Below are 119,245 nucleotides of genomic sequence, written 5' to 3'. Positions count from 1 at the left end.
GAGAGAGAAAAAGAGGGGGAGAGAGAGAAAGAGGATAAAGAGGGAGAGAAAAGAGGGGGAGAGAGAGAAAGAGGGAGAGAGAGAAAGAGGGAGAGAAAGAAAGAGGATAAAGAGGGAGAGAAAAGAGGGAGAGAGAAGAGAGGGAGAGAGAGAAAGAGGGAGAGAAAGAAAGAGGGAGAGAGAGAGGAGAGGAGAGGATAAACAGTGATACAAGCTGGTCAGAGGTCCGTGGTGAAACGATACATTGCTCTAATTCTACGAGAGTCCACACATTGTCCAGGGAGCGCTGACATGTATCTTCTAGCTTAACAGCGTTGCAACAACTCAGCTCCCCGTCGCGTGTAAACCCTTCAGTGCACACTTCATTATCCTAGACCCACCCTTTGCAACAACCCGGCCCAATAGCCCTCAACCTTCGGCGTCGTCACCGCTTTCCGTGTCCGTCGTTCATTCTCCGCCTCGTAGAGTCATTGAGTGAGAGACAGTGTGGAAACAGGCCCTTCAGCCCAACCAAACTGTTGCCCACACCAGCCCAAACTTGTCCCACCTGCCCGCGTTTGGGCCACACAACCTGTCCTGTCCAAGTAACATTTTTTTTTTAAACAAAGTGCATTTATTTTTGCTCAAAACAAAATAAAATATATATTTAGATAGTCTGAAGAACTCAGTCTGAGGAAGGGTCTCAACCCAACCCGAAGGGTCTCAACCCAACCCGAAGGGTCTCAACCCAACCCTCTCCTCTCTCCTCTCTCCTTTCTCCTCTCTCCTCTCTTCTCCTCTCCTCTCCTCTCCTTTCTCCTCTCTCCTCTCTCCTCTCTCCTCTCTCCTTTCTCCTCTCTCCTCTCTTCTCCTCTCTTCTCCTCTCCTCTCCTTTCTCCTCTCCTCTCTCCTCTCTCCTCTCTCCTTTCTCCTCTCTCCTCTCCTCTCCTCTCCTCTCCTCTCCTCTCCTCTCCTTTCTCCTCTCTCCTCTCTCCTTTCTCCTCTCCTCTCCTCTCCTCTCCTCTCCTCTCCTCTCTCCTCTCTCCTCTCTCCTCTCCCCTTCCTTCTATCCAGAGATGCTGCCTGTCCCATAGAGTTACTCCAGCTTTTTGTGTCTACATATATACACACACAGTACTCCATTTATTCCCTTCCCAGTCCAATTAGTTCGGCTCAACTTGCGCGCACCGACCAACCTTGTCCCACCTGCACTTGTCCCACCTGCCTGCATTTGGCCCATATCCCTCTAAACCAACCCGATCCATGCGTAGGAAAGAACTGTAGATGCTGGTTTAAACCAAAGATGGAACACAACTTGCTGGAGTAACTCAGCGGGACAGGCAGCATCTCTGGAAAGAAGGAATGGGTGACGTTTCGGGTCAAGGCCCTCCTTCGACCCGAAACGCCACCCTTTCCTTCTCTCCAGAGATGCTGCCTGTCCTGTTGAGTTGCTCCGGCATTTTGTGCCTATATCGACACCATCCATGCATCCACCCTCACAATCTAGGGTCTTTCCGCTGCTGGACATTGAGGGGGCAGGGATCACCAAACAAGGGGAGGGATATTACCTCAGGGGGCCACATGAGAAGCAAGAGGGCCGGGTATAATGATACTTCAGTGAACAGTTCAGTTCAGTTTAGGTTATCGTCATGTGTACCGAGGTACAGTGAAAAGCTTCCCTTGCGTGCTAACCGGTCAGCGGAAAGACAGAACACGATTGCAATCGAGCCGTTTGCAGCGTAGAGATATTTAAGAGTGAGGAGCGTTTGTGAAATGTGTTTTGCGGGTCTGCTTCTGTGGCTAGCATGCAAAATAGTCGCCTGGGCTGGGCGCCACCTACTACCAAATACGACGCTAATGAATGTACGCACAGCCCCTGAGAACGTTGGAAGTATTTTTTTGCACAGTTCTAGTTTCGTACAGAAGATAGACACAAAATGGTGGAGTAACTTAACGGGTCAGGCAGCATCTCTGGAGAGAAGGAATGGGTGACGTTTCGGGTCGAGACCTTGCTTCAGACCTTTTTTGTATATATTTTCATATATATATATATATATATTTGTATATATTGTATATGTTTTGTAGATATTTTTTATTCTGAATAAGGTTTATTTTGATTGTTTGAAAAATATTTCTTCAACGTTGTGATAGTACCTGCCTCAACTACCTCCTCCGGCAGCTCGTTCCATACACCCACCACCCTTTTTGTGAACAAGTTGTTCGTTTCTTAGTACCTGAACTGATGTACAGCACTTTGGTCAACGTGGGTTGTTTTTAAATGTGCTACACAAATAAAATTGACTTGACTTGACTTGACCTATGTGTAGTCCAGGGACTTTTTAAAAAAACCACTTGCTAATCAGGCCACTAGGGGCATGATTGTCATGTATAGTTTGCCAGCATGGCTAATGCAACTGGGTGTGTGTGGATCGCATTAGGGACACACACCACCCTCCCTCCCTCCCACCCACCCATCTCTTCCCACCCTCCAGCACCCCTCCCTCAAACATTCTGCAGCCCAGACGCAGAACGACAGAGGATGCAGCGACACTAGAGTAGGGGAATGGAAAACCGGAGGACATAGACACAAAATGCTGGAGTAACTCAGAGGGTCAGGCAACGTCTCTGGAGGAAAGGTACAGGTGACTTTTCGGGTCGAGACCCTTCTTCGGACTGCTGAGGATCGAGCCCCTTCTTCAGTCTCAGCAGTCTGAAGAAGGGTCGCAATCCAAAATGTCACCTATTCCTTTTCTTCAGAGAACCTGCCTGACCCTCTGAGTTACTCCAGCATTTTGTGCCTATCTTCGGTGTAAACCAGCATCTGCAGATCTTTCCTACACCAGAGGACATAGGTTTAAGGTGAGGGGGGGAAAGATTTAATGGGAACCTGAAGGGTACATTTTTCACACGAAGGGTGGTAGGTGTATGGAACGAGCTGCCATGAGAGGTAGTTGAGGCAGGGACAATTTAGACAGGTACAGGGATAGGGCAGGTTTAGAGGGATATGGGCCAAACGCAGACAGGTGGGACTAGCGTAGATGGGACATGTTGGTCGGTATGGGCAAGTTGGGCCGAAGGGCCTGTTTCCACATTGTGTGACTGTATCACTATTGGCTCACTGGGAGATAGAAGGAATAAAATGCCTTGGGAATGTAAATCCCAATCAGTGACACCCATCCCGTCACGGTGGGAGGGGTTTGTGGGGAGAGGGCAGGAGAATGGAGTGGTGAGTGAGAGATAGATCAGTCATGATTGAAACATGGAGTAGGCTTGACGGGCCGAACGGCCTAATTCTGCTCCTATAACTTATGAAAATGAATTTGTGAATAAGTGCGCAAATGCAGTGAGAATTCTGGAAATCTAAAGTAAGAATAGATGTTAGACTGAGGGAAAAAAACTCCGCAGGTCAGGCGAGGGGTAAGGTGAGGGGGCAAATTTGAAAAAGGCGGCACGGTGGCACAGAGGGTTGCAGCACCAGAGACCCGTGTTCGATCCTGAGTATGGGTGCTGTCGGTACGGGGATCGCTGATCGGCGCGGACTCAGTGGGCCGAAGGGCCTGTTTCCGTACTGCATCTCTAAACTAAACTAAACTGAACTAAACTAATGCGCGGGCCAAGTTTTGTTTTTGCACAGAGACTGGTGGGTGTCTGGAACTCACTACCAGTGGTTAAGGTGGGGGCAGCTATGAAAGCCCATGTTTCAGGGGCTCGTAGATATGCAGGGAATGGTAGGTTAAGGATCATTGATCAAGCTGATGAGATTAGTTTTGTTTGGCACAGGCATTGAGGGCTGAAGGGCCTGTCCTTGGGCTGCACTGTTCTGGGTTCTACAAGCACGGTTAGTGTTTCATGTTCGCTGCCTCCACATCAGAAGTCACATCAAGATAACCATCCACAAAGCTTCCAGCTTACGTCTGCCTGCCAGCGGCTTGCCAGGATATAGAGTCATAGAGTGATACATTGTGGAAACAGGCCCTTCGGCCCAACTTGCCCACACCGGCCAACATGTCCCAGCTACACCAGTCCCACTTGCCTGCATTTGGTCCATATCCCTCCAAACCTGTCCTATCCATGTACCTGTCTAACTGCTTCTTAAATGTTGGGATAGTCCCTGCCTCAACTACCTCCTCTGGCAGCTCGTTCCATACACCCACCACCCTTTGTGTGAAAAGGTTCCCCCCTCAGACTCCTATTAAATCTTTTCCCCTTCACCTTAAACCTATGTCCTCTTATCTTGCCGGTGATGTTGCACAGAATTTTTAAAAAAAAACTGATGTAACAAATAGCGTCATTAGAATGTGTTTACGAAACCAAAATTCCCCGGAGGGAAAAGGATGTGTTGAAAATTCTTAAGATCAACAATTCCCGGAACCAACTATCTAGCATCCAGATGAGAAGGAAGAGACAGTTTGTGAGACCAGCAACTCCTGTTGTTGAAGAATACCTACCTCAGCGGAGAAGCCTCACACAGTCGAAGAGCCCGTCGATATTTGGGACGTTGATTTTCCACCACACTGCTGAGCCAAATATATTCAGCATCTGCCTCAGCCCATTCCACCAGTCATAATGGCACTACAACTGTCCTGTTATCTGCTGCTCTTGCCCGATCAGATCATCCCTGAAATCTGATATCTTTATCAGTGAGAAACCCTTTGATTTAACCCATTAAATGACTCCCACTGCTCCTCCTCGCTGGAAGATTTAGGTCTGAGGATGCCCCTGCAGTACAAAACATGTCATTTTTAAAGTAATATCTCGTCAAGAGTCAAGAGTGATTTTCATTGTCATATGTCCTGAAACGGAACAATGAAATTCTTTCTTACTGCAGCGAAAATGATAAGTAAACATAGTACTGTATAAAACCTACAATAAACACCAAGAAAAGTTCAGGTGTGTGTGTGCGCACATATATCTATCTATATATAGTTACTCCAGCATTTGTGTTCATCTTTATATATATATATATATATATATATATATATATATATATATATATATATATATATATATAATATAAGAAAATAACTGCAGATGCTGGTACAAATAGAAGGTATTTATTCACAAAATGCTGGCGTAACTCAGCAGGTCAGGCAGCATCTCAGGAGAGAAGGAATGGGCGACGTTTCGGGTCGAGACCCTTCTTCAGACACATATAAAGATGGACAGAAAATGCTGGATTAACTCAACTGGACAAGGTCTCGACCTGAAAAGTCAGAGATGCTGCTTGTCCCGCTGAGTTACTCCAGCATTTTGTGTCTATCTTCAGTGTGAGCCAACATCCGCAGTTCCTTCCTATATATAAATTATATATATAATGCCCCCAGGTCTATATGGGTAGTAGCTTATTCCACTCTAAATGGCATTATGGGCAAGTTTCTTCCCACAGACGGAGTTTCTTCCCACAGGCCATCAGGACTGTTAACTATTATAACTCCAGGGACTAAATTTTATTTTCTGTATTAATTTTAATTTATGTGCTGTAATTGTAATTTTTTGTTGCACAATCCGCAGGCATTGCCACTTTCGTTTCACTGCACATCGTGTATGTGTATGTGACAAATAAACTTGACTTGAATTGATGCAACCTGTTCTGACTACAGAGGCTGGTTTCATTCCCCACCCCACCTGTCTGTCCAAGGCAAAATAATGGCGTGCAGCCAGTGCTACTTTACTCCACCACTAGGAGGAGCAGTATCCCACGACTATTCCCAGTGGTATGTGACAAAGCTGAATTATGAACACTTCAAATCACTCCAGCTCTTAAAAGTAACTTTAGTTGAGTTTGGTTTATTGCCGTGTGTGTTGAGGCACAAAGAAAGCTTTATTTGTTGTGTGCTGCCCAGTCAGCGGAAGGACTGTACATAATTACAATCAAAGCAGCCCACAATGCACAGGAATAAAGTTTAGTGTAAGATAAAATCCAATAAAACAAGATTAAATATAGTCCGAAGGTCTCCAATGAGGTAGATGAGAGGTCAGGACCACTCTCTAGTTGGTGATAGGATGGTTCAGTTGCCTGATACCATATAAACAATAGACAATAGACAATAGGTGCAGGAGGAGGCCATTCGGCCGTTCGAGCCAGCACCGCCATTCAATGTGATCATGGCTGATCATTCTCAATCAGTACCCCGTTCCTGCCTTCTCCCCATACCCCCTGACTCCGCTATCCTTAAGAGCTCTATCTAGCTCTCACTTGAATGCATTCAGAGAATTGGCCTCCACTGCCTTCTGAGGCAGAGAATTCCACAGATTCACAACTCTCTGACTGAAAAAGGTTTTCCTCGTCTCAGTTCTAAATGGCCTATCCCTTATTCTTAAACTGTGGCACCTTTTTCTGGACTCCCCCAACATTGGGAACATGTTTCCTGCCTCTAACGTGTCCAACCCCTTAATAATCTTATACGTTTCGATAAGATCTCCTCTCATCCTTCTAAATGGGATGAAAATGTCACTGAATCTGAAGGTGAGTGTATTCACACTTCTCTAACCCATTTCACTGTAGTGAAATTCACTGCAGTATATATCTATCTACTAAAATTCTCGTTTGTTTGTTTGTTTGTTTGCTCCTGAACTACAGCCGAAACGGTACACGATAGCGCGACAATTTTAGGCCCACCTTACTCACCGTCGTCCCTTTGGTGCCAATGGAAGAAGTTTCATTGAAATCGGTGTTATATTTTTAAAGTTATTCACAGTTTAAAGTTTAAATCTATCTCCTAGGGAGGGAGGGGGGAGGGAAGGAGGGAGGGGGACAGGAGGGAGGGAGGGAGGGAGTGGGGGTGGAGGGAGGGGGGAGGAGAGGGTGCTGCACCAATGCAGGAGAGGTTTGGGCCCAACGGGTCCACTTGGTCTAGTAGTGTATAAATAGTGCATTCCAGGCACTGATTCCTTCAGTAAATATTCATCATGAATAACAAACCAATGGATTTCGAATGGAGAGATGTCGATCACTTGCAGGCAGATCAGATACTTTTAATTTGACATCATGTTCAGCAAAGACTTTGTGGGCTGAAGGGCCGGTAAAACATAGTGGGGGGCACGGAGGCGCAATGGTAGAGCTACTGTCTCACAGCACCAGGGACCTGGGTTCGATCCTGACCTCGGCAGCTGTCTGTATGGAGTTTGTGCTTTCTCCCTGTGACCAGGTGGGTTTTCTCCGGGTGCTCCGGTTTCCACTCACACACCAAAGACGTACAGGTTTGTAGGTTAACTGGCTTCACTAAAGATTGTAAGTTGCCCCTAGTGTGTAGGATAGTGCTAGTTTAGTTTAGTGCAGTTTAGTTTAGAGACACAGCCTGGAAACAGGCCCTTTGGCCCACTGGGTTTGCGCTGACCAGCGATCCCCGCACATTAACACTATTGTACACACGCTAGAGACATTTTTTACATTTACCGAGCCAATTAACCAACAAACCTGTACGTCTTTGGAGTGTGGGAGGAAACCGAAGATCTCTGGGAAAATCCATGCAGGTCATGGGGAGAACGTACAAACTCCGTACAGTCGGGATCGAACCCGGGTCTCCGGCGCTGCAAGCGCTGTAAGGCAGCAACACTACCGCTGCGCCACTGTGCTGGGGTGTACGGTGACCGCTGGTCGGCGCGGACTCGGTGGGCCGAAGGGCCTGTTTCCACACTGTATCTCCAAACTAAACTAACGTCAGCTGGAACGCACAGGGCTGCTAATAACAACATCTCCTGACGACCCTCTCCTAAACTGGCGAGGAACGGAGTTATCTAAATTGAGTTCAGTCCAAATATGGGCAGCGTGGCTATGTGGTCCGACCATGGGAAGGGGTCTGTGTGACTTCCAATGGTGCAGGGACACCAGGAACCCAGCATTGTTTCACTTCCTTGAGTCTGTTCCACTGGCATGGCCTGATGAGTCACCAGTGACATGACCATTGAAAATCACAATGAGCTGCTAATCAAAACCCCGTAAAGTCCCCACTTTGAAATTCTTTGCACAGGAAGGTATGCAGTACAGTACACTACAATAAAAGCATTATGTCACACTAATTTAGGGCATTTCACACTGCACCTTCCAGTATTCACTGGAGTTTAGAAGGATGGGAGGGGATCTTTTAGAGACGTATAAAATCATAAAAGGACTAAGCAAGCTAGATGCAGGAAAAATGTTCCCAATGTTGAGGGGGAGTCCAGAACCAGGGGACCACACAGTCTAAGAATAAAGGGGAGGAGGCCATTTAAAACTGAGATGGGAAGAAACATTTTCACCCAGAGAATTTGTTGTGAATTTGTGACATTTTCTGTCCACAGAAGGCAGTGGAGGCCAATTCACTGGATGAATTTAAAAGAGAGTTAGATAGAGCTCTAGGTGGTAGTGGAATCAAGGGATATGGGGAGAAGGCAGGCACGGGTTACTGATTGTGGATGATCAGCCATGATCACAATGAATGGCTGTGCTGACTCAAAGGGCCAAATGGCCTCCTCCTGCACCTATTTTTTTTATGTTTCTCTGTTTCTATGATGTCCCTGCACACAGTAGTATCAGCATGGTCTAGTCGATAGTTCGGTGGCGCAGCGGTAGAGCTGCTGTCTTACAGCGCTGAGTTCGATCCTGGGTTCGATCCTGACTACATGTGCTGTCTGTACGTAGTTTATACATTCCCCCTATGACCACGTGGGTTTTCTCCAGTTTCCTCCCACACATGTAGGTTTGTAGATGAATTGGCTTGGTAAAATTGTAAACTGTCCCTAGTGTGTAGCATAGTGCTAGTGTGCGGGGATCGCTGAGCAGTGAGGGGTCTGTGGGGTGAAGAGCCTTTCTCCACGCCGGATCTCTAAACTGAAATAAAATAAACCATTCTAAATGGTAGTTTTAGAAGGAGCTCATTGCCAGATTGAGATTCAGCACATAATAGACAATAGACAGTAGGTGCAGGAGTAGGCCATTTGGCCCTTCGAGCCAACACCACCATTCAATGTGATCATGGCTGATCATACTCAATCAGTATTCCTGCCTATGGGGAGAAGGCAGGAACGGGGTACTGATTGAGAATGATCAGCCATGATCACATTGAATGGCGGTGCTGGCTCGAAGGGCCGAATGGCCTCCTCCTGCACCTATTGTCTATTGTCTATTGTCTATTATCTATTGTCTATTGTCACGGCCTGGGAGGGGCCGAGAGACCGGCCGGCTAAGTCTGCTATGGGAACGGATCTGCCGACTCTGGCTGGACTGGAGTTTCAGAGCCCTGGCCGCAGGCAGCATATCCGACCCGCTGATCAGCCCCTGGAAGTCAGCAATGGGAAGGAAGGGACGGCTGGTGTTGGAGAGACAGACACAGAATGCTGGAGTAACTCAGCGGGTCAGGCAGCATCTCTGGAGAAAAGGAATAGGTGGCGTTTCGAGTTGAGACTCTTCTTCAGACTGAGGCAGGAGGGAGGGGAAACTAGAGATATGCAAAAGGTGCAAAGAAGAAATGAACGAAAGGTGTGAAAAGAACAAATCAAAGCCAGCGAAGACGATCAAAGAAAGGTGGAGTCCACAATGGTCCATTGTTCAATTTGTACCAGCATCTGCAGTTATTTTCTTACACTACCGAGTCTATTGTTCCTGCCTTCTCCCCATACCCCCTGACTCCGCTATCCTTAAGAGCTCTATCTAGCTCTCTCTTGAATGCATCCAGAGAATTGCCCTCCACTGCCTTCTGAGGCAGAGAATTCCACAGATTTACAACTCTCTGACTGAAATTATTTTTCCTCACCTCCGTTCTAAATGGCCTAATCTAAAATGGGGTTTCCAACAGTCCAACAGCCCAACAGTGTCGGCAATCTGATATAACTTGCATGTGAACAAGTCAAACCAATGACTTATCTGGCATCTCAGGTGAACATTAAAGCACCCATGATGACTTTTTAAAGAACAAAGAACAGGTCAGCACAGGAAGAGGCCCTTCAGCCCATCATGATTGTGCTGAACATGATGCCAAGTTAGACTGATCTCATCTGCCTGGACATGATCCATATCCCTCCATTCCTTGCACTTCTAGCCTTGCAGCGCTAGAGACCCGGGTTCGATTCTGACCTCGGATGCTGTCTGTGTGGAGTTCGCACGTTCTCCCTGTAACCACATGGGTTTTGTCTCCGGGTGCTCCGGTTTCTTCTCACACTCCAAAAACGGCCAGGTCTGCGGGTTAATTCTCTTCCGTAAATTGTCCCGAGTGTGCAGATTAGAACTAGTGTTTGGGTGATCGTTGGTCGGCATGGACTCTGTGGGCCGAATGGCCTGCTTTCATGTTGAAGCCTCAGCGGCCCTGACCCACCATCTACCTCAATGGAGACCCACGGCCTATCTTTAATCGGACTTTTCTGGACTTTATCTTGCTCTAAACACTATTCCCTTTATCCCGCATCTGTACACTGTGGTCGGTTTGATTATAATCAAGTTTGGTCTTTCTGCCGACTGGATAATAATAATAAGAAGAAGCATTTATTTTATATAGCGCTTTTCCAGGTGCTCAAGGCGCTTTACAAAAACAGTCATGACATAAAAACAAACAGACGAACTATCCTGACGGAGAATTGGCCAACAAACAGCGCCAGCGTCCTCTCACGTCAGGGTCCGGCAGTAGACAACAAAGAGCACAAGACACACAGATACAATTTTAACACAGACAGCCATCACAGTGATTGCTCCAGGCACACCCTCACTGTGATGGAAGGCAAAGAAAAGTCTTATCTCCTCCTCATTCTTCTCCCGTGGCGCCACGAGGCGATCGAGGCTCCCAACTTTTGAAGCCCCCACCGGGCGATGGAAAGTCCCAGGGCCGAGCCGAGCCGAGCAGGCCGATGACGGTCCTGAGGCCCCCACCGGGCGATGGAAAATGCCGCGGCCGAGCCACGCAGGGCAATAGCGCGCAACAAAAAAGCTGTACCTCAGTTTATGTGACAATGAACAAAATTAATTGAACTAATGCACCTTTCTAAAACCTTCTTCAACACCACTAGCGTATCTGCCTTCAGCACCAGTGCCTTCTACCACTCTCTGTGTAAAAAACGTGCCCTGTACATCGCCATTAATCTTTCTCCCTCCCACCTTATAGCTATGCGCCCTCTAGTGTTCGACATTTCCAGCCTGGGGAAAAGGTTCTGACTGTCTACCCTGTCTATGCCTCTCATAATTTTACATACAATCAGGGAAAATGTGGGGATGCTGTTTAGGACTGAACCCTCGACCAACAACGTTGAGACAGTCAAACACAAAGTGGTGGATGAACTCAGCAAGTCGGGCAGCATCTGTGGAGGGAATGGGTAGATGACATTTTGGGCGAACGAATGAATAAATGAATGAATGAACGAATTAGTGAATGAATGAACGAATGAACGAATGAACGAATGAATGAACAAATGAACGAATGAACTTTATTCTCACTTTATTGTCACAGGATCCGTCTTCAAGACTGACTGTAATAGTGGGGGTGAAATCTGAAGAAGAGCCTGCTTTTCCCCCACGATTCAACATTGAAACATATAAGATTATTAAGGGATTGGACACACTAGAGGCAGGAAACATGTTCCCGATGTTGGATGAGTCCCGAACCAGGGGCCACAGTTTAAGAATAAGGGGTTGGCCATTTAGAACGGAGATGAGGAAAAACTTTTTCACTCAGAGAGTTGTGAAGCTGTGGAATTCTCTGCCTCAGAAGGCAGTGGAAGCCAATTCCCTGGATGCTTTCAAGAGAGAGTTAGATAGAGTTCTTAATGATAGCGGAGTCAAGGGATATGGGGAGAGGGCAGGAACAGGGTACTGTTTGTGAATGATCAGCCATGTCACGGTGAATGGTGGTGCTGGCTCGAAGGGCCGAATGGCCTACTCCTGCACCTATTGCCTATTGAATATTGACATTATGACTCAAAACATCACCTGTTTATTCCCCCCACAGATGCTGCCTGACCTGCTGAGTTACTCCAGCACTTTCTTTTGCTCGTGACTCCAGCATCTGTAAGCCTCGTGTCTCAATATGTATACATTCACAAAATGCTGGAGTAACTCAGCAGGTCAGGCAGCATCTCAGGAGAGAAGGTACCCATTCCTTCTCACCTGAGATGCTGCCTGACCTGCTGTTACTCCAGCATTTTGTGAATAAATACCTTCGATTTGTACCAGCATCTGCAGTTATTTTCTTATACTCAATATGTATACAGATTGTTTCAGTCTGAACCAGAAATGTTTGTAAGTGGCATCATATTTGACCCAGTAATCAGTTGTGACCTACATACAATGGCATGACTAAGACGGCCTGCTTTCACCTGACGTCCCAGTCTCAGTCTTTATTTTTCCATCCAAATTCCATCCTGGCGCATTTTCCGTATTCTATTCTCTGTAAAGGCAGCCCCCGTGGTCAGGATTGTAACCTGGGCCGCTGGCGCTGTGAGGCAGCAACTCTACCGCTGCGCCACCGTGCCGCCCGCAAAGAGGGAGTGTGCCCGCAGCTCCAGAACTACCCTTCCATCGGCATCTCACGCCCCTCTCATGCCACAGGGTGTGGGTCCCACAACAATCTTGTCAGCACATCCAATCTCTGACAACTGAATCGACCGAGACCCCTCGGGACTGCTTAAGAAGAAGTGCCTTAGGATGTTTTCCTGCATTAAAACTGCTAATTTGTTTCTTCCCTCCATTAGCACCAGGGTCTGGGGCCTGGATAGCTCAGTCGGTAGCGCATGAGGCTTTTAATCTGAGGGCCCACGGTTCAAGTCCTGCTTCAGGCCTTGACTTTACTCGGACAGGTACATGGATGGGAAAGGTTTAGAGGGGTATGGGCCAAACGCGGGCAAATGGGACTAGCTTAGATGGGGCATCTAAGCATGGTGGCGCAGCGGTAGAGTTGCTGCCTTACAGCGAATGCAGCGCCGGAGACTCAGGTTCGATCCTGACTACGGGGGCCGTCTGTACGGAGTTTGTACGTTCTCCCCGTGACCTGCGTGGGTTTTCTCCGAGATCTTCGGTTTCCTCCCACACTCCAAAGACGTACAGGTATGTAGGTTAATTGACTGGGCAAATGTAAAAATTGTCCCTAGTGTGTAGTGTTAGTGTGCGGGGATCGCTGGGCGGCACGGACCCGGTGGGCCGAAGGGCCTGTTTCCGCGCTGTATCTCTAAATCTAAAAAAAATCTAAAAATCTTGGTCGGCATGAACCTTCAGGCTTCCTTGCTGTATGACTCTGTAACTCACATGGATGGGAAAGGTTTAGGGGGATGTTGGCCAAACGTGGGTTTTCCCCCCCATTTTCCCTTTTTTTAATAAAGTGGCACGGTGGCGCAGCGGTAGAGTTGCTACCTTGCAGCACCAAAGACCCGGGTTCGATCCTGACTAAGGGCGCTCACTCTATGGAGTTCGCACGTTCTCCCCGCGACCTGCGTGGGTTTTCTCTGGGATCGCCAGTTTCTTCCCACACTCCAAAGACGTACAGGTTTGTAGGTTAATTGGCTTGGTATAATTGTAAAAAATGTCCCTTGTGTGTGTGTGTGGGATAGCGTTAGTGTGCGGGGATCGCAGGTCGGTGCAGACTCGGTGGGCCGAAGGGCCTGTTCCTGCGCAATATCTCTAAACTGAACTAATCCCAACTAAATGGGACTTACGTAGATGGGGCATCTTGGTCGGCATGGGCGGGTTGGGCTGAAGGGCCTGTTGCTGTGCTGTGTTCCTCTATGACTCCGGCAATTTATTTGCCAGAAAGTCCACCACTTTGATGGGATTAGTAAAATTCTCAAATAACCCTTTGCAAGTCGGAAGACTTTTCCAGATGTCTTGCACACATTCCCTCCTTTATTATTTTTCTCTAAGATGGTCCCATGTACTGTGGTGCTGTGAACATTATATAAGTCACTGAACATCACTTATAAACTACCCTTTCATGCGTTTACACGATAGGAAAATGGTTTGACACAAATGCATGTTTCATTCCTTGTGAAAGGGTGGCGCAGCGGTACAGTTGCTGCCTTACAGCGCCAGAGACCCGGGTTCGATCCTGACTATGGGTGCTTGTCTGTACGGAGTTTGTACGTTCTCCCCGTGACCTGCGTGGGTTTTCTCCAAGATCCGCAAGCATTGCCACTTTCATTTCACTGCACATCGTGTATGTGTATGTGATAAATAAACTTGACTTGACTTGGTTAATTGGCTTGGTAATAATGTAAAAACTGTCCTTAGTGTGTGTAGGATTGTGTTAATGTGTGGGGATCGCTGGTCTGTGCGGACACGATGGGCCGAAGGGCCTGTTTCTGCACTGTACCTATAAACTAATCTAAGCTACACAAGCCACAAATTTCTTCTGCCAGCAGATAGAAAGTCGTGTTCATCTGTAGCAGAGCTTTTTTTAATTGCTCCCATTATATACTGTCCTGCGGTGATTTCTCCTTGTGGTAATTTTCTCTCAGGAACTGATGATAGATCCTTTAAATGCAAACAGTGATGTCAATGTTCCACGCCGTCTCTCCCAGGCTTGGCTCACTGCACACTCCCAATGATGTAATCCTTCGGTGGTCAGAGGTTATCCAGCATCTGACACCAATTGTCCTTCAGAGTCAAAGGTCAGTGCTACCCTGGCCCTCTTTCTCCAGACCCCTCTTGACTTCAAGTACACTGCCTGCAACCTCATCTCCTCTCAATAACTTTGGCTGTGTTGAAACTAAGACTCCCTATTCCATCTCCCACTTGTTCTGCACTAGCCAAGTGCCGTGAAACTCTTTTATCTCTCTTTTACGTCCTGCTGTCTTTTCAGAGAGTTTCCCTTTAACTTTTCATCCGCAGTTGAGTTTACTTTAGAGATACAGCACAGAAACAGGCCCTTCGGCCCGTCGAGTCCTCGCTGACCAGTGATCCCCGCACACCAACACTCCCCGACACACACGAGGGACCATTTACACTTCTACCAAGCCAATTAAGCTACAAACCTGTCCGTCTTTGGAGTGCAGGAGGAAACCGACGATCTCGGAGAAAAGCCAGGAAGGTCATGGGGAGCACGTACAAAATTCTGTACAGACAGCACCCGTAGTTGGGATCGAACCCGAATCTCTGGCGCTGTGAGGCAGCAACTCTACCGCTGCGCCACCGTGCCGGACCTCAAAGGAAATACTTCCCTGTCTGTAGCATCATTTGGTATTCAGCCTCGTGGGATACAGTCGTCTGAGGGCCACGCAAATCCTTGACTTTCCACACATTCACCGCAAGTCATATTTATTTCCTCTTTTCAAATATCAAGGGACAATTGAAAGAGGCTCCACATCGAACCATCTGCTCGGTGCCTCCAGGCATTGTTATATTGCATTACATACAAAAACTGCAACATGAAAGCACACCGTTCGGCCCAATTTGCTGTTGACGTGAGCTAATTATATGTTCACTCTCAGCCCTGTTCATTTGCTCCCTTCATCTCCTGCCGCCCGTCTGAATGATTCCTGAACGCTCCCCTGTCCTCGGCCTCGGCCTCAATCACCAGCAGTTCACTCCATGGCCCTCCCTCCCACCCTCGATCTTCACAGTGGCTGACACCTATCCACAGCATCCCCTGCCCTGGCAAGGCAAGAGGGAAAGTCATTTTCAAAAACATGCAAGCATTCCTTCCATTCCCCACCAGTTTAGTAGAGGGCTGACAGGATGTGTTGTTATTAGCAACTCTGGGCCTTTCAGCTGATACTAGTTTCATTATGTTTAGAGATACTGCGTGGTAGCAGGCCTTTCGCAACCAATCTCCCCCACCCCGAGTCCGAGCCGACCAACGATCAGCCCGTACTCTAGTTCTATCCCAGCGACAATGTACAAGAAGCCAATTAACCTACAAACCAACACGTGTTTTGAACGTGGATAGAAACTGGAGCACCTGGAGAAAACCCACACAGTCATAGGGAGAACGTACAATGCAGCTTAAGATAGACACAAAAGCTGGAGTAACTCAGCGGGACAGGCAGCTTCTCTGGAGAGAAGGAATGGGTGACATGTAAATATATAAATATATATCTCTATCTATGTGTGTATATACACACACACATTTATATATAAACACATTTATTTATATATATATATATATATACACACACACGTTTATATATAAACACATTTATTTATATATATATACACACACACATTTATATATAAACACATTTATTTATATATATATAAACACACACACACAAATATATATATATATATATATATATATATACACACACAAATGCATATATACACACAAATATATATATATATATACATACATACATACACACACACGTATATATACACATACACATACTGTATATACGCATACAAGACCAAACATAGACTGGGTGATCATTTCGCTGAACACCTTTGCTCAGTCCGCCTTGGACCTGCCTGATCTCCCGGTTGCCAAACACTTTAATTCCCCTTCCCGTTCCCACACTGAGATCTCAGTCCTGGGCCATTGTCAGAATGAGGCCCAACGCAACTTGGAGGAACAACACCTCATATTTGACTTGGGCAGCTTACAGCCCAGCGGTATGAGTATTGATTTCTCAAGCTTCAAGTAACACCTGCATTCCCTCTCTCTCCATCCCTCCCCCACCCAAGTCACACCAGCTTTTCGTTCTCACCTAGCATACAGCTCTCAATGACTAGTTTCCTTTATCATTGTAACTTTTTTTGCTCAACTTTAATTAGACTTTATTTCCGTCCAATAAATGTGCCAATTCCCAGTGGGGTGTGTCAGCTCAGCAATCTAGGTAAGGAAGTTGGGAGTCTATTTGACAGCTGAAGCTGAACATCGCCATCCTACCTGACTTGACAACTACATGTTAGAAACGGCAACTGGAATGGCAGGGCGGCACGGTGGCGCAGCGGTAGAGTTGCTGCCTTACAGCGCCAGCGACCCGGCTTCAATCCTGACCACGGGTGCTGTCTGTACGGAGTTTGCACGTGCTCCCCGTGACCCGCGTGGGTTTTCTCCGGGTGCTCCGGTTTCCACCCACATTCCAAAGACGTGCAGGTTCGTAGGTTTCTGTAAATCATCCCTAATGTGAAGAATAGGACCAGCGTACTAGGATCGCTGGTCAGCACGGACTCGGTGGGCCGAAGGGCCTGTTTCCCACACAGTATCTCTAAAGTTAAAACTGGTCTTTTAAAAATTGCACAACAACAATCATTTTATCGCCCATTCCCATTCCCATTCCCATTCCCATTCCCATTCCCATTCCCATTCCCATTCCCATTCCCATTCCCATTCCCATTCCCATTCCCATTCCCATGCCGACCTTTCTGTCCTGAGCCTCCTCCATTGCCAGAGTGAGGGCCCCACAAACTGGAGGAACAGCACCTCATATTCCGCTTCGGTAGCTCACAACCCAGCGGTTTGAACATTGACTTCTCCAAACACCCTTCCCCCTCCTTTCTTTCAGAGATACAGAATGGAAACAGGCCCTTCGGCCCTCTTAGACCACGACGACCATCGATCTAGCCCTGTGCACTAGTTCTGTTATTCCATTATCGCATCCACTCACTATACACTAGGGGCAATAGAAGCCTATTGACGGACAAACCCGCACGTCTTTGGGATGTGGGTGGAAACCGCCACCTGTAGAAAACCCACGTGGTCACACAGGGAGAACGTACAAACTCCGTACAGACAGCACCCGTAGTCTGGATGGACCCCGGGTCTCTGGCGCTGTGAGGCAGTAACTCTACCGCTGCGCCACCATGCCGCCCAGATGTTGATCTGATAATATATAATATATATACAGTGTGGGCGGCACGGTGGCGCAGCGGTAGAGTTGCTGCCTTACAGCGAATGCAGCGCCGGAAACTCGGGTTCGATCCTGACTACGGGCGCCGTCTGTACGGAGTTTGTACGTTCTCCTCGTGACCTGCGTGGGTTTTCTCCGAGATCTTCGGTTTCCTCCCACACTCCAAAGACGTACGGGTATGTAGGTTAATTGACTGGGTAAATGTAAAAATTGTCCCTAGTGTGTGTAGGACAGTGTTAATGTGCGGGGGTCGCTGGGCGGCACGGACTCGGTGGGCCGAAGGGCCTGTTTCCGCGCTGTATCTCTAATTCTAAAATAAAATCTAAATAATGTCTCTGAATGCAATGTTTTGTGCAGACACGCACAAGCTGACCGTAAATCTGTATGATAGACACAGAATGCTGGAGTACCTCAGCGGGACAGGCCTCATCTCTGGAGAGAGGGAATGGGGTCTGAAGAAGGGTCTCGACCCGAAACGTCGCCCATTCCTTTTCTCCAGAGATGCTGCCTGTCCCGCTGAGGTACTCCAGCACTTTGTGTCTAGCGTCTCTATACATGTTGGCACGGACGTAAGGGCATTAGTGTATTGCGCTACAGAAAAGACTCAGCGATTTCAGGATGGGAGTGACGGAGGGGTGGAGATGAGGAAACCAAAGTGAGGGTTCAAATCTATCAATGCTCAAGGACTGTACTTCCTTCCTTTCCAATTTCCTCCCAAACCCCAAATCCCCATTAAAGACTGATTCATTTCTGTTTAAAAAAAAAGGCTCATTAAGATTAAACAGGAAGAATATGCAGGAAGCTGATATGGATGGAAGAGGAGAGAGAGAACAGTGTTCCACTTTGCAAACTGCAGTCCCATCTGTCTGTACATATTACAGCATTGTCCGAGCACAGAAACGTATTGTAATACATACCAGTGGTAAATCTAATTACTAGGGAGAGGAGAGTTGGAGGGAGGGGGGGAGGTTTGCCATATGTTAGTTTTAGCAATTAATGAGGCTCAAAGTTGGGGTATCTATCATGACTCATGCTGGTGTAGGAAGGAGCTGCAGATGCCGGTTTACACCGAAGATAGACACAAAATGCTGGAGTAACTCAGTGGGACAAGGCAGCATCTCCGGAGAAAAAGAATGCGTGACGTTTTGGGTCGAGACCCTTCGTCAGACTCATGCAAGGTTGGTTCTGTAGAGAGAGAGGGCAGAATAATATAGTAACTTTACAGGGATGGTCTCTCTCTCTCTCTTTCTCTCTCTTTTTCCCTCCCTCCCTCTCTCTCTCTATCTCATAGAAACATAGAAACATAAAAAATAGGTGCAGGAGTAGGCCATTCGGCCCTTCGAGCCTGCACCGCCATTCAATATGATCATGGCTGATCATCCAGCTCAGTAGCCTGTACCTGCCTTCTCTCCATACCCCCTGATCCCTTTAGCCAAAAGGGCCACATCTAACTCCCTCTTAAATATAGCCAATGAACTGGCCTCAACTACCTTCTGTGGTAGAGAATTCCACAGACTCACCACTCTGTGTGAAGAAATGTTTTCTCATCTCGGTCCTAAAAGACTTCCCCCTTATCCTTAAGCTGTGACCCCTGGTTCTGGACTTCCCCAACATCGGGAACAATCTTCCCGCATCTAGCCTCTCCAACCCCTTAAGAATTTTATATGTTTCAATAAGATCCCCCCTCAGTCTTCTAAATTCCAGCGAGTATAAGCCTAGTCTATCCAGTCTTTCTTCATATGAAAGTCCTGCCATCCCAGGGATCAATCTGGTGAACCTTCTCTGTACTCCCTCTAAGGCTAGAATGTCTTTCCTCAGATTAGGAGACCTCACTCTCTTCTACTGCCACCTAGTGATAGAAGCCAAAGTGAAATATTCACAAAAGTTTGAATCTTGCATTCTTATTTAAAGTCCACATTCAAGCCTCTTAGTTTAGTTTAGAGATATAGCGCGGAAACAGGCCCTTTGGCCCACCGAGTCCGCACCGACCAGCGATCCCCGCACACTAACACTATCCTACACACACTGGGGACAATTTACAAGTATACCAAGCAAATTAACCTACAAAACTGTACGCCTTTGGAGTGTGGGAGGAAACCGAAGAACTCGAAGAAAACATACCCAGGTCACGGGGAGAACGTAGAAACTCCATACAGACAGCACCCACATCTCTGGAGAATAAGTCAAGTCAAGTCAAGTCAAGTCAAATTTATTTGTCACATACACATACTCGATGTGCAGTGAAATGAAAGTGGCAATGCCTGCGGGTTGTGCACAAAAATAATTACAGTTACAGCATATAAATAAAGTTAATAAGTTACTAAACATAGCACAAAAAGTGTCGACAAAAATTTAGTCTCTGGGGTTATCAAAGTTGACAGTCCTGATGGCCTGTGGGAAGAAGCTCCGTCTCATCCTCTCCGTTTTCACAGCGTGACAGCGGAGGCGTTTGCCTGACCGTAGCATCTGGAACAGTCCGTTACTGGGGTGGCAGGGGTCCCTCATGATCTTGCTTGCTCTGGATCTGCACCTCCTGATGTATAGGTCCTGCAGGGGGACGAGTGTAGTTCCCATGGTGCGTTCTGCCGAACGCACTACTCTCTGCAGGGCCATCCTGTCCTGGGCAGAGCTGTTCCCAAACCAGACTGTAATGTTGCCGGACAGGATGCTCTCTACAGCCCCAGAGTAGAAGCAATGAAGGATCCTCAGCGACACTCTGAATTTCCTCCGTTGTCTAAGGTGGTAAAGGCGCTGCTTAGCCTTACCCACCAGTGCGGCAATGTGCGTTGCCCACGTCAGATCCTCTGCGATGCGGACTCCCAAGTATTTGAAACTGCTCACCCTATCCACAATAGACCCATTTATCTCCAGTGGCGTGTACGTCCTTGGATGTTTAGCCCTTCTGAAGTCCACAATCAGCTCCTTTGTTTTAGTGACATTCAAGAGGAGGCTATTGTCCTGACACCAGAGTGCCAGATCAGCCACCTCCTCCCGGTAGGCCTTCTCATCGTTGTTGGAGATCCGGCCCACCACCACAGTGTCATCAGCAAACTTGATGATGGAGTTTGAGCTGAACCTGGCCCTACAGTCATGTGTGTACAGGGAGTACAGTAGGGGGCTAAGGACGCAGCCCTGGGGGGATCCTATGTTCAGGGTGAGGGAGCTAGATGTGTGTTCCCCCATCCTGACCACTTGGGGCCTGGCAGTGAGAAAGTCCAGGACCCAGGCACACAGAGGGGTGCTAAGCCCCAGTTCCAGCAGCTTCTCAACCAGTCTGCTGGGGACTATTGTGTTGAATGCTGAACTAAAGTCAATGAACAGCATCCTCACATAGCCCCCCTGGCTGTCCAGATGAGAGAGAGCGGTGTGTAGAACCTGGGAGACCGCATCATCCGTGGACCTGTTCGGACGGTATGCGAACTGTAGTGGGTCCATGTTGCGAGGAAGGAGGGCGCAGATGTGCTTCTTGACTAGCCTCTCCAAGCATTTCATGACAACCGAGGTGAGGGCCACCGGTCGGTAGTCATTTAAACACGCTGGAGAGGCATTCTTTGGCACCGGTACAATGATGGATCTTTTGAAGCATGCAGGGACCACGGACTTTGCCAAGGAGAGGTTGAATATTGTGGTGAGCACTGGAGCAAGCTGAGTAGCACAAGACTTTAGTACTCGCCCAGATATACCATCTGGGCCTCCAGCTTTCCTCGTGTTCACACGCGTCAGAGCCCACCTCACCTCATGCTCGGACACCGAGAATGTGTGCACATCCCCGGCGGTGGATCCCCCTCCAGCCTCGCTAGCCAGCGCCCCTTCGGTGCTGTTTTTAGACGGCGAGCTGGTGGTGTTACCCGTCTCAAACCGTGCGTAAAAAGAGTTCAGGTCATCAGCTAAGGAGGAGCCGGCACTTCCGGTTGAGGGGGTGCTGGACCTGTAGCTAGTTATAGTCCGTAGCCCCTGCCAAAGGCGCCTGGTGTCCTGCTGCTCCATCTGTGACTCCATCTTGTCCCGGTACCTCTTTTTTGCATCCTTCACTGCCCTTCGCAGTCGGTAGGACTCTCCCTTGTAGTCGTCCATGTTGCCAGATGCCAGGCCGGAGTTGTAAGCAGCGGTGCGAGCATTCAAGGCCACGCGAATAGACCTGTCCACCCAGGGTTTTTGGTTAGGGAAGATACTGACCCTTACCGTGGGGATGATGGTATCGGCTATTGTGGCAATGAAGTCCGTAACCGCTTCCGCAAACTCATTTACGTCTCTGGAACTTGCTTGGAACATGTTCCAGTCGACTTCGCTCAGTGCATCTTGCAGCATGGCCTCTGAATGGTCAGCCCACCGCTTTACGTCCCTCGTCACTGTCGCTTCCCGTACTATCCGTTGTTTGTACTCCGGCAGCAGGAAAATGGCAGCGTGGTCAGATTTCCCAAAAGGAGGGAGAGAAACGGCCTTGTAGCCTTTCCTGAACGGCGTGTAGCAGTGGTCCAAAGTTCTTTCCCCCCTGGTGACACACGTGATGTGTTGGTAGAAGTTGGGCATGACCTTTTTGAGATTTCCCCTATTGAAGTCTCCAGCCACCAGCACAGCCGCATCAGGGTTCTTGTTTTGGTGTTGACACAACACATCGTGTAGGGTGGACAGTGCCACGTCGGTGTCCGCATGCGGTGGGATATAGACGGCTGTGATGATCACCGAGCTGAACTCCCAGGGTAGGTAGAATGGTCTACTAACTAACTAAAGGACAGAGGTTTAAGTGAAGGGGAAAGGATTTAATAGGAATCTGAGGGGTAACGTTTTCACACAAAGGGTGGTGGGCGTATGGAACAAGCTGCCAGAGGAGGTAGTTGAGGCAGGGACTATCCCAATGTTTAAGAAACAGGTAGACAGGTACATGGATAGGACAGCTTTGGAGGGATGTGGACCAAGCGCAGGCAAGTGGGGCTAGTGTAGCTGGGACATGTTGGCCGGTGTGGGCAAGTTGGGCCAAAGGGCCAGTTTCCACGCTGCATCATTCTATGACAATAAACTAAACTAATCTAATGCTGTTATAGGCCAAGGGTTCAGAAGACCTGAGCATATAATATCCTTGGGAGTACAGTAGGTACATTAAGCAAAAAACAAAGTGCCAGAGGAACTCAGTGGGCCAGGCAGCATCTGTGGAGGGAATGGACCCTTCCTCAGACCTTCCACCGATGCTGCCTGATCCACTGAGTTCTTCCAGCACTTTGTATTTTGCTCAAGATTTCAGCATTTACAGTTTCTTGAGTCTTCATAAATAAAACACTATCCTCTAAAGAATATCACAGCTCCACATGCGTATTGGTTGGCAAGTCTTTGAAATAACAGTCTAATGACTCCCAACATTCCCATTGTCCACCATTTTCCCAATTGGCTTACAAATTTTCGAATACCAGTTTGAAAGACACCTTGTACATTTGCTTTCGGGAAGTTTAGTTTAAACTAGACAAAGTTGGGCCCATTCCCACACCTCCCCCGTTCTCTCCTCCCCCAGCGCCACTCTTACTCTCCCCCACCCCCCCCTTTCCCCACCACCCCCGCTGTCCCCCTCCCCAGTCCCACTCTCCCTCCCACCCCCACTCTCTCCTCCTCCCACCCTCCCCGTCCCCCCACTCTTACTCTCCCAGAGCGGTGGACTGCTGGAGACGGGCAGCACAGTGGCGGCTGCGGCCTAGCAGAGCTGGGATTACTCGCGGCGGTTGTGGGGGAGAGGGGAGAGGGGAGAGGGGAGAGGGGAGAGGGGAGAGGGGAGAGGGGAGAGGGGAGCAAGGGGAGAGAGAAGCGAGAGGAGAGGGGAGAACCCTGATCGCGGACGGGCGGCTCCGCTAACGGCGTCCATCTTGTGTGTGCGAGTGAAGAGAGAGGCCGGGCGTGGGTGGTGACGTCATACGCACAGCAGGCCTTGGGAAAAGGTCTTTAGAAATGAGATTCTTGAAGTTTAAAAGGTCTGTAATTTAAAAAATACAAGAGCGATTTAAATGAAATTGTTATAGACACTGGCGGAGAGAGTGGTGATTAAGGTGGTGCAAAAATTGTGGGGCTACGGTTTACCATTTTGGCGCAATCACAGATACATAGATACGGATATATATATATATATATACACACAAGATCTGAGTTTTAGTAGCATTTAGATTAGATGGAAGCATTCACAATGGCATAGCGCGTGGAAATAGGCCATTCGGCCCAGCTGGCACATTCTGTCCAGATTGACATTCTAGCCTAATAAAGTCAAACAGAGTCATCCATAAAGTCATGGCCCTTCAGCCCAACTTGACCATGCCGACCACGATGTCCACATCTACGCTAGTCCCACCTGCCCACGTTTGGCCCAGATCTCTCTAAACCTTTCCTTTAGCGACGAGTGACGTTTTGGATTGGGACCCTTCTACAGATCTTTTCAATTCCTGCACCACCATTCTGATGCGACGATCTCGCACTTTCTGAATCTCTGTGCAAACTTGCTTGCTTCTCGAGTTGGGATTGTGAGTTTGAATCCCATACTGGAGCACCCTCGTCCCGACCCGAAACGTCACCCATCCCTTTTCTCCAGAGATGCTGCCTGGCCCGCTGGGTTACTCCAGCACTTTGTGTCTGTCTCTGGGTAGGACATCCCCGGTAACATGAATTTGGGAGATGAGGCTTGTTTCTTACATGGAGAATAAAATGGATGTGATGAGTTGCATTATAGTTTCTAAAAGATTTCATTGCGTTTCTCACTCTACTGATTTTAGTTGACCTGCTGCAAGATGTTCTGGTTTTTGATGAAAATATGTTGCGGTGTTATGTGTAGGAAGGAACTGCAGATGCTGGTTTACACTGAAGATAGACACAAAATGCTGGAGTAACTCAGCGGGACAGGCAGCATCTCTGGAGAGAATGAATGGTGAAGAAGGGCGGCACGGTGGCGCAGCGGTAGAGTCGCTGCCTGACAGCGCCAGAGACCCGGTTCGATCCTGACCACGGGTGCTGTCGAGACGGAGTTTGTACGTTCTCCCCGTGGCCTGTGTGGGCTTTCTACAAGACCTTCGGTTTCCTCCCACACTCCAAAGACGTACAGGTTTGTAAGTTAATTGGCTTGGTGTAAATGTAAGAAATTTGCCCTAGTGTGTGTAGGGAGGGAGTTAATGTGCGGGGATCGCTGTTCGGTGCGGACTCGGTGGGCTGAAGGGCCTGTTTCCCCACTGTGTCTCTAAACTAAACCAAAAGAAACGGCCAAAAGGAGGTCCAAGAAGTCTCAGCAGCTGGAGGAAGGAACTTGGCCCAAACCTCTAGTCTTCCTCTCCCGACTCTCAGTCTGAAGAAGGGTCTCGACCCAAAACGTCACCCATTCCTTCTCTCCAGAGACGCTGCCTGCCCCGCTGAGTTAATCCTGCATTTGGTGTCTGTCTTGTGGTGTTATCTTGAGATAATAGCACAATTAGTGCCTACGTTGGAGGTGATAATGCAAAGATCTTGCCTCGATGGGGGAGCGTTTTAGCGATTGCCCAGCCAAAGATACAATGATAGATTATTTATCTGTCTAAACAGATTGGCGAGGAGCAATGCATTCTGCACGAGTCTTTCAGTGAGATTGAGAAATAAACACACACTAGACAGGCGAAAAAAATATCACAGTCAGTGAAGAAAAGCAAATAGAGCTAATTGTAAACCATTCTTCAATTGTCCATGTATTTACGTTTTGGCCATAAAACAAAATGATCTTAATGGTTAGCTATAGTCATCTGAATTTCAACACAATCCCTAAAGTTTACATATAGAGATAGGCACACAATTCATGAAGTCATTCATTTATTCATAGTTCCAGGTCTTTTTGACTCCAAAATGGTTGTAGGTGGCCACTTGTATACACTGGAATTTAGAAGGAATGAGAGGAGATCTTATCGAAACATATAAGATTATTAAGGGGTTGGACACGTTAGAGGCAGGAAACATGTTCCCAATGTTGGGGGAGTCCAGAACAAGGGGCCACAGTTTAAGAATAAGGGGTAGGCCATTTAGAAATGAGATTAGGAATAACTTTTTCAGTCAGAGAGTTGTGAATCTGTGGAATTCTCTGCCAATTCTCTGAATGCATTCAAGAGAGAGCTAGATAGAGCTCTTAAGGATAGCGGAGTCAGGGGGTATGGGGAGAAGGCAGGATCAGGGTTCTGATTGAGAATGATCAGCCATGATCACATTGAATGGCGGTGCTGGCTCGAAGGGCCGAATGGCCTCCTCCTGCACCTATTGTCTATTGATGTAGAATGGAACCTTGGGTAATGTTCATAGGTTCTCAGAGTAGAATTAGGCCATTTGGCTCATCACGTCTACTTCGCCACTCAATCATGGTTGATCTATCTTTCCTTCTCAACCCCACAGAAAGGATGTGATAGCATTGGAGAGGGTGCAGGATGCTGCCAGGGATGAAGGGCCTCGGCTATGAGGAGAGACTGAGCAAACTGGGGTTGTTTTCCCTGGGGCAGAGAAGGCTGAGAGGGGACATGATCGAGGTGTACAAGATCATGAGGGGCATAGATAAGGTAGATGGCGGGGAACTTCTTCCACTGGTGGAAGGTTCAACAACGAGGGGACATAGATACAGGGTAAGGGGAGAGAGGTTTCGGGGGGATGTGAGAAAAAACTTTTTCACCCAGAGGGTGGTTGGAGTCTGGAACTCACTACCTGGGGTGGTGGTGGAGGCGGGAACACTCACAACGTTTAAGAGGCATTTGGATGGGCACTTGAAATGCTACAACATTCAGGGCTACGGTCCAAATGCGGGAAAATGGGATTAAAATTAGACTGTGTTTGGTAACGGGCGGCACGGACAAGATGGGCCGAAGGGCCTCTTTCTGTGCTGTAGGACTCTATGACTCTATGACTCTATGACTCTCCTGCCTTCGCCCCATCACCCCTGACACCCTCACTACTCAAGAATCTGTCAGTCTCCGCCTTAAAAAATATCCATTGACGGCCTCCACAGACATCTGTGGCAATGAATTCCACAGATTCACCACCCTCTGACTAAAGAAACCCCCCCTCGTCTCCTTCCTAAAGGCACGTCCTTTCACTCTGAGGCTGTGGCCTCAGGTCCTAGACTCTCCCACCAGTGGAAACATCCTCTCCACATTCGTTCTCTCCAGGCCTTTCACTATTCCAAAAGTAAGTTTCAATGAGGTTCTCCCCCCCCCCCCCCCCCCCCTCATCCTTCTAAACTCCAGCGAGTACAGGCCCAGTGCCTTCAAATGCTCATCATATGTTAACCCACTCATTCCTGGGATCATTCTGGTAAACCTCCTCTGGACCCTCTCCAGTGCCAGCACGTCCCTCCTCAGTTATGGGGCCTAATACTGTTCACGATACTCCAAACAGAGGAAAGTTGCATTCATGTTGGTTGTTTCAGGACCCCCATGAAACACCATTGTTCCTGGAAAAATGTTCTGGCCTTCTTCATGCCAATTACCAACCCCAATCTAATGCCAAACTAGCACAACCACAACCACCCCTTTGCATCAATGATGCATTATTGTCACATGTACCTAGTACAGTGAAAGTCTTTGTTTTTGCTTACAATACACTAAGTACGCAAAGAGTCGCCAAGGTATCTGGCGCCCACAAAGTTGCAAAGTACTCATTATAGTCCCAATGGTCCCTCATTGTTCTCAGCAGCCCTTCGGCCCACCGAGTCCGTGCCAACCGTCAATCAGCCCATACACTAGCACTATCCTGCACACGAGGGACAATTTACAATTTACCGAAGCCAATTAACCTACAAATCTGTAAGTAGAGCGTCAGGGGTTATGGGGAGAAGGCAGGAGAATGGGGTTAGGAGGGAGAGATAGATCAGCCATGATTGAATGGCGGAGTAGACTTGATGGGCCAAATGGCCTAATTCTGCTCCTATCACTTCTGAACATGTTCACTCATTCATATTAGTTCTATGTGTTGGAAGGAACTGCAGATGCTGGTTTAAACCGAAGATAGACACAAAAAGCTGGAGAGTCTCAGCGGGACAGGCAGCATCTCTGGAGAGAAGGAATGGATGATGTCTTAGGGTCGAGACACTTCTTCAAATCTGCATGTCTTTGGTGTAAACCGGGGCACCTGTTAAAAACACACGCGGGTCATGTGGAGAACGTACAAACTCCGTACAGACAAGCACCCGCAGTCAGGATCAAAGCCAAGTCTCTGGCGTGGTAGGACAGTAACTCTACTGCTGCGCCACTGTGCCGCCCCTAACACTGTGTCCTTTTGTGTATTAACCAGCCTTTGTTTCTACATCTACAGGGCAACATGGTGGCACAGCGGTAGAGTTGCTGCCTTACATCGAATGCAGCGCTGGACACCCGGGTTCGATCCTGACTACATTTTTTTAAAATATAAAAGTTTTATTCCAAAGAAAAACATACAAACATACTAAGCAAAATGTGATCAAACAAAAGCCGCCTGTATCGGCAGTTTACAAAATAAACAATTATCACATTAAAATCCCGCCATCTCTGTCAACAATACATTCGACCCCCCGCGGCGACCAGCGTTCACGGAAGCCCTCCAGAGTCCCCGTGGACACCGCGTGATCCCTCTCCAGGGACACGCGGGCACGGACGTAAGCCCGGAACAGGGGTAGGCAGCCGACCTCTGTGAGGCCGTCGACTGCCCGCTGCCTGGACCCGCGGATGGCCATCTTGGCCAGGCCCAGGAGCAGACCGACAGGGAGACCCCCTCCTCCCTCCTGACCCTCCCCCCTCTGTACCGGGTGCCCAAAAATTAAAAGCGTAGGGCTAAAATGGAGCCAGAGATCCTTATTACGGGCGCTGTCTGTACGGAGTTTGTACGTTCTCCCCGTGACCTGCGTGGGTTTTGTCCGGGTTCTTCGGTTTCCTCCCACACTCCGAAGATGTACAGGTTTGTAGGTTAATTGGCTGGGTAAATGTTAAAAACAAATGTCCCTAGTGGGTGTAGGATAGTGTTAGTGTGCGAGGATCGCTGGGCGGCGCGGACCCGGTGGGACAAAAGGGCCTGTTTCTGTAGAAGAGGTGTGGGACTCCAGAGGACATTGTATTTCTCCCCCAAATGCAGACAAAAATAGGGAAACTGAGAAACTGGGGTGGGAGCGCAAAGCAAGAGAATAGCTGTTCAAATTTACCTTACAGCGTAGGAAGGAACTGCAGTGCTGCTGGAAGGTCATCAACTGGGTGAAAGACGCTCGTTGGTCTGCCCGAGCTTTGTTGACCTCCCAGCGGAGCGAGCTGTCCGTCGGGGAATGTTGCTGACTGGGCCCGCTTCAGACTGCAGGAGTACGTGCTGAGGGACGCACTGAAACTCGGTGCAGCCAACGCCAAGGCTCTGTGGGGGAGGACCGCAGTCTAGGGTCCTTCCGCTGCTGGACATGGGGAGGCATGGTGTGGCGGAGAGAGACGCCCCTCCAAATAAGGGACTCTGTGCAAATTTCGGTGTAAATTTGGAAATGAATACCTGCATTGAACGTGTAACCTCTGGAATTGTCGGATGGGGTTGTTGAAAAGAAGATGTTTTGTAAATATTTATTACTTGAATAAAGGTATTTTTTGATATATATATTAAAAAAAAGGCTGGCTTACACCGAAGACAGGCACAAAAATGCTGGAGTAACTCAGTGGGACATGCAGGGTCTCAACCTGAAAGGTCACCCATTCGAATCTTCTCTCCAGAGATGCTGCCTGTCCCGCTGAGTTACTCCAGCATTTTGTGCCTATCTTCAAACTTACCGTAAGATGCTCTTGAAATGGCCACCGTTCTATCTCACAATACACTGCCATGCCTCACTCCACACTCTTATCTCCAAATCCAATTAAAGGCAAATGAGCACAGTTTAAATAAATGTATCCAGAAATAGCACAAGTCATGAATTTTAAATCATGCCATTAGCAGAGCCCCTGAATGAAATCTATTTGCGAACCTCCTGTTCCAATACACAATGGCAGACTGACCATTTCAGGACACTTGGTGCATGTGGGACAGTGGAAATATGTTAATTGGGAAACAGAGACTCTCTCCTGCATGTGTCTGAAGGAACTGTAGATGCTGGTTTTAGCCAAAGATGGACACAAAATGCTGGAGGAACTCAGCGGGACAGGCAGCATCTTCTGGAGAGAAGGAATGGGTGACGTTTACTCAGTCTGAAGAAGGGTCTCGACCAGAAACGTCACCCACTCCTTCTATCCAGAGATGTTGTCTGTCCTGCTGAGTTACTCCATCTTTTTGTGTCTATCTTTCTCCTGAATATTGGATTGGATAGTCTGGTTTACCAAGTATTCCTGATTGTCATGGAACTGCAGATGCTGGTTTAAACCTACTTTAGATTAATTATACTCCTATCATTTATGATCTTATGATCCCAAAGATGTGCAGGTTTGTAGATTAATTGGCCTCTGTAAATTGCCCCATGTAGGGAGGAGATGCGAAAGGGGGATAATAACATAGAACTAGTATGACACAAAATGCTGGAGTAACTCAACGGGTCAGGCAGCATCTCGGGAGAGAAGGAATGGGTGACGTTTCGGGTCAAGACCCTTCGAAGACCCGAAACGTCACCCATTCCTTCTCTCCAGAGATGCTCCCTGACCCACTGAGTTACTCCAGCATTTTGTGTCTTCCTTCGATTCAAACCAGCATCTGTAGTTCCTCCCTACACATAGAACTAGTATGAATGAGTGATCATGTTCAGAAGTGATAGGGGCAGAATTAGGCCATTTGGCCCATCAAATCTACTCCGCCATTCAATCATGGCTGATCTATCTCTCCCTCCTAACCCCATTCTCCTGCCTTCTCTCCATAACCCCGACACTGTACTAATCAAGAATCTATCTCTGCCTTAAATATATCATTTGACTTTGCCTCCACAACCTTTCTGTGGCAATGAATTCCACATGGACACATTGGGCCGAAGGGTCTGTTTCAATGCTGCGTCTTTCAAGTTGAGCTTATAGGACTTGGTATTACAATCCCTACTGTAATTGGCACCTTCTTAATCTCTTGATTGGGGGTCGGGGTAAAGACTTCATTGGGGTCATCAGGTGGGCACCCTCCTTCCTTGGTGTTTCGTTGATAGGCCCACGACACCTCCAGAGGGGTCAACAGCAATATCTGGTGTCCCAGGTGCGCTCCCCTCCATTTTTACCCCTCTTGCTGGTCATTTTGCAGTCCAGTTGGAGTCTTTTAATCAGTCCCATCCTTCCAAACAGCACCAAAATCCCCCACACCTCCTTTGCTCCAAAATCTACTCTCAGGTCAGTTTTCTTACGTCTACTCAAGTTGCTGCCCACTTTTCCTTGTCTAATCCACAGGAAAAGGGCTATTAATATTACAAAGCACGGTCGTTTGGTTTAATAGCATCAGTTGTTTAATGGTTTAGAGGTTGAGTTAAAATCCTGCCATTATGCGCTGTGATGTTTTGGGATAGGTTTTCACGAGCGACTTCAGATACGCTTTGATGAGTGTAGAGTACTTGGGAGGAACAAGGTGACTTTACACGTTGGTTCTGGGTTGTTGTAAACCACCTGTTTGGGCTCAATTGCGGAGAATTTGCGAAATCATCGTAATCGTACAACTGCAAGAAGCGTACAAAACAGAATTCCACATCCTGAAGACAGACGCAAAATCGCTTGATTAGTACGGGTGTCAGGGGTTATGGGGAGAAGGCAGGAGAATGGGGTCAGGAGGGAGAGATAGATCAGCCATGATTGAATGGCGGAGTAGACTTGATGGACCGAATGGCCTAATTCTGCTCCTATCAGGTTAATTCCAGGAATGGCGGGACTGTCATATGTTGAAAGATTGGAGCGACTAGGCTTGTATACACTGGAATTTAGAAGGATGAGAGGAGATCTTATCGAAACGTATAAGATTATTAAGGGGTTGGACACGTTAGAGGCAGGAAACATGTTCCCAATGTTGGGGGAGTCCAGAACAAGGGGCCACAGTTTAAGAATAAGGGGCAGGCCATTTAGAACTGAGATGAGGAAAAACTTTTTCAGTCAGAGAGTTGTGAATCTGTGGAATTCTCTACCTCAGAAGGCATTCAAGAGAGAGTTAGATAGAGCTCTTAAATGATAGCGGAGTCAGGGAGTATGGGGAGAAGGCAGGAACGGGGTACTGATTGATAATGATCAGCCATGATCACATTGAATGGCGGTGCTGGCTCGAAGAGCCGAATGGCCTCCTCCTGCACCTATTGTCTATTGTCTATTGTCTATCACTTATGACCTTATCACCTAAAATGCTGGAGTAACTCAGCGGGTCAGGCAACATCTCTGGAGAAAAGGAATAGGTGACGTTTCTGGGTAAGACCCTTCTTTTTAGTTTTAGAGATACAGTGTAGAAACAGGCCCTTGGGCCCACCAAGTCCGCGCCAACCAACGACTACCACACATTAACACCACTGCTACTGCTGCGCCACCGTGCCGTCATTAGGTAAATGATCCCAGGAATGATTGGGTTAACATACGGAGAGCATTTGAAGACTCTGGGCCTGTCCTCACTGGAGTTTAAAGGATGAGGGGGGGGATCTCATTGAAACCTACTGGATATTAAAAAGCCTTGATAAAGTGGACGTGGAGAAGAAGTCTCGAGTAATGGCAGAGTCGAGAACCAGAGGGATCAGGCTCAGATTAAAAGGACGCACCATCAAAATGGAGATGAGGAGGGACTTCTTTAGCGAGAGGGCGGTGAATCTGTGGAATACATTGCCACAGATGGCGGATGAGGCCAAGACATTGGGTATTTCTAAGGCAGGGATTAGTTGATTCTTGATTAGGAAGGGCTTCAAAGGGTTTAGGGAGAAGGCAGGAGAATGGGGTTGAGAGGGAAAGATAGATCAGACATGATTGAATGGCAGAGTAGATTCATTAGGCCGAATCCTAATCCTGTGTCTTATGGCCTAACAGTACAGCACAAAAACAGGCCCTTCGGTCCACAATATCTGTGCTGAACTTGATGTCGAGAATCGAATGAAATAATTTGCTGATCTAATTCAAACAAAATTAGGATCGATTGTTTTTACCACAGGCAGTTCTAAATGCATTATAATGTGTTTTTAGCATCCGCAAACCAGATTCCATTAAGGAAGGGTGGCAGGGTGGCACAGCGGTAGAGTTGCTGCTTTACAGCGCCAGAGACCCTTGTATGTTTGTTTTTGTTTTGCAATAATGTATTTGTATATATATATATTTTTTAAAGATACCCGGGTTGGATCCTGACTAGGAGCACTTGTCCGTACAGAGTTTGTACGTTCTCCTCGTGACCTGCGTGGGTTTTCTCCGGGTGCTCCGGTTTCCACCCACACTCCGAAGTAAGTTAATTGCCTTTGAATAATTGTAAACTGTCCCTAGTGTGTGTAGGGCAGCGTTAGTGTGCGGGGATCGCTGGTCGTCGCGGACTCGATGGGCCGAAGGGCCTGTTTCCGTGCTGTGTCTCGAAACTGAACGAAACTAAACTTCAGTTTCACTAGCAAGGGATGCATTTTCAGGCACCTGTTCTCACGGGATTCAATAGCACATTCAACACCAAGGCAGAAATGGCCTTGAAAGCAGGTAGATGTTCACAAATTCTTAACTGAAATCGCTCATATAATCAAGGGGTGCCAGACTCTTTATGCCCTTTGAGAAGATCTAACAAACCAACTGAGTGGTCAAGGCGAATGGAAATGTAAACTTCACAAGGCTTTGCCTTCTGTGCAGTAAAGGTGGGCGAGATAAGACAAGGAACATTGCAACGATTAGGCATCGACAAACAAATTGTGAAATTTTCACCCGCAATTTTGCAGATTGATGATTCTGATGTGACAAATAATTAACTGTGTCACAAATGTTTTCTTTGAAACCAAAACCAATTTAAATAGGTCATTATCTTAAATGCAATACTTTTGAAACAATCCTTCGGTTTCAGAAAAAGCAGGGCTGGCTTAACAGACACAATACTGGTTAACTTCAAGCAGATAGGAAATAAGGAATTATTAACAGTTGTTATTCAATGCTTGCAGGCCCAGGGCCTGTTCACAGTTTAGTTTAATTTAGTTTAGTTTAGCGATTCAGCGCGGAAACAGGCTCTTCGGCCCACCTAGACCATGCCGACCAGCAACCGACCCGTACACTGGCACTATCCTACACACACTAGGGACAATTTACAATTTTTCCAGAAGCCGATTAACCCGACAAAACGGGTCGTCTTTGGAGTGTGGGAGGAAACCACAGCACCTGGAGAAAACCCCGAAGGAGTGATGGAGAGAGTGTGCAAGCTCCACACAGACAGCACCCGATCGAACCCGGGTCTCCGGCGCTGTAAGGCAGCGACCCTGCAGGGCTGGGAGAGGTTGCAGAGGGAAAGGGGAAACCGTTAAGGGATTTAAGCCAAGAAGGGAATTAAAGATGAAACTGTAGGTTCTGCCCACTGCTAGTTTCGGGTTTGTGTTTTCTTTCAACTTCTTTGCTACAAAGTTGTTTATTTGTCACATCATCAGACACCGATACTGGAATTAATCTCATTCACGCTCCGACACTCACACCTTTCCAGTCCTCACTTTAATTTCATGTCTCATGTATTTTGTATTTCATGACTGTTGGCAGATCAATTGCCCTCCTGGGATAAATGCAGTTCTACCGTAGCGTATCGCATGGTGACAGTAAAGATCCAGTGAACCATTGGACCGGCAGGGACCTACTCACTGCCTGAGACTTAGTTGGTAAAAGCTGCAAAGAAGCATTTGCAACTGGTGGATTATTCACGACCATAGAAACATAGAAACATAGAAAATAGGTGCAGGAGTAGGCCATTCGGCCCTTCGAGCCTGCACCGCCATTCAATATGATCATGGCTGATCATCCAGCTCAGTAACCTGTACCTGCCTTCTCTCCATACCCCGTGATCCCTTTATCCACAAGGGCCACATCTAACTCCCTCTTAAATATAGCCAATGAACTGGCCTCAACTACCTTCTGTGGCAGAGAATTCCACAGACTCACCACTCTCTGTGTGAAGAAATGTTTTCTCATCTCGGTCCTAAAAGACTTCCCCCTTATCCTTAAGCTGTGACCCCTGGTTCTGGACTTCCCCAACATCGGGAACAATCTTCCCGCATCTAAAGTGGAACAAAATCAAAACTACCACTGTCGTTCTGAAGATAGGCACAAAAAGCTGGAGTAACTCAGGACTCGGGACAGGCAGCATCTGTGGAGCGAAGGAATGGGTGACGTTTCGGGTCGAGGCCCTTCTTCAGTCCAGTCATTCTGCGCATCCGTCAATCCCGGTATCTTGGAGAGGGAGAGAGTCTCCAGTTAAAGTACCGCTGTGTGGGGAGGTGGTGAACCTGTGGAGAGCGGGGCACAGGATGGTGGTGTAAAATGGCTTTGACACCTCCGATTTGCAGAGCGACAGTCTGTCGACTTAACTCTCCAATCTTGTGGTCCTTCAAAGATCCTGTAAAGTCTGGATTATCACAGGTCACAACAGGGCTCCTTGACAAGACACAGAGTAAACGTTAACGCCAAAACCGCGGGCACTGTCAACGCAAAGGAACAGCGCAAATAAACGGAGTTTCCTTGTTAATGGAAAAATGCTGGACTTCATTAACTTGTTACGATCGACAATCAAATCCCAGCAGTGTAGTCAAGTGTCAACGTCAGTGGGGCTGCCCTGGTTTAAAGGCCTTGTTGTGGCTTTGCCATTGGAACCAAAAGATTAAACCATTCAGAAAGTATTGCACAGATTGACATTTTACCCCAGGCAAGGAAACATTGAGAGGCAACCGACTGGGTCTTTTAAGTTTATATAGAGGAGTTTGCATGTTCTCCCCGTGACCACGTGGGTTTCCTCCGGGTGCTCCGGTTTCCTCCCACATCCCAAAGACGTGCGGGTTTGTAATTTAGTCTAGTTTTGTAGGTTTTGCATTATCGAGGCTTTGCATTATGACCTTCCCATCCATGCCGACTTGAACAATCTGCCCAACACGCGCCTGAAGTCCCGCAAACCCTTCTGGTCTTCAGTCAAATCCCTGGAAGACTTTGACCCCCAAGACTGAGTGGCGCAGAGCACGGAAAGATGGCCAACACCAACAACGGAGAGGTGATCACAGACCCCACAGTGAAAGCACCAGGATTTGACCTCCATCGCGAACAATGGCTAGCCCTGAACAGGAACCGCACCCTCCACGCAAGAACAGCCCGTCACCTGCACAAGTGGGGAATGACAGAGAGACAGCCCTACTTGCGACTGCGGATATCCAGACCAGACCATCCCACACGTCGTGAATGACGGCTCACTGAGGCTTTTCCCTGATGGCATTCAAGGCCACCCACCCAGCAACTGATGCTGCCCTGGCCTGGATGTCTACCCTTGGCCTACAACTTTAGGCTGTGCACGCCACGTTGTTTTGTGGGTTAATTGGCCTCTGTGAAGTTGCGCGTGTAGGGAGTGGATGCAAAAGTGTGATGACATCGAACTGGTGTGAACGGGTGATCGACCTTTCTCATCCCAAGAGGGACAATCTATAGAAGGTCCAAATAACCTACAAACACGCACGTCTTCGGGATGCGCGGGGAAACCGGAGCGCCCTATGGAAACCCACGCAGCCACAAGGAGAATGCGCAAACTCCGCACAGGCAGCACCCGAGGGTGAGGATTGAACCTGGGTCTCTGGCGCCATACGACAGCAGCTCTTCACCAGTTGCACCACCGTGCAGTCCATGAAGTTGGAAGCAATTGGAAGTCAGTGCCTTGACTCAGTGTTTGAGCAGCCAGCAGTCTCACTTGGATAGAAATGGAGACCTAACAATGCGAGGAAATGATCGCATGCCCAGTCTTATATCCTTCCAGACTTTAGACGCTCAGTGGGCGATTTCGTGGCAAAGCTTCACCTCCCATTATTTTTGTGAGGTTTCAATGCCCTGGCAAAATAAAAAATGTATAGACAAGTGTATTCAGGATTCGGATGAGGCAGGAAGTTTAAAATAACATTGGGTGGTAATTATTGTACCAGGGCATGCCAAGAAAAAGCCAAGAGAGATGCAGGAAGAGAAAGTATTTGAAGCATAAAAGCAAATGACTGATCAGATGGCAATCATTTCCCTGCATTGTTGGTCGAAGTCTGTGCTTTAACTGCGTGTCTGGCACATTTAATTTTAGGTGGAAAACAGGCCCTTTGAGTCTGTGCCCAACCGTGATCCCCGCACACTAGTTGTATCCTGCACACCTGGGACAAGTTTGCAGAAGCCAGTTAACCTACAAACCCGCGCGACTTTGGGATGTGGGAGGAAACCGGAGCACCCGGAGAAAACCCACGCGGTCACAGGGAGAACGTGCAAACTCCGTGCAGACAGCACGAGTAGTCAGGATCGAGCCCGGGACTCTGCCGCTGTAAGGCAGCAACTCTACCGCTGCGCCACTGTGCTGCACTGATATAACTAGCGTCTTTGCCACTCTATTCTCCAGTTAAAGAAGTGTTTCCCAAAATCCTTTTTCTTATATTTAGTTTAGTTTAGTTTGGAGATACAGCGTGGAAACTGGCTCTTTGGCCCCCCGAGTCCACGCCGACCAGCGATCCCCGCACACTAACACTATCCCACACACGCTTGGGACAATTTATATTTATACCAAGCCAATGAACCTACAAACCTATAGTATAAGAAGATAACTGCAGATGCTGGTACAAATCGAAGGTATTTATTCACAAAATGCTGGAGTAACTCAGCAGGTCAGGCAGCATCTCGGGAGAGAAGGAATGGGTGACGTTTCGGGTCGAGACCCTTCTTCAGACTGATGTCAGGGGGGGCGGGACAAAGGAAGGATAAAGCGTGGAGACAGGAAGATAGAGGGAGATCTGGGAAGGAGGAGGGGACGGGAGGGACAGAGGAACTATCTAAAGTTGGAGAAGTCAATGTTCATACCACTGGGCTGCAAGCTGCCCAGGCGAAATATGAGGTGCTGTTCCTCCAATTTCCGGTGGGCCTCACTATGGCACTGGAGGAGGCCCATGACAGAAAGGTCAGACTGGGAATGGGAGGGGGAGTTGAAGTGCTCGGCCACCGGGAGATCAGTTTGGTCAATGCGGACTGAGCACAGGTGTTCAGCGAAGCGATCGCCGAGCCTGCGCTTGGTTTCGCCGATGTAAATAAGTTGACACCTAGAGCAGCGGATGCAATAGATGAGGTTGGAGGAGGTGCAGGTGAACCTTTGTCTCACCTGGAAAGACTGTTTGGGTCCTTGGATGGAGTTGAGGGGGGAGGTAAAGGGACAGGTGTTGCATCTACAACCTACAAACCTGTAGTCTTTGGAACGCGGGACGAAACCAGACATCTTGGAAAAACCCACGCGGGTCACGGGGAGAACGTACAAACTCCGTGCGGACAGCACCCGTAATCAGGATGGAACCCGGGTCTCTGGCGCCGCGAGGCAGCAACTCTACCCCAGCGCCACCGTGCCGCCCTATTATATCCCCTGCTGGATTGATTACTGGTTGTCTTACACCTACCGTCCTGCATTTTGGCCTTCCTTTCCAAAGGGGAGCATTTTAAAGTCCATGGAATCTTTTCAATCAAAATAAAGCACATGTCCAGACACACCTGAAGGGTTTAGTCCACCTACGTAAACCCTTTATTAAATTTCCCCATGTTTTCGAATCAATGCCAATAACTGTGAATTTACACTGAGGTCCAAATGCGCGATCGGAATACATCACTTGCGTAAGTAGTCTTGACTTCGACAGGTGTGCAGCAGAGAGCACATTGACTGGTTGCATCACGGCCTGGTTCGGCAACTCGGAAGCCCAGGAACGAAGAAGACTGCTAGAAGTGGTGAACACTGCCCGGCCGGCCCATCACGGGCACTGACCTCCCCACCATCGGAGGGATCTACAGGAGTCGCTGCCTCACAAAGGCAGCCATCATCATCAGAGACCCACACCACCCTGACCACACTCTCATCATCAGAGACCCACACCACCCTGGCCACACACTCATCTCACCCCTGCCATCGGGAAGAAGGTAGAGGAGCCGGAAAACTGCAACGTCCAGGTTCAGGAGCAGCTTCTACCCTACAGCCATCAGACTATTAAACACTTCAACCTCCAAATAAACTCTGAACTACATAGGCGTTGTCTTGGGGGATTGGTTTTGGCTTTTCACACTTTTATTGTTTGTTGTTTGTTTCTATGTGTATGTGTGTGTGTATGTCTGTGTGTGTGTGTGTGTGTGTGTGTGTGTGTGTGTATGTGTGTGTGTGTGTAGGTATGTGTGTGTGTGTGTGTGTATGTATGTATGTATGTATGTATGTGTGTGTGTGTGTGTGTGTGTGTGTGTGTGTGTGTGTGTGTGTGTGTGTGTGTGTGTGTGTGTGTGTGTGTGTGTATGTGTGTGTGTGTGTGTGTGTGTGTGTGTGTGTGTGTGTGTGTGTGTATGTGTGTGTGTGTATATATATATATATATACACACACACACTGAACTTTACTTTTTCATTTATTACATTGTTTATAGAGTACTATCTTTACGTATTGTGTTGTGCAGCTGCAAGTAAGAGTTTCATTGTTCTATCTGGGACATGTGACAACAAAGCAGAATCAAGGGGTACGGGGAGAAGGCAGGAATGGGGTACTGATTGTGAATGATCAGCCATGATCACATTGAATGGCGGTGCTGGCTCGAGGGCCCGAATGGCCTACTCCTGCACCTACTGTCTATGTATCCATGTCCATGTAAAGCACTCTTGACTATACGGGGCAGTGCACCAATCCCAATACATCTCACATCACGAGGGTTGAAGCCTTTTTACGTCTCTGACGCTGTAAGGCAGCAAATCTACTGCTGAGCCACACATGATTCACACAAAGTCGGATGTACACAGGCATTGAAGGGCTCCCCTAGAGATTCATTCATCACGTAAGATAGACGCATAAAGCTGGGGCTACTCAGCGGGACAGTCAGCATCTCTGGACAAAAGGAAGAGGAGACGCTTCAGGTCGAGAGCCTTCTTCAGACATCTTCATTCACTACATGTTGGGGACGTGACAGGTGGGGTCGGGAAACGAATCTGCTCATCCTCCTGAGTTCTGTCACGTCACGAGGGCTGAAGCCTTTTTACGTCCAGAAGCATCAGGAGACAAAATATAAGACACAAGATGCTGGAGTAACTCAGCGGGACGGGCAGCATCTCTGGAGAGAAGGAATGGGTGACGTCTCGGGTCGAGACCCTTCTTCAGACTAATATCAGGTGGGCGGGACAAAGGAAGGATATAGGTGGAGAAACAAGAAGTCTTAGGAAGGGTCTTGACCCAAAACGTCGCCCATTCCTTCTGTCCAGAGATGCTGCCCGTCCCGCTGAGTTACTCCAGCGTTTTATGTCCATGTTCGGTGTAAACCAGCACCCGCAGTTCCTTCCTGCACGGAGAATAAAAGTCCTTGGGCGCTGGATGCCCCCAGCTGGAGTTTGGACGTAGCCTCGCGCGGCCCGCTGTGCGTTCACCAGCGAGCCTGGAGCGGCTATGAGTCGGTGAGGCACAGAGCTTCCACGGCGCTGCTGGGCGCCTGCGCCACTCCGCCCATCACCACGAGACTGTTCCGGAAGACAGCGGCGGAGCAGGTGCAGCGGGCGGTGGGCATGGGGGGCAGCCGCTCCCACCGGTTCTTCACGGGGTGCAAGGCCTCGGCCGAGCTCAGCACGGACGGCTGGTCGCCTGAAAAGCAGACACACACCCCTCATCACACATCCTCCCCACGCCCCCGAGACACGGATAATCTTCCCGTCCAGCTGCCCACAAGAACTCGGGGGTTAGCCTAAACCGGACATCGAGCGATCAAAATGGCGGAGCAAAAGTTCTACGAGATCTTGCGCAGGATCTGTGAGGCACATTTGAGATCCAGTTAGTTCCCCACCCGCCCCCCACTCGTATCTATCGATTGTCTCCACTTACACTTCCCCCTGCCTCGGCAAGGCCAGCTGTACAATCAAGAACGAGTCGCAATAAGATTATTAAGGGGTTGGACACGTTAGAGGCAGGAAACATGTTCCCAATGTTGGGGGAGTCCAGAACCAGGGGCCACAGTTTAAGAATAAGGGGTAGGCCATTTAGAACTGAGATGAGGCGAAAAAAAATTCAGTCAGAGAGTTGTGAATCTGTGGAATTCTCTGCCTCAGAAGGCAGTGGAGGCCAATTCTCTGAATGCATTCAAGAGAGAGCTAGATAGAGCTCTTAAGGATAGCGGAGTCAGGGGGTATGGGGAGAAGGCAGGAACGGGGTACTGATTGAGAATGATCAGCCATGATCACATTGAATGGCGGTGCTGGCTCGAAGGGCCGAATGGCCTCCTCCTGCACCTATTGTCTATTGTCTATTGCAACCCGGCCACTCCCTCTTCTCCCCTCTCCCATCAGGCAAAAGGTACAGAAGTGTGAAAACGCACACCTCCAGATTCAGGGACAGTTTATTCCCAGCTGTTATCAGCCAACTGAACCATCCTACCACCAACGGAAGGGTCTCGACCCGAAATGTCACCCATTCCCTCTCTCCTAGATGCTGCCTGACCCGCTGAGTTACTCCAGCACTTTGTGATACCTTCGATTTGTACCAGCATCTGCAGTTATTTCCCTACACCAACTAGTGAGCCACTATCTGCCTTACTGGAGACCCTTGGATCACCTTTGGTCAGGCATTACTGGACTTTATCAAGCATTAAACGTTATTCACGTTATTCCCTTTATCATGTATCTGTAAACTGTGGATGACTCGATTGTAATCCTGTATGGTATTTCCACTGACTGGATAACACGCAACAAAAGCTTTTCACTGTACCTCGGCAAAGGTGCCAATAAACGGAACTGAAACTCGGAATGGCCAACTTTAGGGTGCAACTATTATAAAAGGTCTTCATATAAAGAACAACTGAGATAAGTTACCATGGCAACCAGCCATCTTGCCTCCCCCTTCTCTGTTGCTCATGTTTCAGCTGCACGACGTACTAGCCTGCTCACGAAGACCTCCGCTTTGTGTTGGTGAGTGGGAGAATTAATGCTTGTGGGTTAGCATGGACACTATGGGCTGAAGGGCCTGTTTCTGTGCCCGATCTCCCCTACGACTCTCCCAGATTCTGCCGCTCACCCACACAGTTTAGTTTAGTTTAGTTTAGTTTAGTGGTCCAGGGCGGAAACAGATCCTTTGGCCCACCAAGTCCGCGCCAACCAGCGATCCCCGCACACTAGCACCATCCTACACGCCAGATCATAAGATCATGTGATAGGAGAAGAATTAGGCCATTCGGCCCATCAAGTCGACTCCGCCATTCAGTTCAATCAACCAGGAACAATTTTAAATTTTCGACCCAAGCCAATTAACCTACAAACCTGCACGTCTTTGGAGTGTGGGAGGAAACCGGAGCACCCGGAGAAAACCCACGCGGTCATGGGGAAAACGTGCAAACTCCGTACAGTCAGCACCCGTAGTCAGGGTCGAACACGGGTCTCTGACGCTGTGAGGCAGCAACTCTACCGCTGCGCCACCGTGACGTGGAGGGAAATGGACAGAAGATGTTTCAGTTCATGACCCGTTGTCCAGCTCCCCGCTATCCCATCAGACTGAAGAAGGGTCCCAAACACGACATGGACTACTTTTAGAAGGTCATGTTAAATGAAAGTCAAATATCATGTGGGCAGTTCACCCTTTAATGCAGAGAAGAGGAGGAGAGATTTAGTCGGCAGATGGATGATGTGGATTCCCTGGGTCAATTCCCTGGGTAAGATCTCGCCCAAGTCACTCTGATGTATCAGTGACTAGATTCCAATGACTTGATTTCTTTCTCATGGCCTTTAGCAGCCCCTGCTGGTAACAACCCGCAATTGCAAGTGCATTAAGTTCTGAGTTGACCATTTATTTTCAATTATGCACAGTGGCGCAGCGGGTAGATCTGCTGCCTCCCAGCATCGATCCTGACCTCAACTGCTGCCCTTGTGGAGTTTGCACGTTCTCCCCGTGACCGCGTGGGTTCCCCCTCAGAGTGCTTCGGTTTCCTCCGGCAACCCCAAGATGTGCAGGTTAGTCGTTTACTTGGCCCTCTGCAGATTGTCCGAAGAAGGGTCCCGACCCGAAACCTCACCTGTCCCTGTTCTCCACGGATGCTGTCTGACCCGCTGAGTTACTCCAGCACTTTGTGTCTTTTCTCTGTAGATTGCCTCTCGTGATCGGGGGGGGGAGGGGTGCACGCAAACGTGGGATAACGTAGAACTAGTGTGAACGGGTGACCGATGGTCGGCGTGGACTCGATGGGCCGAAGGGCCAGTTTCCATGCTGTAGCTTTCAATCGGTTTAAGGCAGGAGCAAGTATCTTGCTATACCTGGATCTTCTAAGACAGCCTTCCCATTTGGGACAGTGTGTTTAGAAGGATGAGAGGAGATCTTATCGAAACGTATAAGATTATTAAGGGGTTGGACACGTTAGAGGCAGGAAACATGTTCCCAATGTTGGGGGAGTCCAGAACCAGGGGCCACAGTTTAAGAATAAGGGGTGGGCCATTTAGAACTGAGATGAGGAAAAACTTTTTCAGTCAGAGAGTTGTGAATCTGTGGAATTCTCTGCCTCAGAAGGCAGTGGAGGCCAATTCTCTGAATGCATTCAAGAGAGAGCTGGAGAGAGCTCTTAAGGATAGCGGAGTCAGGGGAGAAGGCAGGAACGGGGTACTGATTGAGAATGATCAGCCATGATCACATTGAATGGCGGTGCTGGCTCGAAGGGCCGAATGGCCTCCTCCTGCACCTATTGTCTATTGTTTAGGTGGCTGCAGCCTGTACTCTCTGGAGACACATCGAAATGATCGTGGAGCTAACAAATCTTTTCAATCGTAGGTACAAAGAACTGCAGATGCTGGTTTACACCGAAGATAGACACAAAGTGCTGGAGTAACTCAGCGGGTCAGCCAGCATCTCTGGAGAAAGAAAGACCAAAGAGCGACGTTTCGGGTCGGGAGCATTCTCGGCGGGACGGGTAACCGGGAGATTTAGATTTTTAGGTTTTGAGGTACAGCGCGGAAACAGGCCCTTCGGCCCACCGGGTCCACGCCGCCCAGCGATCCCCGCACATTAACCCTATCCTACACACACTAGGGACAATTTTTACATTTTGCCAGCCAATTGACATACAAACCTGTACGTCTTTGGAGTGTGGGAGGAAACCGAAGATCTCGGAGAAAACCCACGCAGGTCACGGGGAGAACGTACAAACTCCGTACAGACGGCGCCCGTAGTCAGGATCGAACCTGTGTGTCCGGCGCTGCATTCGCTGTAAGGCAGCAACTCTACCGCTGCGCCACCGTGCCGCAGGGAGCTGGAGACGCCGGACGAGAGGAGCGAGGGCCGGTGGGAGGGTGAACCGGTGTAATACCTCCAGCGCCCTCAAGGGGCGGCTGCAGGACGCAAAGATGGCCGGGCGAGGAGAGGAGAGGAGAGGAGAGGGACGTTGGTTCATGGGAACTGCTCTAGTACGTCGAGCGCGCGGGCCGACCAGACGTTCGACTTTGGAAAGGCGCCAAAAATTACACCGTCTGTATGTGTGGCGTATATGCAAAAAGAATGTCACCGTGCAGTTTCATATGTGGTAAATAAAACACTCATTGAAACACACAGAATAGTGAAAGGCCGGGATAGAGTGGATGTCGAGAGGATATTTCCACTAGTGGGAGAGTCTAGGACTAGAGGTCATAGCCTCAGAATTAAAGGACGTTCTTTTAGGAAGAAGATGAGGAGAAATTTATTTAGTCAGAGGGTGGAGAATCTGTGAAATTCTTTGCCACAGAAGGCTGTGGAGGCCAGGTCAGTGGATATATTTAAGGCAGAGATAGATAGATTCTTGATTCGTACGGATGTCAGAGGTTATGGGGAGAAGGCAGGAGCATGGGGTTAGGAGGGAGAGAGAGATCAGCCATGATTGAAGACTTGATGGGCAGAATGGCCTAATTCTATTTCTATTCCTTATGACCTTAGTTAATGTAGAGAAACTAAGAGACAAGGCCTCCTTATACCATGCAGCCCCATGCAGTGTCTCAGAACCAGGTCCATGTGGAGATGAGGGAAGATATTTAGAATGCGCTGCTAACTATAAATGCCACTTAATGCAGTAGGGTTTTAAAAGCTGTTAGATTATTTAAGAGAAATATTAGTGTCCGACTTACCGAGCCCCCCAGCCACAACAACCCTTCCCTGGAGATACGCGGCCACAAAGTCTGCCCTCTTGGTCTTCATGTTCAAGCGACGCGTTGTCTTTGTCCAGCCACCTGTGCAGTACAGGGGGACGAGGAGAGAACACAAAGAGAACATAAGCAAGAAGAGAGAGAGAGAGAGGGAGATGAAGGGGGAGAGGGACGGGGAAAGAGGGGGTGATGGGGAGAGGGAAGAGAGGGGGAAAAGGAGAAGGAGGGGGGGAGAGATGGGGGAGGGGGAGATGGGAAGAGGGAGGGAGAGGAGAAGGGGAGGGAGAGAGAGAGGGGGATGGGGAGAGAGGGGGAGGGGGAGATGGGGAGAGAGGGGGAGGGGTAGGGGAGAGAGGGGGAGGGGTAGGGGAGAGGGAGGGGAGGGGGAAAGGGGAGACAGGGAGAGAGGGGGCAGGGGGAGATGGGGGAGGGGGAGAGAGGAGGGGGAGGGGAGGGGAGAGGGAGGGGGAGCGGGATGGGGAGGGGGAGGGAGAAGGGGACGGGAAGAGGAAGAGGGAGGGGGAGGATGAAGGAAAGAGGGAGAGAAAGAGGGAGAGAGAGAGAGAGAGAGAGAGAGAGAGAGAGAGAGAGAGAGAGAGAGAGAGAGAGAGAGAGAGAGAGAGAGAGAGAGAGAGAGAGAGAGAGAGAGAGAGAGAGAGAGAGAGAGAGAGAAAATAGGCGTTCAGGTACAGTTTGGAGAGAGAGAGAGAGGGCGAGAGAGACAGAGAGAGTTGACTGGTTCTTGATTCCCATACCCTGGGTAAAAGACTCTGTGTATTCACCCCGTCTATTCCCCTCATGATTTTATACATCTCTCTAAAATAATTCCTCTATCTACTGTGCTCGCCTACCCCAGCCTTTGGGGCAGCACGGTGGCACAGCGGTAGAGTTGCTGCCTCACAGCGCCAGAGACCCAGAGTTTGTACGTTCTCCCCGTGACCGAGTGGGTTTTCTCCGGGTGCTCCGGTTTCCTCCCACACACTGAAGACGTACAGGTTTGTCGGTTAATTGGTCGAGGTGTAAATTTGGGTTGTAGGCTAATTGGCTTCGGTAAACTGTCCCTAGTGTGTGTGTAGGATAGCGTTTAGAGTACGGGGATCGCTGGTCGGCGCGGACTTGACGGGCCGAATGGCCTGTTGCCGCGCTGTATCTCTAAACTGAACTACCCGGGTCCCGGTAACATCCTCGTAAATCTTCTCCGCATTCTTTACGTCTCATTAGAATTTGTCCTCCTGATTATGCATGGCTGGTTGATGTGCACAAGGGTACAGTAGGTCAAAGAATCACTCTGTGCCCAAGGCCATGTGAAGTCATCTGATGGGACAGACTGCGAGAGATATGTACCTCCCCTCTCAGTCCGATGAAGGGTCTCGCAACCGAAACGTCACCTATTCCTTTTCTCCAGAGATGCTGCCTGAGCCGCTGAGTTACTCCGGCATTTTGTGTCTATCTTTAGACAATAGACAACAGGTACAGGAGGAGGCCATTCGGCCCTTCGAGCCAGCACCGCCATTCAATGTGATCATGGCTGATCATTGTCAATCAGTGCCCCGTTCCTGCCTTCTCCCCATACCCCCTGACTCCGCTATCCTTAAGAGCTCTATCTAGCTCTCTCTTAAATGCATTCAGAGAATTGGCCTCCACTGCCTTCTGAGGCAGAGAATTCCACAGATTCACAACTCTCTGACTGAAAAAGTTTTTCCTCATCTCAGTTCTAAATGGCCTACCCCTTATTCATAAACTGTGGCCCCTGGTTCTGGACTCCTCCAACATTGGGAACATGTTTCCTGCCTCTAACGTGTCCAACCCCTTAATAATCTTATACGTTTCGATAAGATCTCCTCTCATCCTTCTAAATTCCAGTGTATACAAGCCTAGTCGCTCCTGTCTTTCAACATACGACAGTCCCGCCATCTTTGGTGTAAACCAGCATCTGCAGTTCCTTCCTGCACATGATACTCCCCCTAGTGGTGGCACCCAAACCCATGGGCTCGGCACGGTGGCGCAACGGTAGAGTTGCTGCCTTACAGCGCTTGCAGTGCCAGAGACCAGGGTTCGATCCCGACTACGGCCGCCGTGTGTACGGAGTTTGTACGTTCACCCCATAACCTACGTGGGTTTTCTCCGAGATCTTCGGTTTCCTGCCACACTCCAAAGACGCCACAGGTTTGTAGGTTGATTGGGATAAGGTGTGAATTGTCCCCAGTGTGTGTAGGCTTGTGTTAATGTGCGGGGATCGCTGGTCGGAGCAGACACGATGCCGAGGTTCTGACTTGAGCTTCACTTTCTTACTAATGATACAAAAAGAGGTCGGGGTGTTTTTTTTTTTTTAAGGTTTTGGATATTTTTAAAGCGGAGATTGATAGGTTCTCGATTAGTGAGGGTGTCAAAGTTTATGGGGAGAAGGTCGGACATTGGGATTGAGATGGAAAAGTAGATCAGTGATGATTTAGAAGACTGAGGGGCGTATTATAGAAACATATAAAATTCTTAAGGGGTTGGAGAGGCTAGATGCGGGAAGATTGTTCCCGATGTTGGGGGAGTCCAGAACCAGGGGTCACAGCTTAAGGATAAGGGGGAAGTCTTTTAGGACCGAGATGAGAAAACATTTCTTCACACAGAGAGTGGTGAGTCTGTGGAATTCTCTGCCACAGAAGGTAGTTGAGGCCAGTTCATTGGCTATATTTAAGAGGGAGTGAGATGTGGCCCTTTTTGCTAAAGGGATCAGGGGGTATGGAGAGAAGGCAGGTACAGGATACTGAGCTGGACGATCAGCCATGATCATATTGAATGGCGGTGCAGGCTCGAAGGGCCGAATGGCCTACTCCTGCACCTATTTTCTATGTTTCTATGTTTCTATGATATTGAATGGTAGAGTAGACTCATAGAATGGGACACTGTGGAAACAGGCCCTTCGGCCCAACTTGCCCACACCGGCCAACATGTCCCAGCTACGCTAGTCCCACCTGCCTGCGTTTGGTCCATCTCCCTCCAAATCTGTCTTATCCATGTACCTGTCTTACTCTTTCCTAAATGTTGGGATAGTCCCTGCTTCGATTAGCTCCTCTGGCAGCTTGTTCATACACCCACCACCCTCTGTGTGAACAAGACTCGATGGGCCGAATGGCCTCATTCTGCTCTTGACGTCCCATGGCCTTACCTACCCTGCTCAATGTCAAACACCTCCACGTTCTTCACAAACTTGGGTTTCTTGTAGCCTCGTGCTTGCTGGAGACCTCCCAGGCTGAGGAAGCTCCTCTCAGTCATCACGTAGCTGGAGAAGGACCTCCGGCAAGGAACGCTGGGAAACCGGCTCCACACCCTGGCCTCCGTGTCGAAGACTTCAAAGGCCGTGACGGGGCTCTTCGCTTGTCTCCCACCTACCCAGAAAAAAACAGTGTTACACCACGTCCTCTCTTTAGTCAAACTTGGGTTAGGTCGCCTTCTGAGTATCGAGTGCAGTGCAGTTAGAAACATACAAACATAGAAAATAGGTGCAGGAGTAGGCCATTCGGCCCTTCGAGCCTGCACCGCCATTCAATATGATCATGGCTGATCATCCAGCTCAGTAGCCTGTACCTGCCTTCTCTCCATGACACCCAGGTCACGTTGGTGAACAAGGTGAACCAGTTAGTTCAGTTTAGTTTAGAGATACAGCGCAGAAACAGGCCCACCGAGTCCACGCCGACCAGCGATAGGGTCATACAGTGTGGAAACAGCAGCTTCGGCCCAACTTGGGCTGCACTGTTCTGGGTTCCACAAGCACGGTTAGTGATTCATGTCCACTGCCTCCAGATCAGAAGTCACAACAAGATAACCATCCACAAAGCTACCAGCTAACGTCTACCTTTCCAGCTACTTGCCAGGATATAGAGTCATAGAGTGATACAGTGTGGAAACAGGCCCTTCGGCCAAACTCGCCCACACCGGCCAACATGTCCCAGCTACACCAGTCCCACTTGCCAGCGTTTGCTCCATATCCCTCCAAACCTGTCCTATCTTAGCTGTTTCTTAATCTTTGGGATAGTCCCAGCCTCAACTGCCTCCTCTGGCAGCTTGTTCCATACACCCACCACCCTCGGAAAAGTTACCCCTCGGATTCCTATTAAATCTCCCCCCCCCCCCCCCTCACCTTAAACCTATGTCCTCAGGTTCTTGATTCACCTACTCTGGGCAAGAGACTCTGTGCATCTTTTTTTTTTAAATAGTGTACCCGCACACTAACCTATACACACTAGGGACAATTTTACAATTTTACAATTTTACCAAGCCAATTAGCCTACAAACCTGTACGTCTTTGGAGTGTGGGAGGAGACCGGAGATCCCGGAGAAAACCCTGGCAGGTCACGGGGGGCAACGTACAAACTCCGTACAGACAGCACCCATAGTTAGGATTGAACCCGGGACTCTGGCGCAGAGAGACAGCAACTCTACCGCTGCGCCACCGCGCCACTCTGTACTTCAACGGCAATAGGTGAAGTGCGGCCTAGGCTTTGTGAAAGGCGGTCTGGAATGGCGGACTACACTTGATGGGCCAAATGGCCTAATTCTACTCCTATCACTTATGATCTTAACCCGAAACGTCACCTATTCCTTCTCTCCAGAGATGCTGCCTGGCCTGCTGAGTTACTCCAGCATTTTGGTGTCTGACATCAATCAAAGCTTTCGTTCCCAACGCGCAGAGACTTACCTAAGACGTGGATCTTGCCAGCGTGGAGGAAGGTACTGGCCGCGTACCTTGGCGTTGGCATGGCGTGGAGGGCGTGCCAGGCGTCGCGCCTGACGTCGTACTGCTGGAGGTGACCTCGTGGGAACGTGTCTGACCCCATCCCGCCCACCGCGTACACCTGGCAGTCTGCAAACACACACGTCGAGAGGTTCACTGCAGCTTTCAACTCATGCCTAGGCATCATGGTTTCTCTTTAGACTTTGGAGATGCAGCGTGGAAACAGGCCCACTGAGTGCTCGCCGACCAGCGATCACCAGAGACGAGGAGGAATTTCATTAGTCAGAGGGCGGTGAATCTGTGGAATTCATTGCCACAGACGGCTGTGGAGGCCAAGTCAATGGATATATTTAAGGCGCAGACTGACAAATTCTTGATTAGTGCGGGTGTCAGGGGTTATGGGGAGAAGGCTGGAGAATGTGTTGATGGGTTGAGAGGGAAAGGTAGATCAGCCATGTTTGAATGGCAGAGCGGACCTGATGGGCCGAATGGTGCAACTCTACTCCGAGAACTTGTGAACTTGTGAACTTCCACAACGGCATTGGGATCAATGACGAAATAAAAAAGATTTATTGGACAGGGCCTGAAGAATAAATATTGGCGAAGACATTGGGAAGAGTTTCCATGGTCTTCTTCAGATCTTCTTCTTCAGCATCATCGAGGACCAATCTCACCCCGGTCACCCCCTCGTCTCCCTTCTCCCCTCTCCCATCAGGCAAGAGGTGTGGAAGTGGGTAAGAGCACACCTTCAGATTCATGGGTTCTTATGGCTGAGATTACATCTGATTGATGGACAGCGTAACCCATCTCTGATTCACCTCTATCCCATTGCAGACATTGGACTTTCTCTATCGAATTGGTGCGCTACAATGCTGACAACTATATTCTCCCTCTTTGCTCTGGCTACTGTACTTCAGTTTGAGTTGGTTGTATTGGTGTATGGTATTATCTGATCCATTTAGTTAGCATGCAAAACATAGTTTCAAACTTTACTTTGGTGCAGATGACAGAGGGCGGCACGGTGGCGCAGCGGTAGAGTTGCTGCCTTAAAGCCGAATGCAGCGCCGGAGACTCAGGTTCGATCCTGACTACGGGCGCCGTCTGTACGGAGTTTGTACGTTCTCCCCGTGACCTGCGTGGGTTTTCTCCGAGATCTTCGGTTTCTTCCCACACTCCAAAGACGTACAGGTTTGTAGGTTAATTGATTGGGTAATATGTAAAAATTGTCCCTAGTGTGTGTAGGATAGTGTTAATGTGCGGGGATCGCTGGGCGGTGCGGACTCGGTGGGCCGAAGGGCCTGTTTCCGAGCTGTATCTCTAAATCTAAAAAAATCTTTAAAAATAATGAACCTGAACCCTCAGTGCTGCATGAGGGTGATGGGCTAGATTGTACATTTGTCTCTAGTATCTGGCAGGAGCCCACGATATTCCCAGGCCATCACGCAAACCAACCTCCCTTCCATTGACTCCATCTACGCTTCACGCTGCCTCGGCAAGGCCAGCAGCATCTTCAAGGACCAGTCTCACCCCGGTCACCCCCTCTTCTCCCTTCTCCCCTCCCCCATCAGGCAAAAGGTGTGGAAGTGGGTAAAAGCACACCTCCAGATTCAGCTACAGTTTCTTCCCAGCTGTTATCGGGCAACCGAGCTCTCCTCTCACCGACTAGAGAGCAGTGCTGACCTCCCGTCTACCTCAGTAGAGAACTTCGAACTATCTTTGACCGGACTTCTCTGGACTTTATGTTACACTAAACATTATACCCCGTATTTGTACACGATGAACGGCTTGATTGTAACCACCTATAGTATTCACACTGACTGGCCAGCACGCCACAAAAAGCATTTCACCATACCTTGTGAGTGATATGTGTCAATAATAAACGAAATATTTTGTTTCAAACTGAGTAATGGTTACAGGGAAATTATATAACTGTTGCAGGACAGTGATTCAAACAGCACCAGAGACTCGGGTTCGATCCTGACTACAGGTGCTGTCTGTGTGGAGTTTGTGCGATCGTGTGGGGTTTCTCCGGGTGCTCCGCTTTCCCCCCCACACTCCAAAGACGTACAGGTTTGTTAATCAGCTTTGATAAAATTGTCCCTAGTGTGTGTAGGATAATGCTGGAGCACAAGGTGAAATCGCTGGTCAGCGTGGGCTCGATGGGCCGAAGGTCCTGTTTCCACACTGTCTCTCTAAAGTCTAAAGCTGGGACTGATGAGGTAGGCCAAATGCATCCTCCTATGTGTGTGTGTGTGTGTGTGCGTGCCTATGTGTGTGCATGCGTGTCTATGTGTGTGTGTGTGCATGCATGTCTGTGTGTGTGTGTGTGCATGTCTGTGTGTGCACATGTCTATGTGTGTGTGTGCATGCATGTGTGTGTGTGGGTGTCTATGTGTGTGTGTGCGTGCATGTCTGTGTGTGTGTTTGTGTGTGTGTGCATGTCTGTGTATGTGCATGTCTATGTGTGTGTGTGTGTGTGTGTGTGCATGCATGTGTGTGTGTGTGAGTGTATGCGTGTCTATGTGCGTGCGTGCATGTCTGTGTGTGTGCGTGTCTATGTGTGTGTGTGTGCGTGCATGTCTGTCTGTTTGTGTGTGTGTGCGTGCATGTGTGTGCGTGGGTATGTGCGTGTATGTGTGTGTGTGTGCGTGCACGTCTGTGTGTGTGCGTGTGTGCGCATCTATGTGTGTATGTGTGTGTGTGCATGTTTGTGTGTGTGTGTGCGTGCATGTCTGTGTGTGCGCGTCTATGTGTGTCTGTGTGTGTCTGTGTCTGTGTGTGCTTGCATGTTTGTGTGTGTGTGTGCGCCTGTGTGTGTGCGCGTCTATGTGTGTGTGCGCGTCTATGTGTGTGTGTGTGTGCGTGTGTGTGCGTGCGTGTGTGTGCACGCGTATATGTGTGTGTGTGTGTGTGTGTGTGTGTGTGTGTGTGTGTGTGTGTGCGTGCGTGCGGTCATGTCTATGTGTGTACGTGCGTGCACACATGTTATTTCTGTAGGGAAGCAGCAATGTTCCACTGAATTTAGTCAGAAAATCGATGTGGTTGTTGATGGGCTGGGTGGGGCGGTGGTAATGGTTCCTGTTTGTCTTTTTCTCTTAACAGCTGCAAGAAGCACTACTTTCCAAGGAAAGAGGAGTAACGGTTTTATGTGAATGAGAAGACAGCTGGTAAAGTTCTGAAGAAGCATTATTTATCCGTGTCCTCCAGGGATGCTGCCTGCCCCGCTGAGTTTCTCCAGCACTTTCTCAGCTTGTAATGTTCGCTCTAAATCCAAGATGGTGCCCAACCCATGTGCTGGCTCGAAGGGCCAAATGGCCTCCTCCTGCACCTATTTTCTATGTTTAACTCTGTGTGTGCTGGTCACAGAAGTGGATCACGCAGTACAATCGCTCCACCCTTTTAAACCTCTACTCCAACAGCAGCATTTCCTACTTTATTTACGTGATACCCTTTATCCTGTATCTATACACTGTAGATGGCTCGACTGTAATCATGTACAGTCTTTCCACTGACCGGTTAGCACGCAACAAAAGCTTTTCGCTGTACCTCGGTGCACGTGACAGTAAACTGAACTCAAAACGCCGAACATTGGCTCCTTATGATAGACAAACCTCATTCAATCTTCTTCAGTGACCCAAGAATCACGTGGCACAGGAAGAGTCTATCCAGTCTATTGCGCTCTTTCGAAGGAGCTATCAATTGGCCCACGTTCCTCCCACACAGTTTTCCTTTTTAATATTTCCTCCAACTTCCCTCTGTCAAGTTACCACAAAATCTAATTCCACTGCCCTTTCAGGTCAGAAAATCCTGATCGTCATTTCTCCTAGAAAGGGGTAGAGGGGAGGCACGGTGGCACAACGGTGGAGTTGCTGCCTTACAGCGCCAGAGACCCGGGTTCGATCCTGACTTCGGTTGCTGTCTGTGTCTTCTCCCCGCGAATTGCGTGGGTTTTCTTCGGGTGCTCCGGTTTCCTCCCAAACTCCAAAGAGGTAGAGGTTTGTAGGTTAATTGGCTTGGTAAAATTGTCTGTGCAAAAGGGCTAGAATATGGGGCGATTGCTGGTGGATGACAATAGACAATAGGTGCAGGAGTAGGCCATTCGGCCCTTCGATGGTGACTCGGTGGGCCGAAGGGCCTGTTTCCGCTTTCTACCTCTAGACTAAACTAGTATGAAGGAAATCAACCCCACTCCGCTTGCAATCCATGTACCATTGTTCCTTAATCCAAGACCTCTGGTTGACAAGACACCCATCAGTTGAACGTTCTCCATCCGCACCCTATCGAACTTTGAACGTCTTCAAATAATCTCCTTTAACCTTATCCATCCTCAATCCTATCTCGTCTACATATTCCCGAGATTTAGTTTAGTTTAGAGATGCGGCACTGAAACAGGCCCTTCGGCCCATCGAGTCCGTGCCAACCAGCGATCCCCGCACACTATCGCTATCCTACACACACTAGGGACAATTTTTAATTTATACCAAGCCAATTAACCTACAAACCTGTACGACTTTGGAGTGTGGGAGGAAACCGAAGATCCCGAGAAACCCAATTCAGGACACGGGGAGAACGTGCAAACTCCGTACAGACAGCACCCACAGTCAGGGTCTCTGGCGCTGTAAGGCAGTAGGTCTACCGCGAGATCGAGATTTATCGTCAGTGCCAGTAATTACCTTTGACGATCACGGAAATACCCATGGCAGCTTCCAAAAGGGGTTTCTTCCTCTCCCATTTGCCTTCCTCCACGTTGTACATCTCCACGGTAGAGAGGGGGTTCTGGTGGTCCCCCATGCCCCCCATCACCAGTACCCGCTTGCCAAGGGCCGCCACGGCGGCGCCCGCCCTTGCGGTGGGCATGGGTGGCAGGGTGGTCCACTGGTTGGCCTCTGGGGTGTAGGCCTCGCAGATGCTCATGGGCGAGCCCCTGTCGTCACAGCCCCCGATGAGGTAGAGCCGCCCCCCGCTCTCCACCGGGGCACAGTAGACGCGGCCGATGGCCAGGGGTGCCAGCGACTGCCAGTGGAAGGACTTGGTGCTGGGCACAGACATGGTGTTTCATGTCCCCTCCCTCAGTCGTGGCACGGCTGGCCCGGTGCAGAGCCTGGTTTCAAGCTGCAGCGATCTCTGCCAGTTCCAGCACAAAGAATATTGAGGCTGCAAAGGAAAAATGAAGATGTGGTGACCGACAACTAACAGACTTTTACGGGGGCCAATTAACTGACAAACCTGCGCGTCTTTGGAGTGTGGAAGGAAACCGGAGCACCCGGAGGAAACCCACGCGGTCACAGAGAGAAAGTATAAGCTCCGTACAGACAGCACCCGTAGTCAGGATCGAACCCGGGTCTCTGGCGCTGTAAGGCAGCAACTCTACCGCCGCGTCTATCAAGGGGAACTCCGCTATTGAAGACGCTGTAAGGCAGCGTAAGGCAGTAGGTCTACCTACTGGTACACGTGACAATAAACTGACCTTGAAACCTTGTCTGGACGGAGTTTGTACGTTCTCCACGTGACCTGCGTGGGTTTTCTCCGGGATCTTCGGTTTCCTGCCACATGCCAAAGACGTACCGACCAGTTTGTAGGTTAATTGGCTTTGGTATAAATGGCAGTCGCTGCTTGATCACATTTGAATTAATCGGCGATTCTTTCGTAGTTTCATTGTTTACTGGAAAGTGATATTGCTCTGGAAGCATCAGTTTTACCATTTTAAAATTTCTGCTCCTTACGACACGCCACTCACTGTGGCATAGCGGTAGAGTTGCTGCCTCGCAGCGCCGGAGACCTGGGTTCGATCCCGACTACGGGCGCTGTCTGTACGGAGTTTGTACATTTTCCCCGTGACCTGCGTGGGTTTTCTCCGAGATCTTCGGTTTCCTCCCACACTCCAAATACGTACAGGTTTGTTGGTTCATTGGCCTCGGTATAAATGTAAGTGTGTGTGGGGATCGCTGGTCAGTGCAGACTCGGTGGGCCGAAGGGCCTGTTTCCGTGCCGTATCTCTAACCTAAACGACCTGTACTTTAAGTGTGAGGCCTCTTCTATTTGGTAAGCTGGTAAACTAGACCGAAGGAGAGATTTGAAATGCAGGGGAAGGGAAGTTGAATGGATTGCGTCAGTTCTGGTTTCCATGAAATGAGAGTATTTATTCCGCAAAATGCTGGAGTAACTCAGCAGGTCAGGCAGCATCTCAGGAGAGAAGGAATGGGTGACGTTTCGGGTCTAGACCTGAAACGTCATCCATTCCTTCTCTCCTGAGATGCTGCCTGACCTGCTGAGTTGCTCCAGCATTTTGTGAAATAAATACCTTTGATTTGCACCAGCATCTGCAGTTATTTTCTTCGATTAAATGAGAAGTCCTTGTGCTGGGTGAGGAACCATCTTTCAAGCAGTCGGGCTTTTCTCTAGAAAGGGGAAGGACACGAGGTGACTGGAACAAATATAAGATCCTCATTTAGATGGATTCAACCAGATCCAGACTTGAACCGTAAGTGATAGGGCTCTGGAGAGTGTTGAAGAACATGGAGATCTAGACTTGGGGTGGCGCAGCGGTAGAGACCTGGGTTCGAGCCTGGCTACAGGTGCTCGGATTTCACTGCACCTTAACTGGTACATGTGACAATAAACTGACCTTGAAACCTTGTCTGTACGGAGTTTGTACGTTCTCCCCGTGACCTGCGTGGGCTTTCTCCGAGATCTTTGGTTTCCTGTCACGCTCCAAAGACGTACCGACCGGTTTGTAGGTTAATTGGCTTTGGTATAAATGGAAATTGTCTCTGGTGTGTGTAGACTGTGTTGATATGCGGGGATCGCTGGTCGGTGTGGCCTCGGTGGGCCGAAGGGCCTGTTTCAGCGCTGTATCTCTAAACTAAACTAAACCTAGGACAACAGGTATATTATTCCCTGAAAGTGGAAGCGCAGGGGGACAGGGTGGTGAAGCTGACTGGATCACACAAAAAACAAAAAGCTTCTCACTGTACCTCGGTACATGTGACAGTAATAGACTAAACTAAAACATAACTAAACTGAACAGCTCCCACAAACTGCAAACCACAAGATTCTGAAGAAGGGTCCCAAACTGCAGCATTGTCTTTCCATTTCTCTACTCTGACTCACAGAGTTCCTCCTTTATTGCTCAAGATTCCATCTTCTGTAGTCTCTCACTTCTTCAAACAACCACAGAGCTTGCACAAGTAGTGTCTGATCGATGTGACCCTGCCCCTCTATAAATAACATAATGGATCTTTCACATCCTCACTGAGAGGGATGAAGTGGTTTCACTTTAATATCTGGCTCAACAATAATTATTTTTCCACTGCCTGGTCTGTCCGGCCTTAGTGCTCAGCTGTGTGGCATCAGCTGTTGGAGCCTTCCATGTGCTTACCCCAACGTGGTAATCTTACTATTAGTTTCAGTTTAGTTGAGAAATCCAGTGCGGAAACAGGCCCTTCGGCCCACCGAGTCCGCACTGATCAACGGTCACCCATTCACACCAGTTCCGTCCGGGTCCGACACAATTTACAGAGGGCCAATTAACCTCCAAAGCTGCACGTCTTTTTGGGATGCGGGAGGAAACCAGAGCACCCGGAGGAAACCCACGTGGTCACAGGGAGAACCTACAAGCTCCGTGCAGACAGCGCCCGTAGTCAGGATCGAACTCGGGTCTCGGGCGCTGCAAGGCAGCAACTCTACCGTTGCGCCACTCGGATCGACGAACACATGATGTCCCAAAGTTACCTCCGCTACAAGTAAATGGGAGATATCTTTCCAATGTTCCTCATGCACGCTCACGAGTGAATCTCTGTTCCATCTTGTTCCAAAGTTCCATCTTGTCAATGCACTTTTGCATCAACTATGGTGCTCAGTCCAAGTTGGGACCACAGGAAGAGAATGAGTCAGATATCCAGATTTGTAGGAAGGACACAAAATGCTGGTGTAAATCAGCGGGTCAGGCAGCATCTCTGGAGAACATGGACAGATGATGTTTCAAGTCGGGACCCTCCTTCGGTCTGAATCAGTCTGAAGAAGGCTCTCGACCTGAAAGGTCACTTATCCATGTTCTCCAAGGATGCCGCCTGCCCCAGCATTACTCCAGCATTTTGTGTCTTTCCTTGGTAAACCAGCATCTGCAGTTCCTTCTTTCTACATGCAGGCTTGTGTAAAACCTACCTTTCTGTAAAATGTCTCTTGTGAAATGTCTCTGTAAAATGCTCCTTGTGCCTAGGGAGTGGATGAGACGGTGGGATAACGTTAATGTGCGATCAATGGTCGGTGTGGACTCGCTGGGCCAAAGGACGTGTTACCAAGCTGTATAGTTTTTCAATCAATCAATCAGTTGAGTATAGGAGTAAAGAGGTCCTTCTGCAGTTGTACAGGGCCCTAGTGAGACCGCACCTGGAGTACTGTGTGCAGTTTTGGTCTCCAAATTTGAGGAAGGATATTCTTGCCATTGAGGTCGTGCAGCGTAGGTTTACTAGGTTGATTCCCGGAATGGCGGGACTGTCATATGTTGAAAGACTGGAGCGACTAGGCTTGTATACACTGGAATTTAGAAGGATGAGAGGGGATCTTATCGAAACACATAAGATTATTAAGGGGTTGGACACGTTAGAGGCAGGAAACATGTTCCCAATGTTGGGGGAGTCCAGAACCAGGGGCCACAGTTTAAGAATAAGGGGTAGGCCATTTAGAACGGAGATGAGGAAAAACTTTTTCAGTCAGAGAGTTGTAAATCTGTGGAATTCTCTGCCTCAGAAGGCAGTGGAGGTCAATTCTCTGAATGCATTCAAGAGAGAGCTGGATAGAGCTCTTAAGGATAGCGGAGTCAGGGGGTATGGGGAGAAGGCAGGAACGGGGTACTGGTTGAGAATGATCAGCCATGATCACATTGAATGGCGGTGCTGGCTCGAAGGGCCGAATGGCCTACTCCTTCACCTATTGTCTATTGTCTAATTTGGATTAGAAAGATGCACAGTAATCGTAAAGGACTGAACAACGCTGAATGTTACCGTAACAACCACAGACCCAACCACGACAGCACCACTGCCAAATTGCAATAACGTAAAGTAAGATGATGGTTGTGACAGATCGGATCTTGCTGGGCTGTCTTTTACTACCTTCACACTAGGCGCAATTTACAGAGGGCCAGTTCATCTACAAACCCAACCTACAAATCTGGATGTCTGACTCGTTCTCTTTCTATGGTCCCAACTTGGATTGACCACCATTGTTGACACAAAAGTGCATTGACAAGATGAACCCTGGGAGAAACCCAGCCGGTCACAAAGGTGAACGTGCAAACTCCACGCGGAAAGGCACCTCTCTCTCTCTCGCTGAAAGGCAGAACAGGCGCCGGCACGGTGGCGTAGCGGTAGAGTTGCTGCCTTACAGCGCCAGAGACCCAGGTTCAATCCTGATTACGGGCGCTGCCTGTACGGAAATTGTACGTTCCCTGCGTGGGTTTTCACCGGGTGCTCCACTTTCCTCCCACACTCCAAAGACGTGTGGGTTTGTAGGTTAATTGGCTTGGTATAAGTTATAAAATGTCCCTGGTGTGTATAGGATAGTGTTACTATGCGGGGATCGCTGGTCGGCGCAGACTCGGTGGGCTGAAAGGCCTATTTCCGCGCTGTATCTCTAAACTAAACAGAAGGTTTAGTGCCAAACAGTGCCAAATGACTTAACTATTATGTCTTCATAGAGAGACGACCATTATATATTTCATTGTCCAAGCATGGGATGGGACCACGTAGCAGTCAAAAGCTTCGGTTGAAATCACCCAGACCCTACAATGCTTAGCCTGCAGGAGGCCGCAATGCACTAACAGAGGCAGCGTGAAGTCATTCTCAGTTATTTCCAGCTACCAAGAGGAGTCCTAGCAACAGCCGATGTCATGCTGTGAGCTTCCGTAACCAGGCAACAGCATCAGCTTAGATAACCTGCACATCCCCACAGAATAATCCTGTCACACGTACAACTCATCTGCATGGGGCCACACTCTTGCATTATCGTGATTTAATAAAATCCAGGAGAGGTTTGCAATCTGTGTCTTGGCTGAAGAGCTGACTTTCTGGAGAGCTCGGTTTTGAGAGTTGGACTCAGCTAATTGTCCATCTCGTCATGCAGAAGTCCGGCCCAACTCTGTTGGATTCTACGTCACTAGCTTGGCGGACTGCTTGCTAAATGGATCATTGCCCCTGGCACCATGAGATGGTGAAGCCAGGATCACACTCTGAACCCGGCATCATCACCAATGAGAAAGTGGGATAACATGAATGTGCGGGTCAATGGTCGTTGTGGACTCGGTGGGCCGAGGGGGCTGTTTCTACGCAACATATTTCAATCAGTCAATCAATTTAGTTTAGTTTAGAGACACAGCACAGAAACAGGCCCTTCGACCCACCGAGTCTGCAGCGACCAGCGATCCCCGCACACGGGGCAGTCTAAGGGCTTTCATATGAAGAAAGACTGGATAGACTCGGCTTGTACTCGCTGGAATTTAGAAGATTGAGGGGGGATCTTATAGAAACTTACAAAATTCTTAAGGGGTTGGACAGGCTAGATGCAGGAAGATTGTTCCCGATGTTGGGGAAGTCCAGAACAAGGGGTCACAGTTTAAGGATAAGGGGGAAGTCTTTTAGGACCGAGATGAGAACTTTTTTTTCACACAGAGAGTGGTGAATCTGTGGAATTCTCTGTGGAATGTGGAAGGTAGTTGAGACCAGTTCATTCGCTATATTTAAGAGGGAGTTAGATGTGGCCCTTGTGGCTAAAAGGATCAGGGGGTATGGTGTGAAGGCAGGTACGGTATACTGAGGGATGATCAGCCATGGTCATATTAAATGGCGGTGCAGGCTCGAAGGGCCGAAGGGCCGAATGGCCTACTCCTGCACCTATTTTCTATGTTTCTATGTTTCTACAGTGCGCAGCGGTAGAGTTGCTGCCTTACAGCGAATACTGCGCCGGAGACCCGGGTTCGATCCCGACTACGGGCGCTGTCTGTACGGAGTTTGTACGCTCTCCCCGTGACCTGTGTGGGTTTTCTCTGAGATCTTCGGTTTCCTCCCGCACTGCGAAGACGTGCCGGTTTGTAGGTTAATTGTCTTGGTATAAATGTAAAAATTGTCCCTAGTGGGGTAATTGTCCCTTGTGGTTAATGTGTCGGCACGGACCGTGTGCGCCGACCAGCGATCCCCGCGCTATATCTCTAAACTAACACTATCCCACACACAATGGAGACAAGTTACATTTATACCAAGCCAATTGACATACAAATTTGTACGTCTTTGGAGTTTGGGAGGAAACTGAAGATCTCCGAGAAAACCCACGCAGGTTACGGGGTAAACGTACAAACTCTGTACAACTGTAGCAAGCACCCGTAGTCAGGATCAATACAGAGTCCCTGGCACAGAACGGCAGCAACTCTACTGCTACGCCACCGTGCCTCCCCTAATTTGGATTAGGAAGATGTACGGTCATTGTAAAGGATTGTACAACGCTGAATGTTTACTGCAATAACCAACCATGACAGCACCACTGCCAAATTAGAGTGACGTAAAGAAAGAGGGTGGTTTTGAGAGATTGGGGCGGTCTTTCACTCCCTACACACCAGGGGCAATTTACAGAGTCCGACTTCGGGAACCCCAAGCTGCAGGAGCTTCGATCGCCCCGACGGAATGAGAAACTAGAGATATATAGAGAAAATAGATATAGAACAAACTATATGTAAAAAGTAAGATGATCAAGGGAAGGTGGAGCCCACAATGGTCAATTGTTGGCTGTGGGCTAGCTGTTAATGACAATGCTTGCCAAAATGATAGTGGTAGCATGTGGGATCTCAAATCTCCTGCAGGTGCCTAAGAGATTCTAACTCAGTTTTAAATACAGTACAGAATTTTAAAAAAACCAATGACACCATTAAATAATTGAACAAAAAGGCAGGTGGTTCATAGAATTATCATACGAAAGGAACAGAGACACACAGAGTTGGCATGAACTCGGTGGGCCGAAGGGCCTATTTCCACGCCGTATCGCTAAAGTTGAAAGACTGTTGCCTCTTGACCTAATTTCAGGAATGCACATGGAATTGATTTGGTGGATAATGATTGCATAAATGCAGTACCTCGAACTCTGCTGCAGGATTATTCTTCTGCAAGTATTTATGCTATCGGAGTTATAATTGCCAGTTATATCTGACCAAGTTTGTGCAGGTATTTTTGTTGAAACCTCAGTGACTGTGAAGCCAGTTAAAGCCAATTGGGATAAAACATTAATCATTCTGCTGCTGCTGCTGCAGGTTGTGAGAAATTACAATGAGAATCAGTGCGTGGTGCAGCAACTGGCCAAAACGCTATGAATATATTTTAGTTGTGGTTTAGTTTAGAGATACTGCTTGGAAACAGGCCCTTTGGCCCACCGAGTCCGCGCCGACCAGCGATCCCCGTACACTAACACTATCCTACACACAAACAAGGGACTATTCACATTTGTATCAAGCCAATTAGCCCACAAACTTGTACGTCTTTGGGGTGCGGGAGGAAACCAGAGCTCCTGGAGAAAACCCACGCAGGTCACGGGGAGAACGTACAAACTCCGTACAGACGGCGCCCGGAGCCAGGATGGAACCCGGGTCTCTGGCGCTGTGAGGCAGCAACTCTACCGCTGTGCCTTAAATGAAATATTTAGATTTAGAAACCGTGAAATCTTCTTAGAATGGTTTAAGTTTAGAGACACAAGGAGACTGCAGTTGGTTTGAAGAAGGGTCCCGACCTGAAACATCGCCTACCCATTCCCTGCACAGATGCTGCCTGACACACTGAGTTAATCCAGCACCTTGAGTTTTGCTCAGTGATATAAAGTTACAGACTTTGGAGATGAGGGTGCAAAGGGCTCTCTTGTGGCCAGGCACCATATCCAGCAAGACACTACCCAATGTGATGACCTCTGTCTCCTTGTGGATCAAAACTAGGGTCTCTTGGGTTTTATGGTTTCAATGGTTCAATAGTGCTATATTTGTCACATCTGCAACTGGCACAGTGACATTCATTTTGCATACATCACACATACAGGCACTGCCATTTCTGGCGCCATCATTCTAGCAGGCAATCTGTTTTGGTGATACCAGTTGTGTGATAAATATTGGTCTAGATTTGGGAAATAACCCCCAAAGGGGGGTTTGCAGGGCGTGCAAACTAGGTTCACTAGGTTAATTCCCGGAATGGCGGGACTGTCGTATGTTGAAAGACTGGAGCGACTGGGCTTGTATACACTGGAATTTAGAAGGATGAGAGGAGATCTTATCGAAACGTATATGATTATTAAGGGGTTGGACAAGTTAGAGGCAGGAAACATGTTCCCAATGTTGGGGGAGTCCAGAACAAGGGGCCACAGTTTAAGAATAAGGGGTAGGCCATTTAGAACGGAGATGAGGACAAACTTTTTCAGTCAGAGGGTTGTGAATCTGTGGAATTCTCTGCCTCAGAAGGCAGCGGAGGCCAATTCTCTGAATGCATTCAAGAGAGAGCTAGATAGAGCTCTTATGGATAGCGGAGTCAGGGGGTGTGGGGAGAAGGCAGGAACGGGGTACTGATTGAGAATGATCAGCCATGATCACATTGAATGGCGGTGCTGGCTCGAAGGGCCGAATGGCCTCCTCCTGCACCTAATGTCTATTGTCTATTGAAGGCGCTGGAGGCATTACCCTGGTCCACCCTCCCACCGGCCCCTGCTCCTCGCGTCCCACTTCTCTCCAGCTCCCTCCCGGTTACACCGACAGGCGAGCCTTCGACAAGCTGACATCCTCACTAAATGAACTCGGCAAGCTGTTGAGGAAGCTGACCAAGTTAAGTGTAAACCATTCTAAGAAGATTTCACGGTTTCTAAATCAAGGATAGACACTCAGTCCCTTGGCGGCTGTGGTCAGAACACAGGGGCAGTCAGACCACACAGTCGGACTAACCGGTGGACTATGGCTAAAGTGAAGAGTGGTCAGGAACAGGGCACTGTCTCAGATGGAATGTGTGTCATGTGGAGTCCAGACCAGAACATTTAACCTCTCCCTCAAGTCAAGTCAAGTCAAGTTTATTTGTCACGTACACATACACGATGTGCAGTGAAATGAAAGTGGCAATGCCTGCGGATTGTGCACAAAAAAAGAATTACAGTTTGCAAAAAAAAAAGAGAATACCTCTCCCCAGCTCCGCACTCCCTCCCCCACCCCTCCCCACCCCCCCATCCTTCCCCCACCCCCCAGCTTCCCCCACTTCTTCCCTCCCCCACCCAGTATCCCCTCCATAACCCAACCCCTCCCTCCCCCACCCTTCAAGTACCCCAAGTCCCCTCTAATGAACCACCTTCCACTGCTCCCCTCCCCCCAAATTCCCCCTCCCCTCTCCACCTCCCTCCCCTCCAATGCTCCTCGATCCCCACCCCTCCTGTCTCCCACGCTCCCCTCCCCAGCCCACCGCCCAAGCCCCCACTCCAGTCCCCCTCCCCACCCGTCTCCCAACACTTTCTCTCCACCCCCAATTCCTCCTCATCAATCCCCCACTCCCGTCCCTTACCCCTCCCCCTCCCCAGTCCCTACCCCCTCTCCTCCCTCCTACACCCTCCCCAGTCCCTACCCCCTCTCCTCCCTCCTACACCCTCCCCAGTCCCTACTCCCTCTCCTCCCTCCTACACCCTCCCCAGTCCCTACCCCCTCTCCTCCCTCCTACACCCCTCCTCAGTCCCTACCCCCTCTCCTCCCTCCTACACCCCTCCCCAGTCCCTACCCCCTCTCCTCCCTCCTTACACCCCTTTCCTCCCCAGTCCCCATCCCTCTCCTTCCCTGCCCCACCCCCTCCCCCCAATTCCCCCTCCCCAGTCCACTAACCCCCTTCCCAATCCCTCACCCTCTCCCCAGCCCCTCCTCGCCCATTCCCCTCAGTGGCCAGCACTTGGGGCTAAGGGAATCAAGGGGACATGGGGGGTGGGGGGGGGGGAGGGAGCAGGAACGGGGTACTGATTGTGAATGATCAGCCTTGATCATATTGAATGTCGGTCCTGGCTCGAAGGGCCGAATGGCCTCCTCCTGCAGCTACATTTCTCTGTTTTTAACAGCGCCCGTGGGCAGTCTGGGCAGCGGGCAGGGCAACTCTGCCAGAGGATTCAGCTCCCTTGCGAATGCTGCCTGTGGGTGGGGTGGTCGCGCTGAGCTTTGCATTGTCCACCGGCCCATTTGCCCACCCCCTCCAACCCTCCCTCCCCGTCACCCCCCAAATAGAAACATTCAGGGAGCCAGATACCCCTCCAAATGACTCGAAGCATCAATTCCATCTCCCAAAACGAGAGAAAGCGGGTAACTCTACCGCTCGGATCAAACCTTTTTGCACAAAATAAACCCCACTCTTTTACATGCATTAAACCGCACAGCAATAAATGCATGAAATTGCATTAAAAAACAGATTGGGTGGGCAATATATTGCATTTAAAAAGAGCACATTGCATTGGGTTAAAAGATTGGGGAGCAAGATTTTGCATTTAGAAAGAGCACATTGGGTTAAAAGATTGGGTCGAGCAAGATATTGCATTTAGAAAGAGCACGTTGGGTTAAAAGATTGGGTGGGCAATATATTGCATTTAAAAAGAGCACATTGCATTGGGTTAAAGGATTGCAAGGGATTGGGTTAAAGGATTGGTTTAAGGGAGCAAGATTTTGCATTTAAAAGAACAGATTGGGTTAAAAGATTGGGTCGAGCAATATATTGCATTTAGAAAGAGCGCATTGGTTTAAAAGATTGGGTTAGCAAGATATTGCATTTAAAAGAGCAGATTGGGTTAAATGGATGAGCAATATATTGCATATATAAGATTAGATTGTGTGAAAAGAAGAATTGATTTCAGCGGTAGTGTTTCTAAATATATATATGTGTGTGTGTGAATATATATTTAAGCGTCCACGCTACCTGCAAGGTCCGGTCACCAGGTTGTAGGGGAAGACCCTGTGAAGGTTCCATCAAGCCGGGAGCCGCTCCTCCGTCGTCCTAAAGGACCTGGCTCCAGCTGGGGAGGGTGGCAGTTTCTACTCTGCTCATCATCCGAAACCAAACCTCATTCACACACACGGGGGGGAGGAAGGGTTGGACGCAGCGCCAGGTGACAACAACCTCGGGCGGAATCGTATTGGTAAAGAAATAGGGTTGTTTTTGTTGTTGTTGTTGTTGTTGCGTTTCTCAAGCTGCAGGAACTTTTGAAGTGTTGGCATTCTGGGCGTCTGAGAAAGGTAGCTTCATCGTGACCTTGCAAACCAGACACAGATATCAAAAGAGAGTGGGTGTCTGTGTAGGAAGGGAGCTGCAGATTCTGGTTTAAACCGTGGACACAAATTGTCCGAGTAACTCAGCGGGACAGGCGACATCTCTGGAGAGTAGGACTCAAGAACGACCCTTCTTCAGACTCAAGAACGACCCTTCTTCAGACTCAAGAACGACCCTTCTTCAGACTCAAGAACGACCCTTCTTCAGACTCAAGAACGACCCTTCTTCAGACTCAAGAATGTTTTATTTGTCTCATGTCCCTGATGGAACAATAAAACTCTTACTTGCAGCAGCACAACAGAATATGTAAACACGATTTATTCACAAAATGCTGGAGTAACTCAGCAGGTCAGGCAGCATCTCGGGAGAGAAGGAATGGACTTCTCTCCCGAGATGTCTCCTGAGATGCTGCCTGACCTGCTGAGTTACTCCAGCATTTTGTGAATAAATCGATTTGTACCAGCATCTGCAGTTATTTTCTTATAGAATATGTAAACACAGTACATCATCTGTTTCAACCGCGTTGTTGGAGGGGTGAATATTTTCTTTCCAAAATTAAACTTTACTCAAAATTTTAAAAGTATATACTTTAGTGTCACGCGTACTTGTACAGAGAAATTCTTTGTTTTGCATACCGCACAGGTATGCAAGTATCGCCACGTAAAAGGCGCCGAGTCTACAAAGTTACAAATGTATTCAATACACTCCCCAATATAGACCTACTCTTTTTCTCCAGAGATGCCCCTCTGACCCGCTGAGTTACTCCAGCATTTTGAGTCTATCTTCGGTATAAACCGGCAGCTCCAGTTCATTCCTACACATGTCAACCCAACATTGAAATTCTCCAGTTTTATGTAACAACAAACTCCTCCTTCCCCTTCTCTCCCCCCTCCTCCTCCTCCCCCTTCCCCCCCTCCCCCCTCCTCCCCTTCCCCTCCTCCTCCACTTCCCCCCCTCCCCCCTCCTTTCCTTCACCCACTCCATTCCCTTTATCCCACTTGGACATTCCTCTAGCTTCACATTTCACAACGCTTGCCCCCTTTTGTCTCATACCTTCTGCCTTCTCAACTGTCCTTTGTCGAACCATCTGCCTATCAACCACCCCCTCACCTGTGTCAACCAATGACCCATCAGGATTTATCCTCTCCTTCTCTTTCAACTTTCTTACCCCCACCCAATAAGCTGTCTGAAAAAGGGTCCCGACACGAAGCATCACCCATCCATGTTCTCCAGAGATGCTGCATAACCCAGTGATCTACTCCAACACTTAGCTTCCTTTCCTCGTAAACGAGTATCTGCAGTTCCTCGTTTCTACTTTAGACTTTAGGGATACAGCGTGGAAACAGGCCCTTCGGCCCACCAAGTTTACGCCGACTGGCGATCTCCCCGTACACTCGCACTATCCTACACGCTAAGGGACAATTTACAATTTTGCCGAAGCCAATTAACCTACAAACCTGTAAGTCTTTGGTATGTGGGAGCAAAATTGAAGCTCCCGGAGAAAGCCCACACGGTCACAGGGAGAACGTACAAATTCTGCCCAGATAGCACCCGTAGTCATGATCAAACCCTGTAAGGCAGCAACTCTACCGCTGCACCACTTCAAGTGTGTTTTCAGATCCATGACTGGAGAGTGGGCGAGTGGTGTCCTTGGGCACCAAGGGCATTATCCAGGACCATTGGGTGCAGCAGAGGGCATCTTGAATAAGAATGATAACGTCTTGCTTTGATATTTGCTTGTATTTTTTTTTTTGGATTGACATTTCCTTAGAAATAGTGTATGAAGTCCTTTGAACTTGTAATGAACTTACTTCGGGGAGCAGTTGCAACATGATGCCCCAAATCCTGTATTCCGTATCTTGATCAACGAAGGCAAGTCCTCTTCATCGCCCTGTCTACTTGTAGATACGGGTCAATCACTGCCATTTTGAAGATGGACACAAAGTGCTGGAGTAACTCAGCAGGTCAGGCAGCATCTCAGGAGAGAAGGAATGGGTGACGTTTCGGCGAGACCCGAAACGTCACCCATTCCTTCTCTCCTGAGATGCTGCCTGACCTGCTGACCAATTCAAAGTTCCTCTATCTCACATAATCTTTAACTTTAATGTTCAACTGTTCCTTCATTGGGTAAATATCCTTGAGGTGGTACAGTGATGCAGACCCTGGTTCGATCCTGACAATGAGTGCGGTCTGCACGGAGTTTGTACGCTCTTCCGGTGACCTTGTGGGTTTCCCCTGGGTGCCCTGGTTTCCTCCCACACTCCAAAGACACCCAGATTTGTGGGTTAATTGGCTTCGGTAAAGATTGTAAATTGCCCCTAGTGTGCAGGATAGTGCTATTGTATAGGGTGATCACTGCTCGGCATGGACTCGGTGGGCCGAAGAGCCTGTTTTCACGCTGTATCTCAAAAGTGTAAAGACTCTTGGCCCTTGTCTTCATTTCAAGAATTCTGCATGGAATTAATTTGATTTTGATGGATAATGATTCCATAACTGCCGCACCTCAAACTCTGGTTCAGGATTTTTCTTTTGCAAGTATTTCTCAAACAAGCTATTGAAGTTATAATTGCCAGTTATATCTGACCCAGTTTATACAGATGCGTTTGTTGGAACTTCAGTGACTGTGAAGTCAGTTAAAGTCAATTGGGATAAAACATTAATCATTCTGCTGCTGCTGCAGAGAGTAGGAAATTACAATGATCGCTAGTCGGCGCGGTGGGCCGAAGGGCCTGTTTCCGCACTGTAACTCTAACCTCAACTAGAGCTTTATTCACAAAATGCTGGAGTAACTCAGCAGGTCAGGCAGCATCTCAGGAGAGAAGGAATGGGTAACGTTTCGGGTCGAGACCCTTCTTCAGACTGAAGGGTGTTGACCCGAAACGTCACCCATTCCTTCTCTCCTGAGATGCTGCCTGACCTGCTGAGTTACTCCAGCATTTTGTGAATAAACACCAGCTTTAAATAAAATCATTCTCCATTGTCAAGACCTTTGTATTCCTGAGAAGACTGCGCATATTAAGGGATCTCTGAAGGAGAATTACATAATAAGTCACTGTAACAATAGTACTTCTAAGGTCCAGTTTTTAATGTCACACACGTTTGCTAATTAGTAAGAACGCAGCAATTTGTGGCGAGGCAGTGATTTGTACAATTCTCTATCAGCTGGGAATCATGATAAATTTCTGGAAGATTTTCATTTTCCCTAGAAAGTGGGAAAAGCAAAAGTTGTCCTAAACGAGTCAATATATCTGTATGAAATTAAGACTGTTACTTAATTGAGTTTTGTTTTGAGTTCAGTTTATTGTCACGTATACCGAGGAAGTGTCAACCAGTCAGTGGAAAGATAATACACAATTACAATCAAGCTATCCACAGTGGACAAAAACATGATTAAGGGAATAATGTGAATAGCTTTTAGTGCAAGATAAAGTCCAGTAAAGTCCGATCAAAGATAGTCCAAGGGTCTTCAATAAGGTAGAAAGTAGCTCAGGACTGCTCTATAGTTGTTGAGAGAGGTAACGATCTATGGTGGTGCATCGGTAGAGTTACTGTCTTACAGCACTTATTACAACGTCAGAGACCCGGGTTCGATCCCTGTTACGAGTGCTGTCTTTACGGAGTTTGCACGTTCTTCCTGTGGGTTTTCTCCAAGATCTTTGGCTTCCTTCCACACTCCAAAGCCATACAGGTTTGTAGGTTAATTGGTTTGGTATAAATGTAAATTGTCCCCGGTGTGTGTAGGATAGTGTTAATGTGCGAGGATCGCTGGTCGGTGTGGACTTGGTGGGCCGAAGGTTCTGCCATTATCAGATTACACGGCCCTCTCCAGCCGTTATAATAATTTTTTACCTTTATTTGATGGAACAGATTTAACGACAAACTGTTGACATTAAAAAAAAAATTTTTTTGCAGCCGAGATTCTGTTTTTTTTGTGTGCTTATTTTAGTTTAGGGGGGGTAAATTTTGTTTTTCTTTTTTTCTTCTTTATATCTTTAAAAAAATAAATATATATATATAAGTTCTCTTTTAACCTTTTATCTATAATTACATAGAGACTGGGAGGTCTATACCCTATGTATTTTGAAACTGGATTTACATTAAGGCTACATTTATTGTTAATGTAATCCTGATCCCTATGCATCAATATCACTGTTATGCTTATTTTTTTTGAAATTTAATAAAAAGATTTGAAAAGATTACACGGAGGTACAATATTATTTTTTGAGCTGGAGGTTGATGGCAAATATTTAACTGACAGACACTGAAATGTCATAACTCCAGAAAACCTGGGCTAATTAATTCCATGATAGCGATTCAAGATAATAATTGCACTAATCTTACAAATTCAAAATACAAAGTTGAAAAATGTTAGTACGAATCACAAGTATCATAGGAAGACAAAAATCTATGGGACTTAACTGCACAGACTGCTGTTTTGCTTAAACATAATACATTACAAATTTTGACTGGCTAAAAAAAAAAGCACAGCCAGACATATTTTTAAAATCTGTATTTCATTCTCTGCTGGATTGTAAAGAATGTCTGGCATAGCAAATCAGTGCCCTTGAACTCAGTCCCAAGAAAATTTTACTGGCAGGAATAAGAGTCCCTCATATCCTCACCATTATTTTCTCAGTCAATGCTGTTTGAAGAGAGGGGATGCAAGTTATTGAGATTTCCCAAGAAAAAAACCCCTATAAATATATATAAACCGTATTCAAATGTGGGCTTTTCAGGAGTTACATATGGCAGAAACTGATTGGAAATAGGTGGGGTTTACCTTATTTTTCCCATTTTATACGAGCCCAGAAATAAAATTGTTCCTGAACACCAGGCAAACCTTTGTTTAGTTTAGTTTAGAGATACAGTATGGAAACAGGCCCTTCGGCCCACTGAGTTCGCGCCAACCAGCGATTCCCGTACACTAGCACTATCCTATACACTAGGGACAGACAATGTGCCATTTTTACAGAAGCCATTAACCTACAAACCTGTACGTCTTTGGAATGTGTGAAAAATCCTGTGATGTCCGTGTCTTGAACGTGAATTTAATAAAAAATCTTGGGCTTCCCAGTGTTGTCATAGAGACTGTATGGATTGGCCTTGTTTGTTCAGTACCATCGCTTGTTTTAAAGAGTGCTAACAATTACACAGTAGGGGCTCTCACTTACTGCAATGGCAGTGATTATGGAATCACAGTTCTGAAAGCTTCTTAAAATGCGAGAATAAAGTTGAAAGTGTGTTGCGCCAGCTGTGCCTAGTGATTTAAATTGCAAATGACACTTTCATGTAATCAACTTTGAGGCACAGCCTTTATAATGTAACATTTCACTGCACGTTTAATTTGCAAAATTGTGCCTGGAATTTCTGCCCTACAAACTACATTGAAGTTTAGGTGGAGATTTAATGTCGAGAGAAAAGATAGATCAGCATTTGTCTCTTCCTATTGTGCATTTTTATTCAAATGAAGTCTAATAATACTCAATGTATCTATATGCCAATGACAAAACAAGATAAACCTACACAAGATAGCAAGGCAGCAGGATCGAACCTGGGTCTGTGGTGCTGTAAGGCAGCAACTCTACCGCTGTGCCACTGTACCACCCTCTGCTGTTCCACCCATCCCACGTTGGGGCATTGATGCAATAATTCTTGCCACCAGCCTCCAGTGACATTTGAGTATTTGAGGACTTGTTGGTTAACCTCATGTTGGCATGCCATAATGAAGCTAAGACAAATTTCCATGGGCAGCAGAATCGAAGGAAGATGCTCCTCAGACTCATTCAATTCAGTTGATTTAAAAAGCTTTTCCCAAGGTCTAAAAATATGTTTGATGCACGAAGATCATGTCTGCTGTGCCGCTGCGATCGGCATTCTTTGGATATTGGGAGGAGGTGGTTGAAGAGTATTCTGGTGATAACTTGACTTTCCTTGAGTTAGACACCAACACCTCTGCAGGTATTGGATTTGTCAGCCACCTGACGTACATGATTACCACATCTTTTGCTAAAGGGATCAGGGGGCTAAAGAGAGAAGGCAGGTACAGGCTACTGAGCTGGATGATCAGCCATGATCATATTGAATGGCGGTGCAGGCTCGAAGGGCCGAATGGCCTACTCCTGCACCTATTTTCTATGTTTCTATCTCTGAGAACCCTGGTACATCCTGCCCTTCCCAGACACACCAGGTTTGTTTAGTTTAGAGATAGTGCGGAAACAGACCCTTCAGTCCACAGAGTCCATGCCAACCATCGATCACCCGTACACGAGTTCCAGGTTATCCCACTTTCACCATAATAAATAATAAAGTGTCATTCCATCATTCACATCCTACACACCAGGGGCGATTTCCAGAAACCAATTAACCTACAAACCTGCACGACTTTGGAATGTGGGAGGAAAGTAGAGCACCCATACAAAACCCACAAGGTCATGGGGAGAACGTAGAAACTCCAAACAGATCACACCAGTAATCAGGATCGAACCTGGGACTCTACCGCTACTGAGCTCTACTGCTGCATCACTGTGCGGCCCTTAAACAGTTTTCTAGCTAGCATACAGGCCCTTCAAAACACTAAGGAGCTGACAACTACCCCAGAGAGTAGGGGAAACATTTAGTGGAATGCTCCAAGAATAAGGATCTTTGTTTAGGTGGGTTCCTCAACAATGTGGGAATCTTCTCAAAGGCCGAGAAGGACAAGAGGCAAATTGATCAAATTGAAGGTCTTCACAGAGGGAAGAAAACAGAACTCTTTCTATTGTCAGATGGGGCGAGAGCTCAGAGCACACAGATTGAACGCGATTGGAGCTTGTCACTTTTTTTCTGGAAAATTATAGCATTCCCTTTCTCTTTGCATTTGACCCCACCGACCACATTTAACAGATCACCCTCCATAAACACTGCCACCTTCAAAGTCCAAGACAACCACTAAGCACACTGCTTTCTTGATCACACTATTTCTAGATTAGACAACATATACAGCTCAAACAAGGCCTGCCTATCTGAATGCTGACAATGCCACCTGGACCTACATTCAATTACCACATTGCACTTACTCACATTGGAATCTAAATTTGGGAAAACATTGGTCTTGTATACCAAACATATTTTACCATATTATTCATTTTATTTTACAAGTTAAAACACTTACCTTTAGGAGCATTGGGAAGTGCAGCACAAAGGTAGAGAAGTCATTGAATCAAATCTTTTGGTTTCGAGATGCAGCGTGGAAACAGGCCCTTCGTCCACGCCAACAACCGCTCGCCTGTACACTAGTTCTATCCTACAATCTAGGGACAATTTTACAGAAGCTAATTAACCTACAAACCTGCACTTCTTTGGGATGTGGGAGGAAACTGGAGCACCCGGAGAAAACCCATGTGGTCATAGGGAGAATGTACAAACTCTGCACAGACAGCACCAGTCATCAGGATTGAACCTGGGTCTCTTGTGCAGTATGGCAGTCAAAGTCCAGTGGGTGCAAGACCCTAGAGGCTCTATAACTGATGAATAGCCATTCAGCAAAGGGATGAGACGCCGCGCTAAAATGGCCCAGACATTTCAGGACATTCCTTCAAGGGCGGCGCAGTAGAGTTGCTGCCTAACAGCGCAGAGATCCGGGTTCAATCCTGACTATGGGGCTGTCTGTATGGAGTTTGTAAGTTCTCCCCGTGACTTGCATTGGTTTTCTTTGTGATCTCCGGTACCCCCCCCCCCCCCCCCCACCCCCACCCCCCCACTCCACAGATGCAGAAGCTTTGTATGTAAATTAGCTTGGTAAAATTGTAAATTGTCCTTAGTGTGTGTAGGATAGCGTTAGTGTGAGGGGATCACTGGTTGGCACAGGCTCGGTGGGCCGAAGGGCCTGTTTCTGCACTGTATCTCTAAAACAAAAAAACCCAAAAAACTCCCACCTCAATAAATTTTGAAGCTTGCATGCTTTGATATTTTCCTTCCCTTCACCCTCCCACACAACTCTGTCCTCTCTGAAGCCAGCCAGTAGGAAAGAAGATCAAATTTTACTGACTGGCATTTTAAAAAAAAGGGTAGCGAAAGCTGGAAAATGTTGATGGCAAAATCTAAAATGAAATGGTCATTAAAGCTCCATGGTTCATGGTTTTCAGGAGTTTTCTTCAAGACAAATTCCCAGGACAATTACTGACAGAACCTATTTAAATTGCTTCAGGCTGACAAAATAGTTGCAAACCATTTACTGCTTCGATTAATCTAGGGCAGGATGCTTGAGGGTATGGCTTAGAAAATTAGATTAATTTTTGCAAAGAAGTTCGAGCTTCTGCACGATATAATTACAATAACTAATTGTAATCCACATTAGGCAGGAAATGGTTTTGGGTAGACTGAAGGCTGATAAATCCCCAGGGCCTGATGGTCTGCATCCCAGGGTACTTAAGGAGGTGGCTCTAGAAATAGCGGAAGCATTGGAGATCATTTTTCAATGTTCTATAGATTCAGGATCAGTTCCTGTGGATTGGAGGATAGCAAATGTTATCCCACTTTTTAAGAAAGGAGGGAGAGAGAAAACGGGTAATTATAGACCAGTTAGTCTGACATCAGTGGTGGGGAAGATGCTGGAGTCAATTATAAAAGACGAAATTGCTGAGCATTTGGATAGCAGTAACAGGATCATTCCGAGTCAGCATGGATTTACGAAGGGGAAATCATGCTTGACAAATCTACTGGAATTTTTTGAGAATGTAACTAGGAAAATTGACACGGGAGAGTCAGTGGATGTGGTGTACCTCGACTTTCAGAAAGCCTTCGACAAGGTCCCACATAGGAGATTAGTGGGCAAAATTAGAGCACATGGTATTGGGGGTAGGGTACTGACATGGATAGAAAATTGGTTGACAGACAGAAAGCAAAGAGTGGGGATAAATGGGTCCCTTTCGGAATGGCAGGCAGTGACCAGTGGGGTACCGCAAGGTTCGGTGCTGTGACCCCAGCTATTTACGATATACATTAATGACTTAGATGAAGGGATTAAAAGTACCATTAGCAAATTTGCAGATGATACTAAGCTGGGGGGTAGTGTGAATTGTGAGGAAGATGCAATAAGGCTGCAGGGTGACTTGGACAGGTTGTGTGAGTGGGCGGATACATGGCAGATGCAGTTTAATGTAGATAAGTGTGAGGTTATTCACTTTGGAAGTAAGAATAGAAAGGCAGATTATTATCTGAATGGTGTCAAGTTAGGAAGAGGGGATGTTCAACGAGATCTGGGTGCCCTAGTGCATCAGTCACTGAAAGGAAGCATGCAGGTACAGCAGGCAGTGAAGAAAGCTAATGGAATGTTGGCCTTCATAACAAGAGGAGTTGAGTATAGGAGCAAAGAGGTCCTTCTACAGTTGTACCGGGTCCTGGTGAGACCGCACCTGGAGTACTGTGTGCAGTTTTGGTCTCCAAATTTGAGGAAGGATATTCTTGCTATTGAGGGGGTGCAGCGTAGGTTCACTAGGTTAATTCCCGGAATGGCGGGACTGTCGTATGTTGAAAGGCTGGAGCAATTAGGCTTGTATACACTGGAATTTAGAAGGATTAGGGGGGATCTTATTGAAACATATAAGATAATTAGGGGATTGGACACATTAGAGGCAGGAAACATGTTCCCAATGTTGGGGGAGTCCAGAACAAGGGGCCACAGTTTAAGAAACATAGAAAATAGGTGCAGGAGTAGGCCATTCGGCCCTTCGAGCCTGCACCGCCATTCAATATGATCATGGCTGATCATCCAGCTCAGTAGCCTGTACCTGCCTTCTCTCCATACCCCCTGATCCCTTTAGCAAAAAGGGCCACATCTAACTCCCTCTTAAATACAGCCAATGAACTGGCCTCAACTACCTTCTGTGGCAGAGAATTCCACAGATTCACCACTCTGTGTGAAGAAATGTTTTCTCATCTCGGTCCTAAAAGACTTCCCCCTTATCCTTAAGCTGTGACCCCTGGTTCTGGACTCCCCCAACATCGGGAACAATCTTCCCGCATCTAGCCTCTCCAACCCCTTAAGAATTTTATATGTTTCTATAAGATGCCCCCTCAGTCTTCTAAATTCCAGCGAGTACAAGCCCAGTCTATCCAGTCTTTCCTCATATGCAAGTTCCGCCATCCCAGGCATTAATCTGGTGAACCTTCTCTGTACTCCCTCTAAGGCAAGCACGTCTTTCCTCAGGTTAGGAGACCAAAACTGCACACAATACTCCAGGTGCGGTCTCACCAAGGCCCTGTACAACTGCAGCAGAACCTCCCTGCTCCTAAAATCAAATCCTCTTGCTATGAATGCCAACATACCATTCGCTTTCTTCACAGCCTGCTGCACCTGCATGCTTGCTTTCAATGACTGGTGCACCATGACACCCAGGTCACGTTGCATCTCCCCTTCTCCCAATCGGTCACCATTCAGGTAATACTGCTTTCCTGTTCTTGCCGCCAAAGTGGATAACCTCACATTTATCCACATTATATTGCATCTGCCATGCATTTGCCCACTCACCTAATCTATCCAAGTCACTCTGCAGCCTCCTAGCATCCTCCTCGCAGCTAACACTGCCACCCAGCTTCGTGTCATCCGCAAACTTAGAGATGTTGCATTCAATTCCCTCGTCCAAATCATTAATATAAACTGTAAATAACTGGGGTCCCAGCACTGAGCCTTGCGGTATAAGGGGTAGGCCATTTAGAACGGAGATGAGGAAGAACATTTTCAGTCAGAGAGTGGTGAAGGTGTGGAATTCTCTGCCTCAGAAGGCAGTGGAGGCCAGTTCGTTGGATGCTTTCAAGAGAGAGCTGGATAGAGCTCTTAAGGATAGCGGAGTGAGGGGGTATGGGGAGAAGGCAGGAACGGGGTACTGATTGAGAGTGATCAGCCATGATCGCATTGAATGGCGGTGCTGGCTCGAAGGGTTGAATGGCCTACTCCTGCACCTATTGTCTATTGCCTATTGCACATATTAGCCTGCAGTCTTTGAATTTTAAAGATATTTTTGAAAAGTTGCTTTATTTAATTGAAGATACCCATCTCTAGATTGTTTCACTGGAAAAATACAACATTTTAAGCACTCTCTGGCTTGAAATACACTTAATTTTTTCTACATACATAGGGTAGATAGTAAGAACCTTCTCCCAGAGTTGAAATGAAAAGACAAGACAGCTTTAAGGAGAGAGGGGCAAAAAGACAAGACAGCTTTAAGGAGGGGCAAAAAGAGATGTGCGGGGTAATTATTATTATTATTATTATTTTTGTACACAGAATGGTTGGTGCCTGGAATGTGAGGCCAAGGGTAGTGATGGAGGCAGACATGATATCGGCATTTAAGAGGCTTTTAGATGGGCACATGAATATGCAGAGAATGGAGGAATATTGTTTTCTCTGGAATGCCAGAGTTTGCAGGAAGACCTGATAAAAGTATGTATAATTATGAGGCATAGATAAGGTAGATGATCAGAATCTTTTTCCCAGTTTGGAAAAAAAAAAAATCAAACACTAGAGGGCATAGTATTTAGAGATAGTGCGTAAAACAGACCATTCGGCCCAGAGTCCGTGCCAACCAGCGCTCCCCATAGATTAACACTATCCTACACATACTAGGGACAATTTACACTTATACCAAGTATAGAAAGCCAAGTCAATTAACCTACAAACCAGTACGTCTTTGGAGTGTGGGAGGAAACGGAAGATCTCGCCGAAAACCCACACGGTCATGGGGAGAACTTACAAACTCTAGTCAAGTCAAGTTTATTTGTCACATACACATACACGATGTGCAATGAAATGAAAGTGGCAATGCCTGCGGATTGTGCAAAAAAAGAATTACAGTTACAGAATATAAATTAAAGTTAATACAGAGAAGACAAAATTAAGTCCCTGGAGATATAATAGTTAACAGTCCTGATGGCCTGTGGGAAGAAACTCCATTTCATCCTCTCCGTTTTCACAGGCGTGACAGCGGAGGCGTTTGCCTGACTGTAGCAGCTGGAAGTCTGTTGCTGGGGTGGCAGGGGTCCCTCATAATCTTGCTTGCTCTCGATCTACACCTCCTGATGTATAGGTCCTGCAGGGGGGCGAGTGTAGTTCCTATGGTGCATTCTGCCGAACGCACTACTCCCTGCAGGGCCTTCCTGTCCTGTGCAGAGCTGTTCGCAAACCAGACTGTGATGTTGCCGGACAGGATGCTCTCTACAGCCCCCGAGTAGAAGCATTGAAGGATCCTCAGAGACACTCTGAATTTCCTCAGCTGTCTAAGGTGGTAAAGGTGCTGCTTTGCCTTACCCACCAGTGCGGCAATGTGTGTTGTCCATGTCAGATCCTCTTTGATGTGGACTCCCAGGTATTTAAAACTGCTCACCCTAACCAGAGTAGACCCATTTATTTATTTCCTGTCTCCGTACAGACAGCACCTGTAGTTGGGATCGAACCCGCGTGTCTGGCGTTGCATGTGCTGCAAGGCAGCAACTCTACCGCCGTGCCACCCTTGTTTGAAGGTGAAAGACGCAACGTTTAAAAGGTGATGTTGGGGGCAAATTGTTTTTAAAAAACAGAGGGTGGCATGTACTGGCAGGGGGTGGTGGTTGAAGCAGATACATTAGTGGCATTCAAAAGACTTTTGGATAGGTACGTGGACGTACAGGGAAAGGAGGGTATGGATTATGTGCAGGCAAATGAGTGATTGAGGCCAAAGGGGCTGTCCTTGTGCTATGCTCCAACTACAAAATAAAGGAATTCTGAAATACAATTCTAACTCAAGTCAATGGAGCTGTGCAGCAACCCCCCATCCTACCGTCGCCAATCATAACTCTTTGCAGACTCAATGTTGGAATTGGCCACAGAAACACAAGTCATTGCCAATGTCTCAATGAGGCAGCACTCCCTTATGCTGGAGTTTTATATAACATGCAAAAACAACTTGCTGTTCATCACGTGGCAATGCCAATTCTGGGTTGGCACAATACCCTTGCTCAATTCAGTGGTGCTGAATTTCACTTCCCTTCCAGTCATCTGCTTAGGTGTTCAGTTCAAAATGAAGCATTTCTCAGGCTGCAAGCATAGCTTTAAAGTATAATTAAACACGACTTTAAATGCTAGCAATCACCCAAATTGCAGCATGTGATTTTATTTGTTCCTTTCCTTGGCTTGGCCCCATGATTCAGCTCAGCATGATCCAGATCTCAGAAACTTGAGTGATCCAGAATGAAGATGCATTTCTCTGCGCAAGCAAAATATGATAAACTTCAAGTGCTCTCCAAGCAACCACTGTCAATGCTTGTCAATGCTTTCAAGATGACTTTAAAATAAATGCCTATATTAATTGGACATTTTCTTATTGGATTAAAAAGATACTACCTCATGAATGATGACAGAGCTTTACTCATCAATCACCTTGTGTAGGAAGGAACTGCAGATGCTGGTTGAAACCGATGATAGATACAAAAAACTGGAGTAACTCAGCAGGACAGGCAGCATCTCTGGAGAGGAATGGGTGACGTTTTGGGTCGAGACCCTTCTTCAGACTTCTGAAGAAATATGAAGAAGGGTCACGACCTGAAACATCACCCATTCCTTCCCTCCAGAGATGTTGCCTGTCCCGCTGAGTTACTTCAGCCTTTTGTGTCTATCTTTATTCAACACCTTGTTAGATATAGAGCCATACCCTCCAATTGATCCGCAGAGCATATTTATACAACCACAAACCAACAGTGAATATTGGGTGCGCACAAGTCTCCATTGCTTCCTAATTCAATGGATAGCGAGTGTGGCTCCTGGATCATAAGAACCAGAAAGTTCCCTGATTTGACCCCGGATGTCAAGGAGTAGGCTATTCTTTGCTTGGTAGGAGTGAGATGATGATAGTTAATCATCAACAGCATGGAGAGGGAAGGGGTTTAAAGAAAAAGAGAAAGAGGTAACATTAGTGACTACAATTCCAATGAATGCTAATAATACAATAGCACGTTTGGGCAATGTGGTTTCAAACACTCTGCAGTCAAATTCAATGTAAGCTCATTCTAAAAAAAAACCATTTGGACAACACAACAGCATGCTTCTGCTGTGCAGGAAGGAACTGCAGATGCTGGTTTACACTGAAGATGAACATAAAATACTGAAGTAACCCAGCAGGTTTGAAGATGGGTCTTGACCCGAAACGTTGTTTATTCCTTTTCTTCAGAGATGCTGCCTGACCCGCTGAGTTACTCCAGTATTTTGTGTCTATCCTTAGAATGCTTCTGCTATTTATTTCGCATTACAATCTGGAGGCATAACAGTGAACTGAGAAGGACACAGGCTCTGTAAAAGTTGAAAACAAACCACTTGGAAGCAGCGAAAAGATCTGCTGCTTGCAAATGCTTCTTATATTGCAGAAAAGGAGGCATAACGTTTGTATGTCCACGATGCATAGCAGATTATACATAATGGAAATCTGAACAAAATAGGAAGTGTTTAAAAACAGGCAACAGCTCACACCACAAAGCAGAGAATAAATAGTTGAAATTTCACATGAATTACAAGGATGTTACAGGAAGTTGGGAGCAGTAGTGCTTTGACGTGAAGGAGAAAATAGTAAGGAAACATGCAAAAAGACAAAGTTTTTAAAACAGAGTGGAATGATGGCAAGATTAATTGACAAAAGAGTAATGTACAGAAAGCATGAGCCACAACGCGAGGAATCCGAAAGGAAAACAAAATTCTGAAATTGTTTCAGGGCCCCAAGAGATAAAAGGACACATGTTCAAAGTCTGGCAGTTGCACAGGAAAGTGCTGTGGGAAAGAATGGATGTTGGTAGTGACTAGGGTTGGCAACTTCCTCACTCCCAATACAGCACAAGGTGACGTCACCGCCCCGCGCCCCACACGACCTCACCCAGCCAGCGGCCACATGCTCCCGCGCCACCAATGGTGGCCGCCCAGGCCGGGAGGCGGGTTGCCACGCGACCTCTGTTAGGCGGCGCCCGGACCTACACTATCAGGGATTGCAGCGGTCCCCGGGCTACAGTGTCTGGGCCGACAGTGTCGGGGCCTATAGCGCCGTCCGGGCCTAATAAGGGACAAGGGCGGTCCCGTATGGGACAAAACAATTTAGCCCAAAATACAGGATTTCCCGGTTAATACGGGACAGTTAGCAAACCTAGTAGTGACTGAACAATGAAGCATGGTGGCACAGAGGGAAACACATGAAACAAAATGGAGGGGAAAAAAATTGTATTTGATTTTTGTATATACTGGAGGTGCTATATGAATGAGTGAATGATACTAAAGTATAATGTAAGACTAAAGTATCGTTAATTCATATATGGCAGATGATATTCTATCAATATGGAGGTTGGTTGACAACAAAAATCAAAAAAGGTAAAAGCTATGTATCTACGGAAGTGGCGGCGCTGCCCTGCAGCTGCGGCTCGCCGGCAGTCTGTTTGTCTTTCTTCTTTCTTTGTCTATTTGTTACTGTTAGATGTATGAAATAGCCTATCTTTAGCTGTGTATATGTGGGGGGTGGTGGGGGGAAACCTTTAAAAAAATCTCTTCCTCAACGGAGATACGACCCTTTCCGAGTCGTATCTCCGTTTGTGCTAAAAAAAAACGAAAAAAAACGCGGGGCCTTCCATCGCCCGCGGGGCCTTCCATCGCCCGGTGCGGCTCGGCCGCTGGACTTAACAGTGCCCGGTGCGGCTCGGCCGCGGGGCCTTCCATCGACCGGTACGGCCGTGGGACGGTTCAGTGCCAGGTGCGGCTCGGCCGCGGGGCCTTCCATCGCCCGGTGCGGCTCGGCCGCGGGACCTAACATCGCCCGGCGCGGCCGCGGGACTTTACATCGCTGGTGCGGCTCGGCCGCGGGGCCTTCCATCGCCTGGCGCGGCTCGGCCGCGGGACTTAGCTGCGCACGGTACGGCCGCGGGGCCTTCCATCGCCCGGCTCGGCCGCGGGATGTTTCAGCGCCCGGTGCGGCTCGACCGCGGGGACTTGGGCGTGGGGAAGAGAGCGGAAGTTTTGTTGCCTCCATCACAGTGAGGGGGTGTTTGGAGTCACTGTGATGGATGTTTGTGTTGGGGTTATGTGTCTTGTGTTTTTTTTTGTTGTTTTTTTGTGTGTGACTGCTGGTAACGTAATTTCGTTCGATACCTCGGTACCGAATGACAAATAAAGCTCTGTATTCTGTATTCTGTACTGGTTGAGGTCAGATAGTCTATCCCTGTTTAAGCTACATGATTAGATGCCCACCCACACACACAACGAAGATGCAGTTTAAATATTCAAATTTTATTTAAATTTGGATAAGAAACTTTAATAAGGCACATTCAAGACAGAGCTGGTGATAGCATTGCAAAGGTTCCCAAACAGAGCTCTTTAGAGAGAAACACCATCATATGAAAACAATGCAGAACATTTCAAATGTAACCTGTCGGCCAAATAGACGAAAGTAATTGCAAATTTAGATCCCAATTGTCGACTCAATTGTTCAGGAGAACAGACCCAACCCCATTAAGAAATACATCAACGGAGATCCCGACAAAATTATCCCTGGGTAACGGTTCATTGGCAACTCAAAATTATTCAGAAACCAGCAACAATTGTAGAAAAATGAACACAATAAAGTGGTGTTTCGTAACATTTCAAACATGTATCAAATGGAAGCCGAATACTCCATGATGAATACCAACATGATGAATTCAACAGTATCCAAAGGCACAAATTAATCACAACAATTTTCCCACCCACTTTTAAACCCATTCTTCAAATTCCTGTTGCCCAAATATCAAAAGGGACACAAATGCCTTTTTTCATATCCGCAAATTATTGAAAAAGTATCGATTCTTGTTCTCTAACAAGACACTGACCTTTCAAAAACGATGCATGTTTAGATTTTTCCCAAAATGAGCAATTTCACAAAAATCGAGTTTTTGTAGGTCTGCAAGAGTTGGATGCACCTAGTCCGTGGTTCAGATTTGAGAAGTATCTGTACACATTTTGTAAGTGTCAGCCCCAGTGCTTTACTGAAGTAAAATTCATGAATGCAAAGCATTTTAAGACTGTACGTGCATGAACTTTGTATATCATTACTCAAGCATAGATATAGAAAATAGACTACCCTACTCCTTACTGAGTTTTAACATTATTGAGGATCATAGCCCAATATAATAATGAAAATCTTATGTCAGCTTTTCAGAAATTGAAACCTATCTGGATATTTAATTGTTTTTCTTCGAAAGAACTGTATTTGCAACAGTCACCTAAGCCTGTTTTCTTGTATATCAGCTAAAAACTATTTAAATAAGTTTATGTGTAGACAAATTTCCAATTAAAATTCATCAGGATTCAATACATAAAAGAAACAAGCACAGACAAAATCACATGCAATGTAAATAAGTGTAACAATATCAGGATTAGCTTCCAGATAGAAAACTTGCCATGTCCTAGCTCACAGTGCATTAGTTATACCATGCATCCTTAACGATTTTTTTGGAAACAGGTAACTAATGTTGGTGATACTCACTTCCTAATTTAAGGGAGATTTGATCAGTATATAAAGAACCCTTAAGTATTGTTGTGATTTCAAGCAACAAAGGCAGGCTTCACTGAATTTTAAAAAAATCTAATTTTAAGTAGATCTTGGAATGATACATTGAAAATGTCAAGTTCTACCACCTTACTACCAATATGGACATACTGTTATGAATATTTTAACTTATTTTCACGATGGAAAAAAATATAAACTTAACTTGTAGAAAACCTTTGTCCACTTACAGCTATAAAGGAAACAGCTATAAAACAGGAAAGACAGCCAGATAAATTGGAATTTGAGTAATTAAAGCTGGAGGTTCCACAAGTTTTAAATCTTAGCTTACTAATATCAAATACATAGTCTGCAAAAAATGTACTGAATTTTACATCTTTAGCTTAATAAACAAAAGTTAATATGTTGTGCTCATGAGGTTATGAACATTAAATATTAAAATATGCATAAAGTATTTAATAATTTGATAAGTCCACCATTTCTGGTAAACCTTGCATCTCTGCACTTCATGTGACCGTGTATGTACCATTATTAAAAACCACAAAAAAAAAACCCACCACAAAATAGCTTGTAAACACATAAATGCCCTCAACAATCATGACATTTGACAATATCTAATCTTTTGGGATGCATAAGCTCAAGACATCAGGCTGGCTAATGTTGATACCTTGACAAAACTTGGATTTCTTGAAACATGCAACCTCAAGGTGGTGAATAGTCCATGTATTTGCTTTTGACTTGGATGTGTTAACAGGACACTTAATGGAAACTTGCACTCTCTCACTTCATATATTCAGATAGTGAGACATGGGACAATTGACTCCTTCTGTGCTGCGACTTTGTACAATTCAGCGATGTTGCAGCCAAGCATCTACTATTACATGGCCATCTTTGAAATGGGGCATAAACAGAGTCTGGGCAATAATGCTTTGCTCACTGCGCTGTGGTATAGTGCTCAGATCAATAAACCCATTGCAGTAACACATCTCCTGCCTATGTCTTATTTTCACTCACTTATCTCACCATTGGGCAATTCTGATGCTATTAACATCCAAGTAGTTTGGTAATTATTCCGTAGGGATTTGACCCCGGGCTTGAAAATGCTCACTGCACTAATAAAGAATGGGGCAGGAGAGGGAAGAGAGATCTACAGCTCACGAGATAGAAACATATATGTTCTCTTTACCAGCTGACAGACAAGCAAAGAGGTAGAAAACCTGTAAAATAAAAGCACATTCTGAATTGTGATTCCAGTGTTTTTAAGAAATGCAAGTGGAGAAACTGTTCAGCTGCTGTTATTATGATACAGGTCCATCACCGATTTTCCGGCACACTTGGTTCGAGAGCCTTGCCGTATTATCCGTTTTTCTGGGCCAACAGAGGTCACGGCCTTGGTGGGGCTGAGATACCGGCCCACGAAGTCGGCCATGGATGTCAGCTATGGGAACAGTTCTGGCCAGGCCGGAGTTCCAGAGCACTGGCTACAGGCAGCAAATTCCACCTGTGATCGGCTGCAGAAATCTGCTAGGGGAATGGATCTGCCGGTTTCGGCCAGACTTCCAGAGCCCTGACCGCAGGGGGAAGTTTTGACCCGTCGATTTGTGTGAAAGCCCCAATGAGGTTGAGATCAGCTGCTTCATCTGGCCTAGGTGCCACATTTTCGGGGGGACTTTGTCTGGATTAAGGGGGGGGGGGACCACCAGTTGCTGGAAAATTGGTGGTGGACCTGTAATTGGTAGATCGAGGGAAAATATATACACTGCTGACTATGAAGAATTTTTACCTTAACAGGCAATAACCTTTAACAAAAAGATGAGAAAATTAAAATTTGAACTAGTTTGGATATTTATTTATAAAATTGTATTGGATGCCAAAGTATTTCCAAACAAACCCAACTTTAATATCCTGGTTAAGACAATTACATGCATAAATTTAACAAAAAAAAACTTTTGAAAGACTAAAGTTTTGATAATTTAACCCTCTACACAAAAATAGTACATATCAAGCCAGTACTGATATTAAGCTACATATAGAAATGCTGTCCCCTATGTGTGTCATGCCAGCGGCGAAACACATGCAAAATTCAAAGTTTAAAAAGGCATCCTAGTTTCAAGACTTTCCTGTTAAAAAAAACACTAAATGACCAAGGCACCAAGTTAGGGATTTATAAGAATGGATGCAATATTAAATGGCGCAGTAGACAGATGTTATAACACAAGAGGAATTGTTAAACAATGTAATTGCCAAAGAATGAAATGGATATCTCTGTTCAGAGAAAAATGTAACTTGACCTATTATCTGGGCACTTTATGTTAATTAGATGATCAGGCAGATATCATACAACACATGTGCCCCCCCTCCCTCCCAATTCGGCATTTTTCTCTATATTCAGTTTGAACAAATTAGCCAAGTTTTCCTTTTCCTCCCCTTACAAATTCAACGGGTTTAACATTGTTTAATAAGGGAGAAATGGAAACGGGATGATGGAGGGAAGAAGACATATTTATTTCTGAGGTTTTTTTGTCCAGATGTACTGGCATATCTGGTTACTGTGATGGAGCCCTCATTTCCTGTTTTAAAGCAATGAAGCTCAATAGGGCTATGCTGCTTTAAACCAGCTGATACAGAGATTGTTGTAATTTTACCACACACGCCTACTCCACAATCACCTCTGCCTCACGGTCTGCTGTGGACGAAGTGTCAGGTTGCGGCTGAGACACTTGGTTGCTGGCGTTCTCCAGGAAATATGCAAAAGGATTCTCCTGATTACTTTCCATTGCTTGATAGACCAGAAAGAGGATTAATATCACAATGATGAACAGGAGGATCCGTAGCCACACTGGCACAAGACGTACTGGTTTGTTCTCCTTTGTACCCGGATAGCTGCTTTTCTCCTTATAGGCATTTCTCATCGAAGCCCGTGCCACCAGATCATCAAAATTATACTCAATTGGCCGACCTGCTGCTCCTTTGATTGGTCGACGCCGTGTTGCACTGTACATAGAAATAAAAGAATAGTTAGCTTCATTGCAGGATTTCTTTCCAGCGTTCTTTCCATGATAGCATGTATCTCCCCCCCATCCAACGCAGCAAATTAATAGGTATTTGGGATAATTAAGCTGAACAAAGGACAAATTTCTAACCTGATTCCTGATGGAGTGCTCATTTCAATTGGAAACATCGGAGTCAATACATCCCCTGTTTCATTTGCCTGAAATAAAAAATATTTATATTTATGTATTGATTTAATGCTTGTATTTCACTTGAACACTTGGATTTCAGTCTGAAGTAGGGTCTCGACCCAAAACGTCATATATTCCTTTTTTCCCCCAGAGATGCTGCCTGACCCGCTGAGTTACTCCAGCTTTTTGTGTCCGTCTTCGGTTTAAACCAGGATCTGCAGTTCATCCCTACTCACATGGATACAAGTCTGGGTTGCAACAGAAATAACAATACAATCCACTATATATTCAGTTTTATTTTTATATCGGCAAAAACAGAAATAACATTTTACACCTATTGAATGCATGCAAAGATTCTATTTATAAATTTTTCTCCTCTAAAGGAATGTATAATTTAGTATATTTAATGATTATTATTTTTAGTTAGTTTTAAATGGTCCTTTCTGGAAACTCTTAATTGGAAAGGGTGAACAGTTTGAAAAATTAATTTTTCAGATTTCTCGGCTAAACATTATATTGGAATTCTGCAATTGCTCTCTGCTATTAACAGAGACAATTGAAAGTGCTCACTCTAACTTGGGAATATTTCAAGGGGTCGCTATATATTTGGATGATATCACTTGTTAGATATTCTGAAAAGACAATTTCACCACATAATATCTCTGTCAACTGATATAAAATATAAATTAAATAGCCATCAGCATCAAATGTTATCATTTAAAAGGTTAGTAATTAAATGAACACTAAATGTGCAGTTAATTTCATAAATTGAAGTGAATTCTTTCAAAGATGAATAATGCAAACAGAACGTGGGAAGAGCTTAACTTTTACTCTGATGTGGATTGATGAGGAATGAGCTATTTATAGGCTGTCACTCACTTGCCCTCTGGAAACCAAATATAGCCAAGGACTTTCTTTGCTTGCTAATGCAAAAGCCATTACATGTACTAGTACCCAGCAGTCATTTCTGGAGTATTAAACCAATATTTTGCATGTAGATTCACTTATTTTCACTTAAACATTGTCGTGAAAATGGCATAAACGCTGGCTATATGCAAAAATGTTGAGTTATTATGGTGGATAGAATGTATTAATGGAATAGAAAAATAAAACATGTCAGAAGCACTGTGGATCTGCAAAAGCATTTCTGAATTTATTACTATCTCTTTATATTTTGCCACATTTGTCCCCAATATTAATTCTCAAGGACACAGATTTCTCAATCTAAATCATTTGAGGGAATTATCAGCATGAGTGATTCTGGCATTAATTTTTGCCAAATACGACTTCTTGCCCTTGATTCATCTGAATGACTTTTAATCCTTACTCGTTTTCAACTTTATAAACAGCTTGCTATCCAGATTTGTCCCTTCACTCCATATCCTTTGATTATAATCCTGATTATTCCAGAATTTAAGGCTTTTGAAAATATGTAATATTTTAAATAAAATGCAAAATAATCAGGGAGGAAAATAATATGTTTACCTTTCATAGTTTGTAAACAAAAAGAACTTTTTACTATGCTTCCATTCACATATTTTCTTCAGAGAAGTGATCAGTTTTAGAAATTGACAGACAATGCCAAGTGAAAGGCATCAATTTGTGAGCTGAACACATCCTAGATAATTGAACTACATACACAATTACCTGCATTTGTCTTGATTTGCTTGTACTACTTGTCTCTGTGAATGAGATTTTTGATGTACTGTGTCTTTGATATGAAGAATCTGAAGAGAGATGCATTGAAAACTAAATCTAAAACACGAAGTCTTAAAAAACTGGATAGGAGATATACAACTAGGAATTTATTCATATTGGCATCAGCTATACCATTCTAAAAAGAAACATTGAAATTCAGAATCTGTGCCATGCTTTCATCGCGCTACAACCATCGGGAAGAAGGTACAGGACTCTGAGAAAAATTACCTCCATTTTTTCCCAGTAACCATCACGCTCTTGAACATTGCACAACTATCTCAGTAACTCTGATCTACTATGAACTTCGTTTTGGTTACACTATGAACTATGGATTTACACTATTATAGTCTGGTTGCCTAGCAATACTGATGATCAATTTATCGTTTTACTGGTTATTTTATACTTGTGCGTGTTATTGCATTAATCAGCCCACAAAGCTGCAGCAACAATTTCAATGTTCCGTTGCCAGTACGGATGACAACTAAATTCTCTTGCAGCCTATGAAGTAATTTCTGATGTACTGTCTTGGAAATCATAACAGAAGTAAACAATTCTGCATTTTGAAATCAAAGCTCAAGGGTTCCTACCACCCTGGCCATTCCCTTTTCTTTTTTTCGCTTCTGAGAGAACACACAGGAGCTTGAAAGCTCGAGCATCCAGACTTAATATTTGCTTCTTCCCTACTGGTGTTAGACTTTTGATCCAATTACCTCGTTCACACCTCCTTCCCAGAGCTCCTGCCACATGGGCTTCACTGTATCTCATACACCTTTCCATTGTTGCACCTTATTTTTTTATATATACTATAGTTTAGCTTAGTTTATTGTCACGTGTATCGAGGTATTGTGAAAAACATTTGTTGCATGCTAACCAGTCAGCGGAAAGACAGCACATGATTACAATCAAGCCATCCACAGTGTACACATTAAAGGGATACATGTGAATAATGTTTAGTTCAAGATAAAGTCCAGTAAAGTCAGATCAAAGATAGTCTGAGGGTTTCCAATGAGGTAGATAGCAGCTCAGGACTGCTCTCTAGTTGTTGGTAGGATGGTTCAGTTGTCTGATTACTTCTGGGAAGAAACTGTGTGTAATTTTATTAATTATTACAGTATGTTTACTACCTACTTTGAGCTTCTAGTGCACATTATAATAAATAATCTGAATCCGAATCAAAGAATACTTATATGGGAATTGGGGGTCATGGTTTTCAGGTTCCTGTACTCTTTTCCCCAATAGTCATAGCACAATGAGAGCACGGTAATGATTCTGAATTTCAATCTTTATTTTTAGAATGGTATAGCTGATGGACAAAGTGAAAGAATTTAAGGTATTGCTTTGACTTATCAGAGGAATTAACTCGCATTTCAAATAAGTTAAATGGTTTCATAAAATAATGAAAGGTGGATTTCAGAAGAGCTAGGGAATATTTACATGCCAAGATCCCAAGCTATGGTCAAACTGATCAGAAAGATGACATGAAGCAAGCACAGAAGTTGGGAATATTAGGAGGTATTGATATCAAATGCAAATTGATGGTGGACTACCTAAATTACTCAAAGCAATACAAAAATTAATCACATTGTAAAAGGACATTATTTAGAGATCATAATTTCACAAATTAAACAAAAGTGGTTAAAAATCACTGGTATTAATCAAAATTAGGATCTCAATTTGCAGTGTCCCACATAAGGAAGAACAACAAAGCGATGAAATTCAAATTCTCTTAAATTCAAAACCTGGACCAAAATGCTTGTCCTTTTGTAGTTCTTTACACCCAACAGCAATAATGATCAATTATTTGCTGTTCTGGCACTCTCCATGTCTGCTTTTTTCCATTATGGTCTGTGCACAGCAAAGAGTCAAAAAGATGCAGCACATCCCCTAAAATGAATTATAAGAAAATAAAATGCACTATTCTGTTAGAATAGTGCATTTTATTTTCTTATAATTCATTTTAGGGGATGTGCGTGTTGAAATGTAAACTTCAAGGTACTGACTTCCACTAACAAACGGATCTTTAGGAGGCCCTACCTCAAAAAGGCGGTCAGCATCAAAGACCCATACTACCTTTGCCACATTGTCAATTTACTCCACCCATTGAAATTGGTGATCACCAGTTTCAATAACAACTTCTTTCTAACAACCACCAGGCTCTTGGAACATTACATAACACTTACCTCAGCTATAAACTATGGACTGTCTTTGGTTGCACTTAGAACTTTAGGTGTTTTTGCACTAGCATTGGGGTTATTCATTTATTGATTTTTTGCTTATTATACATTATCTATGTGTATTATGTTTTATAGGTCTGTTAAGTTGCTGCAAGTGGGAATGTCATGCAAGAATGTTCGGTTGTTGGTACAGATGGCAATTAAACATTCTCGAATTGACTAATGACTCGAAATATATCGTGCAGGGCAGTATGCTCCTTGTACCTCACTCAATTGTTTATGGTAACAATATCTTTTTAAATTTGGGGATAACCCGATTAAAAACAAAATAGTTGGGCTTAAATTGACAACGAACCTGAGGCAACAAAATACTTTGAGCTTATCCCAACAAAATACTTAACTACAACTTACCAATTTTGCTGTGTGTGGAGCCCTCAGGAGGAAAATCTGCAAGAGAGAATTATAATTCTGTAGAACATTCAATTTTGGAAACAAAAATCAAACATTTAGCAATCGGAGAATTGATGCCAGGAATTTGGACAGAATATTTGAATCATTTAAGAAGTGATCAAAATCATTGAATATTTGGGAGAAAGACACATTTATACAACATGTTGGACATATCACTCACGCCATAATCTCTAGTTTATGCAACGTACTTTACACTTGCTTACCCTCAGATGTTTATTACATTTTGGCAGCAACTGATGGATGCATTCGGTCAATTAATGTGCACTGGCAGTTTCTATCATTAGGCTGCATAGAGATTAACTGGTACATCCAATTTATCTACCGTTCGTTTTCTTAACCGATACAAGTTCAATTATACTTTACACTCAAATGTTACTCCACATAACATCATCCTACCAGGCAAGAATCCATTGCAAATATGTAGGCGATGGGATTTGATATGGAAATATAATACTAATTCAGAAAAGGTGTTTTTACTTTCAGGTGGAACACAAATAAAGTAAACCAGAATATAATGTGGGTAGAATTTTATTTTGTTTATAATAAAAAAATATTAATTTCCAGCTCCAAATAAGGTTCTTCTTCAAATAAATAATCTTATTTAATTTGTATAGCACCTCAAACAGAAATCATTCCAAGGTATCTAATGTGAGCATAACCATTCACGATTAACTCCACGAGGCAAAAAGGAGATACTATGAGATGACCAGCAGCTTTATCAAAGAATTATATGTGAAGGAGTAACTAAAACAAAATGTATAATAAACTTTCAGAAAATAATGCAAGTGATTAGCCCTTCAGTAACTGAAAGCGCAGCTTTGTGAATATCAAGATTAATGATAGTATTGACATTGCAAATGTCTGAAAGGGCTTAGGCTGGAGGCGATTATAGAAGTAGGAAGGTGTGAAGTCATGGAGATATCTGAAAGTAACTATGTGAATTTTAAAATGGAGGTTTTGCATAACTAGCAGCCAGCGTCACTTAACAAATGAGATGGGCAAATCATATTTTAACACGAGCTGCAGCAGAGGATTAGATATGACAAAGTAACACAAAGTCTGGTTCAGTTCAAGGGAAAGGGAATGTCGCTAGCTAGGAACTGAAGATGGTAGCTTTAGTAGATCCAGGCGTCAGCTGGAGGGAAGTTTTGCTCATCTAGTACTGGATGTCAGCAAGTTGTTTGATAATTTAGAGACTAAGAGAAGAGGGTTAATGAGAAATACGACAAATTAAATATTTTTTGTTAAATTATCATAGCATCTATGGAAGTTGGGTGTTCAGAGATGTCTCAGTCATATCGCTGATTTATTTAGTTTTTATTTTGAAATCTGAGGGAGATCAACAAACTTCAAATGTGCAGAGGCTACCTCTAATATCAAATTTAGATACATAAATACAATAACTGCATACAAAGCTTTTAAAAATGTTTAGTGCAAGGTTGTCAAATTCAAGCCCGACATAGAAACTGGAGTTCATGTTTGTCAGTCATCTATGTAAGCAATCACTGTATCTCTTTTTTTATTTACTGAAGTTGACTCACATTGCACTATATTTACTTGCGTGACACTGAAATCCAGAGAGGTACTCATCAGCCTGGTAATCTAAACTAGGTATTTAAGCCTTTCACAAATGTGCTTCTTCAACTTCCACAGAACAGGACCAACAAAGAATGCCTTAGGAACCAAAAACAGAACAACATATCTTATGGAATATGTATTTTTCTGGTAATTCCGGCATTCATTGCTATTCCCAAATCTTATTGGGAAGATGGTGGCACAGCAAGCCCACTATATGTAGGCAGTCAATCAAGCAACTTTAATGCAGAATATGGGGCTCACGTTGTCGACCTCCCCGTGGTGAGCCCCGTCAACTGACCTCAGTCAGGCAAACGACAACAAACAGAGACAGCAGAAGCAGCTTCATAACTTCTGTTGCTTCAAACGCAAGAAGAAGAATGCAGAATATTTGCGATTTAAATCATCTTATCCAATCCACACAAAAAATACTCAAGAATTTGGCATTGGTCTACGTCTATGTTTCTATGTTTCTATGGTCCTGGTTCATCGACAGGATTCTAGTCCAAGTCTGAATATTATGGGTTCAAGTCACATACCAGAAAGTAAGCCAACACCTCAGGGCATTATGGAGGGACCGCTGCACAGGCAATTTTTTTCACATTGACCTCCAAGGCAACAGAACACATTCAGCATGGCAGCAACAATTTGCTAATTGTCTTTTTTTAAAAGTGCACATTGCATTAAAAATGTGTTAAAACATAGCAAATGTAACTCAAGAATGCAATTTCTCCAAGGTGCAACGGCACGAGGAATGAATTATTAATTTGCAGACCACCATAGTGCAACAAATACCAATTTAACTGAAATACTTGAAAGCCGTCGCTCTGCTTCGGCAGGACATTGCCACCAAAAGGAGGAAAGACAAAAACAGATTTCTTAACAAAAATATTAAGTATGAGGCAAGAAAAGGCTTTACCTAATCTCCCCAGATTTTCTCTCTAAATGTCTCAACTGAAAGGAGTCAAATTAGAAACATTTACTGACCTTTCCATTTAGTATGATACCTAATCTGCTGTGCAATGCTATCTTTTCTACATTTTTATCTTTACATCCCAATCACAATTCCAAACAGGATATCAAAATGAAATATAACCATAAAGTGGAAGGAATACACAGCAAGCCAGCAGGATGGTATGCATCCAGGGCAAGAGTAAAATAGCATTTCAATTTAACGACATTCGATCACATTTAAAAAAAAAAAGTTAACTTGTACATCCATCCAAAGATGCTTTATGACCTGCTGGATAATGTAAACAGGAAACACGAAAACTAATAACTTTTAGTAATTTGCACACATTAAAAGTATAGATGATTTTACCTTCTTCCTCTTCACTATCTGAGTATTGTTCAACATCGCCAGTTCCATTTTGCTTGGGTGGAGGCACAGCTGGACCCTGTCCCATCAGCTTCAGGAGCTTCTTTTCATAAACTGCTCTGGTAGTGGCTACATGGAGTTAGAAAAGACAGCAAACATAAATAAAATGTGAAGATTAACGAGCTAAAAACAAACATTGCTAAAGTAGTATCTGAAAGAACGGCAGCAGGCAAGTGTAAATTCAAGGAAAGTGACAAGTTCTCGTTGATTTTTGATGCCTTTTAGGATGACGTTTCAATTATTAACGTGGAACAATAGGAAATTAATAAAAGACCAATGCAAGGGAAAAAAAGACATGCGTAATAAATTTAACTGTATGATACAAAAATAATCATCTGAACTTGTCATCTGCCTGTAGTGTAAGAATTCAATAGGTATAAACATTTATTAACTTTTAGTTCTATTCAGTTTTGAAATATTTGTTCAGAAATGGAGAAATAACAATTTGCCTTAATAGCATTTCCAATTTAGTAAAACAGCCTAAAAGTGTGCCATAAAGATGGAATCAGACAACACTTGACACACATTAAAAGGAAAGAAATATTAGAATAATTGACCAAACAAGGTCAAACAGACTTCAAGCAGAGGCACAAGGAATTGAAGATGCTGAAATCTTGAGCAAAACACAAAGTGCAGGAGGAACTCAGCAGGTCAGGTAGCATCTGCAGAAGGAACGGACGGATGACTTTTCTGGTTGGGACTCTTCAGTCGGAAGAAGGGTCCTGACCTGAAACATTGTCAATCCATTCCTGTCACAGTTGCTGCCTGACTAGCTGAGGTCCTCCAGCACTTTGTGTTTTGCTTAGACTTTAAGCAGAGCTCCAAATGTGAAGTGATTGGTTGGGAGGAGGAGTGTGGTGGTGGCGGAAAAGTAGTGCATAGCCTAGGTTCCATACAGTCAAAGGAATGGTTGACAATGGTAAAATTACAAAACTAGAAAGTAAAAAAACATTAATAACAACAAAGAGTTTGCTGCAGTTGTGCTCAAACATATGCGGTGCGGAAGAAAAGGGAGGTACATAGAATTCTTAGAATCTGCTATCCAACCCATCCAAAATGTTAATACATTGGCATTTGGCTAATTTTCTCAAGCTCCCTTTAAACTTACCAGGGCCTCAGCCATGCTTCCTTTAAATCACCAGGATCCTCATTCCCCATGCTCCCTTTAAACTCAGTTCACTGGAAAATTTATTCTGCTGTAACATCCGAAGTGACTTAAAAGTGCATTAAGTCTGAGTCTGAAGAAGGGTCTCGACCCGAAACGTCACCCATTCCTTCTCTCCCGAGATGCTGCCTGACCTGCTGAGTTACTCCAGCATTTTGTGAATAAAAGTGCATTGGTAAATTACCAGGACCAATATTCAATAGCCTGGAAAATCTGCCAATCTGGCACTACCAAAATCCCAAATTATAAATGTGTTTCATTGTACTATGACTGAGTGGTGCAGGTGTGCAGGGGAGAGGGAAACAGGGGTGGGGCAAGAAGAAAGACGTTCAATTTTAGACCTACCCACAATTGGACCAGGTGTAACTCCATGCTTCATGAGTTGCTCTTTCAACTCGTCATCGCTCAGCTGTGAGACATTCATATTTGTATAATTATCCTTGGTCTCTGTCAGTTTGGGCAGCTCCTGAGATGAAATTTTTTAAAAAGTGGAAAGTTTCTTATTACTTACAACAAATGATTTATAATATAATAGTCTTCAAAATAATCCAGATCAAAAACTGCTTTCCAACATGAAAATTGATTTGAGATGACAGCAATCTTGCATATAAGTTTTTTTTAATGTTGTTTAATTCAGCAGCAGAATCACCTTGTTTATGATGACCATTTATAATGCCCACTGTTGCAAACAAATTGTACAAAAATCACACACATTTGCATTTATTCATACAATTTATAAATAGAACCAGCCCAAAATTGTTAAAATTCAGCCTCAGGTTTGAAATTTATTTAATCTTAAAATGTATTCCATAAAGTAATTCAATAACTGTACAGCATATTAAAATAATGTATCACCAAATTATTAATTGATGCTAGAGGCGGTTTAACTTTTGATAAATTGTACCAAAAATTTAATTCAGCCATATTATTTAGTGTACATTATGCTATTGTAATTTGCAATTTCTATAAAATGGAGCATTTAGAAAAACAAATTGGTGCCTCATACGAAGTTAGAATTTTGCAGTGCTGAAAGAAGTCCACGGCTAGAAGAGATTGAAAACTTCCCAAGCAGTTGATGAGAATATTTCAGAATATATTGCATTCTTTATTGATAGAACAGCCCACATACTATACTTAAAGATACAAGGAAAACTTGTGGAGAAAAGGAATACACAAAATGCATTCAAAATATTAAAAAGTGATTTTTGGTGATAGTGCGATTTATAAAATTGGTAAATAAATAAAATAGAAAGAAAAACTGTATTGCACTGGATCTTCAAAATCGTCAAATTCACCGGAAGAACAAGCAAGCCAACATCGATGTCTTTTGCTCAGCCCATAATCACCTCTAAGGACATTTTTCTAATAGTGCACTTTTAGCACTGCCTGCATATGCAATTTATGTATAATCTATTTTTTCTGTGTGTTGTCTTATTCTACGTGCCTATGATGCTGCTGCAAGCAAGATTGTCATTGTACTTGGCCAGATGAGAATAAACGTAACTTCTACGAGGCCCTAGTTGCACCTGGTCAGCTACAGTAGGTGCGCAGCATTGTCTACAAGCCCAGCACCAGCCCATCTATTCTGGGCTCTGTCATGGTGAGAGTGGCCAAAGGCACAAAGTGCAACATCTTCAACGATTCTTGGAAATTCCTGGCCCACGACAGCTAAAAGTGAAGAGCATTTGGGATGGAATTGAGATGAATATATATATAAGAACCACACAGATGTCCTGCAGCAAGTGATAGAGGGCAGGGAATTCCTTACAAACTACCCAGCTGCCTGTCCCATCAGCCATCTACCATACCTGCAGTCTGCAGTTCCCATGTTGGCCACGTTAATCACTGCAGAGCCCACAAAATTGGACTGGAAGTACATCATCCTTCAGACTAAAGAACTGCCCATGACGATTCACACACATACGGCATTTATGTCCACACACAAAACATTGCTATGTCTGCAAAGCCAGCAGAATTTGACTGGCACCACACTGTAATTAAACACTCAGGTATGCATAATTACCATTTAAGAGACGGTTACTAAAATAACTATGCACCCTATGGTTCTGATAAATTGACATTGACTTATGAGATGAAACTTCAGTTAGTCACCTTCCAAACATTGGTATAGACAGGCAAAAAAAATTGTAGGCTTTTAAAAGGAACAAAAACATTAAATTTACAACAGTGAATTAATTATATTCAACAGCTTAAACTCACAAGTGGTATATTTTCACTAGATCAATCTGATGTAAGGATCAAATACAGAGAGAGAAATGAAATCAATAAATGAGATGAAAATCACTATGCTCCTTCTTATGGCTGATAAAAAAAAGGTGATTAACTTGAAGCATGCATTTCATATGCAGATTGGTGATTGGCAATCTTGCATCTGAAGATTTATGTCATAACATTAAGGATGACATTTACGACTTTAACGGCAAAGGCCTTTTGACAAGACCGAGGAAAAGGCAGCAGGTAAAACCAAAGAATGAAAGTGCTGATAGTTGCTGCTAAATTTACTCGGTATCATCTCCACTTGGAAGACGTATTTAAATGAAAAAAAAACCATTGTTTAGGCTCTGCTCAAGTAGTCTCTCAAAGGAACATGGACAGAAACTGTAAACATCCAGCATACTATGAAGGAGTTGGGCAATTAGCCGAGATGCTCCTCCCAAAAATACTTCCTTAGGTGTTGTGCCATAACTATTCAACTCTCCCACCGCAGTTCAACTAAAGCATAGTGTAGCTATAACACACACTTTTATTCTTTTATACAATAGGCTTATAAAACCTAGTATTCCAATATTTTTGAGCTGACAATTATTTCTCATGAAGAACTTGCATCTCTAGATTTTTGGGCTTCCATTACTCACAGCGGTAACATTTAGAAACTGCATTTCTTTTTAATCCAAAGTCAAGAATCAGCTATTAATGTTGCTTTGTAAAATATGCTCCATCTAAATTCTTATGAATAACTAAAAGTAATTTTGCAATACAAAGTCATGTATAAAAACGGTCAATAGTTGAGGCCTCATTAGGAATTCTTGCATTATGCCAATTTAAGCATCTGTCCATTATCCATTATTGTCATCACCTATTACTACTTAGCCATTCTCCTGATTAAACTGAACAGCATGTCCTCGATTCCACATTGAGGTTTGGTTAACAGTCTCTTTAGAATGACTTTAATCACCTGCATCACGAATTCCACATCAACAACATCCACAAACATTCCAATTCTGGACTTGCTTCAAAGAAAAACAAAGGATGAGAGGGGATCTTCTTGAAACATATAAACTTCTTAAGGGACTGGACAGGCTAGATGCAGGAAAAATATTCCCCATGTTGGGGGAGTCCAGAACCAGGGGTCACAGTTTACGAATAAGGGGTGGGCCATTCAGAACTGAGATCAGGAAAAGCTTTTTCACCCAAAGAGTTGTGAATCTGTGGAATTCTCTGCCACGGAAGGCAGTGAAGGCCAATTCACTGGATGTATTCAAGAGAGAGTTAAATATAGCTCTTAGGGCTAATGGAATCAAGGGAAATAGGGAGAAAGCAGGAATAGGGTACTGATTTTGGATGATCAACCATGATCATATTGACTAGTGGTGTTGGCTCGAAGGGCCGAATGGCCTACTCCTACACCTATTTTTTATGTTTCCAAAACATTTCTTGTCAGATATGGCTTTTAATAATCACTACCGGTTCTCCCTGATTAATTTAAATTTTTTGACTAAATTCTATCCTTATAGATTCCAGTAATTTTCCCGTTGATTCCCCAGTGATCCTCTCTCCTCTTTCTTAAATAGCGAACATATGCAACTATCCAAGCAGAAGGAACCATTACATTGAGAACGGAGGACACTTACAATGCTCTTGCCAGCAAGGAAACAAGCTATCTGGCCCTGGGTGCTTGTTATTCTTTTGTGTCATTATTTTGTTCAATATGTTAATATTCATGTTCACTTTGCTTATGTTAAGTTTGACGAAAGGCATTCATTCAATATTTGTCTCCCCAGGATACTACTTCCCTGCATAATAAATATTGTTGCAAAGTAATCTTTCCATATTGATTTTTTAAATAAAAATAGTACAGCATCACTGTTACGATAGAACATGGAAACGCACAGGATCTGTACAGGCCTTTAGGCCCATTATATATGCGCTGACCATCTGCTGTGCCTGGTCTGTATCTCTCTAATCCCTGTTGAATAGATGTCTATATCCCTTTATTCCCTGAAATACACACAAAATGCTGGTGTAACTCAGCAGGTCAAGCAGCATCTCTGAAGTGTCACCTATCCATTTTCTCCAGAGATGCTGCCTGACCCGTTGAGTTACTCCAAACATTTTGTATCTATTTCATCTTTGGTATAAGCCAGCAACTGCAGTTCCTTTAGATTACATTCCCTCTTTTCCTTGTCTGTCAAAAATAATTCTGAAAGGTTGGTGAAAAGGCCTGTTTCCGGCTGTATGTATATGATATGATATGATATCTGGTTTTACCACGTCACCAGTGGTGCATTCCCAGCACCAAGCATGATGTTAAAACAAACTTTCCTCTCAAATCTCCTTTAAACTTATTTCCCTCACACCAGAAACACATGCCCTCCAGTAATTGACATTTCCACCCTGGTGAAAAAAAAATATGCCCTCATAATTTTGTACCTCAAATTGTCCTGCAACCTCTGATGCTTTAGATAAAGCAATCTAAGTTTCTCCAATCTCCCCTTATAGCTAATGCACTCCAATCCACGCAATATCCTGGTGAACTTCTGCACCCTTTCCTAAGACTCTACAGCTTTCATTTTGCCTGACGACCAGAAATGGACACAACATTTGAAAGGCGACCTAAAGTTTCTCTCCACAACTACCATGACTTCCTGAGTTTTATACTCGATGTCCCGACTGATGAAGGCAAACATGCCATACTGTTACCCAATAAAGAAATCACATTGCTTCTTGCCATTCTTTTTAAAGTAATTATGGTCTGCTTTTGAATTACTTGCAAGTTCCTTTTAATTTTACAGTTTTTACAACTTGGTTCAACATTTAATTCTAGTGGACCGTCCAATTTCACTCTCGCCCCCTCCCCCCACCCCCACAAAAAAAACTGCAGTTAATTTTTGCATTGCTCAAAATGCAAGCAATAGATTTTTTTTAATGCAATGCCGACTTCATTTAATTCAATAGTGAAAATGATGGCATGTCATGTTGCAGAATGTTTGAATCATGAAAGTTTGTTTATTTTGTTGGAGCGGAAGGTGAAATGGTTTGGATTCAGCGTTGCATCGTTTGGAATTACATAGATGAGCTCAAAAGACAAAAATGGCTGTAATTGAGGCATTTTTGCAGTGATCATAAAAAGCGTAATCATATTATACTTGGCACCACAGCTTGCTGCTGATACTAGGTGTTAAATGTGTGATCTTCTTTCTCAGTATGACTTACTGCGTCCTGAAGGCCCAACAACAGAAAAAAGTTTATTTAGTTGAGTTTTAAACTATCTAAAATACAGATCATGTTTTCAATGGATACCCAGAATCCCAAACCTTTAATTTCTGAGAGATTTCGGTTTACTGCAGTCTTATTCCACAATGGGAGTAAACAAAGAAAAGGTGTAAACAATAATGCAGAGTGGGCTAGAGGAGAAAAGGAGGAAGCAAGCAAAGTTGAGGACAGAACAGAAGATGTCAGGAGGGGGAACAAAAACATGACTCACTGATGTCTTAAGAATGTTACCATCAAGAGTATACATCATATTGCCAAACTAAAACAATAGAATGTGTATCAATGGAAGTTTGTGGTATTTTACCCCCTTCTCTATCCCTTTAATTTATGTCAGAATACAGTTTTATTGGCATTTTTATAATTTGGCTGGAAGTGTTTAAATATAGTAAACATGGTTAAATTTAATTCTGTTACAACTCTACACACTTGCATGTCCAACAGCAATCATAATTTAGTAACTCTGGAACAGTCCACAATTAAGAAACAACGGACTAATTCGCTACAGGCTGGTTTGAACCAAAGATCTTGTGCAACGCAGAACGGTAAAACTTTGCCCTAACAATCTACATTCCTAACCCAATTTAAAACGTTAAAGGCCAAAAATAATCAACCCTTCTAAAGACTTTTTCCTAATGGAGATCTGAGCATTAGATTAACAGAATTCATCTGACAACACAGATGGCAATTGAAAGCTGTAGCACAGCCTTAAAGACTGAGGAATGTGCTGAATTCCTAATCTATGACAAATTAGCCAATACCCCCAACTCTTAATTATTTCCAGCAGGTGTTACAAGTGCACAAGAGAGAAGCCAACATGTAAAAAATACAAAAGACAAAAAATATAAAAGATGGAAAGTTAGAGGTAAATGAAGACTACTTTAAAGTTACACATTAAATATGTGTGGCAAAGATGAATTAAAATATTACAATTAGCTCATTCACCCACACTTAGCACTCGACAAAAATACAAATAAATCAGGCTATTCAGCCTATCATAATTTATCCAGCTAGAAAGAAATAAACCTTGTACTGAATTATTTCTTCAAAAGGTTCATGCCTTGTCAACTCTTCTTCGGATGCATATTTTACACACATGATTCTGTTAAAGGAAACTCCCCATACAAGTGAGGAAGTGTGCAGAAAACTTTTTTTAAAGTGTTTTGAATTCCAATCTTGAGGGAGAGAGAACAGCAAATTGAGGTCAGCACCAGGACACGGTCAAACAGCATAATATTTGCAGATTTTGGTCAACTGTAACTTTTAAAAAGGGGAAGTGGATAAAGGTTGCACTGATGGTGTTTTGCCAATTGTGAATGTGACAAACCAGAGGGGTGAGAGGCAAAAGTGGAACCAAGCCATTTGGAGGTGATTAGGTCAGCTCAAACTGTATAATAGTGCAAATAATGTGCCTCAGCTTTTGAACAAGAACTGAAATCAGTTACATAGGAATGAAATTAATAACACGGAAAACACATCTCGGACCCACAGACCCTCAGCATAGGAGCACCGCAAGGCTGCATACTCTCCCCTCTCCTTTACTCTCAATACACCAACGACTGCACCTCCAAAGACTCCTCTGTCAAGCTCCTCAAGTTTGCGGATGACACAACCCTGATTGGACTGATCCAGGACGGGGAAGAATCTGCCTACAGACGGGAAGTGACACAGCTGGCGTCCTGGTGCCATCGCAACAATCTGGAGCTCAATGCTCTTAAGGCAGTGGAACTAATTGTAGACTTTCGAAGAGCTCCCCCTCCCCTCCCCCCCACTCACCATCAACAACACCAGTCACATCTGTGGAGTCATTTAAGTTCCTTGGAAATATCATCTCCAGGGTCCTTATATGGGGGGCCACCATCGACTCCACAGTCAAAAAGGCCCAACAGAGGATGTACTTCCTGCGGCAACTGAAGAAACACAATCTGCCACAGGCAATGATGGTCCAATTCTATACTGCTATCATTGAGTCCGTCCTCCATCATGGTCTGGTTTGGCTCAGCCACCAAGCACGACATCCGGAGGCTGCAACAGATTGTTCGATCAGCTGAGAAGGTTGTTGGCTGCAACCTTCCCCCCATTTACTAACTTTACGCTGCAAGGGCCAAGAAGCGAGCGGGCAAGATCATCTCTGACCCCTCTCACTCTGGCCATAGAATCTTTGAAGCACTTCCCTCTGGAAGGCGACTCCGGACTGTGAAAGCAGCCACAGCTAGACATAAAAACAGCTTTTTCCCCCCCACGAGTAGTAGTTCTACTCAATAACCAAAGTCTCTTTTTTACTCTGGTTTATTTTCACCCACATGTTTAGACCGTAATGTTGTATCCTTATTGTTTTGATGTGTTTATGCTTTATTAATTGTTAATAAATTGTTTAATTGTTAACTGTATGGCACATTCCTTGTATATGTACATACTTGGCCAATAAACTTATTCATTCAGTCAGTCACTGAAGACACTTTAAATGAATCTTGTGCCACAGAAAAATACAACTCAAACTTCTATGTAATAATTTTGATACAACACAAATTGACAATGTCATTTTTTTTTTTTTTTGCTGTTCTGATTCACTTACTTATCCACCATTGATATGTCTCTTTCTTTGACACTCTCTTCCCAAAATGTGGACTTGCAAGGCAGCAAACAAGTACAACCACAATAGAGATGAATGGATTCTAAGCAGCTTCATCAGTGATACTGGGTCAGAACATTGTAAGAGTTGGCATGCATCTGTGCAAAACAGTGGTCAGTCAATGTGTGTTAAGTTCTGGTCATGATGCTATAAGAAAGATGGGGTGGCGTTGAAAGGAGTGCATCAGAGATTTACTGGGATGTTACCTGGAGTTTGAGGGCTTCAGTTATGGGGAGATATTGGATCGGCTGGGTTTATTTCCAATGGAATGTGTCAAATTGGGACGGGGTGATGAATTGAGGTTTATAAAATCATGAGAGATACAAGTAGGATAGATGGTCATAATCATTGCCTAATGTGTGAAGGGAGAAATTTAAAGGATCTGACAGTCAGCTATTTAACACTAAATGTGGTGGTTATATGGAAGAGGTAGAACCTCATATTATTACAATGTTTAAAAGACTTTGAACACTTACTTGATTAGGAAAGGACTAGAGGGATATGGAGAACGTGGGTTAATGATGTTAGCATCGATAAGCATCAGTCAGAAGGTGGCAAGTTGTGCCTGTTTCAGAGCTGTACAATTCTACGATGCTGTACATGTGGCCTTTGGGTGACAACAATAAGCCTAAAGTATTGGAAACATGCTTCCCATGGAAAACGCAGCTTAGCCCAAGAAAAAATACAGGTGCCCCAGACAGCATGGTTAGCATTAACATTTTATGAGACAAGATCAATGACCTGCAAAATTAATTCGATTTCTCTCGCTCTCGCTCTCTCTCTCTCTAAAGATGCAGCCTGACATATCCAGCATTTTCTAGTTTAGTTCTAACTACTAGCAACCAAATACGTGGTTGTTTTACATTTTCAATTAAAAGTTAATTAGTGGAAATTGGGAGGTCATTCTGATTATTAATTAATTATTAATCAGATCAAACAGCAACAGAAACGGAAGTAAAAAAACAAAACAAAAGCAGAACATGGTCAGATCTCATTACATATTCATTCACATACAGACATACACACTCATTTTATAACGATATATTATATTAATTGCAGATCTTGGAAATCTGATGCAAAAAAAACCAAAAATCAACGTGCTGTGAACATTCTCAGACACAAAACGGAGGCAACGTTAATTCTGCTCCTCTTTCCTGGTCTGCTGCTTGCTCCAACATCTGTCTTTATAAACCACCATTGTTTTTTTTGTTGTTATTGACCTCAAAATACATAAGGCTTGACCAAACACAACCCCCCTCCCCAAAAAATAGCCACAACTTAGATTCGTCATTAGCGTCCTGTACATGTAGAAACTTAAAACTAACAATGATACGATTATTTGCGGGAAATTGCCGGTGTGGTCATGCCAGCAAACAAAAAGAAATCCCCCACTCGAATCTGCTCCGCCTAGTAACGGCCATTTTGTAGCGTTAATGTCAAAGAAGCTTTGTCAGTTCGGGGCATAACTTACTGCTCGGTTAACGCTTATAAATATAATTCACCATGTTACCCGACATGCATCCTCCCACCTTATTAAAAATAACTATCTTTGACAATAGCGTTTATGGATTTGGATTGCGCGTAAAATTTGAAAAGCCTGGTTAAATAGAATATGAATAGAAATGAACAGATTGCGCCGTTTCTGAACTGTGCCATGGATAGAAGATATCCCGGAATACAAACAGAAAGAAACAACGACGCACAACTAATAGCAAGTACAAGACCAATCCTCTTAAAAGAAAATCAATCCTGTAAAACACAACTACTTCAATGCTGACAACTATCGTCACGCTCAAATACGGAAACATACACAAACCAGTTCCCCTAAACTCACGGTGATTTTAACTTCTGAAGAATCCTCCTCGTCGCTGGAAAAATCCGCCCTTAATTCTGAATTATTCTTAGAAGTAATGTGTTTTAAATAGAGCTGAACGTAAACCTCTTTCTTCTGATCCTTTCGCGGCAAAGGCACATTATGCGCAATTAATTCACTCTTCAGTCTCCCTTTAGTTAAGTGATTCGGATCGCGATTTTCCCAAGTGTCTGACATATTCAGCACAGGAGTCAAATCGCACTTTTATTATTGAATTAAGGTTAAACACTAACCAAATAACAGCATTAATATCCCTCAGCACACACGCATGTACGGAATACAACATGTACATAAAAATAAGTTCAAGACCGATTGGACGCGATTAAAACAGGAAACTCATTGGTTAAACTCTTATTAACCCCTTCGTAGCCAAGAAGATAGAAGTATAACATCGCATGGCATTTATAGGTCGACATAAAATGCTGGAATAACTCAGCGGGACAGGCAGCATCTCTGGAGAGAAGGAATGGGTGACGTTTCGGTTCGAGACGCTCCGCAAGGCATGGCATTTATACCTTATTTTAAACGAAACAATGATATTTCCCCCCAAAGTTCTCACCAACATGCGTTCAAAGACAAACTCTATTTAGGCTATGATAGTACCATCGGAATGATATTTGTATTATAGTCTGGATTATTATTTTGGCCGCAGCTATGATCTCAGCATCTGGACAATATGAAAAATGACAAGGAATTTACTATCAAAAGCAGAACTGATCTAATTCCATCAAATAGCATCTTTATAGCACACCTGCAATAAAAATGTTCACATCCACAGAGCACACTAAAATGTGAGGTGCCAAATTGCTTTTTTCAGGATTTAGGATAATTCGTTTCATTCCAGTTGTTTGCATAATGAGGTGACTAAGGAACCTCTGGCCCTGTCACAGATGAAGCAAAAAAGTGCATAACAAGATGTTAGGTACTGCAGTTGCTGGATTACAAAAAAGATACAAAGTGATGGAGTAACTCAGCAGGTCAAGCAGCATCTCTGGAGAACATGGATCGGTGACGTTCCAGGTCAGATCCTTTCTTCGGAAGTCTTCAGCGTCTGAAGAAGGATCCTGACCCAAAACGTCACCTATCCATGTTCTCCAGTTACTCGAACACTTTGTAAACATTTAAGAAGTGGCGAGCTCTTTTTGCTAGACCTCAATGTGCTCAGCTATTCAAGGTTCTCTGTGTCATCTCAAAGGTTTCTCTATTTTTTAAAAACCATACTTGGACTGGGAATCTCTCATCAGGCAGTGAGGGTGTAGTGTTTTTCTACACAAACCTGTACCCCCCCCCCAACCCTGTACCCCCCCCCCCCCCAACCCAGACGGCTTTAAGAACATCCACAAATAATTTTCCATGACAAACTTCAGAAAAGAGTTTCCGTGTTTCAATGTCTGGTGTTGGTATGTGAACGAAGTGACCTGACCAGTATAGCAAACAGACAGAGTGTAATTAAACCAGCATCTGCAGTTCCTTGTGTAGGAAGGAACTGCAGATGCTGGTTTAAACCGAAGATATACACAAAAAGCTGGAGCAACTCAGCGGGACAGGCAGCATCACTGGAGAGAATGAATGGGTGACATTACGGGTCGAGACCCTTCTTCAGACTGGTTAGGGATAGGGGAAACGAGAGGTATAGATGATGATGTAGAGAGATAAAGAATAATGAATAAAATATATGGCAAAAGTAACGATGTTAAAGGAAACAGGCCATGTTAGCTGCTTCTTGGGTGAAAACGAGAAGCTAGTGTGACTTGGGTGGGGGAGGGACAGAGAGAGGGAATGTTGGGGCTACCTGAAGTGAGAGAAATCTATATTCATACCACTGGGCTGTAAGCTGCCTTATCCCTAACCAGTCTGAAGAAGGGTCTCGATCCAAAACGTCACCCATTCCATCGCTCAGATGCTGCCTGTCCTGCTGAATTACTCCAGCTTTGTGTCTACCTGCAGTTTCTTCCTATACAGAGTATAATTAGGGTCCTGATACTTAAGATATTGGCCCAGGAGAGGACAAACTTTTTAAAATTGCCATTTTTAAGGGGATTTTGCAGATGGTGTTAATAGCATTTTTCCAGTGCCTTAACGTGCCTACTTGAGGTTGACCGTCTCAGAAGGGGAGGGATCAGATTCAAGGTCTTGATCTTCAAACATCATTTTTTGATCAGCCAAGACTGTGCTGGCTCAAGAAAGAAATTGTGAATTTCGTCAAAGTCCAGCTTTACTGAGCAGTGACTCCAGAAATATGGTAACTAGTTCACATCATCCAGGATCTTGTTGTGACCCTTTATTGTTAAAAGGCAATGTTGTACAGTGGGACATTGTATTGTGAGTGCAAGCACAAGGCTAGCTTTCATGTAGGCTTTAATGATGAAGGTGCAGTCACTGTAGAAAACATGACAGTTATTTCTTTGCCATGTGAAAATTAAGGGCAGATGGTCCGGTCATGTGCACCGAGGAGTAAATTAACAAGTACACGGTTATAAACTCAACTGTTCATTCAACAGAGTCATTGGATTTTTGACAACCATCAGAGGACAAACAGTATCCTAGCTCAATGTAGTATAAGAAAATAACTGCAGATGCTGGTACAAATCGAAGGTATTTATTCACAAAATGCTGGAGTAACTCAGCAGGTCAGGCAACATCTCAGGAGAGAAGGAATAGGTGACGTTTCGGGACCCGAAACGTCACCCATTCCTAGCTCAATGTAAATGATAGCATCTTGCACAATACAGCATTCCTTTGGTACTTATGTCAGTTTGGATTTTAAGAGCAAGACCGTTAATGCCACTAACAAGTTAAAATTGATCCCAAAATTTGCTTAGAATGTAGCAAATAATAAACTTTTATTTGAAGTCTCATATGTAACTAGATTTCTGATTAACATCATCAAAAAGATCCCAATATTTCCCGTTCTCTTTCCACAAGTTCATCCAGTTTTTTTTTCTTACTTTGTAGGAAGCAACTGCAGATGCTGGTTTATACCAAAGATAGACCCAAAATGCCGGAATAACTCAATGGGTCAGGCAGCATCTCTGGAGAAAAGGAATAGGTAAAATTTCAGGTCGAGACCCTTCCAAAACAGCACCTATTCCTTTTCTCCAGAGATGCTGCCTGACCCAGAGTTATTGCAGCACTTTGGGTCTATCTTTTTCTTTACTTTGTTCAACCCCATCACCTTCCCTTCCCCCACCTGCTTCCATCTGACATCATTCCCCCACAACCCCAAACCCTCCCTCAATCTGGTTCCACGCACAATCTTTCAGTGCTAAGGAAGTGGCTTATAATTTCCAGGGCCATGTTACAAACTTTTATAGTTGAGAAACTTCAGTCATAAATTCCCTACCCCATTCCCATGTCTGGGGGGAGGAGGAGAAGAACATGCTCTGGTTCTCAGTGACACAATAATCCCGACCACCTTTAACAAAGGAGACAAATCCAACTGTGGTAACTACAAAATAGGTCTCTGTGCTGTCTGCTATGGAGAATATGATTGCTAGGATCCTCCTCAACTACCTTCTTCAGGTGACAGAAGAGCCGCTTCCACAATTACAACAGGAATTACATCTATTTGGAGGCACAATGAACATAAACTTCACTGTGTATGAACATAAATACTGAGAGCAACACTCTGGCCTTTCTCATTCCACTTTGACTTTATCAGTCTAGAGGAACATCCCCCTCGTACTCAACTGCCTACAGAAATGAGTCGCAATCTTAAATTTACTTTGTGATAGAATGCAACTCATAATCCTCACAAAGCACCAATGTCGGTGCAGACTAACACCAAGCCAAGTAGCATCATCAATCCAACTTTTCTAACTACAATATTGCACCTCACCTCCAATGAGCTTCCTACTGGTTAGGGTTAAACTACAAATAATATGATTGGCAGGCAGCAGAACTCAGATAATCTCATGCATGTGCACGTTTAGAAGACTGAGCTCAAATTTATTGTTGAATTATTCATCAAAGCATACAAGGAGATTGGTCTTACCTTTATCGTTCACCTCAGCAATAAATTACAGTAGCTGCAAAAAATCTTATTGAGCAAAATGAGTAAAAGTTCATGAGTAAAAAAAACTAAAACTAGTATCAATTTAAGATGTCGAAATAAGGAACTGCAGATACTGATTTAAAAAGAAAACATAGTATTGGAGTAACTCAGCTTGTCAGGCAGCATCTCTGCAGAACATAGATAGATGGCGTTTCAGTTCGGGATCTTTCTTCCGACTCGAGCCTCCAGAGATGCTGTCACCAGAGATGCTATCTGACCTGCTGAGTTATTCCAGCACAGTATCTTTTTTATCAATTTAAAACTACAGAATGTTTAACAACATTTACCATTTAAAGAATTCTCTCATTTAAATATTATGGAATGATTAAAATAGAACAAAGCAAGGAATCTTTGCGGTATGAAAATCTCTTATCAGCTGCAGCGCAAATAAAACTACGAAATAAGGGTCTCGACCCGAAACGTCACCCATTCTTTCTCTCCAGAGATACTGCCTGTCCCGCTGAGTTACTCCAATTTTTTGCGTCTATCTTCGAAATAAAGGTCCTCCTTTGCCACATACAAAAATAAAATTAAGAACAAAAAATTCTGGAAACACTCTGCAGATCAGACATCTACAGAAAGAGACATAACCATCCTTTCAGGTTGTAGGCCCTATCCTACATCATTCGTAGATCTTAGTTTCAATGAAGAATTTTACATTTAAGAGTATGATCTTTTGAACATGCTGTAATATTGTTCTATACATCATTGATTCACACAACATCCATGCAAAATAAGTGCTCCAAACCCTGAAAGTTGTGTTGAAAAATATCAAAATAATTCAGACAAACTAAATTTTACACATTGGAACAAATGATTTTTATTCTTTGCTTAGGATGCCACAAGAAAAAGCTTTTTAAACAAAGATCTTTCTATATTTACATACTGAGAAAAATCACAAATATATTGGTATGTGTGTCATAAAACATTTAACTGTACTAAAGAAAGTTAGAGCAAGCTAGGATCCACAAAAATATTGTCTGGTTTCTAAATTTCTGCTTACCTAATTCAAGTGTCAATATGTTGCTTACTTTGGACTATACCCACCACATTTTGAGTATCATATTTGAATACTACACATGTTTCAGTGCGTAATGTAACATACATTTTTTATATTTTTAATTTTAGGAGAGGGAAGAAAAGATAAACAGATAAGGGAATGAAAACTGTTCTGAATCACCAGCTTTGCAATTAACTGAAATTCTAATAAAATTACTGTAAGAAAAAAATGTATTAAAGCAAGGACTGTGTGCATGGAAGCCACTGCCCAGAGCTTAGAAATTCAAAACACTAACCTTCCTTTAGCACCATTTATATTTATGCAAATAGTTTTCCGTCAATAGCTACTACCTATGCAACCTAACGAAAGGCACTTTCAAAGAAAAATACAGCTGCAAGTCTAAAAAAAATTAGGAAGTGTTGTAAATGTTCAGCAGGACAGGCAAAATCTATTGACATAGTTAATTTGACACTGGTTGATGACTTTTCAATGGAACGACCGAAATTCAAACAACATCAAGATTTTTTATTACAAAGAAAAGCAGAGAATGGAGGGATATGGATCATGTGTAGGCAGATGAGATTAGTTTATCTTGGCATTATGTTTGGCAGATATTGTGGGGCCAGTTCCTGTGCTGTACTTTTCTATGTTCTAAATTAAACCACTTTCTTTTCAAAATGAACATGCAAATGTATTGATGTGTAAATGAGCAGCATATCACATGATCTACGCAGGATCATCAACATAGAGAAAAAAATTAAGCCAGCGGGTAGAAGATGCAGGGTGATGCAAGAAATGTTCCATTAAATGCAGAAACTGGAACTCGAGACAGAGACACCAGATGCTGGAAACTTGAGCAAAAAACACATTGCTGGATGAACTCATGGGTCAGGCAGGATCTGTGGAGGCAAATGACCAGACGACGTTTTGGGTTGGGACCAGACTTTGTCTGTATGGCAATATTAATTAGAGTTCTCAAAAATGGAATTTGATAGATATTAAAGGAAAAATAATTAGTAGGAAAATTGGGAAGAGGCAGATGAATGTAACTGATTCCAACGACCCACCAGAGACTTGATGGGCCTGATGGTTATAGGAAAATAATACTTTGCCTCTCATCAAGCAGCGCAAGGCCAATAATAAATGAAATGGCAACCATTTATTTTAAGGGCAAGATACTTCTAACCAAGCTACTTTTTTTTAGAAAAAGGTAAAACCCCAATTAAACGGAGAATTAAAAAAAAAAAACCCTACCAATTCTATGTTTAAAAATTAAAACAAAAACTGCAAATGCTGCAATCTGGAACAATAAACAATTTGCTGGAAGACTCAGTGGGTCGGGCAGCATCTGGGGGTAGGAGGATTTGCCTACTCATCCTGACAGAGGGTTTGGACGAGTTGATGTTGTAGGGATCACTGAGACATGGCTACAAGAGGACCAGGGCTGGGAACTGAATATTCAGGGGTACACAACGTATAGAAAAGACAGACAGGTGGGCAGAGGGGGTGGGGTTGCTCTGATGGTAAGGAATGATATTCATTCCCTTGCAAGGGGTGACATAGAATCAGGAGATGTTGAATCAGTATGGATAGAAATGAGAAATTGTAAGGGTAAAAAGACCCTAATGGGAGTTATCTATAGGCCCCCAAACAGTAGCCTCGACATAGGGTGCAAGTTGAATCAGGAGATAAAATTGGCGTGTCAAAAATGTAATGCTACGGTGGTTATGGGAGATTTCAACATGCAGGTAGACTGGGAAAATCAGGTTGGAAATGGACCCCAGGAAAGAGAGTTTGTTGAGTGCCTTCGAGATGGATTCTTAGAACAGCTTGTACTGGAGCCTACCAGGGAGAAGGCAATTCTGGATTTAGTGTTGTGTAATGATCCTGATCTGATAAGGGGACTAGAGGTAAAAGAGCCATTAGGAGGCAGTGATCACAACATGATAAGTTTTACTCTGCAAATGGAAAGGCAGAAGGGAAAATCGGAAGTGTCGGTATTACAGTATAACAAAGGGGATTACAGAGGCATGAGGCAGGAGCTGGCCAAAATTGACTGGAAGGAGGCCCTAGACGGTAGAACAGCAATGGCAGGTATTCCTGGGAATAACGCAGAGGTTGCTGGATCAATTTATTCCAAAGAGGCGGAAAGACTCTAAGGGGAGTAAGAGACACCTGTGGCTGACAAGGGAAGTCAGGGACAGCATAAAAATTAAGGAGAGGAAGTATAACATAGCAAAGAAGAGTGGGAAGACAGAGGATTGGGACTCTTTTAAAGAGCAACAAAAGTTAACTAAAAAGGCAATGCGGGGAGAAAAGATGAGGTACAAGGGCAAACTAGCCAATAATATAAAGGAGGATAGCAAAAGTTTTTTTAGGTACGTGAAGAGGAAAAAAATAGTCAAGGCAAATGTGGGTCCCTTGAAGACAGAAGCAGGGGAATTTATTATGGGGAACAAAGAAATGGCAGACGAGTTAAACCGTTACTTTGGATCTGTCTTCACTGGGGAAGATACACACAATCTCCCAAATGTTCTAGGGGCCGGAGAACCTAGGATTGCGCCCATGAAAAATTTGCCAAATCTTCTCTGCCAATGCCAAACAGCTTATTCTGCTGTTGCTATTGACTCTTGTTTTGAGCTTCTGGTACCCCCAGGTGCTGACAAGAATGGGATGCCATCCCACAACAGTGTGTGACCAGGCTGGTGACCAGCATGAGGAGGAGGTGCCAGGCTGTTATGGCTGTGTATGGTTCTTCCACACGCTACTGTGGCTCCTGTTTATTAAATGAATAAATTGTTAAATTGCCAATATGTCTTGTTTCTTCAGACTTCAATCATCCAATCCACCAAACAACACCGAACAAGAGTCAATGGCAGAATAAGCTGTTTGGCATTGGCAGAGATTTGGCAAATTTTTCATGGGCGCAACCCATATACTCAGCTCTGCTGCTCATCCCACAAATGCATGTTCCTTACAAATGTGGCACCATTTAAAAGGGAAATAAACAGGCTTTCCAACGGTATAAGATTTATTGCCAAGAAGCATTGTTACAACAAAGAAATAATCTACCAAACACAAATTTCCTTACTTTTTGTGCTATGTTTATTTAAGGCAGAGATAGATAGATTCTTGAGGATTTCACTGCACATCTTGTATGTGTATGTGACAAATAAACTTGACTTGAGTACGGGTGTCAGAGGTTATGGGGAGAAGGCAGGAGAATGGGGGTTAGGAGGGAGAGACAGATCAGCCATGACTGACTGGCCTCGGAGTAGACTTGGTGGGCCGAATGGCCTAATTCTACTCCAACATCATTTGATATTTATATATACGATATTCTAGATAGAAATATTATAAAAATACGATATTTTTGTATTTATATATATACAAAATATTTATATATTTATATATATACAAAATATATATATATACGATATTCTAGGTAGAAATATTATAAAATACGATATTTTTGAAACGCCCGCAAAACTTCGAATAAATATTGTAGGCCCACGGGCCCCAAAAATCATTTAAGATAATGACTAACCTGGAAACGAAAGGACCTTTCTCTCTCCCCCCCAGCACTTGGCAAGTTTAAAATCTCTTCGCTGCTGTCGCCATCTGCCATTTAAAACCGTCACTGGCGGCCAACCGGCGCGACCACCGCGGGGAGAGGGGAGCGCCGACTTCCCAGCGAGCCTGCCTCCCTCCCTCAGCGCGCCGCTTCTCCCACTACTATCAACTGTATTGTGCACAAGTGATTTTGTTTTAAAATACACTATCGTCGGGAGGGCGAAGTTCCAAAGCGGAGTGTTGCTGTCGAGGGGTTGATTTCACGGACACCCCTCTCCCCCCCCCCCTCCGGTTTTTCAGTGGCGGCGCCTCAGTTTGAGCGCGCTCCGGGCGGGAGTTGTCCGGGAAGATTCACCTCGTCCCGATGTTCACCTCGTCCCGATGTTGAGGACAAAACACCCGGGAGTTAACTGTCCGTGAGGATTCAACTCATCTCAATGTTGAGGGGAAAAAACACCCTGGAGTTGTCCGTGAAACATAGAAAATAGGTGCAGGAGTAGGCCATTCGGCCCTTCGAGCCTGCACCGCCATTCAATATGATCATGGCTGATCATCCAGCTCAGTAACCCGTACCTGCCTTCTCTCCATACCCCCTGATCCCTTTAGCCACAAGGGCCACATCTAACTGCCTCTTAAATATAGCCAATGAACTGGCCTCAACTACCTTCTGTGGCAGAGAATTCCACAGACTCACCACTCTCTGTGTGAAGAAATGTTTTCTCATCTCGGTCCTAAAAGACTTCCCCCTTATCCTTAAGCTGTGACCCCTGGTTCTGGACTTCCCCAACATCGGGAACAATCGTCCCGCATCTAGCCTCTCCAACCCCTTAAGAATTTTATATGTTTCAATAAGATCCCCCCTCAGTCTTCTAAATTCCAGCGAGTATAAGCCGAGTCTATCCAGTCTTTCTTCATATGAAAGTCCTGCCATCCTAGGGATCAATCTGGTGAACCTTCTCTGTACTCCCTCTAAGGCTGGAATGTCTTTCCTCAGATTAGGAGACCAAAACTGTACACAATACTCCAGGTGCGGTCTCACCAAGGCCCTGTACAACTGCAGCAGAACCTCCCTGCTCCTATACTCAAATCCTCTTGCTATGAATGCTAACATACAATTCGCTTTCTTCACTGCCTGCTGCACCTGCACGCTTGCTTTCAATGACTGGTGCACCATGACACCCAGGTCACGTTGCATCTCCCCTTTTCCTAATTGGTCACCATTCAGGTAATACTCTGCTTTCCTGTTCTTGCCGCCAAAGTGGATAACCTCACATTTATCCACATTATATTGCATCTGCCATGCATTTTCCCACTCTCCTAATCTATCCAAGTCACTCTGCAGCCTCCTAGCATCCTCCTCGCAGCTAACACTGCCACCCAGCTTCGTGTCATCCGCAAACTTAGAGATAATGCATTCAATTCCCTCGTCCAAATGATTAATATATATTGTAAATAACTGGGGTCCCCAACTGAGGAAGATTCACTTTTTCCCAATGATGAGGAAAAAACCCACCCGGGAGTTGTCCTGGAAGATTCACCTCGTCCCAATCTTGAGGACAAAACACACTGGAGTTGTCCATGAAGATTCAACTCATCTCAATGTTGAGGAAAAAAACACCTGGGAATTGTCCATGAAGATTCACCTCGTCCCAATGTTGAGGAAATAAACACCCGGGAGTTGTTCTGGAACATTCACCTTGTGCCAATGTAGAGGAATAAAATACCCGGGAGTTGTCCGTGAAGATTCACCTCGTCCCAATGTTGAGGAAAAAAACACCCGGGAGTTGTCCATGAAGATTCACCTCATTTCAATGTTGAGGAAAAAACACCGGGAGTTAACTGTCTGTGAAGATTCAACTCATCTCAATGTTGAGGAAAAAAAACACCCGGGGGTTGTTTGGGAACATTCACCTCGTCCCAATGTTGAGGGAAAAACACACCCGGGAATTGTCCGTGAAGATTCAACTCATCTCAATATTGAGGGAAAGAAAACCCGGGAGTTCTGGAAGATTCACCTCTTTCCAATGATGAGGAAAAAAACATCCGGGAGTTGTCCGTGAAGATTCACCTCGTCCCAATGTTGAGGAAAAAAACACCCGGGAGTTGTCCGTGAAGATTCACCTCGTCCCAATGTTGAGGAAATAAACACCCGGGAGTTTTCCTGGAAGATTTACCTGGTTCCAATGTTGAGGAAAAACACTTCGTATTTCACTTGGACAGTGGTATGGATATTGATTTCTCCTACCTCAAGTACCCTTGCATTTCTCTCTCTCTTTTTCTCTCCCCCTCCCCACTCTTTCTCTCCCTCTCTCACTTTCTCTCTCCCTCTCTCTCTCCGTCTCTTCCCCACCACCATCTATAAGGAAATGCATGGGTTTATTCCAAGCAACATCAAGAGTCGTCTTCAAACTGCAAATTCATCCAGAAAACCACAGACAAGGCAATTGGGGGTTTTCAAATACAACATCATCCCAACAAGTAAAGACTGTTATCCGTCTGAAGAAGGGTCTCGACCCGAAACATCACCCGTTCCTTCTCTCCAGAGATGCTGCCTGACCCGCTGAGTTACTCCAGCTTTTTGTGATACCTTCAAGACTGTTATAGGTATTCACTGTACCCAAAGACAATTCGCGAATGGAATCATCTCCACCATGACATTTGCACTGCACCCGACATTAAGACCTTCAAGACCAAGTTAGAAACAATCGATATTAAGACGTTGACCTTTAAGGCCCACTTTAATTAGTTGCGACTTGGCACATGACCCTCCTAACGTATGCAACAACCAGTGATGGTGATTATACGTCAAGTTACAGATTTTCTGCCTAGTTTCACTGTCCTCCTGATTAAATTTTACTGATTGATTGCCTCCTTGTTCTCCTTCTCCTCAGCCTCAGCCAACAATGAACCATTCATTCCTAAGATAGCCACAAAAAACCTGCAATGAACCATTACCTTCTCTCCAGAGATGTTGCCTGTCCCGCTGAGTTACTCCAGCTTTTTGTGTCTTATCTTTGGTTCAAACCAGCACCTGCAGTTCCTTCCTACACAATGAACCATTTAGACAATAGACAATAGGTGCAGGAGTAGGCCATTCAGCCCTTCGAGCCAGCACCGCCATTCAATGCGATCATGGCTGATCACTCTCAATCAGTACCCCGTTCCTGCCTTCTCCCCATACCCCCTCACTCCGCTATCCTTAAGAGCTCTATCCAGCTCTCTCTTGAAAGCATCCAACGAACTGGCCTCCACTGCCTTCTGAGGCAGAGAATTCCACACCTTCACCACTCTGACTGAAAAAGTTCTTCCTCATCTCCGTTCTAAATGGCCTACCCCTTATTCTTAAACTGTGGCCCCTTGTTCTGGACTCCCCCAACATTGGGAACATGTTTCCTGCCTCTAATGTGTCCAATCCCCTAATTATCTTATGTTTCAATAAGATCCCCCCTCATCCTTCTAAATTCCAGTGTATACAAGCCCAATCGCTCCAGCCTTTCAACATACGACAGTCCCGCCATTCCGGGAATTAACCTAGTGAACCTACGCTGCACGCCCTCCATAGCAAGAATATCCTTCCTCAAATTTGGAGACCAAAACTGCACACAGTACTCCAGGTGCGGTCTCACCAGGGCCCGGTACAACTGTAGAAGGACCTCTTTGCTCCTATACTCAACTCCTCTTGTTACACACAAAAAGCTGGAGTAATTCAGCGGGACAGTTGGCATCTCTGGAGAGAAGGAATGGGTGACGTTTCTGATCGAGACCCTTCTTGATACCTTTCGGTTCCTTCCTACACAATGAACCTCCTTTGACTCCTCCCACTTCCTCCAAACCAGAGGCGTAGCTATGGGCACTCGCATGGGCCCTAGCTACGCCTGCCTCTTTGTCGGGTACGTCGAACAATCCCTGTTCCAGACGTACACTGGCCCCATCCCCGAACTCTACCTCCGCTACATCGACGACTGCATTGGTGCTACCTCTTGCACCCATGCAGAACTCACTGACTTTATACACTTCACCTCCAATTTCCATCCTGCCCTTAAATATACCTGGACTATCTCTGACATCTCCCTCCCGTTTCTGGACCTCACCATCTCCATCACAGGAGAAAAATTAGTGACGGACATTTATTACAAGCCCACCGACTCGCACAGCTATCTGGACTACACTTCTTCCCACCCGGTCCCCTGCAAAAAGTCTATCCCCTACTCCCAATTCCTCCGTCTACGCCGCATCTGTGCCCGGGATGAGGTGTTTCAGACTAGGGCTTCCGAGATGTCCTCGTTTTTCAGAAAACGGGGCTTCCCCTCCTCCATTATAGATGAGGCTCTCACTAGGGTCTCTTCTACATCCCGCAGCTCCGCTCTTGCTCCCCATCCCCCCACTCGCAACAAGGACAGGATCCCCCTCGTTCTCACCTTCCACCCCACCAGCCAGCAGATCCAACATATCATCCACCAACATTTCCGTCACCTACAACAGGACCCCACCACTGGCCATATCTTCCCATCCCCTCCCCTCTCTGCATTCCGCAGAGACCGTTCCCTCCACAACTCCCTGGTCCACTCGTCCCTTCCTACCCAAACCACCCTAACCCCGGGCACTTTCCCTTGCAACCGCACGAGATGCAACACCTGTCCCTTTACCTCCCCCCTCAACTCCATCAAAGGACCCAAACATTCTTTCCAGGTGAGACAGAGGTTCACCTGCACCTCCTCCAACCTCATCTATTGCATCCGCTGCTCTAGATGTCAACTCATCTATATCGGCGAAACCAAGCGCAGGCTCGGCGATCGCTTCGCTGAACACCTGCGCTCGGTCCGCATTAACGCCACTGATCTCCCGGTGGCCCAGCACTTCAACTCCCCCTCCCATTCCCAGTCTGACCTCTCTGTCATGGGCCTCCTCCAGTGCCATAGTGAGGCCCGCCGGAAATTGGAGGAGCAGCACCTCATATTTCGCCTGGGCAGTTTGCGGCCCGGTGGTATGAACGTTGACTTCTCCAACTTCAGATAGCTCCTCTGTCCCTCCCTTCCCCTCCTCCTTCCCAGATCTCCCTCTATCTTCCTGTCTCCACCTATATCCTTCCTTTGTCCCACCCCCGACATCAGTCTGAAGAAGGGTCTCGACCCGAAACGTCACCCATTCCTTCTCTCCCGAGATGCTGCCTGACCTGCTGAGTTACTCCAGCATTTTGTGAATAGAACCATTCTACATTGCCTTGGTCACCGTCTGTATTGATCTATTGTTTTCACACCTTGCCTTTCCATATCTCTGTCTCCCTCTCCCCAGGCTGATGAAGGGTCTCGACCTGAAAGGCCACCCATTCCTTTTCTCCAGAGATGCTGCCTGTGTTACTCCAGCATTTTATGTCTATCTTCAGTGTAAACCAGCATTTGCAGTTCCTTCCCACACCTTTAAAGCTTGCAACCCAGCGGTATGAATATTGATTTCTCAAACTTCAAGTAATCCATGCATTCCCTCTCTCCCCTTCCCTTCTCCACCCTAGTGGTCCGAC

The 119,245-nt window shown here is 45.4% G+C and overlaps 2 protein-coding genes across 10 annotated transcripts; both read right to left on the bottom strand.

The window, feature by feature from the left end:
* Positions 1-21,680: 21,680 nt before the first annotated feature.
* On the bottom strand, positions 21,681-65,946 carry klhdc8a (kelch domain containing 8A). Of its 6 annotated transcripts, none has more exons than XM_078420922.1 (6): positions 65,572-65,942; positions 54,307-54,787; positions 49,598-49,762; positions 48,072-48,287; positions 44,890-44,991; positions 21,681-21,859 (listed from the first exon to the last, which is right to left on the bottom strand). In XM_078420922.1, exons 2-6 carry the CDS (start codon positions 54,680-54,682, stop codon positions 21,840-21,842), a joined length of 879 nt encoding a protein of 292 aa, XP_078277048.1. In that variant the 5' UTR covers positions 54,683-54,787; positions 65,572-65,942; the 3' UTR covers positions 21,681-21,839. The 6 variants fall into 6 exon arrangements, with proteins under 6 accessions (XP_078277048.1, XP_078277050.1, XP_078277045.1 ...); XM_078420924.1 differs by lacking the exon at positions 21,681-21,859 and adding an exon at positions 22,210-22,446 and having other exon boundaries at positions 65,572-65,941; XM_078420919.1 differs by lacking the exon at positions 21,681-21,859 and adding an exon at positions 23,460-23,677 and having other exon boundaries at positions 65,572-65,946.
* A 16,257-nt stretch (positions 65,947-82,203) lies between these two features.
* LOC144605533 (lamina-associated polypeptide 2, isoforms beta/delta/epsilon/gamma-like) lies at positions 82,204-113,998 on the bottom strand. 4 transcript variants are annotated; one of them, XM_078420914.1, is made up of 7 exons: positions 113,702-113,998; positions 95,430-95,550; positions 93,863-93,988; positions 90,907-90,942; positions 88,271-88,350; positions 86,585-86,652; positions 82,204-86,435 (listed from the first exon to the last, which is right to left on the bottom strand). In XM_078420914.1, exons 1-7 carry the CDS (start codon positions 113,780-113,782, stop codon positions 86,096-86,098), a joined length of 852 nt encoding a protein of 283 aa, XP_078277040.1. In that variant the 5' UTR covers positions 113,783-113,998; the 3' UTR covers positions 82,204-86,095. The 4 variants fall into 4 exon arrangements, with proteins under 4 accessions (XP_078277040.1, XP_078277041.1, XP_078277039.1 ...); XM_078420915.1 differs by lacking the exon at positions 113,702-113,998 and adding an exon at positions 105,334-105,430; XM_078420913.1 differs by lacking the exon at positions 113,702-113,998 and adding an exon at positions 105,062-105,326.
* Between the last annotated feature and the right edge of the window lie 5,247 nt (positions 113,999-119,245).

The sequence above is a fragment of the Rhinoraja longicauda genome, chromosome 24 (assembly GCF_053455715.1).
Source record: "Rhinoraja longicauda isolate Sanriku21f chromosome 24, sRhiLon1.1, whole genome shotgun sequence".
Lineage (NCBI taxonomy): Eukaryota > Metazoa > Chordata > Chondrichthyes > Rajiformes > Arhynchobatidae > Rhinoraja > Rhinoraja longicauda.
The sequence above is the reverse complement of the archived record's forward strand: the minus strand, read 5'-3'. Positions and strand labels throughout refer to the sequence as shown.

Coding starts and splice junctions, on each gene's coding strand:
- LOC144605533 (XM_078420913.1), bottom strand. CDS start 105,277: ATGTCAGACACTTGGGAAAATCGCGATCCGAATCACTTAACTAAAGGG. Junction 95,551..105,061: donor CTTCAGAAGTTAAAATCACC/GTGAGTTTAGGG, acceptor ATTTCATCTCAG/GAGCTGCCCAAACTGACAGA. Junction 93,989..95,429: donor TACACCTGGTCCAATTGTGG/GTAGGTCTAAAA, acceptor AACTCCATGTAG/CCACTACCAGAGCAGTTTAT.
- klhdc8a (XM_078420918.1), bottom strand. CDS start 54,682: ATGTCTGTGCCCAGCACCAAGTCCTTCCACTGGCAGTCGCTGGCACCC. Junction 49,763..54,306: donor TATTTCCGTGATCGTCAAAG/GTAATTACTGGC, acceptor GTGTGTTTGCAG/ACTGCCAGGTGTACGCGGTG. Junction 40,409..44,889: donor TGTTGTGGCTGGGGGGCTCG/GTAAGTCGGACA, acceptor TCTGCTTTTCAG/GCGACCAGCCGTCCGTGCTG.